Consider the following 131,027-nt stretch of genomic DNA (forward strand, 5'->3'; position numbering starts at 1 on the left):
TATAGACTTGGCCACAACAGTAACATCCGACCACTGGTTAGAAATCGCACAAATACATTTAGATGCAGCAACACGTTTTGTTTATTTACAATTTGTAAAATTGTATTTTAACAGTTTAGACATAAGTAGAGTCATTTGTTTTATAATGAATTATTCCATAACTAACCAAGTTCCCCAGAATATTTTTGGTTCTAACTTGTTTCACCTGTTTGTTCACTGTGATTATTTAATATTTGTATCGACAGTAAATGTAGCTAAACAGCAGCCGCCGTGGCTACAAGTAAAACATGTTACATTTTAACAGTAGTATAAGTAGAGAAGAGTCCTAAAGTCAGCAAAATGAAGAATAGCACCATTAAACACCATAAAATACTGTACCCGTCATATTAGACCAGACTGTAGAAGCAAACCCCCTGAGTGTATTCAATGGAGTTATTTAGTTTCTCATGAATTTAAGTTTTCATCTGTCAAAGGAAGACTGTATTTTCTTCTTTTGTACGTTACTAGCACTGCTTTAAAAATGATTTAGAGTGTAATTTATCTCTAACGTATTACTCCTTTATTTTCTGTCTTCCCCTTCCTACCAGTAGCTCGTATTAAACTGGTTACCCATATGAGTATTTACATTGTAATTTGCAAGCTCTACTGTGCATCTATGAAATAATGATATTGCTTTTACATGGTGTGGGTGTTCCTACTTGTTATATTATATAGTATTATACAGAAAACATGTAAAATTCAGTTGAAAACATAAGTTTTTGTTCTCATACAGGACACGGAAGAATCAGGCTCTTTCCAGTCCTTATCTCAATCTTAACTCAGGCGGATCCGTCTTCTTTAGGACCTACATGGTGGTGATCAGCAACTGCCCGATGGAAGTCTACATGTTTCCCTTCGACATTCAGCAATGCAACCTGACTTTCAAGTCCACCATACACTCCTGTGAGCCCTTCACTCGTTGTGTTCAACGTTTTGTAAATTACTATGCGTTGTTTATGTGTTCTGGTGTCTGTGTGTGCTTTTATTACTTTGATAGTTTCTTGTTACCTGAACACACATACCATACAATTTTTTGCTAACATTTTTTTATCTCCCACCTCAGCTGACCATATGAAGCTTACGGTGTATGGTGACTCCTCGTGGAACACAGAGCTGTCTCTGGAGAATATGGCCCAGTCCGAGTGGCTGTTCATCAACATGGTCAACAGCCAAAAAATTGTCGACAATTTTTCCATCAAACAAAGCGTGGTGGTTTACACTGTAAGCATCTCTCTGGGCACAGACACACGGAGGTGAAAAGTAAATGTTCTACAACCACCTCGCTATCATATAAAGGATACGCATAAGGAACATTGGAAATGATGTAGAGAAAAGATTCATTGTTAAATCGTTGTCAAGACCAGAATATAGGTAAACAAAACCAAACAACTTAGCGATAAATAGAAGACTATAGGTAAGTTGTGATTCAGATAGCACCCTCTCCAGGATCCCACACAGAGACTCAAAAAAGCCTCAATACTCCAAACAGCTGTTTGGTGCATACGCTGTTGCCCTGACAGCAAGACTCCCAGTTTAAAAAAAACTATTTCAAATTCAAGAAAATCCAAAATATTGGGACTTAATTGTAGTGCGGCAAAGAAAATAGATCACAAGATCTCTAATAACTTAACAAATGCATTTAGTCTTTATTTGTTTACCTTTATCCATCCAATTTCTTTAATTTGCTTCCTTCTTTGCATTCTGTCTTTTCTCTGTCTTCGTTTCCTTTCTTCCTTTTACTTTTAGTTCTTTCTTTCCTCCCTTTCTAGCTTGAATTTATTTAAATATACAAAAATGTGTAAATTTAAAGATATATGGTTTCCATAGACTTTTACATCTTCCCAATGATTACTTTTACATGAGGTACTGAAACATATTTCCCTGTTTGTTTCCTTGAGCAAACATCTGGATGCATAAATCCACTCTTCGTATTTCATTACTTTTACCCAATAAACAACGTGAGGGCTTTTTGCTCCGCTGTTAAAGACTTGGGCAGGTTACCTGGTTGTACCTGACCCTTGGACGTCTTCACAGATCACCATGAAGAGGCGGTCTGCCCTCTACATCGCTAACTTCTTGCTACCGATCCTGTTCTTCTTGTTTCTGGACTTGGCCTCCTTCCTCATCTCAGTCAACGGGGGGGAGAAGCTCAGCTTCAAGGTCACGGTGCTGCTCGCCGTCACTGTGATGCAGCTTATTCTCAACGACATTCTGCCTTCCTCTTCGGACAGGATTCCTCTCATAGGTAAGGAGGGTGAGAGTCGTGCCTTCGATTGGCCTACACGTCACAAGAGCAGGAACAGTACCTGCTGATTCAACGTGTGGTTATTTGTCCGCATTAATGATGCTGCCTTCCCCCGTTAGCCATCTACTGCATTGGGATTTTTGGTTTGATGATGTTGAGCCTCCTGGAGACGATTTTGTTGATGTATCTGTTGGAGAAAGACTCGGCAGCCCAAGATAAAGAAGACCAAAGTCTGAGCGAGAAAGTTGGCAAAGCTAACTGCTGTACAAGTGAGATTAAGCAGAACTTCTACAAACACCCGATTTAACTCTACATCCTCTAGTGTCATTGAATCTATTATGTTCTTTCAGAGTTGAAGAAATGGACTCTCTGCGCTGGTGTCTGCAATGTGTCTGTTGATGAAACTCCGCCTGAACAACTGTCGGTGACCACAGAGGTGAGGATTGTGCAGCATTTTAAAAGGTCTGTTCATCTAAAAGATAACTAAAAAAACTAATTTGGATGAACCAACCCTGTTAATCGCATCACAGTGGACAGAAAGAAACAGAATATCAGATGTAGGAGTTTACAATGTCTTGTAGTCCATCATCTCATCAATGCCAATGGACTAAACCTCTTTGCAGGCCAACAGCAGCCAACCGACGGAGGAGTCCATTGCTTTGGAAAAGGTCTCAGATGAGCTGAAGGAGGTGGAGAAAACCCTGACTCAGGTCTTAAACAGCAGGGAGAAAGAAAGGAAGCCTGGCTACTGGACCAGAGTGGCTGAAATAATTAACAGAGTTTTCATCATTTTCTATGTCATAGCTGCCATTACGTTGTTATCTGGTCTCTTCTTGCTTTGGAACATATCAGATAGCAAGTAGTGAGTCACGTTGTTGAGTTAACATGGATATGCTCATCACAGAGCATCAACTGATTATATTATTAATATTGATACCGTAAATTGGGCAAACATTATAAGAATGGGAGTCTTCTCGATTTTAGCCGTCACACTGAACACAATTTTGCAAGTTACCAATAACTTGTTTTGATATTTTACTTTATGATTTACCATATCCCCTCAGTGTTTCTGTTTTTGCTCGACTGTGTGTATTTGACCAAACAGTGGTATAGAACTGCAGATGCCGTTTGGAAATCGTCAATGGACCACCACAATGTTCTGGTAGTTGATTGGTAACGACTACTACGTCCTCCATTTGAGTGTAATTCTACTTTGTTTCCCAGAGTTGCGTGACGAAGATCACATTAAATTGATAGAAGAGGTCCCGACCTCTTCTGTCCTTAACCACTTTCTTGCGTATACTGTGTCACTGTTGAAGCATTTTAATCAGAATTTCAATAATGGATTTCTTTATGTATTACACTGGGATTTGTGAATGGTTTATTTCAACAATTACTTTTTCATATATTTTAATCTTTGTCTTACCTCTCAAAAAAAAGAGCAACCATTTCTGCCTCTAATGTAGTCAACGCCCACTTGTTATGTAAGGATTTGTGTTTGTTCATCCATTATACTCAACCTGCCAAGTGTAAATGTGTCTTTTCTCTTATGTTTTGGAACTTTTATGTTGGCTTATTTATGGAGTTTTTTTCTATTTACACATCTTCAATAAAGGCTCTCTGTATCGTACATGCCCTCACAGGTTGTCTAGATTCTTGCAAGAAACTTCAAGATAACTTTCATATTTAAATGACGATTTCTCTCTCATGGAGAAAGTGATGTGATATTTTATCTGTGGTTAGAAACTCCTCTGATTGTGACTGCATCGAGATATTTTGAAACACCTGAACCTGAAAATAATAAGCTGTACTCCATGACCCGGCCTGTCTCCCACACAGGTTTACCTGGAAGCAATTAAGGGGTTGCATATCATTATAAATTGCAATTATCATTTTCTGTCAAGGTTAGATTTCTGTATTTGCTGGCAACATAACAGGGAATCGTGAAACCATGTAAAAGGACAAAAGGATATTCTAAAAATGGCACTGCCCACTAGCAGCTAACTAAATATATATACAGTATATATATATATATATATTTACCATAGCATAATAAATGTCCTATACAAATTATTTATTTCAGCATAATAGTAGGTAGCATCTCCTCTGAGTGTTATAGTTAAAGCTAATTGGATCATTAGGACACATATTAGGTGGCCCCTTTTACAAAAATTATAGTAATATGTTTTTAAGGAACTTATTCACTCATTTTCCAACACAAGATAATCAAAATCAAGATCCTATAGGACCATAACTCTGCATGGAAGACTAATACAATAAACACATCTGTGATTGTTCATCCAATACCATTATCAATACAATAAGAAAGAAAACATTTTCTTCAGGTACTACTGTGTCTAATGTCAAAATTACCAAACATACAGGGTTCTCTACTATACTGATCCAAAATGGACCATTAAAACAAATCCTCATCAAAGTGGCCCAGGTCAACTGCTCTCTGCTGTCAGACCACAAAAGACTTTACACAGTACGATCAAAGTTCATCATATAGGTAAAACAAATTGTTACAATATAATTTAGTAGCCGACGAAAATGAATATTTGTGTATGTGCAGTTCATTTGTTCTCCCCTTTTGGTTAAATTCTGTGATGTGGCTGAAAATGGACCAGATAAAGATAAAAGACAGAGATGAAATAGAACTTCGTGAAATTGTTGTGCAGTGGTACAGAGTAGGAAAGAGTGAGAACACAATATGCAAATTCCAAATATACGCAATGCCACACGTATTACTGGTTGATTACAACACGTGGTATGTAGCTGTGTATATGTACATGCATGCATATTATGTTTTAATTAAAATGTATAATTACTTTTGAAAAAATCAATAAATACAACGTTTTTTAAAAGTATAATTACTTACATTGTATATTTGTATGTATATATTGATGTATATAGTTATATGTGTTGTTCCGTTGCATGTCCTGTAGTTCGCGCTGGGTCCTCCGGGCCTGCAGGTGGCGTTGTTTGCTTTTAACGTCTCCGCGCTGTCGTTCAATCAATGACGTGGACTTTCATTGAGGCAGTCAGGACTGAAAGAAAAGAAAACATCACCTACTCACCAACGTCTCAGGGCTTCTCCACTAACTTCTTCCACGTTAAGAAGTTGGGACCCCTCGTTTCCTTTCAGTCGTGTCCCCGCTGCCGGAGCAGGTGAGCAAACCGTGTCAAAACGTGGACGCAGGAGCGGGTTTCCTGCTCTCTGCAGCACGAAACTGTTACAACGTGTGCACAATTCCTTCAGCGTCAGTGTGTCTTCGCCACATTAAATCTGCAGCATGTTTTCTCACCGCCTACACAGACTTCACCCCAGACACCAGAATGAGTAAAAACAGCAAAGTGTTGAACCTGAAGGATAAAATCAGCGGTAATGAAGTGGACCTGAGCCTGTGTGACCTCACCGAGGTGCCAGTCAGAGAGCTGGTGAGTTACTCGTTAATTCAACATTCATGGCATCACGTGACGTGTCTGTATTTACTGTGTGCAATCTAACTGACTCCTGGTGTGATTTATAACAGGCTTTATTCACCAAAGCGACTGTTGTGGACTTGTCTTGCAACAACATCACCTCCCTCCCTGTAAGTATAATACACCATTTTATCCCTCAGATCTGTTGGGGTCAAACCTTTTTTGACCCCTTAACACAAAGCAATGTGTATTGTGTGTGTGTATATATATCTTCAGTGTGTGTACATGTGCACTGTGGGTTGTTCATCCATAGTGTTGATGCATCCTCTGATCGGTTAGTTTTAAGGCTCTTTAGAGGCCTGGAGAGGTAAATGTATCCAGACATAAGTCAAGAAGACATTGAATCCTTTTCTTTCTTATCTCTTTTCAATATTTTGTAACCCCTCATGCGTATCTGGTGATCTTATGGACCCTGGGTTGGAAATGTATTGTGCATTTTAAAGAATACATTAATGTGCTAAATCATGATGGCGGTTGAAGTTAAGAGATAAATACAAAATTACTACTAGTTTGTGTTTTATTTACATGTTGTTTGAAAAATAATGGATTTCGAGACGGAGTCTGTTTTAAATTCAAGTTTGTCTTGTTGGGCTTTTCATTATATTGAATATATAAGCAGTGTGAAATTCACAGGTTGCCAACAATGTTTCAATTATGGCAACATTTAAATGTTCTTCATGAATAACACTAGATGTGTTTTTGTCTAATTGAAGTGAGGATCAATATGAATCAAATGTTACTTTTTCCATTCCAGAAGTAGGATTACTCCTTCTTTTGGGATGTAAAAATTAACATTTAAATAGACTTGACTGTACAATTTTTAGGAAATGTCATCATAGAGGAATTGATCTCCGACGTCTTCTCACCCAGCAAACTCTGTGATTACCGTGTGACTGACATTCTGTATTCACTTGGTTTTTCAAACTCTTTCTTAGCCTGATAACTTAAACTCTACCTGCAGATTTACCACTAACACAGGACTTGAGTTCTTATTTCTTTGGCTCGGTTTCCTTCTTCTAGCCAGAGTTCTGCAACCTGACCCACCTGGTGAAGGTGGATCTCAGTCAAAATCAGCTGACCTGTCTGCCAGATGACCTGGGGAACCTGGCCAGCCTTCAACATCTGGACCTGTACAACAACAAGCTGACCACCCTGCCCGTCAGCGTCTCTCAGCTCAGGGTGGGTGCCGAGCTTTGTTTCTCATGTCACATTCATATTCACTGATCCCGCAGCGTGAAGCAGAAACGTCAACGTCAGTAACATGGAGACAAGCTGTCCAGCTGCTGTGATGTCGATACTCCAGCTGGACAATGAAGCTGATCTAATTGTCCGTCTCACACAGAATAAAACTATCATCTTGATAAAATGATGAGTTGTTTCGTGGCAACACTGTTTATCTGCTGACCTGCTTTATTAGAGGTTCCTCACACTATTCTTTCTCAGGTTCTGAAAAAATATTTGTTTTAATTGGAAACTATGAGTTCGTAGAAATTATTTTATCTTGGCCAGTCTGCCCTTGTTTAAGAAATCGGTTGTTAAATTCTTTACAATTATTGACTTTCTTGCCGAGAGTGAGATGAGAAGATCAATACTAGAGATGGACGATATAAACCTACCACAATATAGATAATATAAAGTATATATATCACAATGTAGTATGTATTCAATACATATATAGTCAATATGAAATAACCAAGTGGTTTTGTGTGAATTAATTAACAGATTAAAAGTACTTTATTTACTCATTCAATTTAAAACTTTAATCCAAAATAATCTGTCTTTCTGAGACCTGTGAGTCGGTATGTGCTTGTTATTAGCAATTTAGACAATTTAACCGTGTATCACGCTATCTCGACACATGATCCAATGGAGACAATAAATTGTCATATTGAAGTTTTGCCCAGCCCTAATGGAAACCAATGTTGTTTGTGCCCAGAGTCTGAAGTGGTTGGACCTGAAGGACAACCCGCTGGAGGCCGGCCTGGCCAAGGCAGCAGGAGACTGTCTGGATGAGAAGCAGTGCAAACAGTGTGCCGCCAAGGTGAGGCCGCTCTGGATTCGGCAACAATGCTCTGGAAACTTTCCTTTCAGTGACGCCACTTCTGAGTTATACACTTGAATTGATAAAGAAAACAAGAATGACTCGAAGAGATTGTGTTGCAGGTTCTGCAGCACATGAGCGAGCTTCAGGATGAGGTCGATCGCGTACGAGAGAAACGCCGATTGAGGGAAAAAGGTGAAGTATCATCTTTTGATTTGAGCCTCAAAATAATTTTCGCATCTTAACTGCATTTTATTCAAAAGGGCTGGATATCGAACCACAATTGTTTTATTGACACAGTACTGATGATGTAACCATTGAATGTCTGATCTGATTGATCGTCCTGCTTTGTATTCTCTAATCAGCTATTTTATTGATTTATAAAAAATGCTGTAAGAAGTACTCCGATCCTTTACTTAAGTAAAGGTAATGCATCAATGGACGAAAACAAGTCTAAGACCTGTATATTATATATATATATATAATAAATAATTGTGCCATTAACATGTAGGCAGCATTTTCATTTATGTACGATTAGCTAATGTAGTTCAGCTGCTCTCAACCTAAAGGGTTTTTTGAAAGAAGAAAGAAATATAGCTCTGCTTTACAAAGTTATCTTTATTTTTGGAAGTATCATACAGAAAATAATATTGACTCAGCTTAATATGTTTATTCTCTTTCTCTGGCTCTAAGTCGGCTGAGATGGTGATGATTGTACTTTTGTGATCTGCTGAGGTTCAAGAGCATTTAATTGATTGCAGCAAACTATAAATACAGCTTTATTAATGTCTGACTGCATCTCTTCTCAACACATCCCTCAATCAGAGCTGGAGAGGAAGAGGGAGGTGAAGCAGAAGGAGCGGGAGGCCAAAGACAAGGAGGCTCGTAAACGGGAGAAGGCGGAGGAGAAGGAGAAGCGGAGGAAAGAGTACAACGCTCAGATGGCGGCCGCGGCTGCGCGGGAACAACAGAAGAAGAAGACCGAGGAGAAGAAGAAGAAGAAGAACGGACAGGCGGCAGGTGAGTCTGAAGGTCGGGGTGATGCACCTCTTCAAGGGATGTTTACATCATGTCTTATTTTTACATTTTATTTTGAAGTTAAACCTCATTGGCAATTATTTCAGCCTGTGAGGGTTTTTGAGAAGTTTAAGTTGGAAGTTATCGGTGTGGTGGAACACTGATCTCAACCGAGTGTATCAGAATGATGCATTCAAAGATGAATCCACATCTTCCATTTGACCATCAGTTGCTACTAAAGCATCACATTCATCAGCTATGATGCAACACATGGATTTAGTGAGATGCCTTGTGATATTTTGTATTTTTTTTGCATTGACAATGTTGCTGTTTGGCAGCTGACTCATTTGTTGAGCTGTGGCTGATCCCAGGATCGGTTGTGTACTTGGTTTACGATGAACCCGGTTGACGGCTCCAACGTCTCTCGCTTCATCTCAGCAGATAAAAAGGCGGCTGTGGAAAAGACGTCTAAACCTCAACGTTCGCTCCTTGGCCTGATGTTCAAGTTCCTCCTCCTGCTGCTGCTGGGATTGGCTGGAGTCGCCGCCGCCTGCAGGCTGACCGACCTGCAGAAGGAAGCCGTGTGTGTGCCCGTCAACGTCGCCGTGGACGACGGCTTGTCCTGGGCCAAAGAGCAGGAGGTTGTCGTCAGGCAGCTGGTGCAAAATCTGTCGTCTGCCGCAAAGGATTTTCTTGAATCTACACAAGCGTCTAAGAACTAAACCCTCATCTGCCACCCATCGAGTTCCAGAGCTGCAGGATTTCTTTTCCCCCCGGGGATTTTTTTTTTTTTTTTTTTTTTTTAATACTCTGAAATTATGAATATCATTAAGATGGGCAACCCTGCATCCCCTCACCCTGTTTCTGGTGCTGGGAGGTGGAAAGTCTGTACAGATAGACAGAGGGGGATGCACAGATGTGTTTAAAATCTTCTTAAATTCCTATGGAATTGTTGTCGCTTGTACCCGATTTGTACTGCAGTCTGTTTTTAAGAAAAAGACTCACCGTCTTGGATTCCTCCCCATCAAACACGTTGTGCACTTTGACCAGGTTTGTGTTGCGGTGCATTACGTGCAGCGTGGGGTGGATTTAAGAGATGTTCAGTGAAAAGTCAGGTGGCCCCGTCTGCTGCACTGGAGTGCCGAGTCACATGTTAACTGCCGGTCAGAGTTGTGCACAAGCCGGTGTTCGATGTGGCCGTCTGAGCATGTGCAGTGAAGGCTGTTTGAATGTAGAGCTCAGTCGTCTGAGGCCTCCTCTGTCTTTATAGTCTTAAATCAGTCAAACCAGCTCAATCTCATCGAATATACACACACCTCTGGCATCAAGTGGCTCTTTACCATATCACAGATCTAATAGTATCGTGTGAGTCTGTCATCTGTTTTCCAGCAGTCCAGAAATGCCAAATATGATTGAGTTTATTTAGAAACAGTGTTGTCATTACATACTTTGTCCAGCAGAGGGCACACTTACAAACTCAACACAACTAATTGATTTACAAATATAGTTGTATATAATTTTTCTGTCAGTAGATTAACTGACTAATCGTTTCAGTTCAGATTTATGTTTAAATTACATCTCAAATATTGGCTTCAATAATCCAGAATCAGTCAGGCTAATGTACACAAACTGTTTTAATAGGTTGTCCCCCTTCAGCTAGAAATACTCTACATTACTGAGATGCATTAACAAAAATCATGCTGTTATGTTTGAGGCCTCTTGCCTATATTTTTCCTTCTTTCCTCCACCCATTGGTTTCCATTAATTTCTATAAAATCTGAGAAGAAATTATTAGGAAACTCTTGTAACTTTCCATCCGTCAACATCAGGTCTGCAATAATTGGTGTTAAAGTAGAATTAGTCACCCAAATGTGCACTTAAGAAACTACCACAGACAAAGACTGAAGCTCTAACCCAACTATTACCTGGACTTGATGCTCACTGTGGTGGATTACACGCCTGTAGCAAGTTTCAGGAGTCTGTGAATTTATCTTGAATTCATACAGCAAAAATTAAAAAGGTGTATCTGTAATGTAATACAGTGAACATGTTTAGTTGTTAAGGGGATATTCTTATAAAAAAATTGTAAGCTCAAATTTTTAGCTCAAATTCCCTAGATCATATGGCATAATAAGGACCAAGTGCTGGTATTGAACTGTTGAAAAGCCTCTTCTTGTAATTTCTTACCTAAAAAAAAATAAAGAGCAACTGACAGATTTATCTATTTTTTCCAGTTTCACGGCTCTTTTGAATTGCAACTTGTTTTAATTTGTCGTGGCTACCTTTGCTACTGTGGTTCCTGTACAGCTTCGTCCATGCTCTCCAACGATGTCCGTTAATAAATGGCTATGCACTGCAACAAACACCTGAACGTTGTGTCTGTTTTCAGAACTCAACACGTGGTAAAACACTTGGAGTGAAGACTTTAACTCAACAATGGCTGAATCAACAATGACAAATGTGTATTTCATCATCAGCACGTACTCAGTTAAGCTTCCTTTATTTTGGTGAAATCTCCCGTCTTTAATTTTGTCTTTGTAAAAGAAAGCTGAGCTTTGGCTAATAAAATAGACTAAAAGGAGCCACAATATAATTTATCAGGAAATGATAACGATTTAACAAAGAAGGGAAAAAAAGAAGTCTTAGTATTTGTCAAACTGTGACAGTCATAGTACGTTGAAAAAGTCCGAAAAAAGTCAGTGATGCGAGACTGATCGATTGATACTTTATTGATAACCGTGGATAAAGTCACATATCACAGCACCAGTACGCGATACCACACTGAACCAAGAATACTAGGAAGACGGACTAACGTAAAACAAGTCAAAGTATGCCTTTCAACATGTGCTGAGCGAAATGGATGAAATATGCATATTGCAGAGTATGTAAACAAATATTAATTAAATAGACAGAATGACCCAAAAGTCTGATTTACCTAATTATCTCACCTGCATTTTAAAAAATGCACCTTTAAACATTTTTTAAAATAAAGTACATGCTGGATGCCCCGGAACAATAATCTCTCGTGAAATAATTACTTGACGGAGGAAATGATGATGCATCACATTTGGGATCCTGCGGTGCAATATCAAAGCTCTTCCATGAAGCTTCTGGTTTTAAAGACCGATGTGGCAATAAGGAGGAAGAAGAGACGTGATGATGATTTGTTGTACGAGATGCGCCACTGCAATTAGTGTACACCAGAAAACAGAAATGCTCTTTCCTCCAGGATTTACTCTGCAGCTAAATGTTTGAGTCAGCATCGTTAACCCTTTAACGAGCACATGGCTTGTGTACAGAAAACAAAAGATACTAAATTAAATGAATTGTTCTCTTCTGAAACTACCAAAAAATATGAATACGTTAACATTGCATTGATTCACATGTAGAGGCTGAAACTTGCCTTTCATCTTTTATATATTAATTTATCTTAAAGTTACATAATCGCTGTGATTTAAGGCTCGTAAAATGTTTTACTCAAACTTAATCATGAGATTTTGTGTTTTCAACGGATATTGACACTTAGCACGCACACAAATGAAAGCCAGAAAGTAACACTTAAAAATGAGAAATATTCAACTCATGTTGATAGTAAGTTCTGAATCTTCAATAAACAATGTAGTGTATATGGTTTGGGTCAGGCCCCTTAGTCACCATTAAGGGAAACCTCAATGCAACAGTTAACGATGATACACTTTCAACCTCGGGAGAAGATCCTTGTGCAGAAAGTCAGGTCCATAAAGATTGAATTTTTCTGACCCGCAGGAGGCCGGGCCTCACCTCCCAGCATCAACGCCCGTGCTCCTCAGAGCTCTTTCTCGACCTCCCAACTCTGCCGATTTGTGTGAAGTCTGAACGGTTCAAAGCACACACACCAGAGTTCAGCTCCGATGTTCCTCCATCGTGAAGGACGGTCTCCGTCACATCGGGAGTCCCCAGCACTTCTCTCTCACTTCAGACGTGATCCCGTCTGTTGCTGCATGTCCGTCTGTAGTCTCTCTCCTTCACGTCGGCCGTGTCCTCCAGCAGCCTCGTCCGAACGGACTCGTCCACCGTCATCTCGAGCGTCACCTCTTTGAACACCTCGCACACCGACGCCTGTAAGAGACCCGAGGACGGCGGGTTACCCTCTAACTCTGGGGTCGTCCCACGCGGTGGGGTCATGTGATCTCGTTACCTCCTGGAAGTGGAGTTTCTTGAACATGGCGACGCTGACCTGGTTGTTCAGCCCAATTTTCGCTTCAAACTTTTTGACGCCAAGTTTGGTGACTCCTGGTGGAAGACAAGAGCACCATCACTCACAACTTTGCAACCCGAGTTCCCTCCACAGGGCCGCCTGTGGAAGCAAAGCATGAATGAATCGTCGGGAATTTCAGCGGCAGCTCTCGGCAAAATGTGATTAAAAACCCAGAAAAAACACTTTTCTGTCTCTATCAGTAACAACACGTGTTCTGTACATTTGACCTGGCAGACGGTGTAAGCTGCTCACCGTAGCTCATCATCATGTGCGTCGCCTCTCTCCCAATACCTTTGCCTCGGTGAGCGGGCTCTGTTCAAGACAAGAAACCTCGGAAGTATGAGAGGAGGAAAAATAAAACAAGTGCAGAGTTGAAACGGAGATACACAGTGAATGTGTGGGAAATTAAAACAGGTTGATTGCTGATATTTCATAATTGCTTTTTTTGCTTTTGTATAACACGTCGGGCATCACCTGCTATCATGATCTCCAGCTCAGCCAGTGTTGGGTCCGTAGGGTCGGTCAGAAAGATGTTGACATCTCCCACCATGCACTGCTCCTCTTCTACACTGCCGTCTGCCCACTGCTGCTTGGCCAAGATGATGAACGTGCATTCTAGAAATGACATATTTAAGACGGATAATAATAATGAAATAGATTCTTCTTTAATTAAATGACAAATATTGTATATGTCTGTGACCTCAGAAAGGTCAACCGCTTATTTTCATGTAAAATCCGAAAAAGTTACGGACAAAAGCATGTTTGTTATTACATGATGGCTATTCGAGGACTGAAAGTGGCATTGTCTGTGTGCAGATGGCCGCTTACTGTCATCGTCTTCCCTCCAGCTCCTCTGCATGGCGTACTCCTGGTCCAGGGTCAGCGGCTCTGAAGCGGTCAGCTGCTGCAGCTCAGGAGACTCCATCCACTCATGATACCTGAAACAAGCAGGCGCAACATTAGATGGAAACGTCGGTCAGTGAACGAGAAGTCTCGATGTGCTTCGATGGATTTAAATTCATTTTTCAAACATTCATGACAAAAAAAAATATATATTAGCATTAAAATACAGAATTTACCAAAAGTCAAAGTGCTCATTGTGCAGAATAATGTATTATAATAATACATTATCACTGGGTTATAATTAGTGAAGCATGCATTTTAATTTATTTCAGGTCAAACGTATTAATTGAATTATATTTAATTATCTAAAGCTGTTATACATGTAGTGGTATGTAGTGTACAACTTAGTAGTAACATGTTTTAGAACTGGTAATGTGAAGTTAAAATATCTAAAGTTGTATTTAAGTACCGCACTATACTTTATTCTTTAAAAGATGAATAGAAAGAAGCAAACCCTTTAAAAAGGAATCAAATAAGCATATTTAAACATTAAAAACATCAGCTCAATTACTCAATGAATGAATACATGTCACGATGAGCTCGTGCGTCTCCCAGCAGCAGTTGGTGTTACCTGGGCACGTGCTTTGCATCGTAAGGAACCAACACGACCTTGTCCCCCTCCAGTAAAGTGTTCTCGTTTATCTTCATCGTGTTGAAACCAGATGAGAAACAACGACGTGACCGTGAAGACGTTTAGCTCAGCTCCACGTCCATCGACGTGTCTTTCACTTCCGCTTTCCTCGGTGGTTTCCACTGCGGCTGCGCGCAAACATATAAAAATAGAGGGCGCCACCTAGTGGAGAACATCAAGAGGTACTTTTCATGATTTAATACCGTGAAATACAGTGTAATTGAGGTTAAGAATAAGATATAAAAGTATTGAGATATTTTACTCAAATAAATGCAGTAATACCACAGTGTACAAATACTCCATTACAAGCCCTGCATTAAAACTCGTACTACTACTTAAGAAGTATTAGATAACAATATACTCAGTTATATATATTGGAATATTATTGACGGAAGCAGTATTTTAATTACGTCAACTGGTTAACTATGGAATATACTGTTATGTTGTTTAATTTATAAGAATTACTATGTTACTACTACTTTTTAAACTGATTGTAAAACATATACAAACTTGACCTGCAAGTCATACAATGAAAATATATTAAAATATGTCTCCCAGCTGAAACAGCTGTAACTATGTATAGGATCCTGTAGAATTAAAATGAAACCAGGTTTTTCTGTTTATTTGTTATTTTTTACCCCTGTTGATGTTCTTGGTTTGTTCCCTAATCTACATTCATATATAATGCTGTTTTGAACACATTTTCATTGGCGTTTAAGTTACAAACAGATAACTTTGATATATTTGTTTCTAAACCCAAATATATGTTATATAGGTCATGAAAAGCAGCAATAATGACACTGAAAAAGAAAATGTCTTCATCTCACTCTTTCACTTTATTCCACATTAAATCGTCAATGCATATGTGGATGAATGATACTTTGAAATATTACAAAAGGTGGAAAATATTAATTATCTTCCAATTTTAAACTGCAAGATACTTAATTAGTAGTTTAAAAACTGAGCTTAAAGAAAAAAGAAAAAAGAAACTTTCTAGTTGTTTAGGTATTAATAAAGTTGTACATCCACATAAATGGTTAAACAGGTAGCTTTCTTCCTACATATAAGTAACATTTCAGGAAATAAGATAGAAAGGTTCACGTATGATTCAGGTGAGGTTGATTATTAAAGGATCTGGTTATGGATTAGAGATAATAACTTTAGAAATATTTTTTTAAAGTCGTAAAACAAACTTTAAAGTTGCTTCTGAGAATTGTGCATCAATTTTCTGCCCCATTAAAACAGGGTTTGTATGCGTTTAAGTGGCTCGGCCCAGTGCGTGCCACAATTCAACCGGCTCCTGTGGTGTGTTGACCATGTCCATCCAGTGCTGCAGCTGTTGGCCCCTGGCGTACATGAAGGGGCCCAACACCAGCACTCCCAGCAGGGCCGGAGGCTCTGGGAGAACAATGCAGACGGAGCAGAGTGAACACACAGCTGCGTGATACTGAAGTTGATGCAACAGGACATCCGATATAAAGCGAACACACAGAGCCCCTCTCACCTGAGCGGACAGCGTGTGGCTCCTGCAGCTCAAATCTCAGACAGGCCTCGTCCAGGTGCTGCGAGCGCAGTTTAAAGGTCACCCTGTGGTGGAAATAGGGGTCGTTTTGACTCTTCACCACGCAGCTGCGCTTCATCTTCACCACCTGAGTGTGTATCTGTAAGCTCACCTGGACACACACACCTGGGGAAACGCACAGATGCAAAGCGACTTGTCTGAGACGCAGGTACATTCGTTTAATATTTCCGGGGGAGCGGTGCAAACGTGGACGTCCACAAGCTTTTCACCCGATGAGACGTACCTGCATCCGTGAGCCGCTGTAGGCCTCGAGCCTTCAGAACGAGCACAGAGAGGCGCTGCAGAGACGGACTGTAGCTGAGAGAGACCTGCACATCACCCAGCTCCGAGCACTGGCACGGAGGAGAGACGACACAAGGATGTTCGATTAATGTTGTGCACGTGTCGACATCCTGTGTGTTTTTGTCAGTGGAAGAAGTTTTCAGATCTTTTACTTCAGCAGAAGTATGAATACAACAATGTGAAAACACTCTTTCATAGCACCGAGCGATATGGATAAAAGAATAAGAAAATAAATCAGAAAACATTCACAAAATGAGATTTCTGATAATAAATCATCAGTGTTGTTGATATAATGACATCATAGAACAGCTAGAACAGTTTGGTGGGAACATACCATTACATCACTTATCCTTAATGCCTTTAAAACCAGGTAAAGACAACATGAAGATCACATTATGACAAAATTACAAATCTAAGGCGATATCTAGTCTCATATCACAATAGCGATATAATATTTAGATATGGTCCAGCCATACTCTATTACAAGTTTATGTCCTGCATTTAAAGCCTTACTTTAAAAGTGTAGTGTATATATAGTATATTATAAACTGTAAACATGTAAAAGTACTCATTAGGCCTTTTTTAAATTAATGCTGCACTGTTGTATTTTAATGTTGTACATTTTTAAGGTTGTGCTAATTTTAACTCCTTTATTTACTGTTGAGATGTTTATTCTACAGCAATGCATCATGTTATGTATATTATATTAAATGTGTACACATGTCATCGCATGTTTGTAGCGTCCTGTAAGAATCACGGGTCTCAGAAAAGTTTTTCATGAGCTCAGATAACCGCCCAAAAATTTAATTTACTAATAAAGTAGAGAATGTTCTCAACATACCAAACAAAACATTCTTCTTCATTTTATCTTCTATCTAATCACCACATTTGTAAACATGGTGAAAAGTGAATACAACTGTATCTCGTGGAGTTAAAGTGTAAAGTACTTCAAATATATACACTCAAAAAAACGATTCAAGCCCTTCTTAGAGGTGACATATTTAAAAATTGTTTGATACATTTAAATAAATCTATTACAAAACGAAGATATTTATATTGAATGGGTGTAACACAAAATGTATGAATACTTTCATTTATTAGATTTATTTAGGTTAGATGGTGTGCATATCAACTCAAAATAAATGTGTTTCATTGAGGACTACCCTTTGCGCCTTCTGAAAATCAGTTGTTTGCATAAGGTGAAGACACTTTCAGGGCTGTACGGTGGTGTAGTGGCTAGCACTGTCGCCTCACAGCCAGAGGGCTATGGGTTCAATTCCCAGTCGGGGCGTTCTTTCTGTGTGGAGTTTGCATATTTTTTTAGTTAGTTAGTTTATATTTTGAGTTGGACAAACACAAATTAATTTAATTTAATGAATATCGTTATTATATTTTAGATGTATTTGATACAAATGAGTTGGACTAACTTAATTACATTGTATTGCACTGATGTGCTAAATTTGAGTTGGAGTTGCATATAATTACCTTCGCATTGAAAATGCCGGAAGGTTATGTTTTGATCGCCGTGTATTTATTTATTTATTTATTTATTTATTTTTATGCGTGTTATTCGCAAAACTCAAAAAGTAGTGAACCGAATCGCATGAAATTTGGTGGGATGATTGTTTATTATCCGGGGACCAGTTGATTAGATTTTGGGATCGATCGGGTCAAAGGTCAAAGGTCAAAGGTCATGAACAGGTCAAAATCTTTCGCAGAACTCAAAAAGTATTGAACCGAATCGCATGAAATTTGGTGGGATGATTGTTTATTATCCGGGGACCAGTTGATTAGATTTTGGGATCGATCGGGTCAAAGGTCAAAGGTCATGAACAGGTCAAAATCTTTCGCAGAACTCAAAAGTATTGAACCGAATCGCATGAAATTTGGTGGGATGATTGTTTATTATCCGGGACCAGTTGATTAGATTTTGGGATCGATCGGGTCAAAGGTCAAAGGTCATGAACAGGTCAAAATCTTTCGCAGAACTGAAAAAGTATTCAACCGAATCGCATGAAATTTGGTGGGATGATTGTTTATTATCCGGGGACCAATTGACTAGATTTTGGGATCGATCGGGTCAAAGGTCAAGGTCAAAGGTCATGAACAGGTCAAAATGTTCTTGAATCGCATGAAATTTGGTGGGATGATTGGTTATTATCCGGGGACCATTTGATTAGATTTTGGGATCAATCGGGTCAAAGGTCAAGGTCATGGAAAGGTCAAACTCTTTTTTTACCATAGCACGATACATTTTTGTCCAATTGGCATGCAACTAATGCCAAAATGTTCATAATTCAATGCCCAATCTTGTGATATGCGAAGGTATGCGCTCTACCGAGTGCCCATTCTAGTTATTGGATGGAAAACCTGCCAACAATTTAATTGAGTTCATCCAATGAGTCATTTCTTTGAGTGTACCCAACAACGTAACTTGAGTAAAAGTACCTGTGGGTGCTCCTCTGTCTCCAGGTCCCTCCAGAGCACCCTGCCCGCCTGGCCGAGCTCCCCCTCCAGAGGAAACAGCACCCTGCCCACCGCGTGGCGCTTACCGTCCAGCTCCACACTCAGCACGCACACGCTCAGGGTGCTCTGAGGCACGCACACACCTGACACCTGTGGGGGAGGAGAAGGGGGAGGGGGGGCACACAGGGGTGAGACACAAATTGCTCTCCCGTGGATTCGGTTACATTTGTCAACGCACGCGTCCTCGCCTGGAACACAAAGCAGTCGTTGAACTCGGGGTCGGGCCCCGTGCCCCGGGCCTTGGCCTGGCGGGGCCGCCGGTCGTCAGGGAGACGCCGCAGCTCCACCAGCGTGACGTTGCCGTGGAAGCGGGGAGGGAGGTTGCCGAGGCGCATCAAGGAGACCAGGAGCTGCTCGCTGATGTGTCGATACTCCACGGAGAAGCAGAGACGGGCGGCCATGCCGGGAGGAGGGGCCACCACCTCGTTGAGAGGAGGGCCCGCGTAGAGCCCGACCAGCACCGTCCCCACCGGGTACCGGCCTCACACCACGGGAAGCAAAGCACACGACTGAGCACCAGCTATACTTGGATTTAGGTTCCCAATGACTTTAAATTAGAGGACAAGCTGTCAAATAAAGGCAGTGATGACCTACTCCTCACTGAGAGTGACCCGCGATGAGCTAGTACGTCCCTCTGGGCCTCCATCTTCATCTCCTCGTCCTTCTCCTCTTCTTCATTTTTCAGATCACCGTGGTCTTGTGTCGTGAAGCGAGGAGGCACGGTGAAGGGGATCTCACGGGGCCTTACACACACGCACACACAATATAAATATATTTGTATATATATATATATCAACATTATGTATGTAAATATAGATAACTTGTGTACTGTTCCACATAAAACAATAATAATAATAATAGTATGCAGGACTATGTGCATGTTTATTTCGTGGTACTAACGGGGCCAAGGAGTCCTGAGACAGCGGGATCACCGGACCAGAGCTTTCCGGTACTGAAAGCCCTGTAGAGAGCAGCTCCTCGTACTGACTGCGACCCTTCTTCCTCCTCCACAGATAATACACAATCAGACCAAGCAGCAGCAGCAGCAGGAGACCCACAGACACTCCAACAGCAAGCAGCGACACCGGGTCTGAACAGAGAAACTCATTAACAGAGGGATTAACCCCACACGGCTGTCAAATACATGGACGAATGCAGTTTACCGCTTACCTGCCATGAGTCTCTTGCTGTTGACCTGTGAAGTGACGTGATCCTCAGAGCAGAGAGACAGCGCAGCTGGATGATTCTCACCATGTTATCTGGCTTTAAGTCAATTATTGAACTATTTCGCAACTATTACATTCATTGATTCATACATTGCAAATGAGTGGGGAGAAAACATCTAAAATATACATTTAGGTGATTATTTTACTACTTTGTCTTTTTGTATTTTAAGATTTCTCCTATATTCACCAAAAGATATGGTTAGATAATGCCACTCTTGCATATTTGAACATTTTAGAAAACTTGTAATGCAAACATAATTGCCTTAATAATGCAAGTTTCATGTTGATATTTATTACTTTTTATTTGTTTTACCCTATTCACCTGTAGTGTCCTCAAACTGTACGTCATTTTATCATACACAACTTAAAATGACGTTTTCTCCCTTCAGTGGCACTTTCGGAGATATGCAGAAATAAAAGAAGATATCCCAAATCACCGTATCCTCATATAACAGTATGTATGATATCTTACAAAACTTTACCGTGTAAGACAACTTGTAATACATGAATGAATTGCCTCAAATGTAAATCAACTGGTGAATTTCACGGTGGTATTAATCTTTTTGTTTTACATGTATTCCCCCTATCGTGTCTCCTCAAAGGACCACATCATTAATTTAGAAACAAATTAACTGAAATATCTGAAATACTATTGGAAGAATTTCCACGAAATTCGGTGAATGTATTCTTGTTTACCAAGAGGATGAATCCTCCTGACTGGTGACCCTCTGACCTCCTCGGGCACCGCCATGGGGTAAACTAGTTTGTGCACTCGCTCGCAAATTTTGGGATGGATTGCCATGAAATTTGACTCATTAAACTAAATAAAAGACTTGAAACACAGCTGCTCTGACCAATGACCTGAGCTTAGCTCGGAATCAAAATGCTCACTAGCTTTCCCCCCCCCCCCCCCCCCCCACACACATACAGGACTGTCTCAGAAAATTAGAATATTGTGATAAAGTTCTTTATTTTCTGTAATGCAATTAAAAAACAAAAATGTCATTCTGGATTCATTACAAATCAACTGAAATATTGCAAGCCTTTTATTCTTTTAATATTGCTGATTATGGCTTACAAAAGAAAACTCAAATATCCTATCTCTAAATATTAGAATATCATGAAAAAGTATACTAGTAGGGTATTAAACAAATCACTTGAATCGTCTAATTAACTCGAAACACCTGGAAACACATTTTCAAATGTTTGATTTTGTTTTGCTGTTATAAATCTTTTTTTTACTTGGTCTGAGGAAATATTCAAATTTTATGAGATAGGATTTTGAGTTTTCTTAAGCTGTAAGCCATAATCAGCAATATTAAAAAATAAAAAGGCTTGCAATATTTCAGTTGATTTGTAATGAATCATGCATGACATTTTTGTTTTTAATTGCATTACAGAAAATAAAGAACTTTATCACAATATTCTAATTTTCTGAGACAGTCCTGTACACACACACACACACTCAGACTCAGACTCAAACTGTTCAGAGATTGGATGGCAGCTAATGGGATGACAGCTAATCCTCAGAGCTGAAGGTAGAGTAATGGCCCTCTGTCTTCTACTCACCCATATGTGCACAACGCATTTACAGAGAGAAATCCTCATTTTCACTCCGATGCCAAGGTCGTGTTGTGAGAGGAGAGGTCGAGCTGAAGACGAGTCAGAGTAGTGTGCGTTTGAGGATGTGGAAACAAGACACTTAAGGAAGTGAGGAAAGAGGAGCAGGAGGAATGAGGGCAGGAAGGAGAGATGCCATTTAGCGCTGCCTTCTCTGTGACCGAGCAGGACACAAGGTGTGAACTTAAAAAGGTAAGACGCCATTTTATCACTTTTATTCCGCTGTCTTCATTGGCTGTTTATTCTTTTATTAAATACGCATTGTGAAGGTATAGCAGTGGTCAACAACTCTGGGACAAAGGTGAATTTTACATTTTGGTAGTTAGTTTTAACACAAATATGGATTGAAATGGTTTTATTCCAATAAATCAGGTGGCGGTTATGGATTTTTAGTAAGCGAGGCACTTAATAACGGGTATAATCATATTTTTAAAAGCATAAACACACAGAATAAAACAATTAGGCACAGCAGGCTATTCGTAAATGCATAGAAAAGTGAATTAAGTTAGTTTATTAGCATTTATTATAATCTCTATCATTCATTCTCGCCGTCCCTGCATTGTTTCTTGTCTTCTCTCAACTGAAGGCTAAATGCTCACTTAAACCGGCTCAATCAATCTGCATTTTGTTTCAATAATCAATTAATCTGGATGTGTAATCCCATTAGGGTAATCTGGGAGTGCCTGTCTTTAAGAGTATGTGTGTGTTTGGACATAGATATCTTTGTGAGGATCAGTTTGAGTTTTAGACCTTCAGGGTGAGGAAATGTTTTGGGAAGTGACCCGTTTGAGGGTTGCGACTTGGTTTTAAAGTTCAGATCAGAATTGGGTTAAATTGAGTGGTATGGGTGAGGTTTTGAGGTGAGTTTTGGGTGAGCTTTGGGGTTTGGCTGTGATGGTTACGGTTGGAGTAAGAGGACAGGAAATACACAAGGTCAATGAGTGTCCTCACGAATATTAATACGTCGATGATGCGTTCACAACTTGTAATCCCTTAAATGCAAACTGTTATGGGGGGTGAGTGTTGTAGAGGACCCAAACGCACGCAACACAGTAGCTTCAGAATTAAAGTCAGGATTTTATTGACCTGAATGCACAAAACCAAAAAACAAGAAACAAACAAATCTCATCACGGGGAAAACTGGCAGTCTCACTCCAGAGTCGGGAGGGCAACTCAACCACTCTCTGCTGATCCGGCGTCGGGAGGGAAACTCCACCGAGCCTGTGCGCTGCTACTGAACCAAGGGGGCACTTGACTGGTTTTACCGGAACGACCTGACAGCGCGCCAGAGAAAGACATGGTCCCTATAACCACTGCTGGTGATGACCAGAAACTCATCACAGCTGGTCCAACGGAAGCGGGCGTGGCAGTGGGCGGAAACCGGGGGTGGATACTGTAGACAGACAACACAACACAGACAGAAGGGAAACAAGACAGGGAATCACACACTAGGAGCAGACAGGAACCCGAACACAAACAAATTACTAATTGAAGGTTTAAGGATAAAAAGCCAAGCAAATCTGTGTCTTCTTTGCAGGTTGTTGCTGTTGCCATGGCGAGGCCCGGACGCCCCATGTCTGAGAGCTACCGTCCGGTCTCTCGTTCAGTCAGTCAGTCGTCCTCTGACTCCAGTGACGCCACGGTTCTGGGCTCGGAGGACGGCGACGATCAGGTGCCCATTTTCTCCCTCTCCAAGAGCTCCATGGACGTCGTCATGGCGACGGGGCCTCCGCACAAGCGGGACCCGGCCTGGACCCGCGTGGACCTGAGACGCAGCTCCAGCACCAACACTCACATCGAGCGGAACTCGGTGACGCTGCAGCAGCTGCACCCGCACATGTGGCAGCACATGAACTCCACCAGCGGCCAGCAGCCATCGCTCTCAGCCCAACACGCGGACTTGCAGGGCCCTCCGGCCCTCAGCGAGCGCTGGATCACCAACATGCAACGCTGGAGCGCGTGCAGCAGCACACACAGCCGCAGCAGCACTCCAGACACAGTCATATGGAAAGGTGGGACCTCACGGCCCTCGAGTATTACCCAGGGATCCCCTTGTTCTCCGCTGTGCAAACCGAGCTCTTCACAAACCACACCGTCTCCCTTCATCTCCCCCCTACAAACACCAACTCTACCACGTAAAGATCTTTTAACTTCCTCTTCAGCTCTCACACTGAGCACACATGAGCAGGAAGACTTACTCCCGTCCTCCACCAAACCCTCTCCACTGACGTCACCCATGGGGGCTCACACCACCTCACCTTCGTCGTACTCCCCCAATCTCCTCCAGCTGACCAGCAAAGAGGACCAGAGCTTTCCCGGAGAATAACTCTCTTTATTTTATATTCCCATCTGTTAACTTAGCAGAAGGAGGTGCGTCTTCAGATGCCGGATGCCTTGTTGACGACGTGATGGAGAAGCCGCACAGTCCTGGAGGCTCGGAGATATCAGAGAGTGAAGCACTGAGAAGCCCGGCGCAAATTATAAACTACTTGACGCCTACTTCTCCAGCGTATGGACAGGAATCAGGAAGAGGAGCCTCAGATAGCCATGTCGAGCTGCCATGGCAACTGGGGCCACGCTTTCCGACAGGTCGCAGTTGGAAGTCCCCCCTGGTTTCTTCCTTGAGCGACTCGCTCCTGGGGGTCTGCAGCAGGTGCCATTTGAACGGCAGAGAGGGCATCCCAAGGGCACAGGGGTTCAGGGACGAAGGTACAATGACCTCACAGCTGGAGCTGGTGGATGCAGCGGTGCAGACAATTTCTCCTGTCAATTCCTTGTGGGGCCTCGGGAGGAACCTGTCCAACTCCAACATGGGCTCTCACTCCTTTCTGGGCTCGCCACCTGGATCAAGACTCAACCTGAAGTCCTCAGTGGGGTCAAACTCCAATCTGGTGTCCCCGTCCTCCAGCATGTTTCCAATGAGCAGCTGCGAGGAGGAGGAGGAGGAGGTGAGGGGAGGAGACGACCCGACGTGGGACATCAACTCCGTCTCCTCGCACGATCTGGAGAGGAAGAGGTCGTGTCTGAAGATGAAGCTGGAGGGGGACGGGAACCCGTATCGGAGGAGGGGCAGCATGAAGCAGGTGCAGTGGGACGAGGAAGGGATGACGTGGGACGTTCACGGAGCATCGCTGGACCCAGAGGTGCTGAGCACGTCCATACTGAAACATCTGGAACTCCAGATCAGCCCCCAAACACCCAGACATACCTCGAAGAAGAAGACATTACCGAAGCCCCCACTCATATCGAACGTGGTGACGGCCATTGTCCCGGATTTTCTTCCGCCCGTGATGGTCATCACCCGGGCTTGCACGGAGGGTGAGAGTGAGAAGACACCGGGGGAAGACGGAGGAAGAGAAGCTGTTCGTAGAATAAGCAGAGCGGAGGCGTCATATGCAAAAGAAGAGGATGAGGTGTATGGGGAGGAAGGCACCGCCCGGCCTAAATCCCCTTCGAGTAGGAGTGGACACAGCCGCAAGAAGAGTGTGAGAAGGGCACTGAAGAAGCCTGGGTGGTGTGTCGGCTCCAGCAAGGCAGCCGACTGATCTAATTATCTGCAGCTGATCAAACCCTCAATTTAAAAAAATGACCTCCTGATAAACTTCTGCTGTTGAGACTCTCTTTGTCATTTAAAGGTTGAGCTAAAATGTCCTAAATGTTGTTCCTCCACTCATTAGGATCTTTTTTTAATTTTTTAGAGAGAATGTGATTTCTCTTCGATGAAAAAGGCTGCTGTTTTTAGAATAAAAAAGTAAATCTATATTGTAATTAACAGGTACTATTCTTCTAAAACACGCTTGAACAAAACATTGCTTGTTGTGTTATATGCAATTAAAGTATTCATCGTTTCTATAAAGACTACATTCATTACTTATCATTTATTGTACTTATTTATTTTCCAAAACAAACCTACTCTGAAAGTTAAATGATGGGTAGATGCATTTTCCAAAGAGGTCTTCACGGAAGTAAAGAATTCCCTATAAGACTACCAGGACATATCTTTCAATGCAGAATTACATTATTAAAGTTAATGTGTTTTTAAAATATGATGCACTGTAACTAAGCAGAATATAAAGTAGTTAGTTCTGCCTCAGCTGACAGTATAGTGCTGCACATTACATAATATTTATAATATTCTAACCTTGTGAGAGGCGTAGTTCTGCATCATTAACTAGAAAATGCATTTCCTGCTGAAAATGCGTTGGAATGCTAACATCTGAAAGCTTGAAGCTGAAAAATAAAAACTAAATTGCTGAAAGTGTTTGAAAATAGCTGACATTTAAAAAAAAAAAAGCTGAACATAGCTGAAAATAGCTGCCAACAGCTGAAATAGGCTGAACATAGCTTACACATCTGAACATATCAAAAAGGGAAACTTCCTGCTGAAAATGTTGAAGCACAAACATATTGGGTGGAAATGTATAACTGGAAAAGATAAGCAAAACGTTATCTTCTAAATATTCAAAGATATGAATCACAATCCAAGAAATGAGAGAGAGGGGGAAAAGTCAGACATGAGAAGAGAGAGAAAGAAATTGAGTCAGAAGGAGACATTTTTTAAATTTTGTTTCGAATACTTCTTTGTATTACTTTTTAACTTGTTAATTTTTTTAATAATGTTTTTTATAACTTTTCATACTTTTTAACTTTTTTATATGGAGGTTAGTTTTTTAGGTTTGATGGGTGGGGCTGCTCCTGACTGAAGATTAATGCAGACTCATACCAACTAAAATACTTGGTAAGTAGCTGTATTTGTTTTTCATATTGGTTAAGAATGAACCTCGCTACTGTATAACTTAGTTCCCTTATTTGTATTACGTTATTACTTTTTAAATTGTTTATAACATTTTTACTTTTTTAATTATTTTGTTTTACTTTTTAAAACTTTGTAATTACTTTTTAACTTTTTTATAACTTTTTTTTGGCTTTTTACATTTATAAAACTTTTTAATTACTTTTTTAAAAGTATAACTTTTTAGTACTTTTTAATAGTTTTTTATAACTTTTTAGTTTTAATTATTTTTTATAACTTTTGTACTTTTTAATGACTTTTTAGTACTTTTTAAATTTTTTCAACTTTTTAATTACTTTGTTTACTTTTTTAAACTTTTTATTACATTATTACTTTTTCATTACCTTTGTACTTTTTATTACTTTTGTACTTTTTCATTACTTTTGTACTTTTTATTACTTTAGTACTTTTTTATTTACTTTATTACTTTATTACTTTTTCATTACTTTTGTACTTTTTATTACTTTTGTACTTTTTCATTACTTTTTTACTTTTTATTACCTTTGTACTTTTTATTAATTTTGTACTTTTTCATTACTTTTGTACTTTTTCATTACTTTTGTACTTTTTATTACTTTAGTACTTTTTTATTTACTTTATTACTTTATTACTTTTTCATTACTTTTGTACTTTTTATTACTTTTGTACTTTTTCATTACTTTTTTACTTTTTATTACTTTAGTACTTTTTTATTTACTTTATTACTTTATTACTTTTTCATTACTTTTGTACTTTTTATTACTTTTGTACTTTTTCATTACTTTTTATTACCTTTGTACTTTTTCATTACTTTTGTACTTTTTCATTACTTTTGTACTTTTTCATTACTTTTGTATTTTTTTATTACTTTTGTACTTTTTATTACTTTTGTACATTTTCATTACTTTTGTACTTTTATTACATTTGTACTTTTTCATTACTTTTTTATTACTTTTGTACTTTTAATTTTGTTTTAATTTTGTTTTCTTTTATTATTTTTGATAACTTTATTAATTTGTATTACTTTACCGTGATATTGATCCAATAACAGTTATATTTTTCCAGTTACAGTACTCAAAAAACGATCCAAGCCCTGCTGAGAGGTGACACATTTAAATATGGTTTGATACATTTAATGAAATGAATGGCACAAATGAACATATTTATATTTAATGGGTGTAACACAAAATGTAGGAATTCTTTCTATGATTAGATTTGTTTAGGTTAGATGGGTGGGGCTGCATGGTGGTGTAGTGGCTAGCACTGTCGCCTCAAAGCAAGAGGGCTGTGGGTTCTTCCTTTCGTTCTTTTTAACTTTTTGTATAACTTTTTAATTTTTTGTAACTTTTTTATAACTTTTCATTGCTTATTTACTACTTTCAAAAAAATATTTTTCATTACTATTTAACCTTTTTATATGGAGGTTAGTTTTTAAGGTTAGATGAGTGTGGCTGCATGGTGGTGTAGTAGCTAGTACTGTCGCCTCACAGCAAAAAGATTGACGGTTCAATTCCCGGTCGGGACTGTCCTTCTGTGTGGAGTTTGCATGTTCTCCCCTTGGCAGCATGGGTTCCCTCTCCAGCTTCCTCCCATGCTCAGGTTAATAAAATCAAGGCCCGGCAGTGACAAGAAAAAACAATCAGGTTAATAAAATCAATCCCCGGCAGTGTCGGGAAAAAAAAGTGGAAAAAAATAAAAATCAAAAATAGTTTGAGAATAAGCGTTTCACAGTGCTGCCGTTCAACTCCTGCCGCTGCCTCAAGAATCGGATTGTGTATTTGAATTTTATGGTTTTGTACTTTTGGTAGAGAAGAGAACTTGATGCAGTGTGAAAAAGAAACTTCATGCAGCCCTGCATTGACAAAAATAAAACTAAAAAAAAAAAAAATGTAAGCTCCGGCAGTGACACACAAAAAAATCGAAAGAAAAAAATTGAAAATAATTTGAGAATAAGCATTTCACAGTGCTGCCGTTCAACTCCTGCCAATGCCTCAAGAATCGGATCGTTTTTTTGAATTTTATGGTTTTGTACTTTTGGTAGAGAAGAGAACTTGATGCAGTGTGAAAATGAATCTTCATGCAGGTGCTGTGGCTTAGTGGGTTGAAGCGCTTGTTTGGTGAACGTGAAGTCCTGCGTTCAAGCCCCGGCAGTGACAAAAATAAATCTTGGGGGAAAAAAATGTTTTGTACTTTTGGTAGAGAAGAGAACTTGATGCAGTGTGAAAAGGAAACTGTGGAAGCACATGTCAGAATGTATATTGTGTATATGTGTATATTTACACAGGTGGTAACCAGTGGCGGCTGGTGAAATTTTTTTTTTGGGGGGCGCAGTTGGGCGACGCGGTTTAAATAGCACTCAACAATGAGAAGAAAAGAGGTTTTGAGCAGTGGCGGTTGGTGAAATTTTTTTTGGGGGGGGCGCAGTTGGGCGACGCGGTTTAAATAGCACTCAACAATGAGAAGAAAAGAGGTTTTGAGTAGAATATTGTAAAAACCAAAGCTTTATTTCAAGAACACAGCGTGCTCAACACTGTCCAATAACAACTATCAACACACTGTAACTTTGGGCATGAGAGGTTCAGAGCAGAATTCTTTAAGAAACATTGGGTTGGGTTTTAGAGGTTTGCAAAATAAAAGAGTTTCACCCTCACATGAAAGAGGTTCAGAGCAGATGTTACAGATGTGGAACGGGCATGGAAGAAGTCGGCTCAGATGGTGGATTTTCCCAGCACTTATTTATTCTGCAGAAGACAACAGAACACACACATTTGCCTTCTGATCAGTGGCGGCTGGTGAAATTTTTTTTTGGGGGGGCGCAGTTGGGCGACGCGGTTTAAATAGCACTCAACAATGAGAAGAAAAGAGGTTTTGAGTAGAATATTGTAAAAACCAAAGCTTTATTTCAAGAACACAGCGTGCTCAACACTGTCCAATAACAACTATCAACACACTGTAACTTTGGGCATGAGAGGTTCAGAGCAGAATTCTTTAAGAAACATTGGGTTGGGTTTTAGAGGTTTATCTTCTAAATATTCAAAGATATGAATCACAATCCAAGAAATGAGAGAGAGGGGAAAAGTCAGACATGAGAAGAGAGAGAAAGAAATTGAGTCAGAAGGAGACATTTTTAAATTTTGTTTGAATACTTCTTTGTATTACTTTTAACTTGTTAATTTTTTAATAATGTTTTTTATAACTTTTCATACTTTTTAACTTTTTTATATGGAGGTTAGTTTTTTAGGTTTGATGGGTGGGGCTGCTCCTGACTGAAGATTAATGCAGACTCATACCAACTAAAATACTTGGTAAGTAGCTGTATTTGTTTTTCATATTGGTTAAGAATGAACCTCGCTACTGTATAACTTAGTTCCCTTCTTTGTATTACTTTATTACTTTTTAAATTGTTTATAACATTTTTACTTTTTTAATTATTTTGTTTTACTTTTTAAAACTTTGTAATTACTTTTTAACTTTTTAATAACTTTGTTTGGCTTTTTACATTTTAAAAACTTTTTAATTACTTTTTTAAAAGTATAACTTTTTAGTACTTTTTAATAGTTTTTTATAACTTTTTTACTTTTTAATTATTTTTTATAACTTTTGTACTTTTTATGACTTTTTATTACTTTTTAAATTTTTTCAACTTTTTAATTACTTTGTTTACTTTTTTAAACTTTTAATTACATTATTACTTTTTCATTACCTTTGTACTTTTTATTACTTTTGTACTTTTTCATTACTTTAGTACTTTTTTATTTACTTTAGTACTTTTTATTACTTTTTCATTACTTTTGTACTTTTTATTACTTTAGTACTTTTTCATTACTTTTGTACTTTTTATTACTTTAGTACTTTTTATTACTTTTCTACTTTTTTATGACTTTTGTACTTTTTATTACATTATTACTTTTTCATTACTTTTGTACTTTTTATTACCTTTGTACTTTTTCATTACTTTTGTACTTTTTCATTACTTTTGTACTTTTTATTACTTTAGTGCTTTTTTATTACTTTTGTACTTTTTCATTACTTTTTTACTTATTACTTCATTACTTTTTCATTACTTTTGTACTTTTTATTACTTTAGTACTTTTTATTACTTTTGTACTTTTTTATTACTTTTGTACTTTTTATTACATTATTACTTTTTCATTACTTTTGTACTTTTTATTACTTTTGTACTTTTTTTATCACTTTAGTACTTTTTCATTACTATTTAACTTTTTATTACTTTTGTACTTTTTTATTACTTTTGTACTTTTTATTACTTTTGTACTTTTTTATTACTTTTGTACTTTTTATTACTTTTGTACATTTTCATTACTTTTGTACTTTTATTACATTTGTACTTTTTCATTACTTTTTTATTACTTTTGTACTTTTAATTATGTTTTAATTTTTTTTTCTTTTATTATTTTTGATAACTTTATTAATTTGTATTACTTTACCGTGATATTGATCCAATAACAGTTATATTTTTCCAGTTACAGTACTCAAAAAACGATCCAAGCCCTGCTGAGAGGTGACACATTTAAATATGGTTTGATACATTTAATGAAATGAATTACACAAATGAACATATTTATATTTAATGGGTGTAACACAAAATGTAGGAATTCTTTCTATGATTAGATTTGTTTAGGTTAGATGGGTGGGGCTGCATGGTGGTGTAGTGGCTAGCACTGTCGCCTCAAAGCAAGAGGGCTGTGGGTTCTTCCTTTTGTTCTTTTTAACTTTTTGTATAACTTTTTAATTTTTTGTAATTTTTTATAACTTTTCATTGCTTATTTACTACTTTCAAAAAAATATTTTTCATTACTATTTAACCTTTTTATATGGAGGTTAGTTTTTAAGGTTAGATGAGTGTGGCTGCACGGTGGTGTAGTGGCTAGTACTGTCGCCTCACAGCAAAAAGACTGACGGTTCAATTCCCGGTCGGGGCTGTCCTTCTGTGTGGAGTTTGCATGTTCTCCCCTTGGCAGCATGGGGTCCCTCTCCAGCTTCCTCCCACAGTCCAAAGACATGCTCAGGTTAATAAAATCAAGGCCCGGCAGTGACAAGAAAAAACAATAAAATCAATCCCCGGCAGTGTCGGGAAAAAAAAATGGAAAAAAATAAAAATCAAAAATAGTTTGAGAATAAGTGTTTCACAGTGCTGCCGTTCAACTCCTGCCGCTGCCTCAAGAATCGGATCGTGTTTTTTAATTTTTGGTAGAGAAGAGAACTTGATGCAGTGTGAAAAGGAAACTTCAAGTATGTGCTGTGGCTTAGTGGGTTGGAGTGCGTGTTTGGTGAACCCAAAGTTCTGGGTTCAAGCCCCGGCAGTGACAAGGAAAAACAATAAAATCAAGGCCAGGCAGTGACAACAACAAAAAAATTAAGGATCGGAAAAAATAAGTGAAAAAATATAAAAATAAACAATAGTTTGAGAATAAGCGTTTCACAGTGCTGCCGTTCAACTCCTGCCGCTGCCTCAAGAATCGGATTGCATTTTATTTATTTTGTACTTTTGGTAGAGAAGAGAACTTGATGCAGTGTGAAAAAGAAACTTCATGCAGGTGCTGTGGCTTAGTGGGTTGAAGCACGTGTTTGGTGAACACAAAGTCCTGCGTTCAAGCCCCTGCATTGACAAAAATAAAACTTTAAAAAAAAAAAATGTAAGCCCCGGCAGTGACAACAACAAAAAAATCGAAAGAAAAAAATTGAAAATAATTTGAGAATAAGCATTTCACAGTGCTGCCGTTCAACTCCTGCCAATGCCTCAAGAATCGGATCGTGTTTCTGAATTTTATGGTTTTGTACTTTTGGTAGAGAAGAGAACTTGATGCAGTGTGAAAAGGAAACTTCATGCAGGTGCTGTGGCTCGTTTGGTGAACGCGAAGTCCTGCGTTCAAGCCCCGGCAGTGACAAAAATAAAACTTGAAAAAAAAAAATGTTTTGTACTTTTGGTAGAGAAGAGAACTTGATGCAGTGTGAAAAGGAAACTGTGGAAGCACATGTCAGAATATATATTGTGTATATGTGTATATTTACACAGGTGGTAACTCAGCTCAATTATGTAGTTTGAGAACACCAACTCAAAAACACACTGAACTCTTCATCCCTCATCATCACAAACTCACTCAACTCATTCTCTGTGGCAAATATACTGAAAATTGAGTTGCGTGTAAATTTGGTGAACCGCGGTGGGGAGGTGTGACCATTCAGGCGCTGCCATTCAGATGACCGGGCACATTCTCCCTCATTCCCCACAGACTCAACTCACTAGTGGCTTCCACTGCAGTTATTGTTGTCTTATTTTCACAGATGTGTATAGAGCGGGCATGAGGGTCACCATTGCTATTCGTTTATGTATTCGTATACTCTTCAGGTCAATTGGACCAAAATTACATAAAGATATTCCATTGTCCTCTTTAAGGTCAAATAAGAACAACTGTCTCTCACCAAATACCATTCCTGTAGCATCCGACAACTGTAAATATGCTAAAAATAGATTAAGAGTAATACAAATATGTTTCTTTGTAGTTTCCATGAATAGCCCAAAGCAATCCTTAAAATGTGTTCGACAATTGTGACGGTAAATCGTACAATAAGAGTCTTTGAGAGGCTAAATTATATCTGCTGCACAAGTTGATGTTGAGTAGGTACAATGTTAATCCGGTTCACTATCTTAGTTTGGCATGTTAATATGTAATTTGTTAAACAGATATTTGGTCATAAGCCAAAGTATTGGACACGTTGACATTTTGGCCTGATGATGACAAATAATCAGCAAAGTTATTACAATTCATCTTCAGGGGAACATTTGTCTTACCACATTTCCTAGCAATCCATCCAAAGGTTGTCGATATCTTTCTCTTAAAGGGCCAGTGTGTGGCATTTCGGGGATTTATTAACAGAAATGGAATAGCAGTTATCACAACAATAATTACTGTATAATCATCTGAAACTCAGATTGTCGTGCTTCAATTAGCTTAAAATTAGTCGTTAATATCTGCATAGGGAACGGCTCCTCTTCATGGAGTCCGCCATGTTTCTAATGTAGCCTGGAACGGACAAACCAAACACTGGCTTGGCCTTTGACATTTTGACGTTCCCTGAAGTCCACCGCGGAGGCAAGGATGACCTCTGAGCAAGAAAGAGGAAAAGTGAGCGGAGGGGTATTCAGCACCACTAGATGCCACCACAGCCGACACTTGCGCCTTTAAAACTAGACGTGTAAACCTTGCAGTGGTGTCGGAGGAAAAAACAGGAGATCTCCAAAGTTATCCAGACTCATGCTTTGGGGACCATGAATGTCTGGACACATTGTTGCACCACTCAATCAAATGGTTGAGATTTAATGGTGGACCGACAAAGACAATGCCGATGTCTTTTCTGTACTGCTATTCATTGTTTTTCATCGAAGCTGATATCATATCCGTCACAAGCTTCTTGTCATTCCTCTCCCAGTTGACTCCTCGGTCTCCCAGTTGTGATATATGTAATCATAACGATGGTAATATTCATCCAAGCCATCTTTGGCAGGTAAACACACGATAACATCTTTTCTCCCAAGTCATGTGTACACAGGATAAACTACAGTGGAGATTTGTGATATCAGAGATCACGGTCATGTTCAGGTCACTGTGTCGCTGCTGTGAGTCACGTGACATGTGATGATGTGTACAGTGCTGTATTGTCTTTGTAATGCGTGCACGTTGGTGTACATTGAGCATACTATACTACATGTATGTGAAAGTGCTGATGGGACTCCCCGAAGTGCCCTTTTTCTCAGCGGCAGTGGAAACCCGCAGTTACAGGAGAACAATCCAGCGCTCGGCCTTTGTTGCGACACCGCTCATTGTCCGTGCTGTTGTGTGTGTGTGTGTGTGTGTACCGTTTGTGTACACATGCGTGCAATTGCTGGCTGGTATAAATAGCGTGGGACGTGTGCCGGCCTCTGATTATGTGATAGACGATGGCTGTACCCGGACCTCCTCTGCTCCTCCTTCTCTCTCTGCTGCTGCCGCTGCTGTTGAGCAAGGCATCTCTGCCTGCAGCTGCATACACGCTCAACCCTGGGCGACGGCCGCAGCACAAGATCCTCCACCTGGGTGAGGGCAAACGCATGCACAAACACACACCTCCAAGCCTACTTTGACCTGAACATGTGTGTTTGAAGAGCTTCGCCGTGTTCTCTGCTCCTCTCAGACTGGCCTCGGGACTGCGGCATGGCTCACTTCAAGCCAAACATGGGCGAGAGGATTGTGTCTGGGAACGAGGCCAGACCTCACTCGTGGCCCTGGCAGGTCTCTCTGCAGGTAAATTTGCCTTTGTGTTGGTGTGGTTCAGTATTGGGACGTCTTGAAGTGACTGCAAGAAATGTCACTTACAAAACTCCCTGGCCAAACTCTCTTCTAGGGTTGCGATTGATGTTTACAATTTATATTTTAAGAGTAGGCCTACAAAACCTCAAAATAGAGAAAAATCCATGAAAAGTTCCCATAGGCCACGGTGATCGTTTCAATTGACTTGTGTCATCTGTCCAACTGTCCAAAACCACAAAAAAACAGCACATTTATTCCATTAAAATGTGTGTGAAACAGAAATCCGGCGAACGTATTGCCATCTAAATAGCTTTACTTCTACTGTCTACACTTTGAGGTCAGGTAAACTCTGTTCAAACAAGAAGTGTTCTTCATCAGGAACTCTTGTATCGTAGTTTTGAGCCTAATCTTGGTTTTGATTTTAGGTTCGTCCCAGGGGAAGTAAACATTACATCCACGTCTGTGGAGGAACTCTCATCCACAAGAACTGGGTCCTTACTGCCGCTCACTGCTTTCAAAAGTAAGAAACCGTTCACAGAGGAGCAGATTTAGTTGAGATTTGAATATGTTCTCGTGAGAAAGACAAAAACACACGGGCCTTGCTTAAAACATTTGGTTGGCCAATTAGAGGTAAAGCTGAGGATGCTGGGAGCTGGAGGATCGTCGTGGGGAAGCACCGGCTGAAGCGCTCAGAGATGGCGGAGAGGACTTTCCCCGTGAAGAGAATCTACCGGCACGAGAACTTCCGCGACCCGACTCACAGCGAGCTGGACTACGACATCGCCCTGGTGAGGGCTGGCATGGAGATCGTCCCTTCAAACTTCATCCGCTACGCCTGCCTGCCGCGCAAGCAGATCAGCCTCGACCCAGGACAGTACTGCTGGGTCACAGGCTGGGGGGACACCCGGGGTGAGTGGCAGAGAGGGGCCAGAAGGAGGACGAGGAGGGGAAACGGTCATTTGGTCCGCTGATTCAATATTACCATCCTGAATGTTGTGCAATAGGAAGGGCCGGTGAATAGATAGGGTTCATCCTTTGGGGATAAATGTGAAAACAATGTTGCTGCCATCTGTCCAACAGTTCCGTCGAGCTAGCATTAATAAAAAGGTGGATTGAATTTAAATAGTTGTTCTTGAACACACTTCAGGCGGGAAGGAGAACGTGTCTCTCGCAGAAGCCCTGAACCAAGCCCGCCTGCCCATCATCGACTTCAAGAACTGCCGGCAGAAGAAATTCTGGGGCGAACGTGTCCGAGACTCCATGATCTGTGCCGGGTTCAGGGACACCGAGGGCCCGCCTGCTGCCTGCCAGGTAGGACCGAGATTCACAGACGGTGACGGAGGTAGAGGCGAGGATTCATTTTGACCTCCTCCACTTCTTCCTCCCCCAGGGCGACTCCGGAGGTCCTCTGCTGTGCCAGGAGGGGCAGGACCGCTGGGAGGTTCACGGCGTGGTGAGCTTCGGCCCGATCGGCTGCACCGTGGAGAACAAGCCCAGCGTCTTCACCCGCACCGCTGCCTACATCCCCTGGATCGAGGCCACGCGCATCAGGGACTTCTTCATGCACTAAGCGGGCGCCTGACTCGGGCAAACAAACTCTGCTCCGTTTTATGTCCGGCTGCAATCTAAAAGTCTCACAGCAACAACCGCTTCCAGATATAAATACACGTTGTGAATGTTAAATTGTTGTTTCCTAACACACCGTATTTCAGTCTGCACTATGCACTACTCTGCATAGTATTCACAACTCATCACCTTTTACATTCAGTCGACATTTACGCAATAAAATGTGTGAAAAAGCAAAATCTCTGTCAACATTTCCCCATTTCTTTAATATAGTTTTTGATACAGCGGATTTTACGGAGACACGCAAACAGCTTTACAGATGAAACCAACGCAAATTTGCTTCAATAAATATGAGTAGAGCCGACCAGCAGGCTTTGTTCTGCATTAGTGGATCGGAGTTGAATAATCTCTTTGCTCTCCTGCTAAAGAAAAGTATTTCAGTCCAGAATCAGAACATTCATCTGGTGATCCGCACACACCAGATGTCTTCTTACAAATAGTCTCTTTTAACCCAGATATCATGAGTTCGTTGATTTAAAAACTAGCATGAATGAAGACGACCAAGTCTCCCATATAAACAATGATATAACAAATGACGCATCTGACAGGAATACCTCAGAGTGTGAAGACAATTGAAGAGAGGGACGTATTGGACGGTCTAAATCTAGATTTCCAGTGGAATTTAGTCCAATCTTCTTTTTCATTTCATTCCCGAAGAATGCTCCTGGCTGCAGGGGGGGGGGGGGGGGGGCAGCGAACCCACTTCCTTGAAAAGCACACTGCATTTGACCAGAGTCTAGTCCCTCTTAGCGCTGTGGTTAAAGGCTGTGTGACATGTGGCCCTAATGTAGAAGCTGATGAGTGTGGTCGAGGGTTAATACAGCCTGGAGGAAGAGGAGGAGCCTGTGAGGTGGTCCCAGTTGTTGTAGAGAGCGTAGGCCCCAGACAAGGCTAAACCAGCCAGGCCTCCTCGTGCTACGCCCTTTAGGCCACCTGCAAACACAGGAGTGACAGAACGGCTGTGAGTGGACATAAAATAAACACGCGTTAAAAACATCTGTCCAACAGCAACTTCAGGAACTTATTATTATTATAATTTACCTAAAGTACCAGATGGGTCAACATAACTACTTCAGACACGAAGCTAATGTATCAACCTGGGTGTGCCTTCCAATACATATCTGCACATGTATTATATTATTCTGCCCTTTGAATGTAACAACTTGATACAGATAGTTTACATAGAATAAGATCAATAAGAATATAGAAGTGGTGACATTACAGTATTTATTACAACATAACCTTACCATGTATCAATTAAGTATTTACCTCATTACTCAAACAACAAGAATCGATATGTCGCATCAAATGGCTGTTAGACAATAACTCAAATACATTGACAGAAATGTTATCAACAAAAGTTACAATTATTTGTAGAGTACAAAATGCCAGACGATCCTCTGTTTCATCTTTTCAAATGTGAGGATTTGCAGCTTTTCTCTGTTAACATCACTTTCAAGTACGGCTTAAATAGGTTAACCAATAAATGAACAAAAAGGCAAAACATACAACCTCATTATAACACATCTGCAAACGCTCTTAGGTTAAAGTCAATTTCACGACACAGTCATGGCAGATATTCAAAAGACACTTACTGCCTGATTTAAAGAACATCCCAGTTAGCGTCCCAGCAGCCACAGTGTTGACGTCGTCCTCTGCTCCTCGGGCCTTCTCTATCGCCACACCAAATACACTGTATAGCAAAGCTGCAATGGAAAATAGAAATAAACAGTTTTACTTCCTTACACAAGAGTCATGGCATTCAAAAGAGGGACACTTTATTCACATAAACACAACATCCTTAAAAGTACTGGAATATTATACATTCAAATATAAATGAGATAATGCTTTCTTACATGCTGCAATGGGATTTTCATCTATTAGATTAGTGAATATACTACTTGTTTTTGTTGTTGCTACATTACAATGGTCTTACCAACAGAGCCAAGAGTGTTGGCCCATGAAGCCCCCTGTCTGGTCACCATGTTGAGAATCCTGGGGACAGAAAGCTAACGTTTAGAGGACAGATCAGGTGATCTTGGTGTAATACAGGAATAATACGACTGGTTCACTGAACTCTGTCTCCATACTTACTGTACATTACGAGGTTTTGACCATCCCATGTCTCTAGTGTCCTTTATGCTCATTCTGAGACCATTTACAGCTCCAAATGCTGCTCCTATAGTCAAAACAAAGAGGCAGAAAGGCCGAACGAGACATTAGGTTAAACTTTCAACTTATTCGCCAAAAGGTATGTGAAAAAGGTATGTGAAATTCACAAATCATGAGACACGATCTGCATAATCTGCAGCTCCTCTTTTCTGGGCAGGTTTTCACAACCCAGCTGAAGGGATTTGCTCCCATTCAGTCCCAAGGGCATTAGTAAGGTCACTGATTTGGGGCCAGAAGACTTGGATCATCTCAGTTCATCCATCAAGTGTTGGATGTCGATGTAAAGACTGCTTTCACACCTAACTCAAAGAAAATCAGTCCTGTATGGACCTTGCTTTATCACACTGAAACAGCAAAGAGCCTTTCCAACACTGTTGCCACTCAGTTGGATCCACACGGTTGTCCAAGTCTCATTGCATGGTGTATTCCACTCATTTAAACCAAGGGATCTGACTCAAAACACAAAGGGAAAAAACAGCCACAGAGGTGTAGAGAAAGTGATGAAAACTAAGTGTAGAGCAGCTGTGTCCACATACTTCTGACATATACAGTACGGTATTGATAACGCCCCGAACAAACTGAATATATTTAGTTTTAGGGACAAAGCATGTGTCACTAGATGTCACTGGTGTTACTTATCTCTTACCAGTTATGCACGATCCTCCAATGGTAAAGAAAGCCAGTTCAAACCTCCCTCTTGTTTTACTGGCACCTGTTGGGAGAATGAACTCATCCGTGTCCTAACAAAAAGATCAAGCCATTAATGTCACAAAAAAACTAATAAAAACACGTTAATTTAACACCAAAAACCGCTGTAGCTTACCTGAACCAGGTAACGGGGGTCGACATTGAGGTAAGGCGACAGAGGACTCATTCCAGTCACTGAAATCACAGACGACATGTGAGACATGGATGTATCGATACCGATGTATCTGCGGTGTGTTGCGGCCGTGAAGCTGAAGCTAACGACAGTAAAGTGGAAGCTTACAGGGAACACCGGCCAGCTCTGTGTTGGAGTACTCGGGTGAGCCGCCTCCAAAGAGACCCCCCATACCCCCTTTCATCCCTCCCGATCCCTGAGAGCTGCCGTCCATGGCTGGAGAGGATCCCGACCGGTCACCTGGTGGGAGCTGGGTCCGCGAACCGAGCCGATCTGGCTGACGTTAGCGTGCGCTAGCTATGACGCAACACTCACAAATCCAGAACAAACTGCTGAACGACGAGCGGCTGGATTCACCGACACAAACGACGCGGCCCTGTGGATCTGTACGTTGAATCAGAAGTGAGTCGTACAGGTGAAAACACCGGGTTTACGTTACGGACTGTTGAGCTAGGCTTGACGTAAAATCCCTGACCTCCAGCGTGCTGCTCTGTTGCCGTAAAGCAAACATGACGTTTAGCTGTCGTTACGTCAACACAATCTACCATGACATATGGGGGGAGGGGGCAGACAATACTGTCATAAATATAAATTGTATCTCATGATTTCAAGACCATAACTAATTCAAACGTAAAAAATAAAGCTGTAACGCTGTTTTGATAACGTCTGTAAGCCTTACGATTTTACGACACCTACAGATCTGGGAACTGTTTAGCTAAGCCAAGGACAGGAGGTATGGACTGCCGAGGACATCACCAAACTGACCCCAGGCGAAGGAGAGGAAACGTTATCACGACGTCGTTAAATTGATATAGATATTCGACGTAGTGAAAACGTCTCTCTCTTCCTCGCCTGGAGTCAGTTTGGTGATGTTCTGGGCTGTCCACATTGTATTTTTAAAGATATGATAAGTGGGGAAAGAAGAGCTCAAGTAAATGGTAAATGTAGCAATCATAATGTAAAACAACTTAAATGTAAGTGAAAACTTACTTATCTACTTATAATTAGATAAGTAAGTGCTTAAAAGTAGCTCCAGGAGTACTATCAGCAAAATGTATTGCTCTCCTTCAAACAATTTTTTAAAAACTCACATGAATCTGTCAAGTAAATAGCACTGGATGCCAAATAAGTGAAGTAAAAAACACAAAGTAGTGAACTAGACACAGGTTAAGTACCGTAAAGTTCTACGTATGCATCATGTTGCTTTTCATCAATACATACATGTATATGGATTATAAAATAAAATATATTAAATTATATTCCCAACTTTCTAATGACTTCATTAGTGATTAATCATGTTGTTTATAATGTTGAAAAATGGCGATCACATTTTTGTAGAACCTAAAAGGGATGTCTTGAAATTGCTCATTTTAAAGCTATCGACAATTACAACGGATAAATAGGGCACCCCTGGGGCTTTAGAAACTGACTATAAATAGAAATGGCACAGATTTAAAACTGACATAGGACCTCTAACATCTCTCTGTTATCTCTTTTTCACCTGTAATAAAGACACACAGACATGCCCCTCGACATTCTCATGTTTCGGAAACTGGTACAAGTGAATGTTTGGCATTAACTTAATTCACTAAAGACTAATAGTCTCAGCTCTATCATGCAGTGTTTTTCTGCACACCTGTTGCAGTTTATACATCTCCTCAGATAAAACAGTAGAGCTCCTGTCAAGCAACACAGGGAGGCAGCAGAGAGCCGAGAGTAAAACACAGACCAGCCATAAGAGTCAAACCTGTTGGTTCCGATGCTCCTCAGTCCTCACTCCAGTTACTCCTGCTTTAATTGAAGGATTTAAATTGGTTCTCAGGTCCAAGTACAATTTGAATTTGCTGGACTGTTTGCATCACTTGAAGTAGAGAGGGGGAGCTGGCTTGAATACACATGACACCTGTTGAGCCCTTGGAGGCATGATTTCTCACCTTGCAAACCTACAGGGTGCTCACCCATGATGCAACAGGGAGAGCACATGCACATGCACATGTACACGCACATCCATGCAGTGCAGCCCCGGGCCATCTGCTGCCGGTCAAAGGGACAGAAGCACTGAAGGAATTCTGTGTGTTGAATTTCACGAATAACAGAGCATCTTATTTGGATTCTGCCATTGTATGTGTGTATTCAGACGGGGCCAAGTGGAGCCATGAAGTTTGCCATTGTCGCCCAGTGTGGGTGTTTTCAGACTCTCTGGCATGATCTGTGAGTTAGTGTTCTCGATGTTGCTGCCCAGTGTGCCCACTGTCTTTCCCACAATGCTCCATTCAGTCCTGGGCCTCTCTCTCTCTCTCTCTCTTTCTCTCTAACTCTGGTCACACAGTCTCACACTAAGCTGCCACCCATTTTGTGCCTCTGGCTAATCATCATCATCATCATCATCATCATCATCATCATCACCATCATCGGGATACAAACAACATTTTTAGTTGTGGCATAAAATAGCTGTGATGTCATCTTTGTTATATTTTTTCGTCCGGTTTTCATCCTTCACTTCCTCTCTCTCTTCCTCTCTCTATTCCTCTTTTTCTTTCTCTCTCTCTTTCAGTCTCTCTCTCCCCCCCCCCCCACCTCTCTCTCTCTTCCTCTCTCTTTCTCTCACACTCTCTTCCTCTTCCTCTCTCTCTCTTTCTTTCTGTCTCTCTGAGCTCCCAAACACAAAAGACAGAGAGGCCACGACAGGACCCCAGTGTATGCTGGTTGTCAAGGAGACAAGGAGACAGTGTTGGGTCTTTAAACTGCCTCAGAGGGTGTGCGGAGTTAGGGGGAGTTGGCCTTAATTACACGAAGGGTTTGAAATACAACTTTTGAGCAGCTTATAGAACTCCTGTTATCCAGCTAAAATCATTCGCCGCTCGGCCATCAAATATTTACCAAGCGGTGAGAATCTGGAGCTGTTCATTATGTGGAGAATGTTGTGCATACATAGTAATGTAAATCAACCTGTCTCTTCCCCTCACTTTCACTCTTTAGCCTTCCCCCTCTCTTTCTATTTCTTTCTCCAACTGTGTTTTATACATGCACGCACACACACACACACACACACACACACACACACACACACACACACACACACACACACACACACATCTTTGATTGTAAGCTCTGGGAGCTCTGGGCCCCAGTGTTGGCAATGGCAAAGAGCTGACAGCAGAATACATTACCAGATGCTTGAAGAGTGTTTCACACTAAACTAGACAAGAAGAAGAAGAAGAAGAAGAAGAAGAAGGAAAAAAACTTGTCTGAAAACAGGAAAAACAGAAGACGAGTACACACCCAACCAAACACACATCATGCACCCCCACCCATTTCTGTCCACACAGTCTCTCTTGTACTTTATTCTCACTATCTCCACTCGGCTACTTCCTGTCCAGAGGATTGTCAGCGGCGGTCACATTGTGTTCTTTCTCTCTCTCTGTGATCTGGGGGTGTTGGGGTTGCGGCCACAGAGCCGGCTCAACTCCAAGCCTGAAGTTCAATATCACCCCTCAACTCCACAATGAAGGCAGGAAGGGCAGGGAGGGGACAAACGAGCCACCCACTGCTGCATTCACCACAGAAAACCCCCGTGTGATTTTCTCCTTTTTCTTTTTTTTCTTTGGCGTGTGAAACCGTAAATGTGCAGTTTAAAGGGAACTTCAAGTGTCAAAGGCTCCAATTACCCACAGATTTGCTCGCCCTCTTTATCTTTTAACGCTGAACACCGTAAAAGAAAAAGGAGCCTTATAACACAAATGCATTTACCACGACACATGTAGATTATTACTGGTGGGGGTTCAGATTTCAGGGAGAGACTGCGTAATATTTACTCCGCAGATGTTTGAGGGCGAGTTTGCACAATCAATTTCCCTTTAATTCCCCAGCCATCTAGTCCTCCAAATCTGATCCCCCCCCCCTTCTTTTTTTCTGTTATACATGTGGATGCCTCTGAGAAACCATGGTGAGCTGGGTGTGTTTTGTTCTCTCTTATTACATCCATCGCTGTGTGTAATGTCTACTTAAATAGCGGGAGTATAGAGAACCAGAGACAAAGTGCAGGAAAGGAGAAGTGGGAAAAAAAACATGTTTTGGCCTTTTCCTTGGGTTTCTTTCCCCTCGGTATCCAAGGCGTGTTTGGTGATTAGTATGCAGAAAGGAAGCTGATTTGCATAATTAAGTGCTCCAGAGAAAAAGCAACAAAGTTTGTTAGTTATACTATGAGTTTAATAGTGTACAGAGAGTTATTCCTGCTCAGTTAAACGTTCATAGTTCAACAAATATCTTTCTTTTCAAATTTGTTTAGACACACGTCATTTTTTTTTTAAAGGAATCCAAAGCAGAGACAGATACCATTAAAGTCGTTAATAATCACAGAAGTGGTAACAGTTAGTAACATTGGCACTGAAGAGTATATTAATGTTGTACTACACTGTTAATTGTCACACTCATAGTATACAAAAGGCACAGAGGGCAAGCAATGTTGATCTCAAAGTTAATACAGAGGACATCAGACTCCAGTATATATGACACATGAAGGATAGTTATATTCATTCAATTACTCGCCGTAATAATGCATGATGTTCTTATCTGAAAAGGTCTTTTAATATTATTTTCAGGTACAAAATAGAATATAAAAATACATTATAAACTTGTTACAGATGTTACGGCTCCATGTTTTTTTTAAATTGTTTTTTAACGTCAAGGCATCAGTTGGTTTGTGTGTATGTGTGTGTGTGTATAACTGAACCACACCTTCTAAAAAAGAGGATACTCATGCAGAAATAAGGATATGGACGACTTCATCTCCAACAAAATAATCAAACAAACAAACAAACAACAAAAGAAATAGATACAATATAACACTTTTCTCTCGAGGTATCAGACCCTCACATTTCAGACAAGGTAGCTTCAACACTGCATTGCACTTCCACTTCAAATGACCCACTTTTTTCACTGGTTTTTTTTGGCACTAAAATGTGAATTGAGAAGAGTTAGGGGTGTAAAAACATCAAATGCATACGATTACAATTAATCTGCATAAACCCAAAGGACATAATTTCATGCTGGGCACAAACCCCACAATGTGGTAGCAAAAGATTTAGGAGTAACATTATTCCATTGCTCTGAAATAAATGAAGGCACTGTTGTTCAAGCTCGTACAATACTGTAGTGTGAAAAAGGCAAAGGCATCGTTGTGCAAGTCCTCTCGGTTTAGACAAAAGAAGTGGACCCGTCCTTCTGTGTGTGCGGATCGGCACCGTACAGACTTGGCATTGACACCGCATATGTTGACTCGGTATTGGGATACTTTGCCTATTGAGAAAAACTCAAGAGATACTTTGGCATTTTGCATTCCAGTTTGCTCTTTTCCCTCACCGAGCACCTGTTGCTTTTACTTTTATGTTTTGCTTTGTTTTCCTTGTGCCAACGTGTCAAGGAGAATTGGAAAATCTCCGAAAAGGACTAAAGGAATAACACATCCTTTAAAAAACATCGTGACATTTTAAACACATTACTGGAACCACATGTTGGTGTCACGAGTCACGGTGTTAATATATCATTATCTCAACACCAAATTTGATTTATACATTTATTTAAATGGTTGACCCTGAAAAAAAAACCTTCCCTTGAAAGAATGGCCAGAAAAGTGAAGTAAGAGGTGCCCGAAGAGGAAAGATCTTTTAAAATATCAACATATCTCATTTAGTTTTAGTGTTGATGGAGGGTTTCTGCACTGGATAAGTACCATTATTATCAGTATAGTTACCATGTTATTAATATACATTATTATTGCATCACATGGGCTGAGGGGAGGGCTGCTCAGATTGACAGTTGGGCACAGCCAGGGATTGGTTAAGGAGCTCTTCACCAGCTTCGTGTCCGGCCCCAGGTGAGTCTGCTGGTTATGCTGCAACAACTGTTACAGATTGGGATTTCGACTGGTTGTAAAATATGCTCAGACGTGGTTTGGGCTTTTGGCTGGAAGGCACGTTTGGTAAAGTTTAGGTTAGGACTCGGTGGTGGGCGGGGTCCTGAGGTTTATTCCCATGATCGCTGTCGTCTGGTTGGCTGGTTAGACAGAAGCAGCCGGGATGTTCCCAATGTGCTGGTCTGGTTGGCTGAGCTGGGGGAGTGACGGGGGCCGCGGGCCAATGAGCACGCCAGCGGGCAGAGATGGGTGGGTCATCAGTGGGCGGAAAGGTCAGAAGGTCAAGGGGTCATGGGTTAGTTGCCGTGGCAGCTAGAGTTAGACAGACAGAGACGGACAGACGTGGAAAGGAAACAAAAAGGGCACATAAAAGGGAACATAAAAAGAAAAAAAGATAGAAGAGAGATTAGTGTCAGCGAGTGGCGTCAGGATGACAACAAGGCAGATCTACTGCGGTCACACAGCAGGAGGGGCGCTACCTTCGAGCTGCACAACACCTTCATGAGCCCCGCATGGCCATTCAGGAGGACTCGCACCAGGCCACCGGGTGGTGACATGAGGAATGGCTGGTTCGCGATGCGTCTTGTGTGCTCATGAAGGTGTTTGCAGGGTTAAGCTTCAGGAAGATGACCCCTCCTGCCGAGCGGCCGCTGCTATAGTGATACTACTCGTGCTAGCTGGGCTACGTCGAGCACAGACAGACAGTGAAACCATGGGCAGAGAGGGAGACGGCATGGTTTCATGTGGGTGAGACAGTGACCTTTATGTCCACAGAAAGGTGTCTGGGCCTCGGGTATACTTTCACTTACTGACAAGTCAAGCTATTGTTTAGCAGCAGGCATAAAATCAGGATGATTAACAGTTGGGATTGTTGATTATGGTTTGATCTATTTGCTATGAAGTATTAGGAGAGCACCTAATGACTACAGTGAGCAAAGAGGTGCATAAGAGACAGCGATGAGAGGTTAAGAGATGGTGGTTTTAGAGGGACTTAAGAAACAATTTAACAATAGACAGACTAACTACAAGAATTTAGAGGCTTTGGTTTTCTTTAGAGATTTTTTTTCAATAGTCATCTTTATTGCCTTTTAGTGTTTTTTGTCCATCGTGTACAACAAGAGCACCACCGCTCTCACACACACACACACACACGCACACACACGCACACATACACACACACACATATATAATGTAGCTAGCTAGTCCATTTCTATTGCATAAAACAGTCACGAGGCCTGTGAATCGAGAAGGTCCCCTCATCTTAAATAGACAGAGCAAAACACTGCCTTCGTTGCCACCTTTCGCGGTGACTAAAACAGTAGTAGCTACACACCTTGAACAAAAGTTTGAAGTTTACATGGAGACACTTCATCTATAAAAAGTGTATCGTAAAAACAAAAATAAAATTTTACAAACTAAAAGAAAAATACTACAAGTATTTCCAAAGCGATCTTGTTCCATAAGCTTCATATAAGCACTTAAATCCTTAAAATCCCTATATACAAATTTATTTTGCAGCTAAATACATGGTAACAGCACCCCTCTGACTATGAAATATATGAAAGATGTAAACAGCCCCAATGATAAAGTCCAGTGGGTGACTGATAAGACCAAAACAACAATATTTCATACAAAAGAGCTTGTAACACAGACTTCAGTAGTTATCACACGCTGTGTTTTAGTAGTAGAGACCAAAGATCATATTGAATTGAATGACCGTCAGAGAAAAGACAATCACTGTTACTTTAAGTGTCATATACAGGACTGTCTCAGAAAATTAGAATATTGTGATAAAGTTCTTTATTTTCTGTAATGCAATTAAAAAAACAAAAATGTCATGCATTCTGGATTCATTACAAATCAACTGAAATATTGCAAGCCTTTTATTCTTTTAATATTGCTGATTATGGCTTACAGCTTAAGAAAACTCTAAAATCCTATCTCATAAAATGTGAATATTTCCTCAGACCAAGTTAAAAAAAAGATTTATAACAGCAAAACAAAATCAAACATTTGAAAATGTGTTTCCAGGTGTTTCGAGTTAATTAGACGATTCAAGTGATTTGTTTAATACCCTACTAGTATACTTTTTCATGATATTCTAATATTTAGAGATAGGATATTTGAGTTTTCTTAAGCTGTAAGCCATAATCAGCAATATTAAAAGAATAAAAGGCTTGCAATATTTCAGTTGATTTGTAATGAATCCAGAATGCATGACATTTTTGTTTTTTTAATTGCATTACAGAAAATAAAGAACTTTATCACAATATTCTAATTTTCTGAGACAGTCCTGTAGTCATTGGGCACAACACAGGATTCAAAAAAATATTTGTGTAAATCTACTGGATTGAAGTTGGGTATAAATAAAACTTCCCACAGTTATTTGTAGGGTCAAAAAGTAGTAGTGGAGTAATAAAAAAATAAAAAAACGGTTCTGAGAAAAGACTTCAAATCCAGAGTCACAAGGACTGAGTCACATGAATGGAGCGATCCATTCTAATTGAGAGGGTCCCGGCCTGCAAGCCGTCCAGTTTATCTACCAGGCGAGCGAAGATAACCGCCGCAGCTGTCACCATTCACATGGTTCCTCCCAATCCGCTCACTTATTTCACTTTCACCGCAACAAATACCGTTTCACGTTACACGGCGAAGCTGTTTCCGCGTGTGACCTTTTCGCCTGATGCGGTTATTCATTTTTTAAATTTGTTTTAAAGGCATGCCGTATTACAGACGCATGTAAGCGTAAATTGGTCCATCGGTCTGCATGCACACACGAACACACACACACATACACATACACATAAAGTGGCTGGTGAGCTAACTAACCTCTGTCTGGGGTCACTACCCTTTGGTAAGGATGGATTCTCTTGTCGTGGCGTCGTACCTTAGTGGTCATGGCACCTGCTAACAGCCATTGACATCGCCAAAACAGAACACAGAAGGTTACTCATCAGAAAGACATCAAACAGTCCACCCATGGCATCAGTGAAACCAGGAATTTACAAAGTGTTCAAGGCTGAAGGGCGAAAGTAAATCAAAACATCTTACTTCTAAGAGACAGAGTTCTTGTTGTTTCATGGTCTTCTGTTCTCTTAAGAAAATATTAATCCAAACCACTAATTTATCACTAAGCTTTACTAGTAGATTCAACATCGGCTGTAAGCAAAGTCACTCTATATCTTTGTGATTAAAATAAGCTTTTACATATATTAAATCACAAACAGCGGCACTAAAATATCTATCAGGTTCACTAAAATATGTTAAGATTACAAGCAGAAGCTCAACTATTAAAAGAAGTTAAATAGCTGTCACACCACAACACTAGTCTGCTAATACAAAGAGGAAATGAACAGGAATGGACACTTGACGACAAGTCTGTCATGCTAAAGAATGAGCAAACTTTGAGTGTTTGCTCTGTGGGATAAGTATGTGTTGGTGTGGGGGGGGGGGGGGGTCTCTGCAAGCCAGTCCTTGTGTGTGCTAGGAAGGGTTGCTACCGCTTAGCCTTTGGTTGGGAAAGCCATACCTGCAAAAACACAGGAAGAAGGGACTGTTAGCCGAGCAATGAGCTTCAGCATTCTGAAAAAAATATGTTGCGGATGTATTACAAGAGCTGGATATGGTTGCCAATATGTCACACGTAAAAAACCATAGTGACGCAATGGAAAAACAGCGTGCAGCCGCGAGTTCTGCTTCCTGACCCGGCAATAACGGAAAGACACCAGATCTGCGGTGGCGTTCGGGCCGTAGAGATGCGCGAAGTTACGGGCGTGGCTCAGTTTTGGCTATTTTCAAAACCCGCGAAGAAAATTCTCTGTTTTGTTCTCATGAGCACGTCCTTGTGTTCATGTGTTTTAACCACAAATGCACACTTCTTATCTTTTATGTCTTATCTTTTAGTTAACTGTGTTTGAGCTTGTATGTGAATAACTACGCGTTTCCTCTATTAAAAGAGCAATACAAAGGAAACCCAATGTGTGGCTTTGCCTCCAAGCTAACAGTTAGTAATGGATGACATTAGGCTCTCAAATAAAAAATAAAAAAAATCTACGAGTTAACGTAATAATACACAGGGGCTGTGTGGGTTTATGCAAGTGACAAACAAAAGCTTTCTGTTTGAACACACCTCCACTAACGCAGGTTTCAGCCACCTTTAAGTACAGAACAAAGCAACTTCCCCATAAACCTCAATCATAAAACGAATCCATAAAAATGTAAACACAGTGAATTATAACTCTGGATTATTCGCATGTATAATTTGTACATTTCCTACTCAGTCTCGAAATGTATTATTTAATTTGTTGGGGCCGTGGACGTTTATTGGCCGAGCGGGCGCGGACAGAAGCTAAGGTTTTCTGACGTAGGCGATCGGTGAGCAACTTCCATTGGAGTCCGCTATCCAGTTCTCATAATACATCCATTGACTCTCTAAGACATGATCAACGTTTGATTTCAAAATACCTAAAACTCCATTTGAGTCGATCGGGTATTCCAATATGGAGGGCGTGAGTGTGTAGGGATACTCGTAGGGCGTGTAGATGATTCCAGATTCGGGCCCTTGCTGCATTAGCGCTGTGTGCGGATTGCCTCCCTGCATGAGGGCGGAGCTCTGGATCTGACGAATCAGAGGCATGATGGTCGGCGCGTTGATGGGGGTGGGGTTGCGCATGGAAGGAGGCAGGCAGGACGCCGGGCCTGTGATGATCCGAGGACAATGGGGTGTCCCGAGTGAGAAGCTGGCGATGGCTGTGCGGCACACGAACATACAATAACACAAGTATGCGCACACCCACACGCGGGCACACACAGACACACACAGACACAATAGACAGGGGAGAAGAGGAGAGGACAAACAGTCTATTTAACAGGAGAAACAGAGGCATTGTTCATATATACAGTAGACTCCTGTACCGAGAGCCCTCCTTTGTCTCCCACCAACCCTCCTCCACATTTTAACTATGATGTCATCCTTACGCGTCTTGACATTGGCGTCTCTGTAGGTCCCATTGAGAATGGCCAGCTCCATCAACTGCATTTTCTTCAGGTTGTCCTCCCCCTCAGCCTAGACCAGGGCAGAGCAGCACAATCAGCGCACTGAGCCAGGACTGCCATTCAGCCATTTGACAAGTGAATGAATGAACTTTTGTGGGAGTCTGGTTCAGAAAGTCAGCAAACGTTACAGTATGCTGACACTAATTATGATGCAAGGGGCTGGGAAAAGTTTTTTTTTGCACTTGTTTTTTAAATAATAATAATGTAGTAGTGGGGAAGTCAATTTATTAGTGTAAAAGATACAATACTTATCTTCTTAGATTTTAAATTGATTATAAACTTCTACAATTGATTTCTTAAAACAGTTTCTTATCTATAAACAAACATAGATATTGATGCTGATGAACAGTTATTTTACACACCGAGTGAAAATTGTGTCACGGATTATTCTGTGATTTGTGGGGAAATCAAATAAAAGTTTCTGTGTTACACTTTACTTTTGAAGTAAAGTGTAACACAGGCAGCTTTTCTAGTTTTTGTACTCACACTTTCTGAGAATAGAGAACTAAAATGTTTTTATTCGTGCAAATTTATCATGAATAAATGTTACTTTTTGTCTTAGGTGTGTTTACATTATTGCAATCGGTTGATCTACGTTTCTTAAATATGAAAATAAGAGTTTTTTTATATTTTTGATGGATCGCACATTGACAGAAACGAAGAAGACAAGACTTTGTACACAGCCAGTCCACCACGGAGGACATATTTAACTTCTTAGCTTCAGTTACAGCTCGGTGAAGAAAAGCTTCACTGATTTACAGTCAGAAAGCAAGGTCGGTGGGTTAAACTAACAAGTATCATTAACTTAACACTCCACACACAGATTTACGAACAGAAATTACCCGGCGTTCAGCTCCTGATTGCCTACAAACACTTCTTACACCCTTTAACGTCTCGGGTTTGCTGATACCGTGCTGTGATTAGAGTGGAAGTGACGGCTGATTGCCGCAATAGAAATCCCCCTGCTGGTCTTTTCAGTCTGTTTCTATTGTTGAAAATAATGCAGAGGAAGAAAAAGGAAGGAGCCTTGTGATTTTCAAAATATGTGCTGATTTAGAGAGTGTGTGCAAGTGTGTGTGTGTGTGTGTGTGTGTGTGTCTATGTGCAGTGTTTGTCTCGTTTGTCGTCATGTTTGTGCACATTTATGCATGTATGTGTGTCTGTAGGCGGGATGTAGGTGGGCCGGAGAATGTGAGAAATGTTGAGGGGTGCAATCAAAATGTCCCCTTGTGTGGACAACAAAAAAAACAGGGATAAAAAGGAATACTGTAGCCAGTAGTTGGGAATGAAGTGAGTTGTGAACGAGTGAAAGGAGTGATGGAGTGGGGAGAACAAGTGAACAGACTCTCCATTCATTCCCTCAGCCTTTCAAACAACCCGGGGTTACCATGGAAACCCCTTTATACGTGTTCCCTAATTACCCTAACCCCTTACACATACTCTCTCATACACACAGAGACACACACAAAAACACAACAAAAAGACACAAACACACTGTTTTTGGACTGACAATCCCCTTCCCCCTTCCATGCATACCAACACAGTGAACTCTCATCCAGTCACACGCAGTTTTTCCATCAGTCCAGACCATAATATTCGCCGTCGAACGGACTCGGACCGATACTCACAGCTGGCACGAGAAGTTTCTTGACCTCGTTGATGGCCCGCTGGAGTTTGATCTTGGCCCGGTTGTGTGTGTCCTCCACCGTGATCAGGACGTGGAGGTCCTCGCTGAGGTGCTCCCAGTTGGGCTTCCCTCGGTTCATCTCCTCCTGGAAAACGTTTTCAAAGCTCGGTTTGAATGCAGCACACAAGCTCGGCCCATTACCGGCACAGAGGGAACGGGATTTCACTATTCTTCTTGTTTGGCTCGGCTTTTGGCGACACACACCCACACACACACACTCACAGACACACACACTCACAGATACACACACACTCACACACACTCAAAGGCGTTAAGGTCGTGCAATGCAGCTCTGAAGCGTTATCAAGCTGGTGAAATAACCATGTTGCTCTTCGGTGCTGACGCTGGTTTGGTGTTGCATTTCATCGAAGGCACTCGCCCAAATGCCACCATTCTTCACTTTCTTTTATTTGATCTATTCCCTTCTTTAATTTCTCACTGACCTTTGATCAGAACTAGTAACGGACATATGGTCCGTTAAGATGTTGGAGCTAGGTGCCAATTGAGTGAGACAGTGCTGCAGCTTTACTATTAAAAATCAAGGAGTAGAACTAACTCTGGTACAGCTAGACATGTGTGCACTGTCCCTGTCGAACACAATATTATAATTTAGATTAATAACAATTCTAGCATTTAGTAAAAGTGCAAACACTAAATATTGACCCTGTTGCTGGTCGTGCTTGTTGGTCTCCTGATCTGTCGTTCATATAACAGTTGTACAGTTATATAACAAGATTACTCTTGCAATTGTCAGTTTTGGATAACTTTGTGTAAACAAGCTGGATCCACTGCTTTTCAGATTAATGTAATGTTTTGTTTCTTTTGCAAGTTCATCAGACAATTTGAAGAACGTCTGTTTGGTCTCTGGGAAGTTGTGATCCATTATTTAATTAATTTTTTAGGCACAACAACTCTTGGAACTCTCGGGATGATATTCTCAAGACTGGAAATACTCAGCAATTCTTGAATTGATTTTCAAGACATTTTGATTAGACATTCAAACTCTGATCCTGAACGTTTCCTCTTGCACCATCATTGGATTACTTTCAATTCCTCCACTACTTTCATTTAGAATTACACCTGCCAAACGAGTGGCCTCAGCTGTACTGTGTTTAGTGAAAAATAGTTATTTTTCTGTTAATTAGTATGCTGGTTTCCATGGTAAACATCACCTGCGTGTGTAAACATCATAAGCATGGTAGCTTTAATCATTGCTGATGTTAGCAATGAGCTCAACGCACCGCTGTGCTCTGAAGGGAAAGCTGGAACATTTAGGACATATGCTTATGAGGAGAATATCGGTACCACTCTCATATCTATATATGACAGGAGGCGACAGGTAGGAGACGCTGAATTTAGCTGAGCATAAAGAACTTGAAATCGCTCACTTTGCTCAGTCCAATGGTTACAAGCTCCACCCACGGGCATCTCTAACATCACTGAATCACTCATTAGAAAATCATGTATTCTTTGTTTAATCCTAATAAACCTGTTTTGGTTTTACTGGGGGTTCAGCAGACAGGATTTTTTTCAAGAACTCCTCATCTGATGGTCGAATAGCTTCGGAAACCCACTCCCACAGCCCTTTCTAACGCCAGATGAGGCGGAGCTGTGTCCAATCACCGATAATTCGATATTTAGACGCACTGCACGCTGTGATTCGCCAGCTGTGCTGAGAGGAGCTGGGCTTGACTCTTTTTCCTCTTTTACTGTACAAATATTTCTGTCACTTGTGACAAACAAATGCAACGCTGCGAATTTTTTTTCACGACGGACTGAAACTGTGCAATAATCCCCGTATTATAACGATATTGCATCTCATTGACTGCTAGCAGGCGTTTCACTCCTCAACTTCCTCTGTTTAAGCATAACTTGATCTTTATGCACTGAAACTATTTCTTGGCAAGGTGGAGTGACTTCCTAGCCAGACCAGCTGCCCCCCCCCCCCTTGTTTCCAGTCTTTATGCTAAGCTAAATTTGGCTAAGCATCTCCTCCTGATCGTAGTTTCTTTTTTAATGAAGAATAAAATTGGTTTCAATCTGACTCTCGGCAGAAATCAGATACACATATTTCCCAAAATGTCGAGCCATTCCTTTGAGTAAAGCATCTCATTGTATAGCCCGAACTATCATTTTAATCACGTAACTCATTCAAATGAAGATAACTGTTGGTCGTAGCCCAAGATAAAACTGAAATCATGGAGTCTTTTCGCTCAGTATTGCATGCTGGGACATTCTATCCTTGTCGATGTTTTGTCAAGTGAGATGTATCATTTTGAAAAACACCAAAAGTCAACATCGTTCTCCCTTCTCCCCCGTTGCCTCCCACTGTGTCTCTGTTTTCCTTCCTCTCTGTCTCTGTGTGTGTCTCTCTCTTTCTCTGAGGGGCGTGCAGGGTTGGGAATGTTCTAGAGAGAGAGAAACAAGGGGAGGGGGAGGAATGCTGGACTTGCTCCACCTGCCGTTTGGAAAGCTTGAGCCGACTCCGTCCGACAGCAGACACCAGGGGAGAGGAAAGGGGGAACAGATGGACCGAACACCAGGACAGGAAACTCACAACCAAAAACTCATTTTGAGAGAAGGATCGCTTGGACGGATGCAGAGATATATAGATAGATGGATAGACAGACATGTATGGATAGATCGGAAGGAGCTCGAGAGAGACAGACAGGCTGATCTGTGTTTTCGGTGAATTAAGGACCATAAGCTAAAAATATTATAGACTTCATAATCCTGCTGAACATTTTCCAAAGTAAATCGTGATTATTTAACATTAGCCATGTATCTTTCTCCCCCTGCAGGCTGCTATTGTAATCTATTCATTTCAAAGCTGCTGGAAGTCTTCTCAAATGCATCTGAACATCGTGTCCTAATGAATGTGCATTAGGACATCAGTCTGTCAATCAAATGTCAGACTTTTTAGACCATGCTAAATGTAATGGTAACCAATGGCTGACTCGATGTTGGGCGAAGTAAAAAAAGCTATTTAGAGGAATAATTTGAAATATGCTTTCAAACTAAAGTAATTAAAGTTTTCGGGAACATAACCGATTGTCTGTTTTTTTTTCATCTGTCAGAGTTGTTTGACCACTCAGAGACACCAGAAATGCAAATGCATCATCCAAAATGGCACCTGATAAGTAATAAGCGAGCATGTCTCCCAGCACTTTGCAACAAACAATGCAGAATTCAAAGATTGTGGAGAATTGATAGCAGAACGGATGCAATCAGAGATGATATAAAAACAAACAATGTGCGAAAGATTAGACAGCAGTGATCGTTAATGTTCACTCACGCTATCCATTGGCCCACGTAATTAATTCAGTTTGTCTAGTATTGGGAATTTACCAACAAATATAACAATAAAAACCAGTTGGACTCAGTTTGCACGGTCCCTGTGCGTTTTACAGATTTAAAAAAACAAAGGCCTGAAGAGTTAGATGAAAAGATTGACCCCACTGTCATATCTGTTCGATAAAAATGAACCAACACCCATAGGACTGCAAACAGGGGGAAACAACCGCTGTGTCTGAAGGTAACAACATCCACCTGCCAGCACCCCTAAAAGAGCTCAAATTAACTCGTTATCTTTTTTCGTTTATATCCGGGGGGAAAAACTGCAGAGAAAAAAATTACAGGTTGTGATTGAAACTGTTATGTGTGGGATTATTTCTTTGACATAAAAAAAGACTTTGAGGATTTTTGCCTAACTGTCCCCCCGAGATTACGTGTTTATGCTGAGCGAAGCTAAACGTCTCGTGTCTGTGGTTTCATATTCAGCATACGCACACAGAAGTGGTATCCATCTTCTCTTTTAACTCCCGACACCAAGGCAGGAATTAAAAAACTAATCGTTCAATGTGATGTGCTCCTATGGTCTGATCCTCACTAATGACCCCGACGAGCAACGTGTGTGTCTTGTGTGTTGTTTACCTTCTTCTTGTCTCTCATGGAGCCCTTTCCTCGCACCATAATCTTGCATCCGGTCTCTGCCTCGAGTTGTTTGGCCGTCAGTCCACGCGGGCCCAGGATCCTGCCCACGAAGTTAAACTACACAAAAGAAAAAAACACATGACAGTTTTTAAAAAAAGAAAAAATTCCCATTCCCAGACTGTCTTTTTACAATGTGTGTGTGTGTGTGTGTGTGTGTGTGTGTGTGTGTGTGTGTGTGTGTTTGCATGTGCTGCGTGTCAGTGTTTGTGCATCTGTGATGTGTTACTAAGAGAGACACAAATAGCTCATTATACGGGTGCTGGCGGAGTTCTCTTAACCTTATCTGTCAGTAAGACTGAGTGATTAACTAGACAGCTGCCCCTCTGCGAGTGTCTATGTGTGCGATTGTGTTCGTTTCCTCACCACGACGTCTCTAACGTTTGTCTCTCACAGCATTTGTTCAGCCTCTTCCGACTTCTCTAACTCGTCTTAAGTTTGACCTAACGTTATCTTCAGTTGTGACATATTCGCTCGGGGCTCAGCGATGACCCCAGACTCTCTCCGGCACACAGCCTCAAATCCAAATAGAGGAACCTCTCTCTAAATTTAACCCTGATCTCAAACGTTTTCCAGTGTGTGCGTGTGTGTGTGTCTCCTGTTAGCCTTCTGTCATGTGAGTGAGGACAGCCTGTCATTGTATTCGGTGATTGGCGAGCTGAAAATCATGTGAGCCATTCAATCTGGATTAACGCAACTCATATCGAAGTGCTTAACTGTACTCGGCCGGAGCAAAGGTGTCCTGGCCTCATCACTGACTACGATGCACTGTTTTTAAATAATTGGAGGAAAGACTTAGTTAATAGTGTAATCTTATGTAATCGTGCAGTAAGGGAAGATTGCTCTTTTTTTCTGAATCTTAAAATATTACTTTCAATTATGAACTTTGATCTAATTGGAAACACTGGCCAGGTTTTAATATTGATGAATCAGAATCTAGATTACATTATTGGGTGTGAGAACAGATGATCTCAGTATGAAATCAGCATGGAGACAAAATGTAAAGCTGTGATTAAAAGCCTCACCGAATCCCTGTCGGCCTATAACTAAGAGGAGATAAAGTGACCTGATAAAAGTAAACAGAAACTCTTCCAGAAGGTCAAAGGTCATGGATTCGTCCACTCACGTCGGGGTACTCTTTGACAGGCACGTAGAGCTTCTCCTGCAGCTGAGCCACCGGGCCGACGGCTTCGGGGAGCTCCTCCAAGTCCCGCCCGTTGAACATGCCACCGTTCACCGTGTCGTTGTACATGTCCTTGCGTACCCTGCCGATTTCTGGGAGACAGAGACAGAAAAAGGGAGTGAAGTTGAGTGGCATTAAACGGAGACGTCCATGAAAGTGTCATGGAGCAACCGTGAGTGTTATGTTTCTTCAAACGGTCCATTTCTTAGGACGATGAGTCACGGTCACCAGGATTACGGGCGGCTCTGAGTGTGACAGCAGACAGACAATTAGACAGACAGGCAGGAAGGCAGGAAGGCCGTCACACGCATTCTGCACCACGATGTAGAATCTAACCACTGACTGCTTTGCAATCATGCCTCCTCTATTTCTGACAATTCATCTCTTTCTATTTCTTTCTCCAACTGTGTTTTACACACACACACACACACATACACACACACACATACACACTGCTCCCCCATTTCACTCTGTAAATAACACAAGGAAAACATACATGTCAGTGGGGGTTAGTGACCTACTTTACCCACCAATGTTTATGAAGTTCTAGAGTCAACATCCAATATATTTTTTAAAAGCAACCCCATTTTTGGGATTTATCAATAAATCTTCTGGTATAAAAAAATGCTATCTTCAAATTACAATGATATAAACCACAGAAAAGTTAAATGGAGAAGATGCAAGCACTGAATTGTTGGCATTTATTCTTTAAAATGACTTTAAAATGACTTTAAATGGCTTAAACCATGACGTGTTTGGCTTAGTTTTGGTGCACCAACATAAATGAGACTGTTTTCTGCCTGTCTGTTTGTTTAGTGTTGTCTCAATGACCAATGCTAGCCTTTGATGCCTTTGTAATGACACACTAGCACAATAATAACTGACTACTGCACTACACAAACATATGCAACACATACACACAGACACCCGGCTTGAACTCTCTCACGCACACACAAACACACACACACACACCCACACACACATTGCAGAATAACTGGCTCGAGGCACAAATATCATCTGACCTAAGCAGGCTGACAGCCATGTCTCCCTGCCCTGGGAGTGATAAGTCTGACCATAATAACTACAGTACGATCCTATAATTAAAGCCACAGCTACAGTGACAATGATGATCCTCTAATAACCCACTCTGACCTGGTACAGACCAAAAGTGACAATTAAAAAACACACACACATCACAAGAAATCTGCACAGCCAAGCAGCGCTTTTGTCCCACTTCAGTTAAAACGGGGAGGAAACTGAGAAGTGAAAGAAGAACAAGAGAGTCAAAGGGAAGAGAGAGACAAAAAAGAGGAGGGGGCTGGGGTGTGGGGGGGGGGGTTGTAGCAGGCCTTATCTTTAACACTTCAACCTGTCATTGGTTTATATATAGACACCGCAGTGTTTCCAAATATGCCACAAACATGCACCCTGGCAGCACGTGTGACTGGCAGGCTTTCTTATTACCCCGCACTGACTTGTGTGTTGCCGTGCCCTTGTCCACATTGCTCAGGCAGAAGATACAGCCAGGCTGAAAATGAGCACGGCACAATGCCTTTCATTCTAACCGAGGGTGTCACATTATCGTGGGTGAGAGATGACCTTGCCCGGCTGTCAGTCTTCTACATGCAGAACGCCACTGGAGATGAGAAGTTGACCCGTGTTTCAGGCCGTAGAGGTCGTCTGGTCGAAGAACGACCTTGCTGCGTCACGAGACTCGTCACAGAGCACAAATTTAGGGCGGCGGCGGTCCTGATGTGCGACAACAGGCCTCGGCAACTTGTAGGGACTGACATTCAATAACAAAGGGTGCACTTTTAAAACATTGTAATGCTTTCATTTTGTATTTATGTTTTTGCAACGATGCGGTGCCAGTCTGTCGTCTTTGTTTCTGAAGTGATGCAAGAATTGTTTTGGTTATCAATAAGTGAAGTGCATTGATAAGTTGTACAGAGCAGCATGTACGCCGCCTCTAATCAAACATTTTACACAGGGACATGCTCTCTCGTTCCTGCTCAGGGATGGGCTGCAGCATTCACATAAGCCTGCGCATTAGGTCACTGGGAAAGACTAACAACTGTCTGTTTGTTCCCATCACCAACTGCCCGTCTGTGTGTGTGTGTGTGTGTGTGTGTGTGTCTGTGTGTGCTGCTCTCAACTAAATTAAAATGTGACTTGAGGTAAAGCAAACATCCTCTATTCACACTTTGCTCTTTGAATTTACGACCACATCTCCACGAAGGAATTCAGTGTCGAGCGACATAAACACAATGTAGGCGTTTCATAATTCCTCATTAGCATATTTCAGTGTTTGATAGGATGACATTGGTTTCCTAGGAGCAAGGAGAGGAATGCACTTCTCAGTAAAGTGAGCCAATAACGGTAATGATCATTCAACTCTCCGCGTCTTGTCAAGGAGAAAGTAAAATGAGCCCTCTGTGCCTCAAGTCTTTACTGACAGGGGGGTGTAATGGGTTACCTTCATCCAGCAGCCGCTCCAGATGCGTAAAGATGCCGCTGAAGTTGGGCAGGGAGCTCATCACCTTCCGGTCGTTCATCAGCTGCATCAGGTAGTCCGGGTTGGACTTGGGTCTCTCCCTTACCTCTGTCTCCCCGACCATGGCTTTAGCTTCTACAATAAAGTGACCTAGCTGACGTTAGGTGAGAAACTTGTGGGGGAATTCACCAAAACACACACACACACACTCTCTCACACACAAACTCGCGCGCGCGCCGACAAGCGATGCGAGGACCCTGAGGGGTTTCCACCGGCCGCTGACCCGCTGACCGCCTCTCCGCTGGCTGATCACACTCAGATCTCAACTCAGTGAAAAACCCGACTGTCCTTCGGTTAACGTTTCGTCTGCGTGTCCTCTTTTTCTCTTCCCCCCCTCCCCGTGTCCAACTCTCTCCAGAGTTTGAAAAAAAGTTCCTTTATTGGTGGAGTTTGGCTCTTTTGGGGACTCCACGCGCTTCTTTAACGGCCGTATAAAAAGAAGAAGCCAACCATCAACGTGTGGACTCCTCCGGCCCGGCTGCTCCGCAAGTGTCCGCGCGGTGTGTCGGTATTCTGCAGCGGGTATCGACTCCCTATCATATGATTACAGTACAGCAGCACCAGTGGGCTGTCAGGGGCGCGCCGCGCGTCGCCGCTATCTCAGGGCTGGTCCCCCCACAGAGCCCCCGCCTCTCTGGCCCGCGCACAGGCACGCACGCACGAGCACACGCGCACACAAACACACACAAACACCCAGTAGGCCTACGCCCACAGTATAACAATATAACAGCTCCACATATGTATGTACACCTGTTACTGTCCATAACCTGACCTGTGAAGTATGTGTGTGTGTGTGTGTGTGTGTGTGTTTGTGTGTGTGTGTTTGTGGGTGTGTGTGCGCGTGTGTGTGTGTGTGTGTGTGTGTGTGTGTCCAGGTGCCCTCAAATACTAAAGATCAATTGTAGGTATTTGTACTAAAGTATTTCCATTTCGTGAAACTTTAGCCTGTACCTCTGCACAGATCACTATCTTCTACTTTGGTGAAAGTATAATTCCATAGTTTAGAAATACAAGTTAGAGTTCTGCGTTCAACATCATGCATAAATAAAGCAAAGTATCATCAGCAAATTATATCAAAAGTAGAAGTACTGGTTCTTCTTACATCTGACATGCATATATATGACATGAGTTCACTGTTTATATTGTTGCATCAATGTGCAATCAGCAAACTGTTAGCTGGTCAAGGTGGAGCTATAACTACTTTATTTAGTTTGTATCTATGTATGTATTTAGTAACATAGTTCAGTCAGGGGCCGGCACCTCCAAAGGGGCACCAGATACATCTGAGGGGTCGCGATATAATAGGAGAGGAAAGAAGAAGAAATATTAGTTTTTTAGAGGACTTCTTATTTGTGTTTCTATTCTGAAGTAATTTAAATAAAATATCAATTGTATTTGTTATTGACAAATCAACTTTCCCTTCTGACCCTTTCAGTACATTGTGCTGATATTTCTTCTGCTCTTTCACTCTAGAATTAAGAAGCTTGTACTTGTGATGAAGTATTTTTGTAGTGTGGTATACAACGTGAAACTCTCCTCTCCCGTTCACACAAAGTGAAACTCTCCTCTCCCGGTCACACTCTCCACTTTCAGGGACTTTTGTCCAGGATCCTGAAATAATACGAAGGTGCGATGTGTGAGTCGGTGCTCTCTGGGTGGCTGGAAGAGAAACGTTATTGCTGAAGGAACAGATAGGTGCTAGTGGCTAAACTTAGCTTGTTGTAAATCACACAAATGTGCACACACACACACACACACATTTGCACATACACACATACACACACACACACACACACACTCAGAGGCGAGACAACATGTGTGCCCATGCATGACTTGACTTAAGCTTTTTGTCAGGCGCTATGGCCTCCCACCTGGTTTCTCTCCTCTGTCCACTGTTAGCGTGGTTCGGCCTTGTAGGATTAAACTTATGATTGTGGCTGGGTGGGATGTAGTGTGTGTGTGTGTGTGTGAGAGAGAGAGCAGCAGGAATTGTAACAGGGTAGCAGCAGTGTTGGTAATGGCTGGTCAGCTGGTATGGCGAGTATTCAGGGCGGGGGCAGTGCATTGTCCTCTCATAGCTCCAACAATGCCTCTCTGAGCATGGCCACACATCTACCAGTCACGGGCCTCTCTCTCTCCCTCTCTCTCTCTCCCTCTCTCTCTCTGCCTCTGCTTTTCTTTCTGTCTGCCATATGTATTCAGCCCGTAGTGAAGTTTAGAGGGAGATGTGATCCGTGGTATACCGTCCCTGACCTTTTGGCTGAAACAACAAGATCAACCTGAAGCTCAAGTTGATATTAGAGCACATGTTCATTATCACTTTAAATCATCCATGAATGCCTCAAATGTTACAAGTATCCATCACTGCACCACTGATTTTCTTCATTTTAAATAATTGGACATTTAATATTGTGTTGCCTTTAAGTTTTAGAGCTGCAACGATTGGTTCAATCATGTGAATTTAACTATTTGGATATTCAAATTAGTCATTTAGTAAACATGTCAAACCTCCTGGTTCCAGCTTTGTGAGTGTGAGGATTTGTTGCTTTTCTGTCTTAAATAATTATAAATTACATATTTTGTGTATGTTTTGGACTGTTGGACGGACAAAACAAATAGTATGAAGACATCACTTTGGGTTCTGGAAACCTGTTGAGCTGAAACAATTATTCCTTTGACAGAAAATAAATCGGCAACCAATTTGATAATCAATTAAGCATTTTAAATTCCTAATCAAGCAAAAACGTTTTGTTGGATATCAGTTCAAATTGAATATGTTATTGGTCAGGCAAAAGAAGTAATCTCAAGATCTCACTTTGGACATGTTTCACTGTTTTCTGACATTTTGTAGATCGAACAGTTAATCGATGAAGTAAATAGTTGGCAGACTAATTAATAATAATAATAATAATTCAAACTTATATAGTGCTTTTCTGAATATACAAAGACGCTTCAGTTATTTTTAATTTTTAATTATTATTTATTTAAATATTTGGAAATAATAGTGAATATAATTGTTCGCGGCAGTTGTGGATACTTTTCACAACATTCTATATTAAATAAATTATTATAAAAAATTATAAACAGATAAATAAGTAATGAAAATAGTTTTTTTGTTGTTGCTTTATGTTGAATTAATGTTTCAGCCAAACTACATGTTCGTATTTTCATTGCATTGCATTTGTTTCATAAATGTAGAAATTAAATATCTTTGGGTTTTGGTCTGTTGGTTCTACAAAACTGCCAAACATGAGCTGCTCATGTTTTCACTTTGTGACAATTTAATTATTAATCATGAAAGTAATCAACACATCAGTGGGTGATGAAAATAATATTTGTATCCAGTCTGAATCCATTTTGTTTTTCCTCTACATTATTTGGAGGGAGCAGCTAGGGTTCTGCTGCAGAAAGAGAGGTAGTCTCACCATCAGCACCATAACACATGGGTCATATTAAGGAGTTTACATCACTACATATTCAATTCAGTTTATTTGTATAGCCCAATTTCACAAATTACAAATTTGTCTCGGAGTGCTTTACAATCTGTACACATAGACATCCCTGCCCCAAAACCTCACATCGGACCAGGAAAAACTCCCAAATAACCCTTCAGGGGGAAAGAAAGGGAAGAAACCTGGAGGAGAGCAACAGAGGAGGATCCCTCTCCAGGATGGACAGATGCAATAGATGTAATGTGTACAGAAGGACAGATTTAGAGTTAAAATACATTCAATGAATATGACAGTGTATGAATAGTTCATAGTAGGCATATTCCACGATGGAGACCTCCACGATCCATCAAGCAGATGGCGGTGGGGAGGAGGAGTGGGCGGAGTCTCAACAGGGACTACAATCCAACTGTCTCATATGTGTTTATTTCTCATTATAATCAAGCCAAAGTTATACATGTTCTTCCTCTTTAATGTTTTCCGGCAGTGGGGAGGCCACTCCTATTACACTATCATTGATAGAAAGACACCCTCTTGTGGACTCTTAATGTAACTGAAACCGTCACAGCGGGAACCCCGGAGTGTTCATGCATGCCAGGACATTTGGCAAAAACAAAGAGGAAGTTCGGAATACATTTGGTGTCAAAATAAATCACACCCAATGAGTAGTTTAAAAATGAACAAAGCAGTGGTAATGTTCATGAGATCACACATCAGTCACAAAGAAGAAAGGGAATCAGCTGGACACCTCCCCACATGTGAGGACACTGTGAGAGCTCTTCAATGGATTAGTAATGTGCAGGTTTATTTAACCTGCAGTCACCAACAGAGAGCAGCAGAAGACAGAAGACACTCAGGATGCTGAACTGGTTTCCTCTCTTACAAGTGAACAGATGTCGGCTCTGTGGAGAAGCTTCAGACTTCAGTGAGAATTATAGGAAAGAAAATCAGAGGAAAGATTGTATTCGGTGAATTGTGTATTTTAAAGGTAGTTTCTTCTCAAGTGCATGATTTTCAAACAAAAGTAGCTTTTGATGTTTTGGATATAATATTGTCAACCATGACTAATAATCCACACTGACATTAAAACGGTGGTGGAAAGTAACTAATTAAGTACATTTACTCAAGTACTTTACTGAAGTAAATGTACTTTACTTGAGTCCCTCAAGTATTCAGCTACTTTTTATTTTCACTCCACTACATTTCAAAATGTCAATATTGTACCTTATAGTAGATTACATTTGTTTAACAAACAATGATTTCTGAATAATTACTTTTTTTCTGATTCCATCCATCTGCGTTCACATGCATAGCACGGAGGAGCATTCACAGATCGCTTCTGTCCAGTATGGAACAGATCATCCTCAGCCTTGCATGTGATAACATGGCCTCTGTCTTCATCTGGAGGATGACTTGTTGGACTGCACTCATCCACAAGGCATTGGGCTTCAAGACAGGCCTGTGAATGGACCGGTGAGTTATGGTTTTCTTTGAATGGAAAACATTCACACCACACATTTAGAAAACACCTCTAGTTACGTGTAGCTTTACAGTTTCCTGAGAGCATTTCAAGAGGCTCAGATCTAATCCAAATGTTTACAAAGAACTATCGGAAAAGATTGTGGCAGCGGGAAGTAGTTGGGGTCAGCTGTGGAGGTGTGTGGGGGAGTGGCTCGGGGACAGGTGCTGCAAATGGGCCTAATTGGCCCCAGATGTGGGGGATCTGTTTGATTGGCCCTCTGCTATAGAAGCTGGAGGGGAGATGGCGAGAGGAGTGAGCAGAGACGAGACACAGTCTGCATCCTAAAAGCAATAAAGATGATACCAAATGTCCCTCGTGTTGCTTATCCTTGGTGCTTAGGGGGGAAACCTACTGGTGACATGAATCCTGTAACAAAATATTCAGAAGAACCGTCTGCCAATCAAACTCTTGCTGAAGCGAATTGGGAGAAGAGCATCTTCATGCACATCTTAATGAAGAAATACTCTATTTCTGAAATGAAATCTTTAATTTATGATGTTCCATCTTCATTCACTGTGAAACATATACTGATGCTTACATCTCTGTATATATCTCTGAAGTTTTACCTTTTTCACAATCATAAAATGATACGAATAGACCTTGTGGTTTACTCACTTCATTTTGGGCATGTCTGAGCAGTGGCCTGAGCCAGACGGGTTGAAGAGGAGTAAATGATCTGAATACTGATGAATGCTGCCCGAAGCTTAGACGTTGAGCGAATATTTAATAATCAGGGATATATTTTAGGTTTTTTTCTTGATATACTATTAACTCAAGTACTGTAAGAAACATTTTGAAGGTGATTTTTCTACTTTTCAATCGACTATATTTATTTCATAACCACACTACTATTTACTTTACATTACATAAAAATACAAATAAAAAACTGTGATTAAATATGATGCATTGTTACAGATTAATCTACTGATGGGTTATATAATACAAATATTTACAATTAGCTACTTCTCAACCATCTACAACATTACAATGCAGTTCACATGTTAAAGCAGCAATAACAATCACATAGTATACATCGTAATATAAGTCTCTTACTTTTACCCAAAGTATCAAAAGTAAAAATATTCATTCTGCTGCTAAATTAGTGCTTTTACTTTTTGATACGTTGGGTGAATTTACTGGAAATACTTTTGTAGTTTTACTCAAGTGTGTTTTAAAGCGGGACTTTAAGTCCCTTAAAGTTAACTTCCCTTCAGTAAAGGACTTCTTCCACCACCGCTTGTACATTTCTTGTGCAAAGTCCCTCACGTGATTCTTCCTTTTACTCTAAATCAGCCCTTCTCATCCCCCTCAGACCGTTACTTTCTTTTATTTGTCCTTCTTTCTCTGTCTTCGTGTGTCTCTGTCTCCATGACGCCAGTCCGGCAACAGGACATCACCTGCTCACCTGGCTGAGGGGCTCATGCTAATCTAAAGCCGATTAGGCTTCTTATCTACTCAGCGCTGGTTATGTGCTTTGGTCCAACAGAAATACCGCGTAGAGTTGGCCTCTTTACCTTCCCTGCGGACTCTTCACAGACCCCATCTGCTCTGACTAAACCCCACTGGCTTTGAGATCATGGCTCCTTGTGTGTGCGGTTAGCAGCCTATGTGGATCTCACTTCAGACCTACAATGTATCCAGTGGACTCTGTTTCAAGAGAATGTATGAACAGCACCTTGGTTGCTATGGATCAATACATGGGCTGAAGGGATCAGATGATTGTTTACTTGCATTTTCTGAGCTCAAAACTCATTTTAGAGCTGATTTAAGGCACACACATGTCAACTTGTAAAATCCAAACATATGGTTATATATAAAACCAAACAAAAATCTATTTAGCAAATTGGATATAAAATGTAATAAATGATAATATAATATATACATATACAATATTTGTTATAGTCTAGTTATCTTTAAAACAATAATCTAAAATTTGATAAACTCAAATGAATGTCACATTAATGGCTCATACTTAAATATATTGATCAAATAAATAAATCCCTTATTCCTAGTCCTCTTCCATACCCCTTTGTGTTGCTGGTTGAAATCAGTTGTTTTTAAACTGTATTATTTTCTGAGTTACAAGAGAAAATAATCTGGCTGTTTGGTCCAATGATTAACTTCCCCACCTCCATGAAAGTGATGGTGTTGGTATCCTACTACAAACTCAACATGAGGGACTTTAACATTTTTCTCTCACTGAACAGTTTGACGTGAGGTACAAACTGATCACATCCACATGAATATCTGTGTCGGTGCATCTCTGGCCCTGACCTCCAGCATAGTGACCAGCACCACCAGCAATCCGATGGTGTTCATCAGGCTTCCGTACACTCCAACAAATAAAAAAATTGAGTCAACTTAAAAAAGTGAGGCAACCAGCTGCAAAGCCTTTTTGAGTTCACTCAACTAAGGGCTAATGTGTTGTCAATTTATGATAAGAAGTTCACTCAGTGATATCTTAAGTTTGTCAAACGTAACATTACTATTCAGATGTATTTATGTATTTAAGTTAACACTACTTAAAATATTGCATTTGATAGTTACATCTACTCATGTACTTAAGTTCAGAACACTTAAAATATTAAATTGGAGAAACTTTCAATTGTGTGTTCTTGTAGATTAAAAACATACATCAACAGCACTTAACATTTTTTGTTGAGAAATGTTTTGTTGAGAGAACTTACTTTTAACTTTAAATGTTTTGTTGAGAGAACTTACTTTTAACTTTAAATGTTTTGTTACTAAATTTCACTGCCCATTATTTGAGTACACTCAACATTCTTTGCAACGTTGCCTTCATTTAAATTAATTAAAAATGTACACCATTTTCTTTGGAAAAGTCAACAGTTAAAGAAAACAAACTTCTTCAAACACAAAATGTTTATTAACAATAACTAAACATTTGTTTGCATAACTATATGAATTCCAGGTGTCAACACTTGAACATAGACAGCAGAGGGTCAACATCCTTAAAAATCAAAATGGCTGCATAAAGAAAAAAAAAGAAAAAATTCTGTTTTGTGAATCCAAAATCAAGGCCTTGAAACAAGCTTTGGAACATGGTTGTGACACGTGTGTAGCCGTCACGAGTAGGTTCCCCCCCCTAAAGCACCAATTAACAACAAGTAGCCAGAGGGATATTCGGTAATAAGGTTTATTCCGACAGCAGACTGTGTCTCTGCTCTCCACGCTCCTCTCATCTCCTGTCTGTCCAGCTCCTTTATGGAGACAGACTCAGATAACCCACACAGATCGTCATCAACTGGACTGATTTCCAATCTGATTACCAATCAGTCCAGCTGATGACAATCAGACACCGTTCCCTGAACCACACCCCCGCTCCACCCACTCTGCAGTATTCCCAGTTCAACTCATTTCACGTAAGATTCCTCCGGGTCTGTATTCTACACAAAAACAAGCATACAGAGACTATAATAAATGTTCACCGCCTCTTTTACATTTTCATTTTTTTTCTTCCCATTCTGTAACAATACAATTTAAAAGTCAAAAGACATTTTTATGCAGATGTTAAAAACTAAAATATACCACTTTCATACAAGAGTCACCTCCTACACATTAGTATTATAGTATTTCAATCTTCATAGTCTGTTAAATTAAATACATAAATTGAGCAAAATACAGGGAAACATTTGCTCTCACGGTACAGGCTCCCTTTAATTCAATAAGTGACAAAAACCTGAACTGGAGCAAATCTGCCATTAAACAATGGACAATATCCTTCCAAATCTAATCCATATCTAAATATAATAAACAAACAATGGTATCAAAAACCAATGTATTTTAAACAGGGGCTAAAGAAAATATTTTTATATTATTTTATTATTTAAAATATAAGATTAAAGTAGTATATATATGTATTTACATATATATATATATGTATTTATATATGTATTTGTATATATATATATATGTGTGTGTGTTTACTGACATACAAGCGCAGTGGCCTTAGTTACCTCAGCAGATGCCCAACCACTATATTAAGTTTTCTCAATTTAACATTTTAAGTGGATTCCACTCTTCATTAATGAAATTGACATTTTGAGTTAGTTCAACTTTTTTCAAAGGCATTTGTTGACTCAACGTAAAAAAATGTGTTAGGACAACAAATTTGAAGTTGGACTTTTTAGAGTGTAGGAGGACAGCATGGAGTCGCGGCAGCCTCGCTTCCACACGTTGAGCTCCTCCGCGTAGTGGTCGTAGCTGGAGTAGGCGGAGTTGTTGGTCATCTGCTGCTGGATGCAGGGTCTGGGGGAGCTGGGGTTACAGCAGCTAAACGGGACTGCGTCCATCAGATACTGGCCGCCCACGTTGCTCCCGATGCGGCTAAGAGGACGAGGCAGAGTGTCACGTTAATGTCACGCTGGGACGGGTTTGGAGAAAGTGAGACTGGGTTTAAGGAACTATATTTGTAGCATGTGTGGGCTAAAATTACTTGAACTACCACTAACTGTGACTTGTGCTAAAATAACTGCACGGTTTGATGTTTATTGTTGCCGAGCTTTGTGATTTTCATCTCTTCAGTTACTGAATCAAATCAAATTTAACCAAATTTTGCTCACAATCAAAGGAATAAAGTGTTTCTTCAAGTGTTTCCTCAACATTAAACAATTAACAGCTCTCTCAAAGAGGCGACAAATTAATCAAGCTTCACTCAGGTTGCATCATTGCAAACAGATGAAGTGGTATGATTGGATTACTGAGACTGGAGAAGGTCAGATATGGATATATGGGAGACGTTCTGGGTACTAACCAGGACATTATGAATTAGAAAGATGGCTGTACTGATATTTAAGGATATTTAAGGAAGGATTTGAAAAACTTTGTCTCTTTGAAACTTTAAAACGAGCCATAAATAAAAGACCTTTTCCATGATTACTGTTCTGCAATGGCATCTCATGAGCATTTCGCCAGCTGACTATTATTGTAATCAGACAGCCATTGTTCTCACTGATTAAAAAATCACAGCTTCAAATAGTTTTATTGTGCGCTGCTGTCCCTGGCGTGTTGCCAGGTCTTCTGCTGATTGGACAGGACACTGATTCTTGAAGGACATGGACGCTGCAATCCTTGAGATTAAACACTACCTACGTGCCAACACTGTCGTATCCACGTCGTGTCCTCACAAAATGAACTGCTTCTTGTGGTGTAGATATGAGCAACGTGTCACAACGAGGCCAAGTATGACTGGACTGGAACAATCCTGCTCGTGCCTTTTTGACCTTGTGCATCTTTTTCTGTCCCTAATCACCTCGAGTCCCTCCTCCTCCACTTCATCCATGAAACTGCCCAGTAACCTCTTCCGCCCTCACGGCCCACTCACCATTTCTGTGACGATAATCCCGAGTGGATGAAAGTGAATAATACACCTGCCCTGACTTTGCTTCACCTCAAATCCACTTACACTGAACTTAAACTATGTGGACACGACCCATCAAGGACCCCCCACCTCATCGGGCCCCACCTTGAAACACTCAATGACAACCTCATTACCGCCTCTACACAACATACACACAGTTTTGATTTTTTTTTTTTTTTTTTTTTTTTGATTTACTCTTTGACTTGACTTGCGCTGAAGTCGAAGTCGCGTAGCGGTTGCTAACCCATCAAATCAATCATCAATCTCTTCGTTTCATAGCAAAACAACACAAACTCCATCAGGGTCAGGTCCCCTCTCGTCCTAGCGTGTCGTGTCGTCCTGTGTGTTGTTAGACTACACACACTACACACACACACATTTTTTCATTTTATTTTACTACACACACACACACATTTCATTTCATACGACACATTTACACATACTTTGCACCTTGCATTATTACTAATAATTTTAATATTTTTTTTAATATTTTATTTTACACTTTAGTCATTAGTATTGTTGTATTATATATATATTATATATTTATATTTTATTTTATATTTTTTATTTTTTGTATTTTTATTTTATGTTGTATTTGGTTGTGTTTGACAGTATTGACGACAAAAATCCTTGGGGGGGATTAATAGTATATATCTATCTATCTATCTAACTTCATGCCAAGCCTCAGCCCAAGAGCCAGGTGGCATCAGCCACAGCCATCAACAAAACACACATGGCACCAACACAGCAGGCCCGCACCACGGGCTTCATAAGCTTCTTCATGTCAAACGCTTTGAACATGTTTCAACCAATCAGCCATAACGTTCAACCCCGTGTGTCTGAAGAAGAAGAGTCGATCGGCTGGCAAGCCGGAGGAGGAGAGGGACACGCCCGGTCTCTTTGCGATCAGAGTCTCCTCTGGCTGGTCCAACGGGTCAGGGGAGTCAGCTCAGCCTGCGATCCATCCCACAGCAAAACAGCAGAGGTCAAGAACCCAGGTGGACCCGCGAGTAGCGTTATTTCTTGAAAACTATCTCCTGTCCCATTGTGACAAAAACTTCAAGTTTCACGAGGCTTGATTTGCCCTGAGTTGCACCGAATCGTTTTCCTTCCTTGACACACAGACTAATCGTGACGTTGCTTTCTCCAGGAGAGGCGGAGGATTGCCGAGGATCCTCATGATTTAAACTCAAAGTTGCAGTACGTCATGCTAAGCCTCGGGAAGCGGCCTGATCCAATTTGCAGAAATCCGTCCACACAAGATGAGCCTGATTGTAAGCCGCTGCCAGGGGCCGTAATTGGTTTCGGCCTTCACGTGGTCACGGTCCATCGAACGCACCGGCATCATGAGCTGAGGTTTGACGGAGACTATGGAGGTGACAGTGGAGATAATAATAGAACTGACTCATTCAGAGGTTCAAACCGGATGTCTTCACAATGGAGGGAGTGGAACCCCAGAAACCCATTCACAGAAACAAAAGAGCTTTCAGGCTCCTGCCTCAACCCAACTGAATGTGTGATTCATTCAGAACGACACAGAACCGAGACGCGTCGGATGGATGAAACACGGCCGATCATCAATAAACACGCACATGAGATAGCTAATAAATGCATTTAGGTGCTCTCAGTTATTGTCTTATTGTCAGTTGTTATGTTGGCAGTTAGAATCAAGTCTGTGCTCGGCAGTTTCATTCTTCTACTCCCGCTGCCTCAAACCTTTACGGTGGCTGGACTTATTAGTCATGAATGGTTTACAACGCACGTATGGTTTTTGTTTGTTATCAAGTTGTTTGTGGAGTTCTGTGCTTAGTTACTTAAATTCATCACTTTCCTCTTTATTGGCTCATTTAGGGTGAAAGAAGCGACCTTCATCTCCAGTTATCACTTCATAAACGAGCCAAATCTGCTTATCGCTACATTGCTTCACTGCATCTGGTTTTCTAAATGTCATGTGACACTCGTGTCTCAGACTGTTTGTGTCCTTTTTATTGTAAAACAATTACAAATCAGTTGTTATGCCATTTGGTTTATCTTGTTTAATATCGATATTTTTAGCATTTATGGGTAGTAACAACTTTTAATAAATGCTTTATCACACCATGGTGTAGTTTAATGAAGATATACCATTTTAAAATGTTAAATTCATAGTATTTGTCAACAATTATAACATTTCTTATGATAACTGTGTTTTACTATATTGTAGTATATTGTATATTGAGTGAATTCAGGAATACACATATATCAATTCACATTTATATCTGATTACGACTCCATTTCTGAAACTTTAAATACTGCTTATGAATGCTAATCGAGGGTTGAATAAAGTGTTTCTAAGTTGACCCACTTTCTCTCAGCAGTTTAGTAAAGAAGGAAATGACTGTTTAGTCTTTGCATTGATTTATCTTGTCCTGTTTGTTACATTTTTGGGGGGGTACATTGAAATTGGATTAAATATGTGAAATGATAGTTTAGTTTGTATTTCTCTTTTAAATAGTTTGAAGTTTATTCTGGACCTGCTTTATATTAATGTGTTGTTTTCTCAGAAGAAGATAACGCACAACATCAATAAGGTGACACGAGAAACAGACACGCATGTTATTGAGCAGGAAGCCTCTTTATTTGCGTAACATTTCAATTTCAATACTTTAAATTTCGTTTTTTAGTTGCTCTCTGTAAATAAGTGGCACTCAGGGTCTGGGGAGCAGCATGAAGGGAAATTATGAGAGCATGGGGATCATTATGTTCTTCATTCACATCAGTGAGATCCACTGTAATGGAGGTGATTGTGCAGCACTGGGAGCACTTTAGAGCTGAAATGGTTTGAATAGTCCATGTATTATTCTATAGCTGTAGATTTTAGGGGTTTTGATATCATGGCAACATTAAACAGAAAAGATATTTTACATTTAAAGGTGCTTTGTAACCCTCAATGACTCAGATTTCCGTCTTCTAATAGTTCCTGACAGTCACTAATGGTTCATTCATTGAGCTGGAACTAAATAGTTTTTAATGAGGAGATTCAGCCTCTGACCATAACTTCTGAGAGGCAGGATCAGCAGGAAGGGGAAAAAAAAAAGAAGAGTACTCATAAACCAAAACCCAACCTAAATCTGACTTTTGAGAATATCAATATAATGGATGAATTATATTCCCATTTTTCAAGCAAAAAAATATTCCTGCTTCCCTTTGTCTGATGTAGTAAGAAACTAAACTGTCTTTTTAAATTGTTGTATTATGTACGAGATTTTGCAGTTGGAATGTATCTTTTATAGTTTCTACAGTAGCCCAGAATGCACAAACCAAACACTGGCTCTAGATAGGAACATTCAAGACTCACGTTTTTGTGTCAGTCATTGAATTCTTACACACTGGAAAAGTTTCAGTCAATGAGAAAGATAATGCAAAATACCCTGCATCTTTAAATCAGATGTTGGAGTGAAGTTTGTTCTTTGTAAAGACTTTTCACTGCCTAAGAGTTTTGCATTTTTCTCTTAAGCTTTTGCTTGTCATATGTGAGCAGAAGAATATAAGCCTTCAATACCCCAAAGCAGAGTTTAACCTCGCCAAAAGAGTGAATGCAACGTCTGTGCTGAGGTGCAGGTGAATATATTTGCATGTTACTTTGACAAGGTTTTGAGATGCAACTCTAGGGTTCCCAGTTGGTTCTCCTGTCCGCTTCTGGAATGACGGACCAGTTGGGGGAATGAGTTCCTGCAGCGAGCCAGTTGAAGTCATCCACCTGGCTCCAGTTGTTTCGGGCCTGGTCTAAGCCAGACACAGCAAAGTCCTTCTCCAGGGTGGGATACGACCAGGAGAACGGGGCGAAGCTCACCCCGTGACAGTCCTCGATGATGGCCCGGCTGGTGATGTGCAGATACACCCTCGTGTCGGTGGTGTGGTGGGTCCGCAGCTGCTGGCACGGGACGGCCAGAGTACTGTTTCTGCAGTGGTCAATGAACACGGAACTGGACACGGGCCCACACAGGATCTCACAGTTGTCGATGTGTTTCAGGTGCAGCGTGCTGGGGGAACCGTACAGGCGGACCTTGCAGTTCGTCAGGTGAGTCATCAGCACGTCTCGCTTCTGGATCTCCTCGGCAGTCTTCGTCAGACACACACTGTCCATGTTGGAGAAGCTGCACTGCTCGGACTCTGCGGCTCCATCCACCTGGGCGCCACCAGAAGCCGCAGGTGCAGCGGCATCAGGTGGGGGTGCAGCTGCTGCAGGGGCTTTATCTGTTGCTTTGGCGCGAGCACGAAAGGCAAACTTCTTCCTGGGCAGGGCCTCCTCTCTGGCCTCGGCGAGGGAGGACAGGAGCTTCTGGAGGGCGGCCTGCGCTTTCCTCAGCTCGTACTGCGTCAGGAACAACGTGCTGTCGTTCAGGAACTTCTGCAGCTGGAGGGTTTGGGCCGTCGCCTCCTCCAGCAGTCGAGCCGTCTCCGCCCGGTCGGCTCCGGGGCAGCCGGACAGCAGCTCCTCGATGGACGCCCGCTCCGTGTTGAAAGAGCTGCTGAAGTACTCGCCCTGTTCCTCCGCGACCGACTTGCTCTCTTTGGCTTCCTTCCTCCGCTCGGCGTCCTCCGCCCTCGCCTGGTGCCGCTTCTGGAGTCGCTCTTGTATCTTGACGGCGCCGCTTTCGCCCGCAAACCCAGATTCCCAGCTAACTTCAGGCATCGCATCCATGTTGACGCACTGTCAGTTGTGGCGGAAGTAAACCGGCTCACTTTCTTCTTCGTGGCTGGATTAAAGGCGTTTACCGCCACCTACCGCACCGGAGTTGTAAATTATTATTAAAAAACAATCAAAACCTACAATGTATTATTTTTTAGGAAGCTACTTCAAACCCTGCGAAATAAAAAAAAATCTAGATAAAAATGTATTTGTTGAGACACCTGTCTTAAAGGACACGTAATAAAGAGAAATGTATAATACAATGCATTGTCAGCTTTTCACCATCAACTTTGCTAGTAGCGAGTTGTTTATGTGCATACATGGCCATGTACCAGCATATTTATGAAGTACTGAGCAAAGTTAGTGGCTCTATTGGATATAAATCGTTTTAGTGTGTGGAATCCAAGATCTATTAGATGAGGCTAAATTTTACTTTATTTTTTAGAATATGTAGCTACTATTTCTATTTTTTGTAAAACATACAACTATTTGTATATCATAACTACCACTTACTGTAATAGTATAGACGAAGCAGTCTTTGTTGTTGAGGTTTTTACACCTATTTTGTGTTAAGTGCAAGGCTATATATATATATATGTGTGTTATACATCTGGTTTAAGCCTGCAATTGTATTTATTACAGTATTACATAATGCCATATTTAATTTGTTTTAAATTATATTGTGGTATTTATATACAGTATATGGTGGCATATCACTGGGAGAGCAACATCTATTAATATCATTAAAAAAAGTAGGCTAATGAGAGTGGCATTAGTCAAATCTTCAAAACGGTACTGCAAACTGAGTGGAACAATAACTTTTTATTATGTCTGATTACAATATATATGGATTAGTAGGGAGGTGAATAGGCAGCACTTGTATAGACAGCATTATGGTCATACCTGAGCAACGCAAGGTGTGGCATTCATCAGAGGCCCGCCCCCTACCGTTGATAATAATTAGGTTCAATAACATTTATCTGCTATTCAATAGGGCAGATAAACATCTTATAATCAATCAAATCAACATGAAAATATGCGTGTAATAATTACATTACATCGTATTTTATAATTCCTATTAATATTTAGCGACTCGGATGCCACCGTTGTGGACTGATGATTTGGGTTGCCTTGTTCTGTGCACTACCCCAACAACCCGTGCGGTGATGGCGAGGAAACCCCGTTGACAAGGCACTGCTTTTTCATGACGGTGAGTTTCCCTTTGAGTGTATTATAATTTTGTGATAAAAATTTCAAGGAAAAAACACACACAACCTCCTTCCTCCCTTCCTTCAGGGAGGGAAGAGAGTTTGAGCGGAGAGAAAAATCTATCCGAGACAGAACAGGGACAGTGAGAAAAAATATATGAGTGGGAGAGGGAGAAGGAGGAGGAGGAGAAGGAGGGGGGAGCAAATTAAAAGTTGCCAAATGGAGATATTGGGTTTCAAGAGGAGTGAGACAGGAGTAAAGGGTTTGCCTTTTTGAGTCGTCTTTATGTTGTGCTAATCGGGATAACTATGTATGGCTCGGCACGGCACTCGTCCTCCGGCATTTTCGCTGAATTCCACCCGACGTTTTCCAAAATAGGCGTCGTCGACATCGCGGCTAGCTAACCAGAAAAGGCCGGTGTTTTTTATCGTTAAAACATTGCCGCGGAGCTTCCCGGTTCGGAGAGCCACCCGACCAGAACACCGGGCTGCGACAGATTATCTCCCCTTCTCCCCGCCGCCGCCGATTGAGAGGCGTCAGTTTCGGCATATCGAAACAAAATGTGACGTGTTTTCGTGCTGGCAGTTGGAGCCGCATAGAGGACAAATGAAAGCCTCCCCAACGGAGAAAGAAAGAACACGTCAGCGACGACCAGCCACAGGCTGGACGACGGGCGTTTTGTGCTGCTTGAATGCGATTATGATACCGTCGGTTCGGTCTATTTTTGGATATAAAACTTCGGCGCTGTGCATTAGCCAGCTCACTAAACCAACGGCTGCACCAAGCGGCTCCGGTAGCGGGGCGACGGCGGAGACCAACTTTAGCTCGGTCTGCGTCGAAGCCTGCACACTAAGGCGGATTTCGGAGACCGAATTTGAGCTAGAAATTAAACAAACTATTCAAATTTGTCGAAATTTGGATAACCCAGATCACCGTTGAGCGATAAATCGGCAAATCCTGTTTTTTGTTGTTGCTACTTTAAACGCCATTTTTGTTTTCGCTCAGCATTGGCACTTCAGCTCTAGTCTTATCTTTGAATTTTTGTTATCAAGCAAATGGTTGCTTTTTTATTTAAATGACGTAACGTTGGTTTGATGCCCGCTGGAGAGAAGAAACGAGTAGTATTTTACATAAACAGTTCACATATGTAGTTTTTTCTCCCCTGTGAAATAAAATGTAGTAGTTTGGTTTCCGTTTTTTGTTTGGAAAACTGCGACATTGCTTACTCTCATATTGGAGCATTTGTTCTACTGTTGCTGTACAAACAGAGCTTTTGGTAGTAGAATCATCCATTTTGGCAAGCATACGTCTATTTATTGCGCATATTGAAGACGAAACAAACCCAATATTCTGAAATAAAATGACCGTTTAGCATGTTTCTTTGTATATTCTTACATCATGGTGGTGTTAGTTCATGGAGCCTATTTTGCGCTGAAGCCCTGTCGCTCTTTGTTCTCCCTGAACCAAAGATGGAGGCTGAACGTGGCTCTGTTGTAACGACAGCCTTTGGCAGGGTAACAGCCATTTTGTAGCATTGCAGCTGTAATGTTTTGCACTTACTCAGGAACACAGCCTACGTTTCTCCATTATTTCAAAGTACAACATAGCCTCAGAACCAATGACCATTTTTTAAAATGATGGATTAATGGCTACAGGAATTTCTAATTTTCTGATATTAATTCCCTACGTTCTCCACATTGCTCTAAACACGACAATTGCATTAAATTAGACAACATAACTGGACAGACATCCAAACACTCATTACCCCATTTCTCTTCTCGATCAAAATGAGTGAACATGTTTTTTTTTGTCTCCCTTTGCATAACATATTACCAAGATAGCTGCATACCTTTGCTGGCTGACACAACATAAAGCCAACACCTCTTCAATGTAGAAACTCAACCAACAGTGGCACAAATGGAGCAGGGTGGAGTTATTTACACTAATGGCCATTTTTAGTCTGTATAGAACCAATGTGTGACAGCAGAGGAGTCTAATGGGTGGGAGTTAGTGTGTCACAGACAATCTGTAGGAGGGGATGAAGGCCATCCTGCCCTGCACTCATGTACAGACCTCCCACAGCACAGAATAGCATATCTATCTGTCCCCCTCTTTCGCTCCATTCCCCCATTTCACACACCCAACTCTTTCTTTATCTCACATCTTAACACACCCACACCTGTCACACTTTTAATTATGTAATACTACTAAATGCAGTTTCTCACCCTGCAGCCCAGGAAACAAAGGGCGTTAAATGACTGAACCCATGCTTCCTGCTGGAAATCTGTGAGTGAGACGTCCTTACAACTAAGACATAATAATAATAATAATAATAATAATAATACATACAACATATGCTAAGCCTTTCTAGCTCATATGCTGCTACTTTGGAATGAAAACAAATGATTCATTAAGTTTTATTGTCATGAATAATGAAGCTGCTAGTCAATAAGACATGCATATTTCTACATGAATTACCTAATCTAAATTTCCCTCACCTGCTGAATTCTGTCTCAATACCCCTCCCCCATTACCCCCCACCACCAATACTCTTTCAGGTGTCATGGATGATGAGGATGATCGTCATCTTCTGGATATTTTAGGGTAAAAAAAACCTCTATAAAACAGGCTTTACATTGTGGCTATATCACTTTCTGGATGCATGCACCTACATTTGTCTTCAACCAACAACTCTGTGTGGCCCCGTATTTTTCCATCTGTCCATATGTTTATCTTCACCACAGTTCTTTGTAATCAAAACTACGAGAATGTGCACGTTGATTTGTACATTTTTTTCCTTCTTTTTCAAATTCAGCGTTCAATTCACTAGAGCTGTGGACCAGATACGCTTTTTGTCTTTGTTTAACCACACAAAGTGAAAATAAATTAAAAAAACCTCTTCTGTACCCCTTTTCCAGAGATGTGGATGCATTGAATGACTATCTCCATGGCAGCAACAGCAAGTCTGTGAGTGACTCTTTCAGAGTGTATTTTCAGTCATTCCTTGCCAAGTTTGTCTGAATAGTGACTTCACTTCAAGGCATTTAGAAACTGCCAATTCATTGTTGAACTCTTTATTTTGTTTCTCTCAGATTGAGGAGGATGATGTGACAAATGCAGCTTTCGGGTCAGATGCATCCTTCTTTTCTAGCGACACGGTGAGTTTACCTGTGATCACTTTGATCCCACGACACACTTCACTGTATGGAGATAATCTTCAAAAGCTCTTCGCAAACTGATATGTGTTGTTACTTTGTGAGGGGACAAAAATGGTAACATACATGAGGAAAATTACATAATATGTAGTTTAGGGAATATGCTTTACTTTTGTTGTACAGGTTATAAAGAGGCTTTCATTTATAGGCAGTTCACATGCAAACAGTTTCCCACTCTCTCATTTCCTCTAAATGCCTCATTCAGGTTGGCTCAAACTCTGGCCTCAAGGATGGCTCTTCTTCAATGGGGGAATTCGGCGACGATTCAACAGGGGCAGGCCTCCAGCTCTCCAGCAGCCTTTCATTTATCGAGGATGAATTGGGGTCCGGGGACTCCCCCGGAGGGGTGGATCTTGGGGGAGAGGACCAGCCCTTTGACATCCTACAGAAGTCTCTCATGGAGGCCGACATCACGGAGCAGACATTGGCCCAGGAGGCCTTACTAGACTCCCAGCCCGCTCCCACCCTGGTGCAGGCTCCCGTCCCCTTTCCCTCCCAGCTGGTCTCTGGGGGCTATGGAGGGGGCGTGGTACCCACGGCGACAGCTGCGTTCCCCACAGGCCAGTTTCTGCAAGGGGTCTCCCAGCTGCCCAACGGCTCCGCCCAGCACATCCAGGTGTTGGGCTCCTTCGGGGCGGGTGCTGGTGTGATGACTCTGAGCAGCTTGGAGAGAACTCCTCAGCTTGTGCTGAGGCCGGGGACGCCTGTGTCCGCGGCGGGGGCCGCAGCAGGGGGGCAGGCGTTTGCTCCGACCCAAGGGCAGGTAGGCCATGTGGGCCTACCTTTCAAAAACATCCCCCTTCAAAACATCATCATCCAGAGAGGCCCCGGAGGGACCCAGACTCTCGTCAGACCTATCCAACCTAAACCGCTCCAATCTGGGGCTCAGACTGCCTACAGCCTCGGCCTCCATCCCACTCCAACCACCACGGCGAATGTAGTTACCGCGAACACGGCTTCTCCTGGGGGGCAGTACACAGCCAACGGCTCCATTGTGGTGCAGCCTACCCTGGAGCAGCAGCAAGCGCAGGCCCAGACATCGTGCGCTCCTGGGCGCCTGACTCTGGTTGGCCCGGCGACGGCGGGGATCGGTGGTCAAGGCCACGTCTCGGCGAGTCCCGTTCAGCGCCTTCTTGTGACCCAAACTGAGAATTGCACTTCTCTGTCCCCTTTAGCTGGTACTGTGACGCAGGAGCAAGACTACAGACAGGTATACGCGCAAGTCCCTGGTGGTATTTACTTTGTATGTTCTTCCCTGAAAACTGTTATTCGACTGACGTCACTTTTATTGACATTTTTCAGAATTCTTCATCTCCTGCCCTCCTCAGCAGCATCCATGGTAATAAGGGCTGCAAATATACATATTTTCTGTCAATGTATGATGTGTTTCAATGTAGTCTGCCGCAATTAATGAGGTTGACTTGTTTGTTTGATCTCTTTTAGCTATGACTCAAGATTCAAAGCTCATCTCTCAGGTAAATCTTGATTGTATATATATGGTGTATATATATATATATATATATATGCTGAAAGGGATGATATCAGTGGTATAATGTACACTTTCTTATGTACTCTTTCTCTTTATAGGTCAGTGCTCAGAAGAGACCTGCCCTTCCGCCACTTACAAGAGGAGAAATGTGAGTTTATTTAACTTTCTGTGTATTATTAAAACATTTGTATGCATATGTCAACATGTTGACTCGTCATTCCGCCATTGAAGGAGCTTTTCCTGTCATCTCTATAGGATTTTACTACAGTTGAGGAAGGATCATGCTGGAGTTGAGACCCTAGATCCTCGTCGATTCAATTCAATCGACGATGCGCTGCAAAGACTCCTCCCATACCACGTGTTCCAGGGGGCTCCACCCAGCCAGGAGGAGTTCTCACAGGGTACAGCCTCGGGTTTAATACTTGGTTTTGCATGTCGGTCAAAGTGTGTTTGCAGAATTAAACCTGCAACTAAAATGTTTTTTTGTTTTCCTTGACAGTGGATGACGAATTTGAGGTAGTAGCAACTCAAGTGCTGATGAGGACCCATGTCATGGTGAACAAATACAGACGGCTACTGATGGTGGAGGCTGAGGTAGGCAGACACATGAGCACATGCTCGATGCACAGGTGTCTTATGTCAAGACACGCACAGGGATCACGAGTTCCTTCTCCGCTCCCTGCAGCGTTCCAGTCCGTCATCAGAAATGGTGATGATTGACAGGACCTTCAACCAAGAGGAGCGCAGCAACCTGACACAGGACAAACGCATGATACTCGTGGATCCAGGTAAAAGTAGAAAAAGAAAAAGCAAGAACAAAGAAGAAGAGGGAGGTTTTATTCACCTTTCCCTCTCTTGTGTTTTTACAGACACCTTCTTCGAAGACTTCTGTTGCGGGATGAAATCCAAACTTTCCCAGGATCCCGTCCCCTCTCCGTCGTTGTCCAGCTGCAGCTGGAATCAGTCAGACAGAGGCTCCGCGGAGCCACCGCACAGGACAGACCCCCAGCCCGGGTGTGGAGACCCGGGAGGGGGCAGCGACGTAGGGCCAGGTGCAGCAGAAAGACTCCACCCGCCGCTCTTAGAAAACAAGAGCGTCCTGGAACTGAAGAGATCCCAGCAACACTACGGGCCCAGCAGCGGCAGCAACAACAGCCTCCTTGCTGCCAACAGTTATCCCCAAGGTAACCCCTCACCCTTTGCAGCAACGGCGAGAGGACAGACAAACTACCACCCGTCCTCCCCGCCGACCCAGCCCGAGTGCCCCGCTCGGCTCACCTCCCCCCCTCACGGCGACACAGACTCTGCTCTCGAGGCGGCGGTCAACAGCATCTTGGAATGTTAAGACTGATCTCATCACTAGTTTTGACTTCTTTTGTGTACGCGTGTGTACATTTTTTTTGTGTCAAACTCTCCTGTTGTGATATTTGTTGTATCCCCTCCCCCTTATTCCCTGTGTGAAGAGAGGTTAACTCTTCTTTCAGGTCTATTATATTTCTGATACCATCTCCGGTCATGTAGCATGTATTTAGTTTGTTTTGGTGATTTTTGTTTTGTTTGTGTTGGAGGCGGCACGGTTTGGTATGAGTCAGAGACTCCATGGGACTGCAGGCACTCAAGATGACCTATAAACATCCGGGAACGTGTGCAATGCAACGTACTCACAGATGGAATTAGGTTTTGTTTTTGTTTACTTTAACATTATTTTAAAGGGGAAGGTTCTGCAATTTCAGGAGCTTGAAAGTAGGAGTCCCTCTCTTCACAAATACACCATTAATCTTTTGTTGATTTACCTATTTACCTTTGCTGAAGAACAGATGAGGAGGAGGAGGGACAAAATGACAAATCTGTGCCTAATTCTCGGTTTTTATTTTGAAGTGTTTACATGAAGGAGCTCTATTCAAAAAACGACTTAGTTCCTTCCTGCATTACAAACATGCACAATACACACACACACACGCACGCTTTAGTGCAACGTGTTACGTAGTTTCATGGTTCGGAGGCGTAGATTTCCTTTAGCCCAGTCGACAAATTCACATAGACGATTTGCACTAAACGTATTGTTGCTTATTTCAGGAACTATATGAATACGTGGCTCTCGTTGACATCCAGTGTGCGCTCGCCGTGAATATTTGGAACACAACCAAAATCTATTCGCCGGCTTTCAGCTGCCTGCAACAAGGATAAACCTCTAAATCACACTCGCAACCTTTCAAACTCGTCACATAGACATAAATAATAGTGTTATTGTACTCGGCAATGCTTTTTTTCTTGTGCTCAAGTCACATTTTCTTTGGCATTTTTTCTTTTGTACCTTAAAGGTATGCAAGCCCCGACACACACAGGACACATCCTCAATCTCTACCACTTTTTAAGTTTATTTTTTATCATTTCATTGTGTTCGTGTCAAGGGGAGCTTAGTCCTCAGATTGAGGAAGTTATGTTACAGTATGTTTCTTTTAATTTTTTAAAATAGAAATGACATTAAAAAATATGTTTTTTGTTGGCCGTGATGTGTTCCCCCGGTTTTGTGAATATGACAATATTGTTTTAATGACCCTGGAAGGTTATTGAATGTCTGTACGTTGGTCCCGCATTCTGCATATTGCTCATATCCAGCTATCTATGCTTTGCTTCCGTGACACGTCGATCAGTGTGTGTGCAAATTAATCTGCACGCATCCACATTGGTCGACGACACTGTTCCCACGTCGTGCTGTTTGATTGCCAAACTTCTGACTTCGTTCCTGAGAGTTCACTCAGCCCCCCAGGATGTTTTTCTCACTTTCGACTGTTTCTTTTCAAGCTTTCCCCACATTTCTCTCTCTCTCTCTTCCCACTCAGCAGCGCAACCAAAACGCAAACCAGGAGAGACTGTGGCCTCGTCCAGAATCAGCGTCAGATCTTTCGATCTCAGCCGTTGAGCTGGTGATAACAGCTCTGTAGTTTTCCTCTGAAGCGGTGCCCTTAAAGCTCCCGCTGTGCTCTGAGTTTTGAAGAGATTTCATTTAGTTTTAACAGCCAAAAACTTAACTTACTGTGAGATTTCATCATGATAAAGAATGCATCCGAAATATTGGACATGTAATTCTGTTCTTGGTTGTGCATTTGTGAACATCTACAGAAATCAGCCTTTTTTTTTTAGCAAGAAAGGTTGTTTGTTTTTGCCAAAACCAACACAGGACCAAAGTTTAGGATACATGTGTTCTATGCTCTCAGGTTGATTCTGGAAAGTGTCACTTTTCTCCTATAATCATGTCTGTGAAATATGCTCGCCAAGAGGCTCCAGGAGCAGACTGAAGGCCTTTTACATGGGGTGATGGAGAACACGTGTGTGTGTGTGTGTTGAGTGCCAGCCCACCAGTATCTCTGTCTCCACCCATCTAGACCCCTTATATTTACCACTGAGAAAAAACTGACATTTTCATCATGTGTTCTTTTATTTGCTCCCTCGAGTTGTTGCTGCAAGACGCTGTGCCCCTATAGCACTTAAATCCGCAAGAAAGTGAGTTGAGGATTGTTCAGGGCTGGTGACACGTTGAGTTGTGTGTGTGAGGCCTGGCAGCAGCGTACTTTGCTTTTTCTCCCCCCGTTTTCAGTTCAGAAATGTATTTTTTTCTGCCTCCATTTACACTCTTGATTTGTGTAGTTTGTTGTTTTGTACAAAAATGAAAAGTGAAACACAAAATATTTATAATTTTTGTATGGAGAAAAAAAAGATGTAAAGAAAAAGAAATGGAAATTATTTTTTATTGTGTTGGCTAAGAATGCGACATCATGAAAAACTGTTAGGAACAATGACAAAGGTGTAATTTCTTCATTTGTAGCTAATGTTTATTCACTACAGCGGCAAGGAGAGTCAACAATAAACTCATTTTGAATACGATAACAGACTGGTGTCCTGATGAGAACCTCCTTCAGCGTCCCATCATTACTATTCGCCGAGTGTTCGCTTACTGGCAGCCGACGGGCTCAGCATGCATAACAACCCCATGTGACAGGGGAAGCATTTGCAAAAGAAAAACAGATTTGAAACCCTCTGCTACACAGATAAGATCTTTGAACGGATCCTGAAGTTAAGGATATTTTGATTTTCATGTTCCTCTCCATCTGGACTGCCAGAGTAAAGATTTTAATCAAGTTGAACATCTCTTGGTTCTCTTTAATCCTTCCATTGACGCCAGCACTAATGCCTCTACACAAAGGAGCTAAGAAAACTATGCAAAGCAAACGTTTGCCTGCCCAGCCCTTTTGGTTTTGGTAACACAACATTGACCCCTAGTGGAGCTCTGGGGAATAACATCCAATAAAAAGTCTTTAAATTATACTGTGGACATTTTCCCTTTTCAAACTTAAATAAGAGGAAAATAAAACCAAGTTTAACAACTTAGATAAACACAAATAAGTACATACATAAATAAAAAAGGGTAATATATAAACAACAGTGCAGGCAACTCAGATGCCGTATGCAGGTGCTAATCAGTTGAGGGTGAAACTGCTGGTATCAGAATCACAACAAGTTCAACATTTTGGGAAATTTGCTTATTCACTTTCTGGTGAGGAGTTAAATAGAATGATAAATACCATACTCCCCTAATTTTATTTCCATGGGATAAACAAATAAGAGATTTAATTGAAGTGCTGGTAGATTAATTAAGTTTTACGATGAACAGAGAAAGGCGAGCTTCAGTCTTGATGCTCCGCTAAGTGAACCAGCAGCTCGCTGGAGCTTCATACTACGGTTGTAGAAGAAAACAGAGTGGGTCGACCACCAAGTCTCCACATCTCAAACATAAATCCCGTGCAACTGTTTGGATTCATCGTCGATGGTACGGCGAGAACAGATGCCTTCGAGTCCCGAAGCCTCGCCATGTCACAGCTGCGATTTCCTCACACAGAGTCACGCTTGTCCGAAACACCTTCCCCTCGACATCAGTGGTACTTCCTCCAGCGATCACGCTCTGGAAAAAAGAAAAGATAAACCACAGACATGCTGAGTATCTGAGCTCCCGCCGGAGAGGACACGTGAGGGTGATCCGCACACTTACTCAGATGAGGGTACTTCCAGATGTAGCCGAGCACACAGTACCCTGCTAACAGCATGACCAGCCCACCTGCACCACCTTTCTTCACATCGATATACCTCTTGTAATACCACTGCCAGCCTGAGGGAAGATGAGAGGGAAGATACACGCGTTAAACTTCATACACTACTAAATAATAAAAAGGACCCGCCAGTAAGCCGATCGAGACATGTGGCGTACATGTGTACGCGTGTGTGTGTGTGTTCACCTCTTTGCACCATTCCCACCACCTCTCCTGGGCGGCGGGGGGTTTTGCTGACCAGCCACTCGGGCAACTCCCTCAGTCTCACCTGTCCAAGACTCCTCTGTGTCAGAGCACCTACACACGATGAGCAATGACAGAAACACAGGCTCGTTCGTTCCACTAGAGCTGGGGATTGTGTTTTTCTTCACTCGGGATATTTTTCTGTACCTCGCTTTGAGGAATACGAAACCCAACAGAAGCCTTCGTTCTGAAATGTTGTCTGAACACAATAAAGCGAACAAGAACGTGGGCTAAATAAAACAAAGTCACACTGAAATCGAAGACTACGTAAACAGACGAAGAATCTCCGATGCCCATTTTCAAATACTGACCCGTCGCTCCTTTGTCAGCAGCGTTTAGTTTCCTGGCCTCGAGCTGCGACGTCCAGCCGTCACCAGCTGTCCGCGTCTCCAGCCTCGCTGCCGGCAGAGGGCTGGAGAACGCTGGTCGCGATGGCGATATCGGGAGGAGTCCCGTCACCTCGAGCCCCTCGTTCGCGGCGACGGGACGTAGAGGAGGCGTGGCTTTGCTCACCTGAGACGAGAGCTGGCCAGAGGGGGGCGGAGCTGCCGGGGAGGTGAGTTCGGGATGGTGCCGGGGGATTAGGGACCCTTGTCTGGACATCAAAGTGTTCCTCGTGACCGATCGTAGCTCCGCGTGTTGTAAACCGGAGCAGGGCAGCTGGTCTGACACCGTTTGAGTTGGTACCAGGCGCCCCGTTGAGAGAGGAACTGAGCCGATCTCGTCGGCGGTTTCAATCTGGTTCAGGAGGCTCGGCCTGCCGGGCTGCCGGGCGACGTTAGCTCGGCCCAACGCGGCTTTCACATCCTGGAGGGTAACCCGGGCCTGGCGCCCGCTTCCCGACGAGTGCAGATTATTCACGGATAAATCCTCAACTTGCTCGTCGTCCTCCGCCCGGAAGTTTTCTCTCACTTGGGCTCGTGCGCTACTCTCACGGACTTGGGCGTCCAGCGAGCGAGGGGCATCTGTGGTTGGGGGAAGCGACTGTGCGGCCTTCTTCGTCTTTGACGCCTTTTTGAAGCGTCTTTGCGTTTGGGGTCCGTGGCCAGAAAGGCAAGGAGGGCGTCATCTTCTCCCGAGTCTCGATCCCTGTGGGTGCCCGTCTCAGCTGTGGCTCTGGACCGAAGAGGATCTGCCACAAACGGAGCCGAACCTGAAGGCGGGTCGCTTGAGGCAGATCCAGATCCCGCCAGTGATCCCTTAGAAACCGGTTCAGACTTCGCAGCTTCTATCAAAGCACGGAGACTCTGCTTTTTGGGCTTCGGGGGGGCGGGGGACAGAGGTGGCGATGGGGCGGATGCGAGGGAACCGGTGATCGAGGAGGGTACGTCGGCGGTCCTCTTCTTCGTTAACGGTGCGAGGGATGCCGGCTGTGTCGCTGCCGACGATACCGCAGACTTCTTGCGACTCTTCTTCGATTGTGGACTTAACGTCGCCGGCAGTGTCCGCGTGGACTTTGCTGCCGGTTCGCACGAGGCCGCGACCGGCCGAGAAGACGTCGACGTCTGAATCGCCGCGACATCCCGTTTTGTCGGAGGTGTTCTGGAGCTCGCTGCCGCTGCCTTGCAATGCGGCAGGTGACTCGTCAACCGTTTGTACGTCTTCCCACAGAATGGGCACGCCTCTGTGGGGGGAAGCGGTGACAGACTGTGGTTAGAACAAGTACAGCGTGGCAGTGTTTTGATGCGGTCGACTTTTACAGTTATTTACTTCAACGATTAATCTATTTTATTTTGCCATGAAAGGTTTTAAAATGCCACTAGTGATGTATTTAAATCGTCTGTTTTGTCTGAGCAATTGTCTAAAACTTAAAGATATTCAGTTTATTATTTCACACGAGACACAGAAAAGCAAATGTTGAGCAGCTGGAAAATGTTTTTAATTACAAAACAACTGAAATAATTAAATTATCTACATAGTAGTGTATCCATGTTCTAATCATATGCTACAAGTAAAGGAAGAAGTACTCATCACTTTAATACAAATCCTTTACTTTAATAACGACACAAATATTTGCATCAAAACATGTACTCTCGATTGTAATGGAGTAGACGTGTAAAAGAACACGTAGCCTACAAGTACTTCAACATTTTACTTTCGTGAAATACTTTAGTTGATGTACTTCTTTACTTTCCACCATTGTTTTCAGCTCTACATGTTAGATGCTTGTTATACTATCAAATAATACTAAATATCGAACCATGTAGCAGCTATAATTCATCGGTGCATATGTTCGTTACTTTATGGTCTGACCTTGTCAGTGAAGGAACATAACTTGCAGTCGAGTCCGCTCTACTTGTTTCTACTGTAACTCATCGTTCAGGTGTACAGTATGTCCCAATACTAATAGCAATACATTCGCATGTACTATTACCTGTGGTAAGGGCACGTGGTATCGCTCGTGAAGGACAAATAGACAGTTTTTGGGACACTTACCAGAGCTCATGTTTCCACGCGTCTTTAAAAACAATCAGGTAGAAAGCATGTTCCTAAAAGTCAGAACAGGAAAGTTGTAACAGCGTGAAACAATAACGTAAAGTGACATCACAGGAGTTTAAAGTTGTCCCACATGTTCACATGGGTCGTAACCATGGTTGTTTTGACGTAACGTTAACCGTGGCTGTTAAAGGACCCCTTTAGGAAGCGCGCCAGAAGCCTGAACAAATATCTAAACTTTAGCCTTTAAGTATTGCTGTATAATTGAGCAACGGACTCTGTAATTATAAGAGCTTGTTTGTAACGGGCTGTCTGGTACAGTGAGACAGTTAGTAGTGTACATGTTTCGTCCCGTAGTGATCGGTTCAGTGGGTGTGGTGCGTCGACTAAATAAAGATGGCTCGCTCCTTCCTACTTCCGGCTTAGCGTAAATCCCCGAGCAAAGCTTTTCTTTTATCGGAAGAAAATCTGACTAAAGCCTTCGATATAGTGGTGTAATATTTATAACATAAGCTAAAACAAGTAGGTTTTATTTGTCCAGAAAAACCCTTACACAATTAACTTATTTCATTGTGTTTAACCGTTCAGCCACATCTCCAGCCATTCCTCTGCAAATGGAGTTGCTCAATAGTATCCATGTCAGGACAGGAAACATGCTTTACTTTTAACCCTTACAGGGGTTCCCTCCCAGATTAAAAGAAGTGAAGGAATAACTTTGTATGTACAATAAAAAGAAAAATAGTTGTATTTAATTAAAGCAATGTCAGAATCTAAATCACACAAAACAAGTCACCCCATATATATAAATGCAAACTTACATTGTAAAATGTGTCTTAATAATTGTTTGTTTAAGTACTTTTAAAATACAAATACATTGGACTAATGTTAGTCATGAATAGGCAAATACTGTAACAGAAATAGTAAAAAATAAAGCAAACGTAGCCTTCTTTCATTAGAAAAGTGTATTTTATTGATAGGGTTAGAGTGGCATGAGACTTTGCACAGGAATTAAGGTGATGAAAAAAAATAAGACATACATCCTAATCAAAAAGGTAATCTTAATTGGAAAAGCAGTGATTTGAAACATTCAAAATGGGAAACAATAAAATCCATTTCTACAACCATTTACATACACAGAGATAAACCTGAATATTATTTACATGGCAACAGATTACAGTATGTACAAAGCCAGAACTAGAAGCAAATTGACGCTCACAGGAGCTTGAATTTGGAAAAATAATAAGAGAGAATGTCGATGTGAACAGTCCCAAGAAAGCACAGGGTGATTTGGCATAGAAACAGATTCAAACAGTGCTTGGAAATTGTCCTCTAAAAAAGATTGGGCTCCTACAGAATACAGTTGCTGACAAAAGTATTCAAGTCCAGAAACTTTTTTGTTTGTCTAAATGTCCCCCCACAAGAAATTCCTTATGCTTTTAAAAAAAAAAAAAAAAAAAAGAGAAGGGAACTCCTAAATAGGTCAAGTTGGCGTACACAAGCAAACCGTCAAGGGGTTTTCACAGACGCCTGGAGTCACACCTCACAATGTTGGTTACAGTATATTCAGACAATCTAGAGCAAATCTCTCTACATCTACTAACAGACATTCATCATTTTGGCAAACGGGGAAGGTCTGTCCCTTTACAAGGCATCTAATCAGAGATGGAAACAGAGCGAGAGGGCGGGGGATTCTGGGTCAATGTTCAGGGGTCAAAGACAGGAGGAGACAGTACCAAACACCACCCAGCGAACTGAACTGAGGCCTGGCTGAGTCTCGCCGCTCTGCCGCACGGACAAAGATTACATTATTCAGTTAGATCACCAGCATTAACGCTGGTTTTGATTCAACCCTGAGAAAACAGCGGACTGCATGTTCACTTGCTGGCACGACTGCCTAATGCGCCATTTAAGGACATTTTGTCTTCAAAACAACAAAAAAAGGACAACTTGCATGGGAACTTGCTTCTTCGTTATCTGTTGAAGGCCGCTAATATTGGCTTTAACTCTATAGAGGCAACAGGCACAAATACAGGATTTAAACAGTGATTAAGTCTACATAGGAGATTACATGGAACAGCATCGTAGGTTCAGTCTTGTGGTTGTGCCCTTTTCTTGCATATTTTTTGTAATCCTGGAGAAGGTGCCAGTGCTGGAGCCATTTCCCACTTAAAATATTAAACTTTCTGAACGCTTTTCCCCCCCCCCATCAACAAACTGGTCCTTGTGCTGGCAAACACGCCTCAGCGCCGGCACTTTCGACCCGCTGGTCTCGAGGCCGAGAAAATAGGTGACTGACTGGGACGAGAAGCGGGAGGGACGGTGCTGCAATAACAAAACAATTGTGCAGTCTCCAGATCAGCAAGATGGCAAACCCTTCGACAAACTACAGAGGCGACGCACACAAAGCGGCACTGGAGGTGCAACGGATATAATGGAGTGATTTTGGACTGGAAGAAGTCAGTGCTTTGGACACAAACTGGAAAATCAGCATTGGCGCTGAGGATTCTGGTGCGTGGTGACCCGTCTGACTCTTTTGCTGACATCGTCGCTCCTGTATCTGTTGCTTGGCATGGAGACCATGTGCCCGGGTTTGGAAAAAGTTTCGCAGGTTTCCGCAGCCAGAGGAGAGAGAGTCTCAAGACTGTGACTAGACAGTCGGCCACACAGACTCGTTTCCCTATCAAACCCTTAACTAACAAGAAGACCGACTCTTCAAAGAGGTGGGTAAAAACGAAAATAAAAACGGCTGGAGAAGAACGCCGACGTCTCACGGTTTCTTCTGAGGCCGGTCTCTCCTAAGTCCTCGTCGGGGGCGGTCTGTCCCCATTCAGGTCCTCTATTTTCACAGGTCGACGGGGGTCATTGGAGCATGAGCTGTTTGAGGTTGTCGTGGAGGATGGTGTCCTTGACGTCCCGGAACACCAGCCTGATGTTCTCCGTGTTGATGGCCGTGGTGAAGTGGTGGTACAGGGGCTTCTGGGTGGCGTCGCGCCTCTTGGCCCGGAAGCACTCCACCATGAACGCCTGGATGTCCAGCAGGTTGTGCTCCTGCCCTTCGTACTCGGCAAAGTAGTCCTTGAGCGGAACGCTCTTCACCTTCTCCTCCAGCAGGTCCGTCTTGTTGAGGAAGAGGATGATGGAAACGTTGACGAAGACGCGGTTGTTGACGATGGTCTCGAAGATGTCGAGCGATTCGCGCAGCCGGTTGGTCTGCCTGTCCTCCATCAGCACCTGGCAAAGACAACAGCACAGCGAATTACGACCGTCAGAACTAGAACTAGTTGTTAACGTGCGAAATGCAATTTAAGTAGGAGTAAAAAAAAGAAAGAAAAATGGGTACAGATTAATTGTGCTCGAGCAAATAGCGCCACTTAGTTCAGGAGCCTTTTAATTCTGTTCGGTACATCGGTGTAACAGAAGAATTCATTTCACACAGTTGTTGTTGAGTTTGTTTTAGATTGCATGTAATCTAATTTGATCTATATCTTTGCCAAAGCAATAGAAACCAACGCTATAGAAGTGTTTAATGCTGTGTAACATACATGACAACATGGAGTCGCTCAAAGTGCAAAAGGTTCTTCCTGGAGAAAAAAATATTGATAAATTTGATCTCAGATTGAGGTCATTTAGATTCAGTGTCATCATTACATATTTTGGAAACCACAGGGTACTGGCATATAATGAAGCAGATTTTTTATTTTCTTAATTGTATCATAGAGCAACAAACTAATTAGGTTCTATTTAACTAACAGATTAAGAGAGAGGACTTATCAAAAAGTCACCAAACATTATCTGCCAGAACAAACTGATAAACGTGCCACTTATCAGGCTATCGCAGCTTTGAGAGCGGGAGGAAATGAGGCGCCGTGGCGAGCGGCGAGTTTTCACCTGGTCGTATTCGGAGGAGGAGACGAGGAAGAGGATGGAGGTGACCGAGTCGAAGCACTCGAACCAGCGCCTCCGCTCCGACCGCTGGCCACCCACGTCCACCATCTTGAAGGGAACGTTCTTGATCTCAAAGTCGTACTCGTGGATGCCCTTGGTGGGTTTGCGAGCCAGCAGGATGTCCTGCTGAGAGGGGACGTAGTCCTGGGGAGACGGGAGAAACTCGGTGAAAGAATATCAATCGGGCCGAAGACAAATCGAGCTTGTAGACGAAGAAGAAAAACAACACGCCAACAAAATATACAACAGCTGGAAGTCCAGGGAATCCGTCTTTAGCAAAGCATTCCCTCCGGTCAAACATAATTTAGACTTTCTATCGAGGTCCAGAGAAGGCTTGAGAGTAGACTCCAATCGTGGGCTGGTGCATTAATAATGACTGACAACGTTTTAATAAGGAAATAAAATATGTCTTCTTAAAGTGAAGGTATAATTGTTCTTAAATACTGAATATAAATGTGATGGTAAGGGATTAAAAGTAGGCGGTGGCTATCGGGCCTCAGTCTGAGGGAACCAAAGAAAATATATCTGCTCATGTTAAATGACTTCTGTCAGTAGTACAAGTTAAATTTAAGACTTTTAAAGACACTCTTAATGCGGCAGGTTTTAATACCTTATTCATGGTCAGCCCAACATATAGATAGAATATGTGGTTTTATGATAGAAAACTAGCAGCGATGATCTGGCCTACAATCGTTTGCTGAACTTTCACACAAAAAAAGTAAAAATCTACCGTCTTTTTCAATGAGGTGTGTAACGCCTCCCTTCAGCCTGCAATCGGATACAAAACACGTCATCGCCGACATCGCAAAGGAAATATCGTGGGCAGCCATTTCTCCCGGCAACGTGGTCCAGCTAATCCGAGCACCTTTGCCAGCGAACTTTAAAACGGTCTAGACGTGTTGCAATATCAACCACAACATGTACACGTCTGATTATAACAATCGGTGCAGGCAGAAACAACTTACCGGCTCGCCAAGCTTATCCAGATTATCCAAGAAATACTTCACCGACTCCCCCTGCGACAGGACAGAGGAGGGATTTCTCTTAATTCTACACAATTTATTCAGATTCTGTCATTTTAATCAAGAACAGCAACGTCTGGATGCAACGCATGGTGACCATCTGTGAGCATTGAAGTCAACAGAACGCATTCGTTGCTTTTGTAGCGGTAGGAAATAATATCTCTTTAGCACACACACACACCGTTTTCTCTTTCAAAGCAGTGTGCGTTCTTCGTAGCTGAAGCCGGATGCAAATATTTGGTATTGCAGAACACACGCCTTGAGAAGTACATCCTTGATGTACACAGAAGTGTGGCTAGCACCACATATGTGTGTGTGTGTGAGAGATGGGGTGTTTTTTCCCTAGACCATACCGACGCTCTTCATGCAAGCCTGGACATGAAGCTGTCAAGACTGAGATGCATTCCTTTATCTGTGTGTGTGTCCTGTACTCAACATAAAGCAGAAACGGCATAACAGATTCCCCTCTGACCACAAAGTGTCTCTGCACTGCAACACGCCCCACCTCTTGTTTGTTTGTTTTGCATTAGTGACACAGCCAAAAGAAAAGGCGAGCTACCTTTCTGTTTCCCCCCCTCTTTTTTTAAAATTATTCTGGCCACATATTCTGACAACGCCGCAGCAGCAGAACTCGAATCTGTGGATCTCCGGTGGTTTTGAAATTTTCAAAAAGCAGTTAAGGAGAACAGAAGAGTGGAGCCACGACTGAGCTCTATCTGCTCATAATAAAAGCACGACGACAACGTTCACATACGAGTGCACTGTTAAAAAAAAAAAGGAAACATAAAATCACATGACACATGGCAGTGCGTCATTTGAACTGTAGACTCTGGACACTTCGTCTTGAGGGCGATTCCTCTCATGAGGATGTGAAGTGAAACAATAAAAGCGTTTACCGGTGATTTTCAAGAGCAGCTCGGTGAACCTCGTACGATGCGCAGCGAGAGGATCCACGTGTGATGTCATTCTGTCGCACATTACATCACATGTCATTGAGCAGACGCTTTTATCCAAAAAGACTTACAATAAGTGCACTCAACCTAGAGTACACACGAAGAACAAGAAGAAGACAGAAAGTAACATTTCCTCAACATAGTCGAACTTCAAAAGTACCATAATAAGAGCCATTTAAGTGCCACTGAAGTGCTAATCTATGTTTTAATCCAGATATAGTCGGAAAAGATGTGTTTTTAGTTTCCGGCGGAAGATGTAGAGACTTCCTGCTGTCCTGATGTCAGTGGGGAGCTCGTTCCACCAATCAGGAGCCAGGACGGCAAACAGTCTGGATTTGCAGTCTGCACATGTTTTTAATGATAATCAAAAAGAGAGCCTGAGGGCGCGTCCGATTTGTGATGCAAATACTTATAACGACGACAACAAACGGCATGGTCAGAACACAATGGGTCACATCTGCCGGCCGAAGAACAAGCAAACAAGAGCAGGGACGTTTAAATGGCTCCCGACCGAACATCTCTTCAGCTTCTGGGTTTTACCGCTTGCGTTATCGTCTGGTGCCCTCTGGGAGAGCAAAAGCATGTATTACGATATTTATGACCAAATACATCGATATTTAACTAAACATTTAGAAAACGATTTTTTTTTATTGGAAAAAATGTATATAATGAGTGAAAGAAAATGACATCACTTTCCTGTAACGCAGAACAAAAAACCAGGAAAGGACTTATATCCTATTACGATATCAATAATTAAAGCAATATAATATTGATATATTGCAGAACACTGAGGTGTTAGATTTAATTCACAATCAAGAACTTATACGCCACAAAAGGCTGCGGCGTGTAATTTTTCTATCATTGATTAACCTGCTGATTATCATTTTTGGTTAATCATTCAAAATGACAAACGATAACCCAAATAGTTCAACAGATTACTTGTTTGTTGATGTATTAAAGTAATCTGGATGCGTCTCGGGTGTTATTCAAACACAGACTGTAAATAAGGAATACAGCCGGGGGACGTTTTAGGATGCTATCTCCTCAGGGATGAATTTTCATCTCTCAATCACACGTTACTAACTCTGCTTTCTCCCCGGAGTCCTTGTGACTTCACGTCTCATGGGGTCATCGGACCCTATGAGACGGCATAGATCCTATCTGCTGATGGATCATCAAGGTCTGGGTCGTGGAATTCCTGCTTCCGACGACGCCACTGTCCTGTTGAGACTCCGCCCACTGTTGAGACTCCGCCCACTCCTCCTCCCCACCACCATCTGCCTGATGGATCGTGGAGGTCTCCATCGTGGAATATGCCTACTATGAACTATTCATACACTGTCATATTCATTGAATGTATTTTAACTCTAAATCTGTCCTTCTGTACACATTACATCTATTGCATCTGTCCATCCTGGAGAGGGATCCTCCTCTGTTGCTCTCCTGAAGGTTTCTTCCCTTTTTTCCCCCCTGAAGGGTTATTTGGGAGTTTTTCCTGATCCGATGTGAGGTTTTGGGGCAGGGATGTCTATGTGTACAGATTGTAAAGCACTCCGAGACAAATGTGTAATTTGTGAAAATGGGCTATACAAATAAACTGAATTGAATCATCGTTAAAGAATATGTATTCAATAACTTCTGAACAGATACAAAATGTCACATAATTCAGTCCAACAGGACATTTAAATCGACCAAACACTGCGTACAATCTTTGTGAAAAAGATGACGATTGCTAACGTTTGAGTTTTGTATCGTTGACAAAACAAGACATTTGAAGGTGAAGGGGGGCCATTTTTAAACACACCAAAATATAAGAACATCATGGTTAGTCGCAGCCTTGCATGCACACACAACATACAGTGAATGTGTCCTTGTACCTGTGGAAGTGGAGGTGTGACCCTCTTAGTGTTTGTGCAGCAATAACGGCGAGTGGGAGAGTTGGAGCTGTTTGTAAGCATAAAGATCAACATTCCAGCTCTGACCACTCTTATTGCCCTTTCTCTCGGCACCAACTCACAGGGAAATGTAAATGTTCTGATTGAGTCTCATTTCTCCATCCTGAACAATTTAGAAACATGCACGCCGACAGCCAAGACATAGGGAGCGGGGGAGAGGTGTAAACAGGAAGCTGAGTCAATCACATGTGTGATCGCCCAACACAGAGACGGAGAGAATCACAGCGAGGATGAAGTTAGCAGAAAACACATTTTGCTTTCGGTTTCCTTTGTCATTTCCCTGCCTCTTACTGTGTGGGACTTTTCCTGGATTTGGTTGAAAGCGAGCGGCGTGCCAAAAAAATCGGGGCCACCCGTGTCACGTCTACGTACCAGCTGAAACTCCCTGCGACGATCGTACGCATTCTGTATGCCCGAGTCGTCCCACAGAGCTCTGACGGCGGACAGGTAGCGCAGGAAGCTGGACGTCTCCAGCCGCCCCCTGGCCATCTTAGGCGACCGGGTGTCGATCGCCATCAGGCTGTCGCCGTGGCTCTGGTTGTCCGGGTCACCCCATGGAATGTGCAGCTTCTCCCGGGCATCCACCAACACGCGGATACCTGGGAGAGGAAGTGAAGACGCCTCAATTAACAGAGAAGCCCCTCTGGAGGGAGTATATGATAAAACACTGACAGCAGGCGAGTGAAACCTAAAGTGGAAGAGAGACTAGAAGAGCAGGTGAACTGCATGACGCCCATAAATAACAGGTGTCCCCACAAACCTGTTTGGTCTGACAAGAGGGATGAATGAGTCGACGTAAAATATATATTTTTAAAAGTATTACAACCCTCGCGATAGACTTACATCACAAATATTCAAACAGATTTGTTCAATAATTTACAATAATTTAAAAACTGCTTCTGTATTATTAATTATTGAGGGGGTGGACAGAGTCACAGCAACACGCGAGCATGCAAACGGTGCAAATAAATACATTTGTTAGGCTTATAATAAAAATATTTTAATTGTGTAAGGGGTATTCATTTAACTGCGTTCTTTTAGGTGGTTTCGTTGACAATAAATTCAATAGTATTGCAGGTCATCCAAGTCATGTGGAGTACTCCCTGTACATACAAAGAGTGGAAAAACAGGAACACCTTACAGCGCACACACACATACACACACACAGTCACACGCACGCACACACACACACACTGTGGTGGGTTTACCCTCCATTAGCTACGTCCCTATGTTAGTTGTTGAGCAACAAAACTCGCCAATGGCTATTAGAAACCGATGTCGTGCGCGTGGCCACGATTAAAAATAAAATAAAAACGTTGATTATTTAACCGCCACACGGCTGCGAACTCCTTAAAAAAAGTGAATGTTTCAGTAGGCCGACAGCAGATGTAGACCGCCTCAGTCCGTCCTCTCTCGGAACAGATGCGGAAATTCCTCGTTTATTTAAAGCGCCCTTTCTTTACCTTTGATAACATTGCTGTAGATCGTGGCTCGGAAGTCCTCTCGGTCCTGCAGGTCGAAGTCCTGGCCGTGGATGATCCGCATTTGTTTGAGGAAAGTCGACTTGCCGCTCTCGCCCGCGCCGAGCAACAGGATCTTCACCAGCCGCTTCACGTACGTTTTCTCCCGTGAGATACATCGGTCGATCTCCTTGGACTTTCGGAGCTGTTCCACCTCCCCGCTGTTCAGCAGGCAGACGGGCAGACACACTTTTAACATGGAACTGGTCGGCAGGAAATCCGCCATGTTCGCACAAACTTCATCGATGCTAATTTGATGCGCGTTCGCGGGGCGCAGGCACGAGACCAAGCCCCTTCCCTAAACTCAGGAAGTAGTGCTGCTGACGGTTAATTTACAATCAGTTTTAAGTCACCTTGTGCTTTGCTTGTTACGCCTTGACTCAATGCGTTATTCAATCACACGAATGTTTTAACTCACACAAATAAAACTATTTGAGGTCCTTGTAGAAATCTGTCGGGCGAAGTATGCATGCGAGTATGTCTAAACGAGGCTACCACACCGTGTGTAATTAAAACCTGACGTTTTATGGACACGTGGAACAAATATGAAACCATTAGCTGACAAAATAATGTATTTATTTTATAACTTTGTAAAACGCAAGGCTTGGCCGGTGTCTGTACTGATGGTAATATATCGCCACCTGCTGGTTCAATTGTGTAATTGAATAACTGCTAGAAAAGGACGCGCTCTGATTGGTTGATTTCCGTCTTTCTTTAGGTATGCTGCCTTTAAATGCAGTTGGAAATATGAATATAAATACTTGAACGCACTTCAAAAGGATATATACAATTGGAAATTTAGTCGAGATACTCCTCAGTTTTCTATGAGCATACCTTATTATGTGTCTTTTGGGGGATTATGAGAATTTATGAGGTGACTGTCACAAAACAGTCGTCCTAATTCGTTTTTAAAAAGTGTGACACATTTCTTATTTTGGACTTTTATTGTAATGTTATAACGTCGATTTTTATTTCGCATCTGTCTAATTGTCTTTTTAAAATGAATAACCACATTTTACTCAAACTAATTCAATCATAAGGTTGACTTGAATGATCGTAACTGAGAACGTAACCAAACTAGTACAATTTCCCACCCTCCAACAGGAGCTTATGGGGAACACGTGAAGGCGGCATCAGTGTCTCTCATTGCACTTTCCTTACAGCATCCCCATACAATACAGCACTCAGTCAGTGGCATTCTGTGTGTGTCTGTGAGGGAGTGATCAGTAGACATGACTATCGGAAACACTCTCCGCGATCATGGACAGAGGTATCGACCACGCATGGCTTGTCTCAAGAAGGTAGGCTATCTTTTTACATCAGAGATGATGATCACAGCCATGCTCAGACTAGAGTCTATAGTCTATAGTCTAGACTATACCTGCAGACGCACCTATGGATCGGCCACTTAAATGCATTCTCCAGCCCAAAGCTCGGGGCTGTAGTGGTCTGCTGTATCTCCCTAAACCCGGGCTGTTTTTGCATTTTCTCTTAAAAAATGTTGGCCAAGAAAAAAACTGTAGGCTACGAATGTCTGTAGGTCCTCAGAGGAATCCTGCTTTCTTCATGTTTTAATGTATATCTTCTCTTTTTTTTGTAAAGCAACAAAACCCACACATAATTTGGAAAACAGGATGCAACAAAACAGAAAACAGAAAATACCGTGTTTAGTTATTTAGGAAATATAAATTGAAGTTTCCCAATTGAAAAAAAATAAGAATCATTAAACCAAGCATTCAGAAATGCATGCAACAAAATGACGAGATGAAAACAACAAACAAATGTCCCCTTGGTAGAGTCAGTGGGCACTCTACCTGTATGTCACGCTAAATGTTACACTGTTTTTGTTGCAACCTTTTCGCAGTGATAACGTCATTCAATAAGCAATAAGCCTGGATCAGTATCAGTGCTTCAGTCGACACCTACCAACCCGGAGAGGAGTTAATCCACTGCGTATTGCACAACAGCAGCCCGGCACTGTGGCCAGAGCGAGGCTCGATTCATCATCTCACATTTAACATGTTATCCACTTCAGCGGCTGGATATGTATCACAGCAAAGTAACTTTTGGCATGAGGAGAAACAATAAAAGTGTGCATGAAATAGTCTATTGTACCCAGATGCAGCACTCGCAATGCCATGCTCTCCGTGGGAATGCTGCATTCATTTCCAGGAGAACTTTGTGTTTTGCTCCATGAAAGCCCACTTTGGTCCGGCTCAGCCTCGGGCTCATTGCCTCTCCAGGATGACTTCAAAGCACAAAGCCACTTCAAATGGGCCCGCGAGCTGCATACACACACTCTCTCTCTCCCTCTCACACACACTTTCACACAAACTGAATTAATGTAATGCACGGTTTCTTGCTTTCCAGTTCACACCTGAGCCGTGGGATAAGATGATATGATGGACTTAAAAAACCTGTTTAGAGGGCAGTGACTCACCACGGATCCTCCCACGCAAGCTAAACAAAAGCCATGAGATCAGGGGATGAAACACACATCTCATCTCACCACTCCCGTTGTTTCGATGCAGCTTTACAGTCATTTGTTATGTAGGTTTTGTGAATTCAATTCAATTCAATTCAGTTTATTTGTATAGCCCAATTTCAAAAAACAAAAATTGTTCTCGGAGTGCTGCATTCTGTACATTACAGACATCCCCTCCCCAAAACCTCAACATCGGACCAAAAAAACCCAAATACCCCTTCAGGGGGAAAAAGGAAAAAAACCTGAGAGGAGAGGAGGAGGAGGATCCTGGACAGATGCAATAGAGAATGCAATAGATGTAATGTGTACAGAAGGACAGAATTAGAATAAATTGAATATGACAATATGACATGGTGTGTATGTAGGTTCAGGCATTTAGCATATTCCACCGATGAGATCCCTCCACAGATGGCGGTGGGAGGAGGCGGGCGAGAGGCAACAGAGGGCAGGCGCAGGTGTCAGGCAGGGAATTCACGGAATTTCACGACCCATCAGATCCATCAGGCAGATAGTCTCTCACCTCATCACGACCCACCCCATGAGACGAAAGTCAAAAAACTAAAAGGAGAAAGAAGAGTTAGTAACGGTGATGATTGGATGAAAATTCATCCTTAAGGAGAGAAAAAGAGAGGAGATAGGTACTCAGTGCCTAAAGCGTCCCCCCGGCAGCTATAAGCATATAGCAGCATATCAAGGGGCTGGACCCAGCAAACCTGATTCAGCTAACTATAAAGAGAGGAAGAGAGACTAGAAGCGGGTCTTAGTAAAGTCGGTGTGTCTGCTCCGGACTGAACCCGAAAATGAAAAGCTTGGTTGAGAAAAGAGAGCTGATAACCAAAGGCTCTGGGGCTTAAGCTACTTTTAAAGACTCTAGGAACCGCATTTAGTAGTAGATTCTAGTGGGTTAGTTCTAGTGGGCAATTATGAAAGATATGATGGATTTTCACCAATCAATAAGCATGCAATTAAGAGAAGAATTGATTAAGAGAAGAATTTTTTTTTAATTCTTGATTTTACTGGGAGCCAGTGGAGTGCAGGTAGTGCAGGAGTGATGTTTAGTCTTCTTAGTGAGCATGATTCTTTCTGCAGCAGAGAGGAAGAACAAGGAGAGATTGTTGAGCCTGCCTAGGAGATGCCAGTTGCAGTAATCAGTTAGAGTATCTCCAGTGACAAACCAATTTTCTGCATCTTTTTGAGACAAGATGTGCTGATTTTGAAATAATACTGAGAGATGAAATAAGGATTTGAGATTTTGAGAACGAAAAGTTGAGATTAAAGTCTGCAAGTAAAGAAAGATTACCCCAGAATGAGTGGCGCCAGGATGCAGGCCAGTACCGTCTAGTCTGAGCCAGGCATCACCCGATTAGGTGATCTCATTGGTGATCTTATCTTTAAATTACTTCGGTTTTTTTGGAGATTTTAATGTCATCCAGTTGCACATCATGGTTGTTTTGACATGCTTGAATTTTCATTTTTTAGTTTGTTTCCTCTGGTTTTTTTCATTTAAACAACATAGTTGAGTGTCATCTAAATAAAGCAAGGTTGGTGTTTTTGGGCAAATATTGCCAAATGATGTATAACTAAAGTAAATTAAAGGTTGCATGTAGCCTGTAAATAAATCGAGAATAAAATTAGTGCTTGTGGAACTCCGTGATTAACTAAATATTGATACAAACTTTTTAAACAAATTAACAGCCAAATTAGTGCCGTGCCTGGAAATATAACAAAAAACTGCAGTCTCTGTAACAGACAGGATGTCATGGTCAATGGTGTCGAGCACTCAGGAGTCACAAGAACACCAACAGAGAGACCATTAGGAGCAAGAGGCAAGAGGAGAGGAAGCAGAGTCATTTCTAATTAGCTCCAAACCGTGTGTTTCTGTGGTGTCTTTTTAACTTGATCCTTCTTTCTTGTCTTGAATTGAACTTTGTTAGAAACTATTCAAATGATTATGAAACCAGGAAGGGAGGTTAGAGATCAGAGGGGAGGTTAGAGATCGGAGGCTTCCAGGTGCCTCTGAGAGGTTTAGGAGTAGCTGCCACAGGTGAGGTAACATGCAGAGAGCTGAGAGAACGATTTACAAATTATTAGAGACACATTGATAATATTTTAGAGTAGGCGTAGAAAGACAAATTAATAATTGCAAATAGAGTTGGGAGACGGATAAAGGATAAACCTCAAAAAATAATTAAGAATCAGAAACCGAAATGAAAACAAAGAAAAGAAACAAATTGGAAATGGTCCGGGGCAAAAGTACAAATATTGAATCATTACAAGAAGTCATAAGGCAATTACTTATAGGTCTTGAGACAAAGATTATAATCTTGTTGGACTAGAATCTTTTCAAATCACAGAAACTATTTCATTACCACTAAGGTTTAGGAATGCTTGACTCTAGGTCGCTCTGGCTACCGTGCAGCTGCACTACAGGTTGTTTTTATTTTCTGTTATTGTTTATTAATTTGCTGCTTATTGTTTCATATGTTTCGCTTTTTAATTTAAGACTGGCATCACGTTATTCTGGCATTACTCGAGGCCTCTATGCCATTCTCTTCATCAAGCCGGGACGGACTCTTTTCCTTTTCCATCTGAGAAGACATGCGTGAGCAAACCTCCTCTTCGATCTGTCTTCTGTCTCTCAAGTTACTCTTCCTCTCCTTCTTCACTCTCAGCTTGTCCACTTCATCGACAAGATGATCATGTCAGTGTCATGTATAGTTCTAACTCATCACTGTTAAAGACCAGGAGTCTTAGACTAAATACAGACTGTTATATGTTAAATAAAGACGTTATATCGTTTAAATTTAGCAGAAGCACTATCAGTTAGATACTTAAATTCTAGAAAAGCAGTGACTAACGAAAAATCGCGCAGTAAAAAAAGTCTGACAGTAGAAATTCTGACAGAATGAAAGAGGAGCGTGATGAAGAGGTCAAATGGGAAGACGCTCAATAGCAGAAGTCAAAAATGCAGTGGCCAAAGCTCAGAAGCGGTTTCACTCTGCTCAGAAGCCAATTCAAAACAACAAGGAGATGAATGCAGCACTAGGCAATCAATATCAACATCCCATGAATATTAAAAAACATCCACACTTTATTAAAATCTACAAACCAAACCAAACATAAATTCTGAGGATTCAAAACTTGATTTAATATGTGAATTGTGGACATCAGATTAATCAATCATTGGTGGCTGGTGTTTTAGTGTGATCAACCCGAAAATTTAAGTAAGAGGCTCCAGGTATGAGGTGTGTTGGTAATTTTTGAGGAGGATTAATTAAAAGGCTTATTTAGTTGATGGTTGATTCACCTCCCCGAATCGACAATAGAGGAATGTGAGTATTAATATCTCTTGAGGCAGCTGGGATCATCAGAGAATATTGTTATTTGGAGTTCATCATTTCAGGCAGATATATTCTTCATGGTGAAAACAGCAAGAAGTATCACACATTTAATAATGTGATCGAATATTTCTGATCACATTGATTAGACCACATTTAATAGACGACTTAGACGATTTTTAGACCAATATTTGGTTTAATATCTTGATTGAAACATTGATGTCAGTAATTCTACTGCTTACTTTGATTTATTTTCTTGAAAAGACTGCGGAGACAGTAAATTTAGTTGCTGAAAAGACACAGTCTCTCTGAAAGAGAAGTTTGGTGAAAAACTGTCATTGGTGTCAAGAGAAGAAATTGATCGAAAACTTGACTCCGTCGAACTGATTGTGATCCTTGGTCATGGGATGAATAGGAGCATTGATAGAGTCACTCAGTCAGGCAGCATTGGCCAGATATAAATAATTAATAGCAAGTGTTGCTCGCGAGCCTTAATCTCACAGGCGGAAGATTTGCCTCAGAGATTATAAATCTATATGAGAGGCAATTAGAGGCCATTTGTCAAAATCTTTCATGAAACAAAAAAGAGGTTTACGATGATGAGAAAGATCTTGATAATTATCATCATCGCCATCCTGCATGTCCTTGACGGTGGAGCAGATCCAAATCCATCTCACCTATTTTTTATGATTTTCCTCTTCCCAAAGGTTGTCAACAAAACCTGTTTTCAAAGCAACCTGTTGGCATGGCGACCTGCCCCCTTCAACTCCCAATCAGTTGTCGTGGTAACCTGCTCTCGCCTCCTCTTGATATTCCTTTGCAGGCAGAGAAGCTACTGCTGGAGATGCAGGACCCCAAAACAGGAGTTAAGTCACAGCCTCAGAGACTGGTTATAACAACAATACCACACGCTATTACTGGTAAGAGCACACACACACACACACACACACATACACATATACACAGGCACACACACACACACACTCATGTAGGCAGTATGGACACACTTGATGTTATTCAGCAGCTGGGGGAGTCTCAATGGAGGAAAGCAGAGCTACAGGCTCAAACTCGAGAGCTACAGATTCAATCTCCATGACAACCCCCACAGTCTCCGAGTCGGGGAGAGGGAAAAAGTAGGAGGTGAAGGAGGAGGATGATTATGATTGAGCGGGCAAGAGGAAAAGATCAAGTAACAGAGACAGAAACAAGAGAACAACAGAGAGACAGAGAGGAGGAGGAGGAGGAGGAGGAGGAGAGAGGAGGAGGAGGAGAGAGGAGAGAGGAAACCTATCTTGTACGTCATTTGCAAGCTTTGAATCCAGGCAGCTTAAAACAACTGAATGAAACCAACATTCAAACCGCTTCTCCTCTCCTCTCCTCTCTCCTTTCCTTTTCCGTCTCACCTCTCCTCTTCCCCTCCTTTCCTCTCCTGATCTCCACTCTCCTCTTATCTGCCCTCATTTACTTTACCACTTTCCTCTTTCCTTTCCATCCCATCCCTCTTTGTCTTCTTAATCACTCTCATTCCTCTCCACTCCTTTCCCGCCATCCTTTCATTTCCCATCTCTCCTCTTTCGCTTCGTTTCCTGTCTCTCCTCTCCTCGTGTCCTTTCCTTTCCCCTCGTCGTGTCTTCTCTCTTTTTCTTTCATTTCCTCACTCTTCCTTTACTCCTGTCCTCTCCTCCTGTCTTCTCCTCTCCTGGTTTCTTGCTGTGCCTCCTCCCCCACATTAGCCCTTGAGGCTCTCAGGCTGACATCCCAGTCAGTGTTGGTGTTTCAGGGGTTTGGCATTTAGAAGCCCACCTACGTATCGACACACACACACAAACACTCATTTCTAGATGTTCGCCGTCAGAGCTGCTTTTCTAGCTGGTGGTGAATATTTTGTGAGCCCCGGCTTCTGATTTTCATCTGTCGTCCTCAGGTGAAGACATAATTGCCTGGTTAGCGGACAGATTCCAAGTAGACACACGAGGTGAGCGACGAGCTGATCATACACGAAATACACAGCATGTCAGTCGATTGTTAAATTGCTGCTCGCCTCTCTTTCCCGGTCGTCTCCAGAGGCGAGGAGTTTTGCCTCCATGCTGGTGGCGTTAGGCTACATCTACCCTCTCCAAGACCACAAGCGCTTAGTGATCAAACCAGATGCATCGCTCTATCGCTTCCAGGTAAACACGCAACATTACAAAACCTCAGAGCGAGGCAGCCATCTTCCTCAGACATTTTTAAAGAGATTTTAAAAGGTGCCTCGTGGAGTTTTTAAACCTCTAATAGCGCTATGAATGTTTTTGCATTTGTTAGAGGATGCACAGCAGTTAGTGGCGGGGATATGCACGTAGGTGTGCCCCACTAAAGGCAGTGACGAGAGGGACGCACGTAAACAATGCACGCTTTCAAATATGCATTCAAAAAAGTATTCGACGAGGAAGAAAATGCACGTTAAGACACATTATGTTGAGAAATTATCAAATGTAACGAGTTTTGGAATTCAATGTTTATTTTTGAAGAACAAATCCTGCAAAACAACACAAGAAGTGCGTTTTTATCCTTTACCACGATTGAATATTAATACATGGAATGTTTTTATCACTCCAGTGTAAGGACTGATGTTCAGATGCAATGTGCGTTTTCATCCGAGTCCATCAAAGCTGAATGCGGATGTAAACGCACATTAGTCAACGTTTGTTGGCTTTCAATGCTCTGTGATTATAGTGACTTGACAATTTGGACGCTAGGCAGTTGGAGATTGTGGCATCGTGATAATGAGACTCAAAGAATATTTCATTGGTGCATTTCTTGGCTTCAGCACACAGCGACATCTAAGGAGATATGACTGAAGCTAATGCTTTATTTTTATTATAGACGAATCATTGAGACCATAAAATGCAGAAAAGCAGTAAATTGAACATGCGTTTGACAGTTTTTCTTGTTAAATTACATAAACTAAGCATGAGGAATGAAGCGCCTTTGAGGGACTGAGGTCATTCCAGCTTTTAAACTAAATGTTTTCACATTTCTGTGAAACTGCTCTGACAGTAAAATAGTTTATTGTTAGGAGATAGTGGGACAAAGGCAAAGAGATAGCTGTTTATAATGCTATTACTCATATTCATTTTGCTTTTGGTTCGCAGTGATTAATGCATCCGACTTGGCTTCTGGCCTGTAACCAATACGTCACAATCACACTGATGACTTTCCTCCCCTCAGACGCCGTACTTCTGGCCCACGCAGCAGTGGCCTGTTGAGGATACAGATTATGGTGAGTATGACAGGGAGTGAGTGTTATCTCACGTCCTGATATAGCAACACTCACGCTTTCCCGTTCATCACCGCAGCAATCTACCTGGCGAAGAGAAACATACGCAAGAGAGGAATCCTGGAGCTGCACGAGCAGGTGAGACGGAGAGCAAGTGAGAGGGATTCATTTAGTCTGCTGGTGTTTGCTGAGGTGTTGCTTTGCGTCCACAGGAGCACTACAATCGTCTCCACAAGTGGATGAATCACAAATGGGATTTCGTCGTGATGCAAGCTAAAGAGCAGTACAGGTAGCCGTGTGACAAACGGAGAGCCCAGCCTCACTCCTGAGCTCAAGAAGGTGTTACGATGCTCCGCGTCTGTGTGCGGATTTCAGGGCCGCGAAGGAGAGGAAGAAACCGGATCGCGTGGTGTTTGAGTGCCAGGAGAGAGCCTACTGGGTGGTTCACAGACCCCCGGTGAGAACACACACACACACACACACACACTGATACGTACCAGACGTGTACTGCACACACAGGATACAGCGTCATGTATCTCATTGGATTGCAAGCAGACAGACTGAGACGTCTCAAAATAAATTGCACTCCAGCTCTATACCTCCCAGGGTATCTCATTATCTCTACCCATGATGCCTCATTACCACTGCATGTCCAGTCAGAGTAAAAGGGCACCATTGATTAATATTTCACAGTGCGTAGGAGCATGTGGCATGGCGGTTTGCACCTATAGGGCTCGTGGCATTGAGAGTCTGAGTTCCACCTGGTTTTCATGAGGCTGCGTTACTGACCAGTCTCAGAGGGTCCATGACCTCCAGGGTCCATGAAAGACTCAAGTTCACCATGTGTCCCGGGTTTGTGGTTGTCTCTAAACCAAATCAACTTACATGGTAAGGGCCTTAAGAGGAGACAGCCCAGGCGAGTACAGGGTGAAAACTAACTAATGGATTACTTACTTTCAGAGAATTACCTTTTGAATTATACATTTTATAAAAAATGTTGTTCAAATAGGCAAAGGAGCCATTGCCTTATCGAATATGAGCAAATATATAACACTTTCCAGAACAGAAATCTCAACTTTGGATAAAGCCAAGTTCAAAATGTGCTTCATTTCCGCCATGTTTTTAGTGATAACTGTTCAGGGTATGAATAATAATTGATCAAACCGCTCCTTCAGAATATAGCCGGGAATTAAACGGTTAAGCGTTACTGAATAGAGATTTCTGTCTAGAGAATGAGATAAAACATCGTTCTCAGATAAAAATTGTGAAATACAGACATTTTGGAGACGCTACAGGCGAATCTAACCGATAGATATTACCACGTACCTTCCACAGTTGGTTACTTACATTTAGACAATAGTTATCTTTTGTATTACAAGTTTTCTGAAATGTTTAATGCAAATTAGACATGCTCTAAAAGTAACTTTTGGTGAATTTCTAAGAAGTCTTCATATACAAATAGGCAAAGTAGTGAAATAAACACCTAAATGTGTATTTGAGATGTTTACGGTGCATGAAAAAACATGTTTTTGCCTGTTGTATTTCGCCGTAATGCACCTCCTGCTTTGGAACTCAATCTTGAGGCGCAGACATTTCAGGTCAAATTGTGTTAATGTTGCATATTCCTCAATACATCTGTATTAAAAAAAATAAATGTTTAAATCATTGATACAATGGAAACCTGAACCCTATACCCGCCGAGGTACCTGTTGGTTTCTACTATTGAAGCCAACATATAATGGAGCTGCCATGAAGAGGTCGTTGTTTGCTCTGCACTGAACCCGTTTAACGGACTCTTAAAGCAAAACCTTCGAACTTGCAACTTTTCCCGAACTGTCAAAGTTCAAGCAGCTAATTGACGATTACTTAAAATATTGTGTAACAGAAGAAGAGTCATAAAGTCAGTGAACTGACGCAGACATATCAGTTATACAACAAGTGTGCTACCTTTAAGATCGCCGGTCACACCAGACCAATTAAAGCTGAAGTAGCAAAGCCCTCCGAGTGTATTGGGCTGGACAAGAATGCTTTTTATAGCTTATGAATTTAACTTTTCACCTGTAAGAGGAATTTATTTCTCTTTTCAGGCAATGAGTCGATCTGTAAAGATCTTCCTCTGGCAGATAATGTTTTTCTTGCATTATTTACATTCCTCAAAGTCAGCTTTCTTACTCAGATAACATCATAATCCATGGATGTATTCACACCACTGGTGAATGTGGTGCAAAGTCAAATCACGTCTGCTGAAACAAACACATTCCTTAAGTTGAACTGTGGAACAGGGATCTCACTTGTTGTCTCAGATGGTCGGAAGAAGTGTGACACAACGGCAGCCTGGGACTAGCATTAGAAAACCGCCATCTGCTTTAGTTAATTAGTCCTTCATTAAACAAACATTGTGTAATCATTGTGTTGTTGTTGTTGTTGTTGTTGTGTGTGTAGCCAGTGACAGTGAGCGCCATGGACTATGGACTGGATCGACTCATAGATCCAAACGCAGGCGAGGTAACAGGTGAGTCTCTGTGTGACCTGAGGGAACATAATTCCTGCCAATGAGCTTATATTCAATAAGAGGCTTTAATGCATGGATCAAGGAAAGGATGCTTGTCCTCTACTTTCCTTTCCTTTCCTTTCCCTGTCTCCTGTTTCAATCATTTGAGGTATTGATTAGTAAACAACGTCTTTTGTCTTCTCTTCTCTTATCTTCTGCAGGCATTTCCCAAGGCTCTCGTTTTGTTTTCAATCTTTCTTAAACTGGTTATGAACCAACACACACACACACATACACACACACACAACCCTCATGTGTGTACTTGACACAACTACTTGCTTACCTCTTAATGCCACCTCGACTTTAAACCTATTTCCAACCTTAAAGGTAAACTTCACCAGTTTCCGACTGCGTGCCTGAACATTGTTGCGTCTTTAGTGTCTCCAGAGAGGGAGCCGCATGAAGGGTGATGAATGTAATGTGATCAAACTCAATGTGGGTTGTGGTTCAAAACTACAAGTTTGAATATGAAACATATGCTTGAGATGTGTGTTTATGAGTTAATCAGACCTCTGTTGCGGTGTGAGTAATGTGGATGCCACGTTTTGACAAGGAAGAAGAATACAGGGAATAAAAAGACTTAATTCCCCCCAAAAAATCACACTTACGGTTTAAAGCTCATGATGGTACTTAAAAACATGCAAAAGCATGAACACAAACACATACATACACACAGGAAAACATATTTGCTGATTTAGATGTTGATTTTTATTTTATGATACAACATTTAATCTTACAATGTAACCTTTCATATGTTTTTCTTCCCCAGACCAAAACACTCGACTTCTTCGAGAGAATCGTGAGTGAGAATTTATCAGCCACTCTTTCTCCATCATTTTTCCTCTCACAGTTGTGGTAACCATCAGGGATCCACAGAGACATTTTTTATCGCTGTCTTCCGCCTCCCTGTAGATCATCTTCACCCAGCAGGCCATCATGAGGCCCAGAGTGAAGTCATCGGTGTCCATCAGCGCGTAAGCCGGTCCATCATATTCCCAGTCGGCTTGTATCTGTGACAAACCAGTCACTTCAGATCGGTGGAATCATATCGTCTCAAAATAGCATCTCCACTGAGGAGCTGCTGAAAGTCAAGCACAGACGATATGGACACAGTAGCTGCAGGTTTAGGGATGCAGGCTGTTGTTTAATAATAATAAATGGCTATCGTGAAATACAGAGCGTGGAACTGATCTGTGTCATCTATCTACTTATTTTTGTATATATTTCTTCATATTTTGAAGATATCCTGCTACAATCAAATCAAACCCAAAACTTTATGAGGAACGTAAAACAAATTTACATTTCAGCTGCTCTGGTCCCTTATTCACCACTGTGTGGTCAGCCAGCCTCCGGTGCAATAAAATACCACGTTGGCTAACATTTGGCGTACTGTTGTAACGTTATATATACTTTACAATAATGTATATGCATGTCTCTTTGGCTGCTCCTTCAAACATTACAGACCGTAAACTCGTTCTCCCTGTTCCTGCAGATTGGTGAAGTACTGCTCCACCTATAAAAGCCACGACCCTTTCCTCTCCAGTTGTCTGCCCAGCAACCCGTGGCTCACGGATGACTCTACGTACTGGACCTTGAACATGCCCAAGTGAGTCAGCTGAGGACGATAAATAGCTGATAGTCAGAGAATAACTTAGAATAACATGTTGTTTTGTTCAAAAGTGTGGAAATACCAACTAAGATGCGCGTGGAGAGGTGGACGTTCAGCTTCGCTGAGCTGCTCTCGGACCCTCGAGGACGAGACGACTTCAGACTCTTCCTGAAGAAAGAATTCAGCGGTACGGCGGTCTTAGATTTTATCTGAAAAGCGGCATCGTTGCAAACTTGCTGCTCACACAATGATGATATTTCAGCCGCTAGTTAGGGGCCAAGAATATTTTCTTTTTAATGATTTTCTATTCTCAACCGTCTTAGGTGAGAACTTGGCATTCTGGGAGGGCTGCGAAGATCTGAAGTGGGGCGAAGCAGCGTCGATGAAAGAGAAAGCAGAGCACATCTACAAGTAACATCTTCGTTTATTCCCTGTGAATTAATTGAATGTTGACAGAAGCAGTTAGTCGAGCAACTGTTTTAAAGATCGATTATTGATTTCAGTGAATTTTCCAGCCAAACATTCTGTAGTTGCAGTTTCATATCATCGTGAACTGAATATCTTTATATCTTAATATCCGTTGTTTGGACAAATCAAGAGGACATTTGAGGACTTTTTCTTAAATTTTCATTAATGATGAACTCTGAACTATAGCTGTCAGATATCTGTAGTGGAGTAAAAAAGTAGAATGTTATCATCTAATCATAATCAAGTAACGTATCTCAAATATGTACTCGAGTGCCGTACTTGATGCAGGTGTTTTAGGGTTTTTAACTGCTTGGTCCACTCTCCTGGTCCCAGGACATTCCTGGCACGCGGCGCACCGCGGTGGATCAACATCGACGGAAAGACGATGGAGGTCACGGTGAAGGGCCTGAAACACACACACAGATACGTGCTGGACCCGGCCCAGACTCACACCTACATGCTCATGAAGAAGGTCAGTGAACACCAGATAATTGTGTTAATGTACGCGGATTAACCAAAACAAACTCCGATTCAAGCTGGGTTTGTGTGTGCACCTTTTCAGGACTCGTACGGCCGGTACCAGAAGTCTCCAGTGTTTAAGGATACGGTGAAGAAGGCCATCTGTCCTGAAGAGCACCGTTACAGGCACGCGGCAGCTTTTAACTACCACATTTATGCATTCAATTAACTATTTTCAGACGACGTTGAGCTTTAGTCTTCTCTGCTTTATTTGGGATTTAATTGGGATTTTCCTGATGAATTCAGCACAAGGGCATCAAAAAGAAAATGATTGAAATGGATGACTTAGGAATGACATTGGTCGGAAAAAGTTAAAGTCTCTCTGGCTGTTATGAGTGTCCCTGTAACTACCACATCCATCACTCTCCAAAATGTAATTTTCACCTTGTCTCTCCCGCCTCTTCCTCTCGCTGGTCTACCTCATTTTCATCTCTCTCCTGCGTCTCTCTCCTTTCCCTCCCAGTGAGGTCCAGTTGCAGCAGAATTCAAAGAAGAGACGGCCGAATCTCAGCCCCATCATCCTCCGGCAGATGGAGCAGGAACAGCGGGCCAAGATGGCCGCCAATGTTGACATCACACAGGTCATGAGCAAACTCAGCAAGCAGGGCAAGGAGGCGCCCCCCCCTCCTCGTCCTCCCGCTCAGAAATAAACATAAACACGTGATGTTCACAGATTTTAGAGACGTGGAATCAATAAAAAAAAATACGCTGCAGTTTATTCACGAATGATAATGTTTACGTTTAAATGGATTTGACTTTTAAGTATAAAACTGCTGTCATCAATATTTTATAACAACAATAGGACTAATTATATTTTAATGTGAAAGGGTCGCTCCTCCTGATGAACCTCACTTCAGTTCACACACTTTATAGAGCTTTAAAGCATTTCAGTTCGTAGTTTTGGTTTTACTACCTGCAACGTTGTTGTTGTGGTTCACTCTTATAGTGTAGTCTTTTGGGATAGAATATCCTGTGTGTACTACCTGCTCAGCAACAAATAGCAGATGTACAGAGTTAGCAACCATTTGGTGAACAGAGTGGAGCATGTATTAGCTCAAGAGACATGCATTTCCCTCAGGAGATGGGAGATAAAAAACCGAGCTACAAAGAGATGAAACAAGACTAAAAAAGTGTGACAATCAGTTGAAAAATAAAGTATTAGTTTGTGGATGTTTCAGCCTCAAATGGCCACACAAATATATCTACATTTATTCAAACACAACACTGAAAACAGCCGTCATGCTGATGTGTTAGTTAGTGCGGCAGAAAGTCATTTTATTAATAAAAAAAAGATAAATGGAAAATGGAGTTGGTATGGAATGTGCAATACTGAAAATATGTAATTTAGTTGAGATTATTTGAAAGGCTCAGCTCTTTCAACATTTCCTCACTTACCTCTCTCGGCATCGAGCCCTGCTCATATGACACCGTGGGAGATTGTTTCACTAAATTGTATGTATTTACCTGGAAAATGTCTCATAAAACCACAATGAGAGGTAAAGTTGTGTGATTCGGGTGAACTTTAAAAACATCCTAAATAACTCCGGTCCATACACAAGTCATGCCAAACGGCCACATCTGTTACCATCTGTTACATGATGTCCATAAAGGTGTTCATGTTGTTTCTCATAATGAATGTGTTGGACTGTCCATCTTCACACAGACACTGTTCTGTACTGTACAGAATGTTTTCTTTGTCATCAGTCATTAACTAATAAAACACCCACAAGCCATCTCATGTTTTTTTGTTTGTCTTGAGTTGTCATTCATTCACTTTTTTCATTGTCATGTAGCTGAATATGTCTTATACGTCTGATTTGATCAGGTCAGGTATCGCTTATTAGGACGTTGACCTTTTGGCATGGAAGTGTTCATCATGTACATCATGGCGTCAAAGTGCAATGTTTTGTGTATTTTGTTTCTGTTTGACCTTTGCCCTCACAGCTGTGCCGCTTCACCACCCCCGTCCCCCACCTCGCCGTCTACTCCGGCCTCAGCGACGTCCCCCCTGGCAACGCCTCGCCCTCTCTCCCCTTCCTGCTCCACACCCCGGCTTGCCCGTCCCCCATCAGCGTTGCCTTGGAGAGCTCCCCGGCCTCCGAGCGGCGAGTGGAGGCCAGCGGCGGAGAAGGCGAGGGGGACGCCGCGACTCCAGAACCGGTCGGCGGGAATGTGTCCAGGTCTCGCATGGCTCTGTCTCTGCGTCGTCTGCTGAGGCGCGGCTGCACCCTCGCCTCCATGTTCGCCAGCTTGTCGCCCAAATGCCACTCGGCTGCCGGGACAAGCGGCCGCATTCAGCCCATCGGCCCGGATCGACCCAGTCAGGCTCCGCTCAGACGGATTGGCAAGTGAGTGTGAGACAAGGCGCACACTTTTTTTTATTGTTAGTACACACTGGAGCTGCCGTTACAAAGTATACAGTACACTGTTGCATGCAGTACGAGTTAAATTGGGACACACTTCATCGTGACATTGCGGCTTGCACTTTGGCCCTCCTGTAAATATATTCGCGCCGTAGAGGATTGTGTGTATAGCCAGAGAAGCATGCTCGCCTGCAAACTGCAGAACAGGTTGAAGTCGGACATCCTGGTATTTCTGGCACACTGCATTTCAGAACTAAATAGTCAGGTATAGTTTGTGTATTTGAATGCACAGAAGTCAGTCCACACACTTCAGATGCTGTCCGATGAATTTACAAAGCAGAAATCTGACGACGACGGGTTCAATGTTCTTGTTTCAGTTTGTTCATTAGAGCATTTGGGATTATTATTTTTTTCATTCCAAAAAATCTGAAAATATTTTCAACAGTCATACAAAAATACAATTTGTGTTTTTAGAAATACAATGTGATATTAATCAGGCTATGAATGATATATGAATAACATCCTCAGTGAAAAACGGAACAGAAAACAGAATAGAGACGGAAATAAAAATGGAAAGTTAGGTGTATGTAGATGCTCCTGAGGATGAAGTGTAGAAGAAGACACTTCAGGTGAACGGGCTACATGAATAACAAATAGATACCACCATGACACTTCCCCGGGTGATTACTTATATTAAGACAATTATTTTAGTGGTTCTATACATTCTGAAATGTGTAAATGTATTTACTGGTAACCTGTTATGAATTTAAGAGACAGTAATAGACAAAGTATTCAAATAAATACCTACATGTGTATTTAAGATGTTTCTTTCCATAAGTCTAAAAAATGACATGTCATAGAAGCAAAATAGCTTTAAAAACAATCTAAATTGACCTGTGCATGAAACACGATGTTTGTAAAGCATGTCGTGTCTCACCTCAACTCATCCAGCTATGTTAAAAGTATAGTACAGTTAAAAGTATGTTAAAAACCCAAACCTTTTACAACATTTATCTAATGTGACTGGAATCGCCTTCAATATAAAGCTGAAAGTTCACACTTAAAGGTCATAACTAATTTTAACATTTCAAATCCAATGTCATGGAGCTAATACTTGCTGCCCGCACTGTATTTTATCAGTTTCTTCCAGATTAAAGTGGATATTCCTCCAGAGTGCCGAATCTACCCCATAGAGTCCGAGGACGAGGACGAGGACAGCAGGGCGGCCTCTCGTGGAGGAGTGGGAGCCAAAGAGATCATCTGTCCCTGGGAGAGTCTCACTCCTCACAACGGGACGGGCTAGTTGGCTGCATTTACAATCTGCCTGTCTGAGCGGGCAGACTGTTCCCATGTTTCGGACAGAGATAGATTAACGGGGTAAAATCCCTGATAACTCTGGCTTACATTTTCACCACAAAGGCCAGAACCAACAAACACAAGACGGTCAATCTGTTGACTGTTTAGACTGAGCATCGATTTACTGCGTCCAGGTTTTAACTTCTTCACGGTGTGTTTAAAGCGTCTAACAACACACATGTGTTGACCTGAAAGTCCTCACTTACATGCCTGCTGCAGCATCCTCCTCCTCCCCACTCTCCACATTCAGTAACTTTCTAAACAAATCACAGTTTTTCTCAAATATGGCTAAACACACAGTGTTTTCACAGCTGTTTAAGACTTAATTCCAGGTGCGAGACCCTCCCCCTTGAGAAATGTTTGACGACAGCCACCAAAGAAGGTTTTGTTGACTTCTCCATTCAACCATATTCTTTGCACATGTGGAACAAAACTTCCAAGAGGCGGTCTTGCGTCTGATACTCAAAGCATGTGTTTTTCGGCGCAGCATTCCTCTCACTGCAGCCTTGTTGACGCGAGCCCTTCCTGATGTGAGCGCCAGCTGAGCCAGCTGTTGAGGGCGGATGTTTAGTTTTGTGAGGACCGCAGGAACACAGGGTGTACGAACACGAGCGAGAGCTTTGGATACTGCAGCCGAAGCTTTCACGTCTGAAACCTCATTCTGTATCTATTCACGAACAGTAGCATACACACAAACAACTATAAATAGAAGGAAATGTACACATTTCAATATTTTTGTGATTGCCAAATGAAATAAAAAGTGAATATACATTAATGTTTACATCCGAGAGAGTGATAAGCCGAAGCAGACAGACATGTTTGGACTTTGCACATGCCTGCTTAAAATATAATGTATTTATATATTTCTTGAATAATGATCTGAAGTAGAGAAGTGTTCTTGTGCTGCTGAATAGACTTACAGTAGATGCCTCATCTGCAACTTACCTCTTACCCACGCTCGGGGAACACATGACCGAATAGATGCAGTTCAGGGAAAATGAGAGCACAGGAACAGCTTGTCTGCATGTTGCTTTGATCCCGACAGACTCCGCGGATGGAGAGTCAGTAACGGGGAGTCAGGTGACAGTTTTTGTATTTAGCTCCAGTGCTGTGTTGTAGCTGTGGTACACGGTGTGCTACTCTGAGCGAGGGTGTTGATATTTTTTCTCACACTTCTCTCCATTGTGGTTGGTGGGGGTTACAGTACAATGTTAATTAACTGTCAGAATGTATTTTCTATGTTTACAGATGCAAGAATGTTAAAAATATGTTGTATTTGATTTTTACATCCCATGGCTTGTGTCAAGTGCCTCAATAAATGACTGTCTTGAGAAAAAAAAAGTTCACCTCCTTAATGAGATGCTGTCTTTACATGTGAACTTAAAGGGCTAGTTCACCCAAATTAAAAAAAAAAAAAAAATGTCTTACTGTTCCCGGCATGAGGATCGTTTTGGTTTTATTTGCTCCCCCTAAACTATGAAGGGGAATATATGCTTCTCTTTCTTGAAACAGTCTTGCTTATCAAGCTATTTTCAGAAGGACTATTTCTTTTATAGAATGTATTTCCAATGAAAACTCTTTTGTTACATCTTCTCAAATTGACATTTCTTTTATTACATTTATTAAAGGTCAATGTTCAATGCTGTGTGAGCCACCAAAACAAACGTTTCTGTTCTCAGACGGATATCTCCAATCTAAACTAAGAAGCTTTTAATTATGTTGTGAGTTTTCACACTAACAGAGCGACTATATTTAGCAATACTCAAAGCAGAGAATAAGCAAACTAAATCCGGTTGTTTTGTGTGCTGTTGACACACACTATTCTCCCACTATGACCAAAAATGGAACTGTTAAGAGCTGGAACTAATTAAAATAAATTGTGGGTAGCGGTGAGACAGCAAAGAAAAATCATAGAAAACAAATAAAACGACCGAAATCACACATATAGCATAATTTCCTGTTAGTATAAGACAACAGCAGATATGGAAGGCACGCGTGAGGGATTAACCAACAAAATGAGTTTTATTTAACAAAGGGTTGAATTAGATTAACACACAACATATGAGTTCAACCATATGGTGAATAAAGTACACAGCAGCTCAAAAGTTGGACAGAGCACATGGGAAAAGGAGCAGAGGACTAACAGGAGGGGGCGGGTCTCATAGGCCGTAAACATGCTGATAAGTCCTTGATGGCCTCCAGCGCCAACCAACCAGGACCAGGAACTCTGAAAGACAAACAACACATCAGCAACAAAGACGTCACCATGCAGATGTGTTTATGTACAGTTAAGGTGCTTGAGCAATATGCTAAGACGATTACCACATAGAATAGCATACCAGTATGCATTTAGGACGATTGGTGCCAGAGACAATTACACTCCACAAAAGACAAACGCAAGAATAGTTAATACTTATTTTTGTTGACCTCATTGTCCTGGAGCACATTTGACCATTTTCATCACAAACACACTGAAATCAAACATCAGTATACTTGATTTGGTCACTTTAATCATACAAGATGAGTTTGTCGTCGGGACACTTTTAATAAGTTTGTTGAACCGATCACACACTGCTTCATTAGTGAATAACCAACCCTTTAAAAAAATCTATAATTTAACTGAAATAGTTCCTGCATTGTACAACAAAATTCCTCCCAGCGTCAGTAGGTGGTGATGACAGTGAGTGACCACTAGGTGGCAGTATAGCAACGACAATGGGACCAGGGTCCTTTTTACACATTACAACTCTAGCTGGTGGATAAGAAGCTAAGATAAAAATGCAATAGTTTGCGGAAACCAGAGAAATGAAATCTGCATTTACGAAGTACCAGAACTTTTATTTTCTTTAGACAGCTTTTCCTCGTTATTATTTGCATAATGTGAATATATATTAAACAGAGGCTGGACAGAAACCGCTTTCATCGCCACAATCTGATGTCCATGCAGATATTACGGCAGAGTCCATAAACATGAGCATGTGTGCTTGTAATCAACATCATTTCTGTCAATGAAGTTTCTGAACTGAGGCCAGAGCTTTGATCTGTGTGTTTTATCTCTGAGCAGATCTCACACGACCCACACAGGGACGTCCACACACAGCCCTCTCATACATTAGCTTACCAAGGGGGAGGGAATTAATGCAAAACATTCAGCATTCACTGGAGGTGTGCATATATTAGAATACATGTGTGGGTGGAAGCATCTTTTAATGAAGCCCTTGGTCTTAAGTTGGATTTGAACAGCTGTTTTTTTTTGTGCCTCTGCCCCTTTGGTCATGGTTACCTTTGCCAGGGATTATTGGACTGCATGGGCAAAAAGGGACCGGGTTTAAAAAACAACCTAATGTTTCGCCGGAGGAACATTTCTGGAAAGGTTTTGATGTGAATTACACTACCGTTCAAAAGTTTGGGGTCACTTAGAAATGTCTTTATTTTTCAAAGAAAAGCACTGTTTTTTCAATAAAGATAACATTAATCAAAAATACACACTATACATTGTTAATGTGGAAAATGACTATTCTAGGTGGAAACGTCTGGTTTCTAATGAAATATCTCCATAGGTGTATAGAGGCCCATTTCCATCAACTATCACTCCAGTGTTCTAATGGTACATTGTGTTTGCTAATCGCCTTAGAAGACTAATATCTAATGAGAAAACCCTTGTGCAATTATGTTAGCACAGCTGAAAACAGTTATGCTGGTGATATAAGCTATACAACTGGCCTTCCTTTGAGCTTGAAGTTTGAAGAACAAAATTAATACTTTAAATATTAATCATTATTTCTAACCTTGTCAATGTCTTGACTATATTTTCTATTCAATTTTCAATTCATTTGATAAATAAAAATACGTTTTCATGGAAGACACGGAATTGTCTGGATGACCCCAAACTTTTGAACGGTAGTGTATATTCAGTGATTGAAACCATTCTGGTTGGTCTGGGTGTTATTAATTGAGTTGGGGGCTATTTGAGCTTATAGGAAATAACATAGCTCACCTTCCAGCCGCCGTAAAGCTCTCCAACAAACAGTCGGCTACTTGTTTGTCAAGTCTGGAGACAGGAACGCCGTACAGCGTTCTGATTCGCACAAATAACGCAAAAATAAATAATGTGCTTTGCATTCTGTCTGAACACACAGGCGACATGTGTCCACCTGCCTCCTGTCTTTATGCGAAGCTAAGCTAAAGACAAGAAAGTGGTAGCAGGCCTCTCATCTCACTATGAATAGCTGACTTCCTGTAGATGTGTATGTCTTATAAAGATTGTTATAACACACACGTCTTCATTTGCTCTGTAAGTTTACAAATATACTTTATTACAATGATCATAGACAGGTACGCACAGAAACTCTGACCTCTGCATTTAACTCTGTATTTCGGAGCAGTGGGCTGCTGTCGAGCCCTCGGGGAGTAACTCGAGGTTCACTGTCTCGCTCAAGGGCACTTCAACATCAATCCCACCGCCAGCCTTGAGGTGCAAGTGCGACCCGCTCCATCCACTAAGTTGGTTTAATGCTGCCTTCAAAGAGTTGGAACACAATATGTTTAAAGCTGCAATAATACCAATTTATTATTATTACCAAGATGCTATAACTAATGTGAGAACTTATTAAAGCATCTAGCAGACAGAGCAACATTATCATCCCATTGGAGTTGTGTTCACCTGAGGAATTAAAACTTTTAACTTTAGTTTGGGCTCTACCAACTCCTACATGTTTGATGGCGCGGCAGTGTCCAGTCGCCCGTCATGCAGCTCATGAGATTGTTGTGCTCTTTTAGGGCAAGGATCGATTCAAACGGACATGGCGGATAACATCTTTGTCTGGTCGGAAACTTAGCTGACCTGGTGCGGGGTGCGTCATATGCGATATGCCGGTCCTTGGTGGAGGGTCTGCTTCGCACGCGAACAACATGTGGTGCCACCCAAGAACACAGCCGTCTACATTCCACCTAGCGGACACCGGCGTAGCACTCGCGGACCGGCATCAGAACAAGTATCCCGACGGCTGTGGTGGTGCAGCACATTCGTGTGCTACCAGAGGAAAAACGTTAAGGATCGCGCGAAGCGGTAGTGACGAGGAACAGTCGGTGGTCTGACCAATCAGAGCTGAGCTACAGGGCTCTCTGAGTATTTCGACTGGGACATGATACCAACTCACCCTCAGCAATATAAACCATTGTGGAGCAGGGTTTGCCAGTCTGTGTGAAACAACCAGCCCAGCCAATCAAAAAAAACCAAAAAAAAAACCCAATATCAGAACTCAAAATATGCCCGTGCAAACCATATACACTGCTTTTAAAGTCCAACCAATTTATATCATTTGCCAAATATATTGTAATATATATTAAGTACATACATATGTTTAGTTTCATTAAATTAAAAGCAAATTCCTAGTTATTTCCCTAAAATGTCCTAAAATGGCCTTGTAATTAGATACAGTATATTATCATAAATAAAATGTGTGTATGCTGGAGATGATCTGGTCAGTTGGGTAGGATTTTTATGAATAATAATTATTTCATTTAAAATATGGATTTTATTTAAAGATATTCATGTAATTTGCATGCAAAAAAAGGACAAACCGAACCAAAAAAAAAACTTCAAAACAAAAGAACTTCATCAAACAAAGGACGAAAGAAAAGGAACGAAACTCCTGGCAACACTGCTCTGGGGCTACTGGCTTCTGACGAATCTGATCTGCAATATATCTAATCGCGTCGCCACATTTGTCTCAGTTTCATCCGCCAATCGCTTGCCCAAAACCAATTGCTGACTGAAATGTTGTATCAATGCAATGTTGTATCAATACGTTAGACCAATCGCCGAAAAAAGAGGGCTCCGTAGGGGCTATGATTTATATTATTTTATTTTAACTTATTTTTGTTGTAAGGTTTCACTGTCTCCACACACATTTAGCGCCACACACGGTTATATTTAAATTTTTTGGCATATTTTTATTTTTTTTGATTTTTTTTTTTTTTTTTTTTTTTTTTTTTTTTTTTTTTTTTCTTCTTTTTTTTTATGGACGAACCGCCGCCACAGCCGCAACCGGCCGATAACCAGGCAGCGGTCTATGGACTGAGGAGGGCGCGGAAGAGGCAAAGGAAAGGAGGGACAGAGTGGCGAGAGGAATCACAAAAGGAGCACAGAGACACACCAGGCGCCTGGGAGCAGCGCCGACTATTACAAACTACCAGAGCACTATTAGCGCAATGGTGGCTACATGCATCCCTAGCGGACGGTTGAACGAATTTAGCGGACGACTGTTTGCGAGCCGCAACAACAGCTCTTAGCACTTTGAGGCGCAAAACAACAACGCTAGCCTGAGGCTGGCTTACCACCTCATGAAATGACTGCACACCACACACTGGCTCTGTTGAAGGTGAACAGAGAGGGTGAGGGAGGTGAAGATGCAGGTGATAGGTCCAGATGGCATGAGCAGCAGGCAACCAGCTGCTGAGCTGTGCTAACAATCTTCAACCTCCAATATTCAACCTCCTGGCTGATCCTGGCTTCCCCGCCTGCTTCAAGAGATCCACTCAAGAGATCGCCAGCATGTGCCCCCCCAGCTCAAGATTGCTGACATGACATGGTGGCCTCACCTCGGTGAGTGGTCAGCATTGAATGGGTGATGAATAAGGATATAGGATCTAAAGCCTCCTTCCTCCATGGACCCGCTGCAGTTTGCTTATCGCCCAAACAGATCAGGTACTGCACACCACTCTCATCTGGACAGCCAGAGAGGGGGGGGTGACTACTGTTCTGTTTTTATTATAGTTCAGTCAAGCCCAGTCCCCCTCCAGACTGGACTGGCCGGCAAGCTGAGGACTGAGGAACACCCCCCCTGTGCTGTTGGATCCTGGACTTCTGACACAGGCCACAGGTGGTCAGGGTGGGCAGACCACCTCTCCAAATCTCTCTGAACACAGGATCCCCCCCCAGGCGCCCTCCCTCTCCCCCCCTCTGTGTTGTACACACACACATGTGTGTCAGGCCAGTTTCAGCATCACCATCATCAAGAGTTTGAGTGGTGGGTGCCAGGACAACAGCCTCATCATGAATACCACCAAAAAACTAAGCTGATTGTGGACTTTTTAGGAGTACACAGAGGAGAGGACACCACTGGGGATTAACGGGACTACTGTGGAGAGGGTGGAGTGGCGTAAATACTACAGAGTCATCACATCAGGATCTGCTGGTGAGAAAGGCAGCAGCAGCTCCTACCACCCTCAGGCAGCTGAGGAAATTTAAAGTTTCCAGGGATCCTTCAGTCCTTCTCTACTCTGTAGTAGAGACTGACAGGAAGCATCACAGCCTGGTTGGCAACTGCTCCGCTCAGGACAGGACAGGAGGCTCTGCAGAGAGAGTAGTGCGTTGGCTATTGCTACTACACTCCCACCCCTCCCCATAGTGCAGAACAGGGGGGCCACCAGGAGGCAGGATAAATAGTGTGTACTTGTTGCCCTTGCACATTCCTGCTGAGTTTTGCCACTTTTTTCTTCACACACCACTGTGTGTGTGTGTGACAAAAAACATCTTACATGGGACTGTAGACATGGGCATATTTAGCTCAAAAACGTAACATTAAAATGAATCACCTGCCGTTGTTTCATTTGAGTCAAACAGTTGTAGAGCAGCTTCCTCTTTGTCTGGCCTGAAGGGGACCCGGACTAACAGGAAAACAAAGCACCCTTTCAAGCCAAAAAACACTCACACCCTCACACACACCCTCACACACACACACACACACACACACACCTACACACACACACACACACACACACACACACACACACACACACACACACCTACTCTCTCTCTCTCTCTCACACACACACACACACAGACAATCTCCTCAGACATAAACATGTGTCGGCCGCTGTGTGTGACCTCGCTGTGACATGATGAATGACCAAATCAGAGGCCTAATGAAACGCCGCACATTCGCCTGCTGCCGTTTCCCTATGTATGCATGTGTGTGTGTGTGTGTGTGTGTGCGTTTGTGTGCCCAGGACCTCAATCAGAATCACAGGCGACTGGGTATCTCGCTGTGCCGCCTACTTTTGACAAGACCAGATAATTACCGGTGACCCCCCCCCCCCACCTTGGAAATCACTCTAAGGAGAGAGCGTGAGCGGCAATGAAGAGGAAGAGGAGCGATGACCTTGAAACTTCAACCATATTTAGGTCATCTCTTATGTCCTCCTCCCCTTTGTCCCTCTGCGTGAGCCTTTAGTCTCCGTCACACCTTCTTGACCTCCTTTAAAAGCTTCATCCCTTCCTCCGTACCTGCAGAGCTCTGATTGTTATCTGAGCCGTGCTCTGCTGAGTCAACGCTGTGCAGACCGGTCACACCGGTGTGAAAGTGTATGAGTATCCTGAGGACATAGAAATACACACGTTAGGTATTTTAAGAGTCATTTTAAAGGGATAAGTACATATTGAGAACTGCTTATGCAGATATAAATATAGAAAAAATGTAAAACAATCAACGTGTATTACTTTGAGTGTGTTTAAAAGTGTAAATACGTCTTAACTTCTGATAATCTTTTTTGCTTTCCTGTGTAAAACTGTATTATTCATTATTTTGCGTCTTAGCTTTGGCAATAATGTAACTTAAACATGTTTGCCAATAAAGCTTATTTTATACTTGAAATAAAGAGAGAGAGAGAGGGAGAGTGACACACACACTCACTATGCACACAACAAATATGCACAAGCATGCACATGCATTGCATAAACATGCACACACACTTTATTTGCACGTCCACGCATACACTCTTTGTCTCTTGAGAAATGGTATTAATACCTGTCTTTAAAATGTCAGCGAGTTTCAAACAAGGTGCACAAAGACCCAATTTATTTATGGATCTGACACTTCTCGTGTCTTTCTGCTCTCCAGCTATTTTTGTTTTCAAAGTGTGTCTTAAGAAAGAGGAGGAGGAGGAGGAAGAGGAGGGAATGGAGTCCTGACCGAATATTGGGGAGCGGTGTGTGAGATCAGCCTGGGAAGCTCGGCAGTTGGTATTTTGACCCAGAGACGTCCCTCCGGATGATTCCTCCATTTCCGACACATGGCTGTCATCAAAGAGTTGCATTGGCTGATAAAAATAACACAAATGTGGGCTAATCACAAATCTTCATTCAGCCCTCATGGCTGCTTTCAAACATGAGCTGATGGAGTTTGTTTACTCTCCCTTCTGTCTCCTTCCCTTCTCTTTCCTTCTCTCTTTCCTCATCTCTTAGTATTCACCTCCACAGTGACACACATATTAGTCCAATCTTCAGAGCTGTTTACTCATTGAGTGATGATTGCCTGTTTAAACATCTAACCTCACCAGTGCACACAGCTACACACACACACACACACACACAGCTACACTGACACGCACGTGCATGCGCACATGCACATACGCATGCACACACACACACACACATACGTCTGATTGTGTCCCAGACAGCCTGAAACATCACTGTTTACTTCACTTTAAGATGTGATGATCTGCTAATGCTGTATTCACACACATTTATAATTGACCTTATACTGGAATACTGGAAATATACGTTTGATGCAGATGTTCTTTTTTTAAATTACTCTGAATCCAATGTGTTTTATTTGTTTCGGCTGCCTGCTGGCTGCAATTTGAACTTGTAATGTTAGGCACTTGTCGCTTGTCAACCAACAACTGGCAGTGGTGTCATTTCAGGAAACAGACGACAGCTAAAACCAGTCATGTGACTAACTCTACTGGAGTCAACTTTACAAAGTGTGCACGTGTGTGGACTATCATGATGTTGTTCCATGTGCTCGGCCTGCGAGGCCTCGTCACACACATGGACTAGACGAGCGTCGTGTCAGACGCCGAGGAGCATTCGCAAATCACAAATTGGCCTCGCAGGGTTTACGATCTCCACAAGCAATGCGCCGTCCTCTGTCCTCAGACACATCGCTCTTCCTGGGCGGACAGAAATAAAAGTCCAACGCAGTAAAGTTACAGTCTGGATATGAAAAATGACAAAACTCTTTTGTGTTCACAAACCTGGGCTTTGCCGTGCATGTCTGTCTGCTTGTTGGTCACACATTGTAATCACGCCTTCGACACAGCTGACCATACAGTCCGAATCAACGACCCCGAAGAAGGCCTTGACTCTCCTTCGAGAAAGAGTCAGAGTTTAAGAAAGGCTTCCTCATCTCCTGCTTCCTTCACTCGTCTCTGTTCTCACATTTAGGATTGCAATGTTATTCACTTGCATTCTTCCTTTAGGGCTCATCCTGAGCCAGCATGGTCATTTGTACACATTCCTCTGTTTCTAATCATAAAGCCAAGAAGGACACAACTCTTAATAATTCACTGAGCTTCAGTTGGACACACAGATGTCTCTTATGTGTCCGTTGGAGATGGTAGTTCATTTTTCTTTCAGTTAGAGAACATCTCTAAAATTAGGGTTTCATTCTAAGGCTGCACTTCAGAGGGCTTTATACGCTTCTATCTTTAATCACAGACAATTTAACTCCCTGCAGTCCATCCTATTAAGGCCATTTCCTTCTTTATGGGGCTTTTATCTGACTAATAAATGGACATTATCTGTATCATTATCTATCTTCACTGATGTTCTTGTCAGTTTAAGAGCTCCTGCAGTTCAAAGGCCAAGAGAAACCAGGCTGTAGCAGTCAGGGTATTATAGTGTTTCCTTATCGGTCTTTAAAAAGTATATTTTTGTTTAACCTAAAGATAATGTTTCTTCTCTTATATTTTGTGTTGGTTCTGTATTTGAGTAACGTTGTGTTATTAACAACTCTGCACTATTTCACAGCAGCGACACACTTTTATTGTGAAAAGCTATGGTTATTTAGCTTCCACGCTTGAGGTTGAATACAATTATTATGTAATAAATATTACTTTCTCTTTGCTTGTACACTGTTCAGTCAGAAAAAAAACTCTTGTTATGAGAATGCAGCGCAGCAGTATTGTTAGTGTTGGGCATCTACACTCTGACCTCATCACCTCGATACATTCATGAGCAGACATATTCGAGTTTTTCCTGAGGACAATAAAAAAAACACCCACTAAGATTGTGTTTTTGTCTTCAGTGTGAAAGGTTACAATCTTCATTCCTGGGACAAAAAACTCTGCAGGAGTCACAGGAATATGTCGACTCCAGCATGGAACCATGACACATGCACATGTTAGCCCCTCGTCTGATGTGATGCATTTAAGTGATTGTGTAATGAATAAAATCCACAAGGATTTGGAGAATTACTAAAATTGTAGAATTGTATGCTTTCACAAAATGCTCTCCTTAAAATCAACAAAACTCCAGTCAGACAAAAGTAATTATACCTGCTGACCATTAACACACACGTCATTCAAATTGGAGAGAAACTAAATACAACTCATTAAAAACATCTTAGTTATTTTCTCCACTGTTCAAACAATCACCAACTCTGGTATGAGAGTTTGAAAGAGAGATTGAATGATTAATATGAATGCTGTCAATCTTCTCTTTGCGTATATTGCAAAAGCTTATTTATTGTAAATGTGTTGCACATGGAGCATGAATGTAAATGCACGAGAATGGATTGGCCGGATGGACTCGGGTACGTACGGAAATCATCGGACCCTGGCTGTCGCTTACAGAGGCATACAAATAGCCCGACCTCTGGCACAATAACAGAACCGTCCACTAGAGGATGATTCACCAAACATGCCAAGGCCTCGAGCGCCATCGTCTCTCCTGGAGTCTTCATGGCCACAGCGTGAAGCGCTGTCCGTGGTGCTGAATCCTTTGCCAGATTGTAGTTGTGGAGCAGGGATAATGTTCATTTGTTATAATGATACAATCTGTTGATGACTTTTCTGATTAATTGTTGAGTTTTTTTATTCATCTGACGGTTAATTAGCAGCAAATGCAAAAATTGTCAGTTCTATCCAAAAAATTTAAAAATCACTATTCCAAAAATCTAAGTTTTTTCTCTGACATGACACATTTCGGGTTTGGTGAAGGTGAAGGCTCAACGATGACCTGGGAGTTAGGGAAACTGATGTGAGTGTAGAACAAACACACACAGTGCTCTCATGTCATGATCTGATGTTTTGTTTGTTTTGAGAATCATATTTCACATTATTTGTTGTCTTTCTGTCGTGTTGATTGTTGTTTGTTTGTCATGTCCAAATGTTGCACCTTCCACCAAAAAAAATTCCTCGTTTGTGTAAACATTCCTGGCAATAAAACTGTTTCTGATTCTGATTTCTGATTCTGATTCTGATTCTGATAATTTCTACAGCCACAAGAGGTCGTTTTGGCACGCTGGGGTTTTTCCAAGAAGACAATCTCAAAATGTCATAAAATAGTGAAAAATGCATTTTCTCAGATCCCAAGATGACTTCTTCAAACTGTATCTCCAAAATATTTAATTTACAATTATATACAACAGAGAAAAAAGCAACAAATCCTCACATTTAAGAATCTACAAAATATAAGTAATGTTGGCTTAGAAAATTAATGATTAATTCGCTCTTAAAATCATAAATGTTCTCAACATTGTTGAATTTCTACACACGACAACTTCAGATACTGTAGAGCTGCAAAAACCATAAACATATACTTCCCAGGAAACATAATTCTGTTTCTCTGTCAATCAATCTGAGTTCATCTGAGGATCTGACCGGCTGCTGGCCGGAGAACACTTACACTGTCCAGCTGCTGAGAGAAAGACTATCCTCTGAAACATCTGTCCTCTATTGCCTGTCTCCATTCATCAGAGGTGTCACTGTATCTACTACACACATCCAATACGGATATAGACGCCTTGGTCACACGTCTCACATCTCAAAAACTCTATTTTAACACTCGTCTGTATTTATAGCGCCGTGTTACAAAAGCCTGTCACCTGACCGAGTTGCCACGTGGACACAAAGAATAAAAACAGCTTTATAGGAGCGATGGAAACCGGTAATAGATAGCGCTCTTTAAAACTATGAAACGACCCTCCGACAATGAGAGTGAAAGAGGGGAACAAAGAGAAATGGTTTGTCTCTCCTCCACAAAATAACAAGTAAGCCATGAGGAGAGGGGGAAACAGTGAGGGACAAGGAGGCAGTTTTCTCTCTCTCTCTTTCTCCTCGCAGCACACAGACACACACTTATATGAATGTCAACAGGATTCCAGTCAACATTACTTAACAACCATGTGTTGTCTCTGCAGAAAAGAAGGAGTGAGCAAATATGCTGCAACTAGATTTTTAAAAAGCAAATGTTCTCAGTTTCCAGGGGACAAAGAAAAAGGATGATCATGTTATTTTAACTGGAGTACACTTCTCCAATATCTCCCTTGGTACTATCATCATACATTCAGGAATTGAAAATCTAAATAAAAGTGATACAAAATCAACACACTTTAACTCAAAGGTTTACTTACCAACTTTTTGCAGCTTTTGACCATTATATTTTGACCAGCTAATTTCATCGATGTTCATCATTATTTCAATACTTTCTATATTTAAGTTTGGAAAAAAGATGTCTGCCATGCAAATCAATAGTGTCATTGATTAAAGTATACGACAACATGAACATGAGGTGAATTTAGTGCCATAGAAGAGTCAGAAGACAAAGAGTGCTTCGAAAGACGCCAAAGGAAATATTTAAACTGGATTTGAACTGGGACTACTGGTGAGTTTTTAGATCCCTCAGAGGCTGAGCTAGTGTACCATCAGGAATGTCTGCAGCACAGTTGGCTGAACAAACACAGACAACACAAACAGTCCCAACCTCCGTGCAAATCACACAAGGCAAAAACAACCCGGTTGTGTTCTGTGTGAACGTCTTTATGACGAGAACGATGAACTCCCCTCAAATCAGCCCTCAAATTATTACGACAAGATCCTTGGAATATTTGCTTTGTCTCTTTATCAGGCAACTGGCTTGTGTGTTTTATGTCAATAGTCCAAGGAAATGAGATGTGTGTTGGTCTATTGACGGTAGAAATGTATTCATGATAAACAATGGGCAGAGCCTGAGGGGTCCAGACTGGAAAAACAAAGCTTCTATAATGGGATTCATTTTAGACCTGTTGATGGTTATGCGGGAAAGAATGAAAAAAGGCAGAGATAGCAAACAGAACAGGAGGTACAGTGAGGTGATTTAAGGAAAAGGAGTCAGGATGAGGTGAATAATACAGAAAGAAACGGGAGCAAAAGTGGGCTGGGAGAGGAGGAGGAGGGGTTGCTCTGAAGTGAGCGAGAGGGAGGAGAGGTAGGCTGAATCCTCACACCATTACTATCAGGACTCACACGCAGCCCCTCCTGTGATGGAGTGAGAGGAGATAGAAAGAGTTAAAGAGGAAATGGAAAGCAGGATTACTGGTGTGACCGCACCGGCAGATGAGCGGCAGCGCAACGGCGAGAGAGAGGGAGGAACTCTGGTGGAAGAGGAACAAAACAAACACATCAGTGCAACAGGATGAGGACCTGCTAGTGCACAGCCGGCCCAACCCCGCAGACCCGCCATCTGTCCCGCCGCGTTCCCGACGCTCCCACCATCAACCAACATCTGGATCGCCTCGCATCCATATGGGAAGGAGGACGAGGGGGGCCAAAACACCCACATCTCATCCTCCCCTCATCCTTTTGGATCGCACAGGACCCGAGGAGCCACATCCTCACCGGGGGGATCCCTTGCTGCGGAGTACCGTCGCCTCAGCGGCTGATCACTGGACCGGAGGAGGGGAAACTTTGGCTCCAAACATGCAGAGACCCATCCTTATCTGCCCGTGAGGTTTTGTAACTTCCCATGGATCCGCCGTGCCTCTTACCCCCGAGCAGGGAGAGGGTAAAGGAGACAGGGGAGGTGGAGAGGGGGAGACAGGAGGAGATGGCGGGGAGGCGTCACCGCTGCCGCTGCTGAAGTGTTACCGGTGTTCGTGCTCCTCCGCCGAAGAGGCATTTCATCACTCTTCCTCCCCCCTTTTCGCTCCTCTCCTCATTCGA

At 41.9% G+C, this 131,027-nt stretch overlaps 14 protein-coding genes across 25 annotated transcripts in view; 7 read left to right on the forward strand and 7 right to left on the reverse strand.

Annotated features, from left to right (window-relative positions):
- The window catches only part of LOC130203953 (5-hydroxytryptamine receptor 3A-like), a 5,126-nt gene extending 1,979 nt beyond the window's left edge, over positions 1 to 3,147 (forward strand). The window contains exons 5-10 of the mRNA XM_056430419.1: positions 773 to 942; positions 1,103 to 1,260; positions 2,074 to 2,284; positions 2,404 to 2,553; positions 2,635 to 2,720; positions 2,908 to 3,147. Of these exons, the coding sequence (XP_056286394.1) occupies positions 773 to 942; positions 1,103 to 1,260; positions 2,074 to 2,284; positions 2,404 to 2,553; positions 2,635 to 2,720; positions 2,908 to 3,147 (1,015 nt within the window). The remainder of the gene's footprint in view (positions 1 to 772; positions 943 to 1,102; positions 1,261 to 2,073; positions 2,285 to 2,403; positions 2,554 to 2,634; positions 2,721 to 2,907) is intronic.
- Positions 3,148 to 4,415: 1,268 nt separating this feature from the next.
- Positions 4,416 to 11,193, forward strand: lrrc59 (leucine rich repeat containing 59). Of its 2 annotated transcripts, none has more exons than XM_056430547.1 (8): positions 4,416 to 5,455; positions 5,604 to 5,725; positions 5,821 to 5,880; positions 6,791 to 6,949; positions 7,707 to 7,811; positions 7,934 to 8,006; positions 8,637 to 8,831; positions 9,270 to 11,193. In XM_056430547.1, the coding sequence occupies exons 2-8, from the start codon at positions 5,624 to 5,626 to the stop codon at positions 9,548 to 9,550; spliced, it is 975 nt and encodes a 324-aa protein (XP_056286522.1). In that variant the 5' UTR covers positions 4,416 to 5,455; positions 5,604 to 5,623; the 3' UTR covers positions 9,551 to 11,193. The 2 variants fall into 2 exon arrangements, with proteins under 2 accessions (XP_056286522.1, XP_056286521.1); XM_056430546.1 differs by having other exon boundaries at positions 4,417 to 5,455; positions 9,267 to 11,193.
- Positions 11,194 to 11,539: 346 nt separating this feature from the next.
- On the reverse strand, positions 11,540 to 14,664 carry nat9 (N-acetyltransferase 9 (GCN5-related, putative)). Of its 3 annotated transcripts, XM_056429905.1 has the most exons (6): positions 14,540 to 14,664; positions 13,894 to 14,003; positions 13,540 to 13,680; positions 13,318 to 13,377; positions 13,006 to 13,100; positions 11,540 to 12,926 (listed from the first exon to the last, which is right to left on the reverse strand). In XM_056429905.1, exons 1-6 carry the CDS (start codon positions 14,614 to 14,616, stop codon positions 12,783 to 12,785), a joined length of 627 nt encoding a protein of 208 aa, XP_056285880.1. In that variant the 5' UTR covers positions 14,617 to 14,664; the 3' UTR covers positions 11,540 to 12,782. The 3 variants fall into 3 exon arrangements, with proteins under 3 accessions (XP_056285880.1, XP_056285881.1, XP_056285882.1); XM_056429906.1 differs by lacking the exon at positions 13,318 to 13,377; XM_056429907.1 differs by lacking the exon at positions 11,540 to 12,926 and having other exon boundaries at positions 13,012 to 13,164.
- A 1,193-nt stretch (positions 14,665 to 15,857) lies between these two features.
- On the reverse strand, positions 15,858 to 20,966 carry syt15 (synaptotagmin XV). Its single transcript, XM_056430420.1, has 8 exons — positions 20,912 to 20,966; positions 19,890 to 20,079; positions 19,584 to 19,732; positions 19,178 to 19,470; positions 18,912 to 19,079; positions 16,405 to 16,513; positions 16,104 to 16,286; positions 15,858 to 15,997 (listed from the first exon to the last, which is right to left on the reverse strand). Exons 1-8 carry the CDS (start codon positions 20,964 to 20,966, stop codon positions 15,858 to 15,860), a joined length of 1,287 nt encoding a protein of 428 aa, XP_056286395.1.
- Positions 20,967 to 21,922: 956 nt separating this feature from the next.
- LOC130203665 (uncharacterized) lies at positions 21,923 to 25,694 on the forward strand. 2 transcript variants are annotated; one of them, XM_056430019.1, is made up of 2 exons: positions 21,923 to 22,027; positions 23,373 to 25,694. In XM_056430019.1, the coding sequence occupies exon 2, from the start codon at positions 24,244 to 24,246 to the stop codon at positions 25,378 to 25,380; it is 1,137 nt and encodes a 378-aa protein (XP_056285994.1). In that variant the 5' UTR covers positions 21,923 to 22,027; positions 23,373 to 24,243; the 3' UTR covers positions 25,381 to 25,694. Both variants share the same exon structure in this region, with proteins under 2 accessions (XP_056285994.1, XP_056285995.1).
- Positions 25,695 to 34,566: 8,872 nt separating this feature from the next.
- Positions 34,567 to 36,704, forward strand: zgc:112285 (uncharacterized protein LOC561476 homolog). Its single transcript, XM_056429539.1, has 6 exons — positions 34,567 to 34,702; positions 34,800 to 34,909; positions 35,341 to 35,435; positions 35,544 to 35,824; positions 36,063 to 36,226; positions 36,306 to 36,704. The coding sequence occupies exons 1-6, from the start codon at positions 34,567 to 34,569 to the stop codon at positions 36,483 to 36,485; spliced, it is 966 nt and encodes a 321-aa protein (XP_056285514.1). The 3' UTR covers positions 36,486 to 36,704.
- Positions 36,705 to 36,728: 24 nt separating this feature from the next.
- Positions 36,729 to 40,085, reverse strand: timm23a (translocase of inner mitochondrial membrane 23 homolog a (yeast)). Its single transcript, XM_056429540.1, has 7 exons — positions 39,702 to 40,085; positions 39,537 to 39,595; positions 39,360 to 39,453; positions 38,636 to 38,720; positions 38,478 to 38,536; positions 38,137 to 38,247; positions 36,729 to 37,474 (listed from the first exon to the last, which is right to left on the reverse strand). Exons 1-7 carry the CDS (start codon positions 39,805 to 39,807, stop codon positions 37,356 to 37,358), a joined length of 633 nt encoding a protein of 210 aa, XP_056285515.1. The 5' UTR covers positions 39,808 to 40,085; the 3' UTR covers positions 36,729 to 37,355.
- A 3,695-nt stretch (positions 40,086 to 43,780) lies between these two features.
- On the reverse strand, positions 43,781 to 60,516 carry qki2 (QKI, KH domain containing, RNA binding 2). 6 transcript variants are annotated; one of them, XM_056429788.1, is made up of 9 exons: positions 59,899 to 60,516; positions 57,366 to 57,514; positions 56,183 to 56,299; positions 52,191 to 52,334; positions 50,485 to 50,572; positions 49,972 to 50,256; positions 49,037 to 49,060; positions 48,337 to 48,411; positions 43,781 to 45,819 (listed from the first exon to the last, which is right to left on the reverse strand). In XM_056429788.1, the coding sequence occupies exons 1-9, from the start codon at positions 60,038 to 60,040 to the stop codon at positions 45,797 to 45,799; spliced, it is 1,047 nt and encodes a 348-aa protein (XP_056285763.1). In that variant the 5' UTR covers positions 60,041 to 60,516; the 3' UTR covers positions 43,781 to 45,796. The 6 variants fall into 6 exon arrangements, 4 of the variants coding, with proteins under 4 accessions (XP_056285763.1, XP_056285762.1, XP_056285765.1 ...); XM_056429787.1 differs by having other exon boundaries at positions 48,337 to 48,414; positions 59,899 to 60,515; XM_056429790.1 differs by lacking the exon at positions 49,037 to 49,060.
- A 12,400-nt stretch (positions 60,517 to 72,916) lies between these two features.
- Positions 72,917 to 75,079, reverse strand: tbcc (tubulin folding cofactor C). The gene has a single exon (XM_056429929.1). It carries the CDS (start codon positions 75,009 to 75,011, stop codon positions 73,974 to 73,976), a length of 1,038 nt encoding a protein of 345 aa, XP_056285904.1. The 5' UTR covers positions 75,012 to 75,079; the 3' UTR covers positions 72,917 to 73,973.
- A 1,074-nt stretch (positions 75,080 to 76,153) lies between these two features.
- On the forward strand, positions 76,154 to 83,420 carry bicral (BICRA like chromatin remodeling complex associated protein). 3 transcript variants are annotated; one of them, XM_056429552.1, is made up of 13 exons: positions 76,175 to 76,209; positions 78,441 to 78,494; positions 78,767 to 78,812; positions 79,127 to 79,175; positions 79,301 to 79,366; positions 79,629 to 80,633; positions 80,726 to 80,762; positions 80,867 to 80,898; positions 81,011 to 81,060; positions 81,168 to 81,313; positions 81,412 to 81,506; positions 81,598 to 81,700; positions 81,782 to 83,420. In XM_056429552.1, exons 3-13 carry the CDS (start codon positions 78,772 to 78,774, stop codon positions 82,255 to 82,257), a joined length of 2,100 nt encoding a protein of 699 aa, XP_056285527.1. In that variant the 5' UTR covers positions 76,175 to 76,209; positions 78,441 to 78,494; positions 78,767 to 78,771; the 3' UTR covers positions 82,258 to 83,420. The 3 variants fall into 3 exon arrangements, with proteins under 3 accessions (XP_056285528.1, XP_056285527.1, XP_056285526.1); XM_056429551.1 differs by lacking the exon at positions 76,175 to 76,209 and adding an exon at positions 76,227 to 77,722; XM_056429553.1 differs by lacking the exons at positions 78,441 to 78,494; positions 78,767 to 78,812 and having other exon boundaries at positions 76,154 to 76,209.
- A 1,223-nt stretch (positions 83,421 to 84,643) lies between these two features.
- Positions 84,644 to 88,989, reverse strand: si:dkey-21c1.4 (uncharacterized protein C17orf80 homolog). The gene is given in 6 exon segments (XM_056429554.1): positions 84,644 to 85,872; positions 85,960 to 86,076; positions 86,204 to 86,314; positions 86,572 to 87,276; positions 87,279 to 87,884; positions 88,697 to 88,989. Coding segments are annotated over 6 exon segments (1,578 nt in total). The 5' UTR covers positions 88,707 to 88,989; the 3' UTR covers positions 84,644 to 85,843.
- Positions 88,990 to 89,536: 547 nt separating this feature from the next.
- LOC130203241 (guanine nucleotide-binding protein subunit alpha-13-like) lies at positions 89,537 to 98,534 on the reverse strand. Its single transcript, XM_056429212.1, has 5 exons — positions 98,035 to 98,534; positions 96,944 to 97,170; positions 93,607 to 93,657; positions 92,585 to 92,785; positions 89,537 to 91,927 (listed from the first exon to the last, which is right to left on the reverse strand). The coding sequence occupies exons 1-5, from the start codon at positions 98,315 to 98,317 to the stop codon at positions 91,556 to 91,558; spliced, it is 1,134 nt and encodes a 377-aa protein (XP_056285187.1). The 5' UTR covers positions 98,318 to 98,534; the 3' UTR covers positions 89,537 to 91,555.
- Positions 98,535 to 99,248: 714 nt separating this feature from the next.
- On the forward strand, positions 99,249 to 114,053 carry LOC130203240 (regulator of G-protein signaling 9-like). The gene is made up of 17 exons (XM_056429211.1): positions 99,249 to 99,392; positions 104,738 to 104,834; positions 105,839 to 105,889; positions 105,979 to 106,085; positions 107,125 to 107,176; positions 107,253 to 107,311; positions 107,386 to 107,462; positions 107,549 to 107,630; positions 109,616 to 109,678; positions 110,494 to 110,523; positions 110,637 to 110,698; positions 111,217 to 111,330; positions 111,405 to 111,520; positions 111,657 to 111,744; positions 112,135 to 112,273; positions 112,364 to 112,446; positions 112,784 to 114,053. Exons 1-17 carry the CDS (start codon positions 99,324 to 99,326, stop codon positions 112,968 to 112,970), a joined length of 1,476 nt encoding a protein of 491 aa, XP_056285186.1. The 5' UTR covers positions 99,249 to 99,323; the 3' UTR covers positions 112,971 to 114,053.
- A 203-nt stretch (positions 114,054 to 114,256) lies between these two features.
- LOC130203242 (regulator of G-protein signaling 9-like) lies at positions 114,257 to 117,354 on the forward strand. Its single transcript, XM_056429213.1, has 2 exons — positions 114,257 to 114,668; positions 115,824 to 117,354. Exons 1-2 carry the CDS (start codon positions 114,508 to 114,510, stop codon positions 115,984 to 115,986), a joined length of 324 nt encoding a protein of 107 aa, XP_056285188.1. The 5' UTR covers positions 114,257 to 114,507; the 3' UTR covers positions 115,987 to 117,354.
- Positions 117,355 to 131,027: the final 13,673 nt, after the last annotated feature.

The sequence above is a fragment of the Pseudoliparis swirei genome, chromosome 13, assembly GCF_029220125.1.
Source record: "Pseudoliparis swirei isolate HS2019 ecotype Mariana Trench chromosome 13, NWPU_hadal_v1, whole genome shotgun sequence".
NCBI classification, from domain to species: Eukaryota; Metazoa; Chordata; class Actinopteri; order Perciformes; family Liparidae; genus Pseudoliparis; species Pseudoliparis swirei.

What these genes read in the sequence shown, in the direction of transcription:
- qki2 (XM_056429787.1), bottom strand. Translation starts at nt 60,040, where the DNA reads ATGGTCGGGGAGACAGAGGTAAGGGAGAGACCCAAGTCCAACCCGGAC. An exon ending in AGAAACTTCTCGTGCCAGCT is followed by an intron (nt 50,573 to 52,190) that starts GTGAGTATCGGT and finishes GCCCTGGTCTAG; the next exon opens with GCTGAGGGGGAGGACAACCT. An exon ending in TTCTTCCTGTGTTTTTGCAG is followed by an intron (nt 48,415 to 49,036) that starts GTATGGCTTTCC and finishes AATGGCTGTTAG; the next exon opens with CAGGTGCCATGACCACTAAG.
- lrrc59 (XM_056430546.1), top strand. Translation starts at nt 5,624, where the DNA reads ATGAGTAAAAACAGCAAAGTGTTGAACCTGAAGGATAAAATCAGCGGT. An exon ending in GCAAACAGTGTGCCGCCAAG is followed by an intron (nt 7,812 to 7,933) that starts GTGAGGCCGCTC and finishes ATTGTGTTGCAG; the next exon opens with GTTCTGCAGCACATGAGCGA. An exon ending in ACGCCGATTGAGGGAAAAAG is followed by an intron (nt 8,007 to 8,636) that starts GTGAAGTATCAT and finishes TCCCTCAATCAG; the next exon opens with AGCTGGAGAGGAAGAGGGAG.
- nat9 (XM_056429905.1), bottom strand. Translation starts at nt 14,616, where the DNA reads ATGAAGATAAACGAGAACACTTTACTGGAGGGGGACAAGGTCGTGTTG. An exon ending in GATGCAAAGCACGTGCCCAG is followed by an intron (nt 14,004 to 14,539) that starts GTAACACCAACT and finishes TGCTTGTTTCAG; the next exon opens with GTATCATGAGTGGATGGAGT. An exon ending in AGAAACTCCACTTCCAGGAG is followed by an intron (nt 12,927 to 13,005) that starts GTAACGAGATCA and finishes GGTCTCTTACAG; the next exon opens with GCGTCGGTGTGCGAGGTGTT.
- LOC130203240 (XM_056429211.1), top strand. Translation starts at nt 99,324, where the DNA reads ATGACTATCGGAAACACTCTCCGCGATCATGGACAGAGGTATCGACCA. An exon ending in TGTTGAGGATACAGATTATG is followed by an intron (nt 107,177 to 107,252) that starts GTGAGTATGACA and finishes TCATCACCGCAG; the next exon opens with CAATCTACCTGGCGAAGAGA. An exon ending in CCTACATGCTCATGAAGAAG is followed by an intron (nt 112,274 to 112,363) that starts GTCAGTGAACAC and finishes GCACCTTTTCAG; the next exon opens with GACTCGTACGGCCGGTACCA.
- syt15 (XM_056430420.1), bottom strand. Translation starts at nt 20,966, where the DNA reads ATGGCGGTGCCCGAGGAGGTCAGAGGGTCACCAGTCAGGAGGATTCAT. An exon ending in ACGACTGCTTTGTGTTCCAG is followed by an intron (nt 19,080 to 19,177) that starts GCGAGGACGCGT and finishes CCTCCCCCACAG; the next exon opens with GTGTCAGGTGTGTGCGTGCC. An exon ending in AGACAGAGGAGCACCCACAG is followed by an intron (nt 16,514 to 18,911) that starts GTACTTTTACTC and finishes CCTCCGTGCCAG; the next exon opens with TGCTCGGAGCTGGGTGATGT.
- zgc:112285 (XM_056429539.1), top strand. Translation starts at nt 34,567, where the DNA reads ATGGCTGTACCCGGACCTCCTCTGCTCCTCCTTCTCTCTCTGCTGCTG. An exon ending in CCTGGCAGGTCTCTCTGCAG is followed by an intron (nt 34,910 to 35,340) that starts GTAAATTTGCCT and finishes TTTTGATTTTAG; the next exon opens with GTTCGTCCCAGGGGAAGTAA. An exon ending in AGGCTGGGGGGACACCCGGG is followed by an intron (nt 35,825 to 36,062) that starts GTGAGTGGCAGA and finishes AACACACTTCAG; the next exon opens with GCGGGAAGGAGAACGTGTCT.
- timm23a (XM_056429540.1), bottom strand. Translation starts at nt 39,807, where the DNA reads ATGGACGGCAGCTCTCAGGGATCGGGAGGGATGAAAGGGGGTATGGGG. An exon ending in TCAAAACCTCGTAATGTACA is followed by an intron (nt 38,537 to 38,635) that starts GTAAGTATGGAG and finishes TTCTGTCCCCAG; the next exon opens with GATTCTCAACATGGTGACCA. An exon ending in CAACACTCTTGGCTCTGTTG is followed by an intron (nt 38,248 to 38,477) that starts GTAAGACCATTG and finishes TTTCCATTGCAG; the next exon opens with CTTTGCTATACAGTGTATTT.
- LOC130203665 (XM_056430019.1), top strand. Translation starts at nt 24,244, where the DNA reads ATGGAGAAGCCGCACAGTCCTGGAGGCTCGGAGATATCAGAGAGTGAA.
- LOC130203242 (XM_056429213.1), top strand. Translation starts at nt 114,508, where the DNA reads ATGGCTCTGTCTCTGCGTCGTCTGCTGAGGCGCGGCTGCACCCTCGCC. An exon ending in CCGCTCAGACGGATTGGCAA is followed by an intron (nt 114,669 to 115,823) that starts GTGAGTGTGAGA and finishes GTATTTTATCAG; the next exon opens with TTTCTTCCAGATTAAAGTGG.
- LOC130203241 (XM_056429212.1), bottom strand. Translation starts at nt 98,317, where the DNA reads ATGGCGGATTTCCTGCCGACCAGTTCCATGTTAAAAGTGTGTCTGCCC. An exon ending in CTACAGCAATGTTATCAAAG is followed by an intron (nt 97,171 to 98,034) that starts GTAAAGAAAGGG and finishes TTCCTCTCCCAG; the next exon opens with GTATCCGCGTGTTGGTGGAT. An exon ending in TGGATAAGCTTGGCGAGCCG is followed by an intron (nt 92,786 to 93,606) that starts GTAAGTTGTTTC and finishes CCGTCTCCCCAG; the next exon opens with GACTACGTCCCCTCTCAGCA.
- bicral (XM_056429552.1), top strand. Translation starts at nt 78,772, where the DNA reads ATGGATGATGAGGATGATCGTCATCTTCTGGATATTTTAGG. An exon ending in CATCTTCTGGATATTTTAGG is followed by an intron (nt 78,813 to 79,126) that starts GTAAAAAAAACC and finishes CCCCTTTTCCAG; the next exon opens with AGATGTGGATGCATTGAATG. An exon ending in CCACTTACAAGAGGAGAAAT is followed by an intron (nt 81,061 to 81,167) that starts GTGAGTTTATTT and finishes TCATCTCTATAG; the next exon opens with GATTTTACTACAGTTGAGGA.
- tbcc (XM_056429929.1), bottom strand. Translation starts at nt 75,011, where the DNA reads ATGGATGCGATGCCTGAAGTTAGCTGGGAATCTGGGTTTGCGGGCGAA.